This window comes from Brassica napus, chromosome C3 (assembly GCF_020379485.1).
Source record: "Brassica napus cultivar Da-Ae chromosome C3, Da-Ae, whole genome shotgun sequence".
NCBI lineage: Eukaryota > Viridiplantae > Streptophyta > Magnoliopsida > Brassicales > Brassicaceae > Brassica > Brassica napus.
In genome coordinates this window covers 36,940,763-37,084,941 of record NC_063446.1, presented here as the reverse complement: position 1 = coordinate 37,084,941, position 144,179 = coordinate 36,940,763, and the positions used below count along the sequence as shown (strand labels likewise).

The 144,179-nt window shown below is 33.5% G+C and overlaps 12 protein-coding genes, 3 non-coding genes and 2 pseudogenes across 16 annotated transcripts; 9 read left to right on the top strand and 8 right to left on the bottom strand.

The window, feature by feature from the left end:
- Positions 1-2,641: 2,641 nt before the first annotated feature.
- On the bottom strand, positions 2,642-7,338 carry LOC106384848 (annotated as a pseudogene).
- A 5,477-nt stretch (positions 7,339-12,815) lies between these two features.
- LOC125583760 (AAA-ATPase At2g18193-like) lies at positions 12,816-14,550 on the top strand. The gene has a single exon (XM_048751244.1). The coding sequence runs from the start codon at positions 12,910-12,912 to the stop codon at positions 14,398-14,400; it is 1,491 nt and encodes a 496-aa protein (XP_048607201.1). The 5' UTR covers positions 12,816-12,909; the 3' UTR covers positions 14,401-14,550.
- A 12,671-nt stretch (positions 14,551-27,221) lies between these two features.
- LOC125583057 (secreted RxLR effector protein 161-like) lies at positions 27,222-27,824 on the top strand. The gene has a single exon (XM_048749600.1). It carries the CDS (start codon positions 27,222-27,224, stop codon positions 27,822-27,824), a length of 603 nt encoding a protein of 200 aa, XP_048605557.1.
- A 22,392-nt stretch (positions 27,825-50,216) lies between these two features.
- LOC106384845 (bZIP transcription factor 2-like) lies at positions 50,217-51,430 on the top strand. The gene has a single exon (XM_013824754.3). It carries the CDS (start codon positions 50,706-50,708, stop codon positions 51,216-51,218), a length of 513 nt encoding a protein of 170 aa, XP_013680208.2. The 5' UTR covers positions 50,217-50,705; the 3' UTR covers positions 51,219-51,430.
- Positions 51,431-67,776: 16,346 nt separating this feature from the next.
- On the bottom strand, positions 67,777-68,819 carry LOC106383335 (glycine-rich protein 5-like). Its single transcript, XM_022698225.2, has one exon. It carries the CDS (start codon positions 68,732-68,734, stop codon positions 68,036-68,038), a length of 699 nt encoding a protein of 232 aa, XP_022553946.2. The 5' UTR covers positions 68,735-68,819; the 3' UTR covers positions 67,777-68,035.
- A 201-nt stretch (positions 68,820-69,020) lies between these two features.
- On the top strand, positions 69,021-75,071 carry LOC106383334 (cytochrome P450 84A1-like). The gene is made up of 2 exons (XM_013823448.2): positions 69,021-72,857; positions 73,872-75,071. The coding sequence occupies exons 1-2, from the start codon at positions 71,940-71,942 to the stop codon at positions 74,496-74,498; spliced, it is 1,545 nt and encodes a 514-aa protein (XP_013678902.2). The 5' UTR covers positions 69,021-71,939; the 3' UTR covers positions 74,499-75,071.
- A 2,747-nt stretch (positions 75,072-77,818) lies between these two features.
- On the top strand, positions 77,819-84,969 carry LOC125582891 (annotated as a pseudogene).
- Positions 84,970-87,056: 2,087 nt separating this feature from the next.
- On the top strand, positions 87,057-87,128 carry TRNAK-UUU. Its single transcript has one exon. It is a non-coding gene; the product is annotated as a tRNA-Lys (tRNA).
- An 805-nt stretch (positions 87,129-87,933) lies between these two features.
- Positions 87,934-89,112, bottom strand: LOC106389476 (peptidyl-prolyl cis-trans isomerase Pin1). The gene is made up of 2 exons (XM_013829741.3): positions 88,827-89,112; positions 87,934-88,297 (listed from the first exon to the last, which is right to left on the bottom strand). The coding sequence occupies exons 1-2, from the start codon at positions 89,059-89,061 to the stop codon at positions 88,173-88,175; spliced, it is 360 nt and encodes a 119-aa protein (XP_013685195.1). The 5' UTR covers positions 89,062-89,112; the 3' UTR covers positions 87,934-88,172.
- A 507-nt stretch (positions 89,113-89,619) lies between these two features.
- On the top strand, positions 89,620-89,816 carry LOC125584751. Its single transcript, XR_007321660.1, has one exon. It is a non-coding gene; the product is annotated as a U2 spliceosomal RNA (small nuclear RNA).
- A 1,712-nt stretch (positions 89,817-91,528) lies between these two features.
- On the top strand, positions 91,529-91,724 carry LOC125584762. Its single transcript, XR_007321671.1, has one exon. It is a non-coding gene; the product is annotated as a U2 spliceosomal RNA (small nuclear RNA).
- A 1,003-nt stretch (positions 91,725-92,727) lies between these two features.
- On the bottom strand, positions 92,728-93,788 carry LOC106389477 (60S ribosomal protein L8-1). The gene is made up of 2 exons (XM_013829744.3): positions 93,295-93,788; positions 92,728-93,218 (listed from the first exon to the last, which is right to left on the bottom strand). Exons 1-2 carry the CDS (start codon positions 93,732-93,734, stop codon positions 92,882-92,884), a joined length of 777 nt encoding a protein of 258 aa, XP_013685198.1. The 5' UTR covers positions 93,735-93,788; the 3' UTR covers positions 92,728-92,881.
- Positions 93,789-98,851: 5,063 nt separating this feature from the next.
- LOC125583056 (uncharacterized protein At3g43530-like) lies at positions 98,852-100,883 on the bottom strand. Its single transcript, XM_048749599.1, has 6 exons — positions 100,860-100,883; positions 100,563-100,751; positions 100,133-100,492; positions 99,795-100,091; positions 99,551-99,712; positions 98,852-99,478 (listed from the first exon to the last, which is right to left on the bottom strand). The coding sequence occupies exons 1-6, from the start codon at positions 100,881-100,883 to the stop codon at positions 98,852-98,854; spliced, it is 1,659 nt and encodes a 552-aa protein (XP_048605556.1).
- Positions 100,884-104,284: 3,401 nt separating this feature from the next.
- LOC106385905 (protein SMALL AUXIN UP-REGULATED RNA 10-like) lies at positions 104,285-105,218 on the bottom strand. The gene has a single exon (XM_013825809.3). The coding sequence runs from the start codon at positions 104,924-104,926 to the stop codon at positions 104,600-104,602; it is 327 nt and encodes a 108-aa protein (XP_013681263.1). The 5' UTR covers positions 104,927-105,218; the 3' UTR covers positions 104,285-104,599.
- A 6,938-nt stretch (positions 105,219-112,156) lies between these two features.
- On the bottom strand, positions 112,157-113,851 carry LOC106389478 (kinesin-like protein KIN-7K, chloroplastic). 2 transcript variants are annotated; one of them, XM_022699734.2, is made up of 4 exons: positions 113,595-113,770; positions 113,454-113,516; positions 112,580-113,281; positions 112,157-112,503 (listed from the first exon to the last, which is right to left on the bottom strand). In XM_022699734.2, exons 3-4 carry the CDS (start codon positions 113,263-113,265, stop codon positions 112,329-112,331), a joined length of 861 nt encoding a protein of 286 aa, XP_022555455.2. In that variant the 5' UTR covers positions 113,266-113,281; positions 113,454-113,516; positions 113,595-113,770; the 3' UTR covers positions 112,157-112,328. The 2 variants fall into 2 exon arrangements, with proteins under 2 accessions (XP_022555455.2, XP_022555454.2); XM_022699733.2 differs by lacking the exon at positions 113,454-113,516 and having other exon boundaries at positions 113,595-113,851.
- A 240-nt stretch (positions 113,852-114,091) lies between these two features.
- On the bottom strand, positions 114,092-116,581 carry LOC106389479 (SEC1 family transport protein SLY1-like). Its single transcript, XM_013829746.3, has 2 exons — positions 116,337-116,581; positions 114,092-116,037 (listed from the first exon to the last, which is right to left on the bottom strand). The coding sequence occupies exons 1-2, from the start codon at positions 116,365-116,367 to the stop codon at positions 114,194-114,196; spliced, it is 1,875 nt and encodes a 624-aa protein (XP_013685200.2). The 5' UTR covers positions 116,368-116,581; the 3' UTR covers positions 114,092-114,193.
- Positions 116,582-123,410: 6,829 nt separating this feature from the next.
- Positions 123,411-124,334, top strand: LOC106384476 (glutathione S-transferase T2-like). The gene is made up of 2 exons (XM_048749598.1): positions 123,411-123,957; positions 124,066-124,334. The coding sequence occupies exons 1-2, from the start codon at positions 123,411-123,413 to the stop codon at positions 124,332-124,334; spliced, it is 816 nt and encodes a 271-aa protein (XP_048605555.1).
- Positions 124,335-144,179: the final 19,845 nt, after the last annotated feature.

Genomic DNA, 144,179 nt, shown 5'->3' with positions numbered 1-144,179 from the left:
GTCTAATTGCGGATTGTGAGCCTATGAACTTTGAAGAAGCCCAAGAAAAAAAGTCATAGAGAAGTGCAATGGATGAGGAAATCAAGTCGATTCAAAAGAATGATACATGGGAGTTAGCTTCACTTCCAAATGGACACAAGGCAATTGGTGTGAAGTGGGTGTACAAGGCAAAGAAGAACTCTAAAGGAGAAGTTGAAAGGTACAAGGCAAGATTGGTGGCAAAAGGCTATAGTCAAAGAGCCGGGATCGACTATGATGAGGTATTTGCTCCAGTTGCTCGCTTAGAAACTGTTAGACTAATCATTTCATTGGCAGCCCAAAAGAGTTGGAGGATACATCAAATGGATGTAAAATCAGCCTTCTTAAACGGAGACCTTGAGGAAGAAGTCTACATTGAGCAACCACAAGGCTACATAGTTAAAGGAGAAGAAGACAAAGTCTTAAAGCTGAAGAAGGCGCTTTATGGATTAAAGCAAGCACCAAGAGCATGGAACACTCGAATTGATAAGTACTTCAAGGAGAAAGGCTTCATCAAGTGTCCATATGAGCATGCACTTTATATCAAAATTCAAAACAATGATATATTGATTGCATGCTTATATGTTGATGACTTGATATTCACTGGCAACAATCCGATTATGTTTGAAGATTTCAAGATGGAGATGACAAAGGAGTTCGAGATGACCGACATTGGATTGATGTCATACTACCTTGGCATTGAAGTAAAACAAGAAGAAAATGGAATCTTCATTACTCAAGAAGGCTATGCTAAAGAGGTGCTTAAGAAGTTCAAGATGAATGACTCAAATCCAGTTTGCACGCCAATGGAATGTGGAGACAAGTTGTCAAAGAAAGAAGAAGGAGAGAGTGTGGATCCAACACTCTTTAAGAGTCTAGTTGGAAGCTTACGCTATCTAACGTGCACAAGGCCCGAAATCCTACACGCAGTTGGAGTTGTGAGTCGATACATGGAGCATCCAACAACAACTCATTTCAAGGCAGCTAAGAGGATCCTACGCTATATCAAAGGTACTATCAACTTTGGCTTGTACTACTCTATCTCTGAAGATTACAGGCTTGTTGGATATAGCGATAGCGATTGGGGTGGAGATGTAGATGACCGAAAAAGCACAAGTGGCTTCGTGTTTTTCATTGGAGAAATCGCTTTCACATGGATGTCAAAGAAGCAACCAATTGTCACTCTTTCTACTTGTGAAGCGGAGTATGTGGCAGCTACTTCATGTGTTTGCCATGCTATTTGGTTAAGAAACTTGCTAAAGGAGCTGAACCTACCACAAGAGGAGCCAACGAAGATCTTTGTGGATAACAAGTCGGCAATAGCATTGGCAAAGAATCCAGTCTTCCACGATCGGAGTAAGCACATCGATACTCGTTATCACTACATAAGAGAATGTGTTACCAATATGGATGTGCAATTGGAGTATGTGAAGACAAATGATCAAGTAGCTGATATCTTCACTAAGCCACTCAAGCGAGAAGACTTCATCAAGATGAAGAGCTTACTCGGAGTAACCAAATCAAGTTTAAGAGAGGGTGTTGAAAAATAAACTTGATTTGGATCAAACATTATTGGGTTAATCATGTGTTGATCCAAAACTTAGCCCAAATTCTAGAAATATCCTCCACCTCCTTAGAATAAAAATCTAGATATTCTCATAGAATTATCTAGATAATTATAATAAAAAATCTTAGATATTATGGTAGAATTCTCTAGATTTATGATTAAAATATGTAAGATATTTTGTATTTTGGAGGTTATAAATACCTCCACTCCCCTTTTATTTTGTATCACCAAGAAGTATCCAAGTTTGTAAAAAGTAATAAATTTTTTTTTCTAAATTATAAAATCTTTCTTGTTACAAAAGTTCTTTCTCTTCAAACACTTAAACAGTTTCTCCATCTTTATAAAAGTTTTTCATTCCTACGAACTGCTCCTCACTGCTGCTCCAGCGACAACTTAGACGCCTGAGAAGCCGATCTAAATCTACCAGAGGAGAGCCAAAAAAATCCAGAGAAAAGAGTATATCAGGTAGATGCGGAGGCAGAAATGAGAGGAAGAGGTGGGAACAGAATGGACATAAAAAAGGGTGATGACCGGGGGAAAGCCACCGGCCACAGGATGAAAGAGGATAAAAGCTTCACTTTGGTTTTCGTTTTAGAGAGAGAAGAGAAGAGATTCTTTGACTTTGAATAGTATTTTCCAAAGATCCTATATATCTTTTCTTAGTACACACTCACGTTTGGTAGACTCATTCTCAAATCTTCATAAATAAACTCTTAATTTAGATATGCCAATAGTCATGATACATCTAATAGGCTCAGAAGCTCAATATGTCAAAGTTATGCATACACTTCATCTTTCTTTATCATAGAAATAGTAGTTTGTGACACTGAAGAAGGTAAAGCAGCTCTTCTTTCGTTGGATTAAGTTCATATGTGATTCATTTTCACGTCTTCATTCTTGTAATTTATTAAACATGCAAGGGCTATCAATCTTGGAGTGTTACGAAAGCAGCTTTCCTGTATTCTGCAAGTGCCCACAACGGGAAGGTGTTTCTGAATGTAGCGTAGTGTATCATGCAATTATTCATGAATGCTCCTACTATTTCCTGCACAGACACACATAACATAACATTTCAAAGTACACATACACATCTACTTATCCATTTATGGGTTACATTCAGCTTGTTGGAGTGGAGAAAAGTGATGGAGTTAAGGTCACTAGGGATCCAGAAAGCATGCAAAAGAAAAGAAAATGTATAAATTAAATAGTAGAGATCGAACAGTGATACGGTCTCTAAAAATCTTTTTTTGTTTCTATACATCTACTTCTTGAGTTATCTCATTTGAAATGCCTCTACCTAGTATCAAATAAGATCAATAGTGCAAGTAAGGAATCACAGATCAATATCTCTATCAAAGAAGATGTCAGAAATTAACCTGTTGTGGAAAATCCCCACTTTCCATTTGTGAAGTGATGATAAATTTGGCAGCATGGTGAAGAGGCATAACATCTCTATCGGCCTGTTGCAAATATGACAGCAGAAGAAACAACATGTTTCAAGAGAACTTCGTTCGTACTAGAGGAAAAATATATATAAATATAAGATGAAAATGTTTGAACTTGTCCCGCATGAATTAGACCCATCATAGCCCACGACGTTTGCACTAGGTTTGATGCATTCCCTTGTAATAGTATGTATTTCTGCATATTGAAATGATTAAGACAAAAAAAAAATGATTACTTTTTTCAAAATTTTAGGTGAAATTCGTATAAGCCGGCTGGTCCTGAGTACAGCGAACGAAACATCTGCATTGCCTCCTAAATTTTGATTGTCTAATATGTATAGATCATCTGACCACCATATCATTCAAAAATGTATATGTATGCATTATTCGGCATAAACCATTATTTGGTTTCATGCTCGATGGATCCTAGGGTCGGCCCTGATCATGTTGACTCATAAAAATAACCTGTTCAGGGCACGACAGATAGCTTTCACCCCAACCTCCATCTTCATTCTGTATCTCAAGCAGGAAATCTACACCTTTTTGCATAGATAGACAGTTATTATATGTTTTACCAACCGCTGCTAGGCCACTAAGAGCAAACCATGTGCCATAGATGAAACAGATACCCCAGTTTCCGTACCTACCATTACTCAAAACAAAAAGTATTTTGTTAAGAGGTTTTTGGAACATGTCTTAATTAGTCACTGAACATTTCTTAACTATATTGAAGTACCATACCATGAACCATCTGACACTTGTTTACTTTCTATAAATTGCACTGCTTTCTCCATCGACTTGATGATTTCTTTATTCCTGTAATCCGGATATAGTTGTTTGACCATAACCAAAGCTTGTATCACAGATGAGGTACACTCCAAGTATTCACGCACGGCCATAACATTAGCAAAAAATTCTGTTGGATTCAGCAACTGCATATCACCCATAAAGGTTACACTTGAAGGATTATCTTGTTGAAGTAATTCGATCAACTCGCAAAGTTAATATGACATCCATATGTGTTTTGGATCTTACCTCCAACCATTCAGGTGCGCAGGCAGGTTCCCATGCAGTGAATCCTCCATTATCACTCTATATATATATATATATTTTTTTTCAATTGAAACCATAGCCATAAATATTATTTAGAGGCAGTAATTTCTAACAACATCACGCTTGTATATATAAACTCACCTGTAGAGAAAGCAAAAGATTAACAGAATCGCATAGATGTTCATGATCTATTTTCTGGCCAACGACATCAGCTGGCATCGTCGAGAGCAACATGCAACACTACAAAACCAACGACGTACAACATGTCAAACTGAGGCATACATCTTGGGGAAACTCCAACTTGTTCTGTTCCAACAACTAATTAAGTTACCTTAAGAGCTTCAGCTGTACAATCTGAAACTTGCCATCCATGATCTCGATCAGAAAATGTCCATGCTCCTTTGGAACTGCGATGATACATGCTCTTGAAGTCACCTGGAGGGTTTTCTCTAACCTATGAAGTTCTTGGTTTAGAAACATTTAATTGTTTGATAGAGGAGCACAAGATAATGGACTAGAATAACCAGAGATTTCTTTATGTAACTGTGTCTTCTCCTGAGCACGTCAAAGGTCTCAACACCGAGATTACTGGCAAGTAAAGCCCGCATTGCAAACGCTGTTTCCCAAAGTTGACTTCCAGAGCCCTGCAAGAATTTAAATTCCCTTAAGAGAAAATTTCAACCATAGTAGAGTATCATTAGTGACGAGAAAACCCAAGAGAGTATCTCATCAATTAAAATTTAAGTCTTACATGATAATAGAACATTTGAAGTAATTAGAATGTGATAATTAACACATTATTGAGTTTCTACAATTTGAAGAAAGTTTCTCTGATTAGAATCGTTTCTCTCTAGAAAGAATGTTCTTCTCTCTTTCTTCCTTCTTTAGTAGTTTATTTAATGTTGATTTACTTTTTTTGATATCCTTAATGCTTATGCTTTTTGTGTACAAACTAATTAGTAACAATTATGTTCATTTTATATAGGACACCACTAGTATATTTATTTTGATCCTGTAATTGCAGTCCATCTTCAGCCACCCATATTAAGTCTGAAATCCGAGAGAGATGCTTCTTAAAGTGATCCCCATCTGGATTTTCAATCCAGCAAGAAAGCATGCACAAAGGCTGCATAAATTTCGAAAATGTAAATGTATTTGAGATAATACATGCAACTTTTTAAATGGTATGCTCAATGTTTTTCGTTTTTATGAGGTACTGGACGGAAGTCTATAATCTCTTTAAACCCAAAATCATAGTATGTAATATATTAGGTTTCTCTGAAGTATCACTCAATTCTGTGCTCAATGATTTACCTTTTCAACACTTCCAATGATAATGGCTTTTCTCATCCTCATAATGTATGTGTTTCATTGCTACTCGAAGAGCCTTTTCCCTTACAATCCTGTTTAACGGCCATCTTGTGAAGAAAGGCTCAACGAACATGTAGAGTATCCCATATTAAATTTTGAATCAGAGGATGGGGATAGTACATGTCTTCCTACAATGGTAGAATGATATAACGTTTGGCAGGTTCTTTATAAAACTTCAAGAAAAAGAATGGTCAACAATACCTTTGCATATAGCCGCCGTGCTTTATTCCAGTTAATTTCTTCATAAGGTTGTAAGTAAAGTTCTTCACGCAGTTGCATGATAAGAGGTGTAATTGGACCAACAAATCTTTTCCCATATAGATAAGACATGGGCATGTAAACCATCCGGGTGTGGCACAAAAGTTTTCCTGAATTTTTTGTTGTGTCAAAGCAGAACACTTTAAAAACTGTACACTTTAATCCAACTCCAAGCAGGAACATAACAAACCTAGGTGTATTGGAAGGCAAGAAGGTAGCAACCACAGCTCGGGAGGCATCGGATTGGTTCCAGACCAATCATAGATTCCAAGTATCTATATTTAAAAAACAAAGAATATAGATTGTACTTCCAATAACATCTCTCAGCTAAAATTAACATACGGTCCAAAACAGTTACCGAGAGCCAAACTTTTCCCCAAGAAGGAATATAAGTCACACCACCATGGTTAAGAATCCATTCCCTGGCCCGTCTGCACGCGTTTTCTCGTCCTCCTTCTGGACCCACTCCGAGAATACGCAAGCATATGTAGTTAGCACAGTGGTAAACATAAAGCTCTTGCTCTCAATGTGTAAGCCCCATCCACCATCTTCATTCTACAAATAAAGGGACAAAATTAAAATTGATATAATGATTACTAAGTCAAAGCTTTTCGATATGTATGGCCTAAGTTCAACGTACCTGGTGACAGTAGATATATCGAAGCATCTCTTTGTAATGCTCTGCCTTGAATACCTCTTCCAAATGTCCTGTGACGTACAAACAAAACACCTGTAGAAACTCTTCTCCGTTTTGTTTTTTTTTCTCTTCGTTTGGCAATAGTTTCTTCTTTATTCTCCACAATAGAAATCATAAATACTTTATTCCACCCTAAGAGTATGCATTGATAGACATGAAGAAAAAAAAATGCGTCCTTACCAACGGAGGAAGGAGGAAGAGAGTTCCCCCGTTCTCTCCTGGCCAATGGCCATCGGAGGCCTGCAAAGCTGAGAAGAAAGCTACCCCTCGCCGTAACGCATTGGTAGCTTTTTCGTATGTTATGCCTTCGCCGTCGTCGATCCTCACCGGGGGAATCACTGGCTCGAATTTCGCTTCTTTCAAAAACTGTTGTATCATTAAGTAATCAACTACATAAAAACTATAATACCCGGGAAAATATGATGACACTGTATTTTTAAAACTTGGCAAAAAGACAGAAACTGACATTAAACTATTAATCACTTTATAATTTATCAAGTAACCCAACCCTATAAGAGCATGTTTATCCCTAGGATCCCACATGGTTTCTTAAGTACACTTTAATAACTATTAAATTAGTAAATTGTAGCTAAAGACCTTAATTAAGAATCACCTAATTTTTGAGGTACAATGGTAGTTTCTTAATTTGGGTTTCTTAAAAAAAAAAATTTACTCTTTGAGTTGAGCTGTATCTAACAAAATTTATTACCTAGCACACAGTCCTAACACGGATTCATCACAAGCACATTCACTAATACAAGCATTGATCAGAAGCATTCATCACAACCGCAACCTAACTCGTACAACAAGCCTATTCACTAACCATAACCTAACTCTAACAAGTATTTATTAACCTAACTACAATGCAATTAAGAAAAAAGCAAGAAAATGATATCAAGGAAAGTGAAATTACTTAACCGAGAGTCTCAAGTTCTGGAATATGTCTTTGGCTCCTCAAGTTCTCACTACTTTGTTCATTCTGACCTTTTGCTCCTCACATCATTCATCGGCGCGAGCAATGCACACAGTGTCCATCCTTGATCACCGTCTTCTTCGTCTTGAGTGTCTGAGATTTGACCGATGGTGTAGTTTGCTGACCAGTCGGCGAGAAGGTAAGCGAACCATATGAGGAAGACGAAGAGCTTGCCGGATGTGCGTTTTCTGCTGGGCGAGAAGACGACAAGGATCGCTTGGAGTGAGTGAGAGACTGAAGATTATGAGAACACGAATGTTCCATTCTTCCCAAAGATTCTTCACGTTCTTCGGGATCGTCTCTGCTGCCATGTCCCCTGTTCTTTAGATTTGAAAACAGAGCTATTACTGTGTGATCATCAGTTTTGCCTCCGTAAGTCAAAACCTTTAGTTTTTGGAACAAAACCAACTGTTTCACAAAAACAAATGGTGGTAAGTCAAAACCTTCAATGTAATAATCCAAACTGAATATGAAACCTCTTACTTCTGCAAAAAGAGGCGGCCGCATATCCGCGCCCTTAGCATGTCCTTCGTATATCTTCTTTCTTTCCAAATGTGCTGAAGCATGTACAATTAGTGGAGTTACTTAATAAAAAAAATCAAACATTACGGGTCATAATTTGCTAAAAAAAATAGATTGGTCTTACTCGATTCAAATCTTCCCCCGAATTCTCTTGAAATGCGTTCTCTCGCTTTCTGCAATGCAATCAAGCGCCTGTACAAAAATAAGTTTCACAAACCACATTAAAAAGTATTTCTAACTTTCAAATGAACTACACACTTACCTTGTTTAGCTTGTCTATTACATCTTGAAGAACTTTGATCTTATTCTTCTGGGCCTTCTCGGCTATCCACTTCCCTAACTTTTTAGGAAAACCCATTCTGATCTCTACCTAACCAAAATCCACACAATCAAAATAAAAATCGGGTATCCCACAAATTTGGGTAAGATTCCCGCATATAAATTGGGGTTTATCAATGAATAAGACAATGAAGTAATCCGAAATCTATACAAACCAAAATCAGGATGATATGAGTCGTCAATTGAAGGACCTTGCTCTGAAGGATAATGTGAGTCGTCAATCTCCCAGTCGCCGACGTGAGGACCGGGAACGTCGTCCTCCGTGGTGAGTATCCATCGTCCCTCTGACGGTAAAGACGAGCGAAGAAGGAAGAGACGCCGAGAGTCGTTCAGAGAAAACGAGACACAGAGAAAACGAGACACGAACCGGAGGAATCGTCTGTAGCGCCCCTAGTTCATTTTTTAAAGCCAGGATGTCGTGGTTATAACCTCTATTTCAGTTAACATTTATTTTTAAATCGAAAAATGAATGAAATACGATAAAACCAGGGTAAGTGTTGATAATTACAAAGAAAACCAGGGTCAAACTCACTCATCTAATAAACCGTCGGATCTAAGCGGGTAAACCAAAATAAACCAACCAAACCCTAAAATCAAACGCGATTTCTAATCGCTCCTTCCTCCCTCCTCTAATCGTCCATCCTCTTACGAGCCTCACTTCTCTCATCTCTCTCGCGAAACTAAAACAAGAGGCTAAGACGATTCCTCCTCCTACGGCTCTCCCGCAGCTCAGCTCCACCTCCACTCCTCTTTCCCGCAGCTTCTCTACCGCCGCCGCCGTTGTCTGCTTGGACCAATCACCTGAACATTTCATATCTGTAAGTTGTGGTCTCCATCTTGAGCTTTCTTTTGGAAGTACGTTTTAATGGATTTGCAATTGAAATGCATTGATATATAATGCATTCCAATGGTGGAATGAGAATGTATAGGCAGTAGAATTGGAGAATGTATACGCAGCTTCTCATTGGACCTAGATCGATCTTGTTCATGATAATTGTAGTATAACTGTATAATTCGGAACAACGGATAGAACTGTGGATAACTTTGGATAACTGTTGTCAGTTTCTTGTGTTTGTTCTTTGTTGGCGGGATACAATGAGCAATCACGTCAGTGATATACCTGGTAGTCCGGAAGAGAGCTACAAGATGATGTATAGCTATTTGTACATGTTAGAGCAAGTGAATCCAGGAACAAAAACTTGTGTGAAATTTGATGATGCAAGTAGATTCAAGTACCTCTTCATAGCTTTGGGAGCTTGCATTGAAGGGTTTGCATTTATGAGGAAAGTGATAGATGTGGATGCGGCATGGATGAAGAACATATATGGAGGTGTTCTAGTTTTCGCGAAAGCTCAAGATCCTAATGGTCATAGTTATCCACTTACGTTTGCAGTACTAGATGGTGAGAATCTTACTAGTTGGACTTGGTTTTTCGAGATGCTTAAAAGTGTTATACCAGACTCTTCTGAACTGGTTTTCATGAGTGAAAGAAATCAGAGCCTGATCTTCGCTATAGGAAACGTGTTTCCACAGGCTCACCATGGGCATTGTTTATGGCATTTGAAGTGAAATGGCATGCTTGTAACGTCAACAAGAATATAGTCGGGCATAGATTTATGGAGTTGGGCAGATATTACATGGTGGGTGACTTCAACTCTTCTTACGGCTCATTTAAGAATATATATCCTGCTGTGTACAAGTATGTGAAGGAACATACTGAAAAGGACAAATGGACAAGGGTTTTTTTCCCACGTGACAGGTACAACTTCGATACAAGCAACAATGTGGAATCAATGAAGAGCGTGTTTAAAGAGGCAACGAGGTGGGCCTTAATACCAATGTTGGATTGTATTGTCGGGAAATTCTCTGATTAGTTCACTCAACGGAAGGATGCTGTTTGTAGATCAATCGGTACAAGACTGGTGCCTGTGGTTGAGAACTACTTGCACGATCTATGGGCTGTTGCACAACAGCTATCTGTACGGGAGCTTAATAGTTATGAGCTTAAGTACGAGATCACTGACACTGCAGGAAGATGTTTTGGGCGAGCTTGGTTGGAAAATCTTGTACTTGCAAGGTGTGGGAGTATGAAAAGTTTCCTTGTCTGCACGGTTGGCAGCTTACATCTATTTCACTACGAACGTTGATGGCAGCCGCCTTAATATCCATGAGCTGTGCTCAAAATACTACTGGACGGAACTGTGGGCTTTGGCGTATGACAGGACACTTTATGTTGTGCCCGACATGTCTTCTTGGAATGTACCGGATCAGATCAAGGAGGTGAAGATCATACCTCCGGATCGTATCACGAGGAAGGGAAAGAAAAGAGTTAAAACTACTTAAAACTTGGATGAAGTTGGAGTGATGAATTTGGAGTAATGCGTTTAGCTACTTTATTGTGTTGTATGCTTCGGAAAACTGCGTAAAACTTGGAATCTACTTTATATTTAAGTGTTTTGTTCCAAAACTTATGTATGATATGTAATGTTTTACGTGTTTTGTTCCAGAACCTATGTATGATATGATATGTTTAAGTGTTTTGGATCGTTTTGAAACATTTCCATATGGTATTACTATGGAAAACTATGGTATTACTACTGAAAACTATGGTATTACTACGGAAAACCAGTAGTTTTAACACAACATCACATTAATTAGTCTTAACACAACATCACATTAATTCTAGAAGTCTTAACACAATTCCACAACTCTTAATACAAAAGGAAAAGACACACATCCAAACAACATAAGGCTTCTCATTTACGGGTAAGAAGCTCTTTAAGCTGAGCAATCTCTGCAGCCATTTCGTCCACCTTCTGCCTTAAGGAGCGAACCTCTTCCTGAACTCCGAGAACCCATGGTTGACGGGAGTGGAGCCCATCTTTCTGCAAGTTTGACCTAGTTGCATTCAGTTTGACATATTGCAGTAACTTAAAATAGAGAAAATGTAAATTACCTTGTATGCGTTGCAAGTGAAGTACCTTCGGCCTGGTAGAAAATCCCTATCTGTTGGATTAATAGAAACCTCGTCGACGGTTCGTCCCCCACATGGGCACGAAGATGGAATCCCGTGCTCCGCATCGCAAATAAATTGAAGCATGTCGCAGGCTCTGATACCATATAGAATAGGAAGCTTAATATTATTATATGCAGTAGTTACAATATATATACAACGTGAGTTAGGGATTACAGGACACCACTATTGACTAATATGGCCTTTCTATATATACATTCTACATGGTGGTGTTGGTGAAGCAGCAATCGATTCAAAATATGTAAAAGAGGCTGTGGAGCTAGTGGTGATTACAAAGACAGCAACGAGCATGGATATGGAAGAAGCAATGGGCTTATAAAACAGAGATTATAAAAATGATATGGAACAAATTAGGTGGTACAGAATTCGTAAAATTATTAAAAGAATAGTGTATTCGAAAATGATTTGTTTTCATATTCTCGACATCTATAGCTGATTTCAATGATTGTATGTATCTTATTACTTATTAAATAATATGAAAACAAAATTAGAAGTACTCATATGAAAATAACTCTTCATATTGTATGAGAGCATACAAATAAAATATAGACATAATAGAACATATCAAATGATATAGTACATGTTAATGAAATTATTAAATTTTTTAAGAATATTATACTATGCATGTTTCAATTTAGAAAATAGTATAGAAGTGAACTTTACGGTCACAATAATAGAATGTGATGGTGGTCTCGGAGGAAACAGTGGTGGTAAGCCAAAGTTACTAATTTGGTGGCGCTCACTAATGGTGCAGAAAACAACCTCATACACCACTCTCACATTTCCTAAGATCTCACTAATGGTGCAGAAGTTACTTGTAAATTGTAATCATATGCAAGTGGCTCTCCTCCTTCTATGTGACGAGCTGCAAATTTTAGCCTGACATGCCAATCTCTTAACACGAGTCTCACCTGTCTCTCATCGGTATCATCTTTGTAACCAATATAACAGAATCTTGAATGCCCTTTTTCAGAAAAAAAAAAATATATATATATATATATATATATAACAGAATCTTGTAACAGGCCTAACTTGATAAAACCAACCCAACTTACTGTATCAGATGGCTTGTTCCAGGATAAAGGCCCATGAGGCCGTTACGGAGCTTTGACTTGAAGTTAATAGCCCGTAAAACCTCTGTGCGCCAGACCGACAACGTCCTTGGTCAAAAAGATCGGATCACTTTTTTTACTTCACATCAAAGCTAAAGAAAGACCAAGTGGATTCATGATTTGTCGCATTAGCATTGCGTCTGACGTGTACACGGAATCGCCTTGCACCGCAAGCTTCTTTCCTCTGCAAGTTTCCTCCTTGCCTCGAGAAGCCTTTTAGTTTTCTTTTACTTCCTTTTTCCATTAATTAAAAACAAGAAAGAAAAATTATTAAATTAATGAATGTAAAAAGAAGAGAACAATCAGAAAAGTAGAAACATCAACAGTATAACTTTATTAAATTAAGGAACGTGCTTGTAAAGTCATTTTTCCTATATAAAAATCATTTTAATTAATTAGAAAACAAAACCTTTTACTCTATAAAAAGCTATACTCTCTTTATCACAGCTTCAACTCAACCATTCATTGTTCTAAAAAACCCTTTCTTGAGTCTTTAAGGTACTTTCGCCAGAGAGCAGAGATGTTTCCTTCCTCCGATAACGCTTTCTCACCATCGACGCTGTTCTCAGCGTACGCATCCCTCACCGGATTCTTGATGCTCTTCAGATCGATGCTCCACGACTTCGTCCCGGAGCAGCTCCGAGCCTACTTCTCAACACTACTCGACCGCTTCTTCACTCCGAAATCAAAGACCCTCACGGTCATCATCGACGAGAACTTCGGTTCGTACCGGAACCAAGTCTTCGACGCGGCGGAGCTCTACCTCCGCTCCAAAATCGGCCCGGAGACAGAGCGGCTGCGCGTCGGGAAGACCCCGAAGCAGAAGCACTTCACTATCTCGATCGAGAAAGGAGAAGAGATCGTAGACTCCTTCGAGGGCTCGGAGGTGAAATGGAGCTACGTTCAGTCGGAGAAGGAGAAGGGGGAGCAAGTTAAACGCCACTACGAGCTCACCTTCGAGAAGAAGCTGAGAGAGAAAATCACGAGCTCTTACCTAACCCACGTCGTTGCGGAGTCTGAAGAGATCAAGAGGAGCCTGAGAGTGGTGAAACTATACAGCAAAGACTTGTACGAGACCGACGACGACGACGGATGCGCAGGCGGGAACTGGGGGTGTATCAGCCTCGAGCATCCTTCCACGTTCGAGACGTTAGCCATGGATCCCAACGCGAAGAAGAAGATCATCGGCGACTTGGATAGGTTTCTCAAGAGGAGAGAGTTTTACAAGAGAGTCGGTAAGGCCTGGAAGCGAGGCTACTTGTTGTACGGACCTCCAGGAACAGGGAAATCGAGTTTGATCGCAGCCATGGCTAACTACCTAAAATTCGACGTGTTTGATCTGGAGCTTAGTAGTATCTACGACAACGGTCAACTGAAGAGGATTCTGTTATCCACCACGAATCGTTCGATTTTGGTGTTTGAGGATATCGATTGCAACTCGGAGGTTAGAGACAGGGAAGCTGATGACGACGATCAAGAAATCAAAAGAAATAATAATGGAAGGGTGACTTTATCAGGGATTCTCAACTTCATTGATGGGTTATGGTCGAGTTTCGGAGACGAGAGGATCATCGTGTTCACGACTAACCACAAAGAACGGCTCGATCCTGCGCTGCTACGTCCGGGGAGAATGGATATGCATATCAATTTGTCTTATTGTACAGGTTTGGGGTTTAGGACTTTGGTTTCTAATTACCTTGGTTTAGATGGCTTAAACCATCCTCTGTGTGAGGAGATCGAGACGTTGGTTGATTCTACCGAGGTTACTCCTGCTGAGTTAGCTGAAGAGTTGATGCAGGATGATGATTGTGATGTTGTTCTTCCTGGAGTGGTTAGCTTTGTTGAGAAAAGGAAGGTAGAGAGAAGGAAGGCCAAGGATAGTGTTTCTATTTGTAATGAAGTTGTTAAGACAGATGATGATGACGAAAAACAGAGTGTTTGTACTAATGGTATGAGGAATAGGAAGAAGCAAGCCGGTAGACGAAAAGGGAGGGGGGGGCTCGGAATGTAAATGCTAGAGCTTACTTGCAACTAGGAATGTAAATTATGTAATGAATAAACCAGCTAATGGGTTCTGTTTTGTTTCTTTCAGTATCCAGTTTGAATCCTAGTAAAAATATTTGTAATAAATTTTCTCGGAATGATTTTAGCTGTTGTTTTATTTTACCCAAACAAAAGTTAATTATAATAAAATCTCGACTTAAATTCTATTTATAGAATTCAAAAAATTGAGAGGTTGGTAGTATCAATTATCAAAGAAAGTTGCTTGAAATAATTGATGCTAGGTGAGCTCTACAAAACAATTTCTACATAAAAGTTTTGATATATGTTATGGGGTTCTGCTACATGGACTGACCTTTTAATCTCTCGTTGTACTAGTGATCTGCCTGAGTTTCTAGGAGGTTCTTGTACCTACGCTGACAATGATGTCTGCATGCGCTCAGACAAAGGGGCATATGGAACAATCCAGATGTTATTTAGGTGAATGAACGGCTCTTATTGTCCACAACTGTTGTAGCAACAAGAACTTTCACTATGAAAACTAGCTGTTTTTCGAGATTGACTTACAGAGGGTGAAAAATGGGTGAAAATGCTTGCAAAGAAGACCATCTCCTAGGAAGACATTGTGCACTCCAAGTTCTTGCTTGCGTTGAGCTAATCTCTATCCATGTGCGAATTATATTTATCCTGATAAACTGATTATGAAAATTCTGTGTTTGACGCATTGCTTCACTCGTTCATGTTTGATCAAATACAGCTTATATAATTGATCTCCCAGGGAAATGAATTAGCAGCTGTGGCAGCTCCTGAAACTAACCACCGATAGTTTTTTTTTTTTTGATTAACTACCACTGATAGCTCTCTCCTTGTCAAAATGTAAGAATGATACCTTACCTTTTTTTTTTGTGGAATGGCATAAGAATGACCTTGCTTCCTTTGGGCTTATATGCGACACTCTATATTCTTGCTTTCAAAGGACCAAAAAATAATTTGCAACAAGTTCGGATTTATCCTTACATGTCCTCCACCATTTCATGTTAAGGTTGCTCATCCAGCTTGGAACATGTCGAAGCTCATAAAGTTTTCCTCTTTATTATATAATATTAGTGTATGGTGTTGAATATAAACAATAGAAGTGCATAATCAACTTATTTGTCGAAAACAGCATGAGTTTGAAAAATACATATGAGTGGTTCTAAACTTCAACTCTTCTCTGTCTTTGAAACATGAGATGTTTTGACTACATCAAGCTATGTTTGTGAGGCTTGCAAAGCTACAAATGAAAAAGGGAGATTTCCCATTATCACTGGAGTCATGGCTTTAGTAATGGTATTAGATTGACTAAAAAGTCCCCTGGAAGCTGACCGAGTCAACCATATAGTCCAGCCTGTTGGGGAAAGTCACACGGCGCAGCGGAAATACTAATGGTCGTGTTCCCCTGACCTTGTGCGAACCTGTGAGGAAAATACTTCGACGATGGCAAGATATCAAAGTTGCGATAACTAAATGAGACACAATTTTTACGTGGAAAACCTCCTCGATGTGAGAAGGAAAAACCACGGGACCGTAGTCCACTCAAAAATCCAATATATAAATGGTATGAGTACAACCACGTCCTCCCTGTTCAACAACCTGAACAGAACAGAGACACTAGCTTCAAAGAGCTATCTCCAACACAAACAACAACAACAAGAGAGCAACACAAAGCTTAAAAACCGGCAGCAACCAAACAACCTCAGCTCACAAAGATTCCGGCTTCCAGAAACTAATCCAACCGTACAAATCCAAGATAAACAAGTCGACAATACCTCTGCCAAATTTCAGCTCAATCAGAGAAGAGTTTACCGTTGGATTTACCAAACACCCAAGACAGCCTTGCTGAAGAGCTGTGACGACCAGCTTCACTAAAACCCAGACAACAGAAGATCCAACCGTTTAAATCCAAATCCCTTCGGTGAAACTTTAACCCACTGACTGAAGAATATTTCCACAAAATATCAGCCCGATCAAGTTCCGTTTGATCCTCCAAATCTGTCTTGACAAACTGAGACGAAAACTGTTTTCTTCTCTCCTTTTCTCTCTTTTCTCTCTTTCTCTCTCAACTCTATTCTTGTGAGTCTGATCTTGTCTACTCGTGTTATGTCTGCAACTACTCTCCAAATTAGGTTAGGAGACTTACATTATGGGTCATTAACTCCCAAGGCCCAATATTAACCTCATGTGCTAATACCATTGCCCAACACAAAGTTTGGTTGTCAAACCAAACCCAATGGGTTACCTCCATCTAGGAGGAACCCAACAAACTCCCCCTCCGACTAGGTGGAGGAAACAGCCATTCCGGCTATCCCTCGGCATACTTCAAGCTTCCCCCTCGGTAATGATTTCGTCATCATATCAGCTCCATTATCATCCGTATGAACTTTCTCAAGTTCCACTTCCTTAGAAGCAACCACATCTCGTATCCAATGATACCTCCTCTGAATGTGTTTTGACTTCGAATGAAATGTAGAATTCTTCCCGAGACAAATAGCGCTTTGACTATCACAAAGCAACACATACTTTTTTTGCTTGAAACCGATCTCTTCACAGAAGTTCTTCATCCACAACAACTCTTTACAAGCTTCAGTTGCGGCAATGAACTCTGCCTCAGTGGTAGATAGTGCAACACACTTTTGCAACCTTGACTGCCATGCCACAGCTCCACCCGCAAATGTTACCAAGTAACCCGAAGTAGATTTGCTAGAACCAGCATCTCCCGACATGTCAGAATCAGTGTAACTGACAAGCAATGACTTCTTACCTCCAAATGTAATCTTCAAATTAGAAGTCCCTCTGAGATATCTCAAAATCCACTTCACAGCATTCCAATGTTCTCTTCCCGGATTGGAGAGAAACCTGCTGACAACTCCAACGGCGTAGGTTAAATCCGGTCTTGTACAGACCATGGCATACATCAAACTACCCACTGCAGAAGCATATGGAACCTTCGCCATATCTTCCTTCTCCGCATTTGTCTTCGAACTTTGTTGACTGCTCAGTCTTAAGTGTGGAGCAAGAGGAGTACTCAACACTTTAGACTAGTCCATGTGAAACCGCTTAAGTATTTTTTCAATGTACTTCTCCTGAGATAAGTGAATCAGCTTCTCACCTCTATCCCGAACAATTCTCATACCGAGAATTTGTTTCGCTGGACCCATATCTTTCATGGCAAAGGACTCACTGAGCTGCTCTTTCAACTCCTTAATTATGTCCATGTTTCTGCCCACAATCAACATATCATCGACATACAACAACAAGATGATAAAATCATCCTCACCGAACACCTTCACAAATACACAATGGTCTGAATCAGTCTCTGCATAACCATGCTCCCCCATAACAGACTTGAACTTCATGTACCACTGCCTTGGTGCTTGCTTCAACCCATAAAGGCTTTTCTTCAAGCGGCAAACCAAATTTTCTTTGCCCTTTTTCACATAGCCTTCTGGTTGTTCCATGTAGATCTCTTCCTCCAAATCACCATGAAGGAAAGCAGTCTTCACGTCCATGTGCTCAACCTCTAGATCAAGGCTCGCTGCCAATCCAAGTACAACCCGAATGGATGACATCTTCACAACAGGAGAAAAGATTTCATCATAATCAATTCCCTTCTTTTGGCTGTAGCCTTTCACAACCAATCTAGCCTTGTGTCGAGGTGGCAAATTATCATCCTCATGCTTAATTCTGTACACCCACTTATTAAGCAGAGCCTTCTTGCCCTTAGGCAATTCCACCAACTCAAAAGTATGGTTCTCCTCAAAAGAATCCATCTCCTCATCCATGGCTCCAAACCACTTATCCTTGTGTTCATCCTCCAAAGCTTCATCATAGCTTTCAGGTTCTCCCCCATCAGTAAGTAATACATACTCACTAGGATCATACCTTGTCGACGGTTTAAGACCTCTCTCGGATCTTCTAACAATAGTAGGTTGGTTCTCAGCAGCTGGTGTCTCACCATGATCGTCACCATGATCACCACTACCATCTTCATGTGCGGGAGCATCTGCACTGGGTGCATTATCCTGAACCTCAACCTCAACCTCACCGTGAACCGATGTAGAAGGAGTAGCCTCTGTATCGATCAAACCCTCAAAAATCTGAGTTGGGTTTTTGGACTTGTCAATGTCCTTAATCGTTTGATCTTCCATAAACACAACATCTCTGCTCCTTACGAGCTTCCTCTCAACGGGATCATAAAATCTGTACCCGAACTCATCATGACCATAACCGATGAACACACACTGCCGCGACTTCATCTCAAGCTTCGATCTATCAACCTTGGGAATATGAACAAATGCCTTACACCCAAAGACCCTCAAGTGACTGTAAGAAACATCCTTACCAGTCCAAACCCTCTCTGGAACATCACCATCCAATGGAGCACTTGGTGACAAATTCAGCACATGAACCACCGTGTTCAAAGCTTCTACCCAGAAAGTCATCGATAAGCCTGACTGTGAGATCAAACATCTCATCCTCTCGACAATCGTTCGATTCATCCTTTCAGCCAACCCATTTAACTGTGGAGTATGAGGTGGCGTGAATTGATGCCTTATTCCATGCTCTTTGCAATAAGCATCAAATGGTCCAAGATACTCTCCACCATTATCACTGCGGATACACTTCAGCTTCTTCCCTGTTTGTCTCTCAACCAATGCCACAAAGTGCTTGAAATATCCCAGCACCTGATCCTTCGTCCTCATAGGAAATACCCACGACTTCCTTGAATGATCATCAATAAAAGTCACATAATATGATGCGCCACCAAGAGATCTTGTCTTCATTGGACCACACACATCTGAGTGTACCAAATCCAGTACCTCGGGTTTCCTAGAAGGTGCGGAAGACTTGAAAGATACCCTGTGTTGTTTTCCCGCAAAGCAATGCGAACACTTCTGTAGGTGCAAACCAGAGATTCCTGGAATCACCTCATTCTTAGACAACACAACCATTCCTTTCTCACTCATGTGACCGAGTCTCTTATGCCATAGCTCCATGGCATTATCATTCTCCACCGCATTAACAACATCTTTGGAGACCTTAGCCTGCATCCAATAGAAAGATGAAGACTTCTCACCTCGAGCCACATTCAAAGAACCGCGAGAGAGCTTCCATTTACCACCACCGTGCAAACTGAAATAGCCCTCATCATCAAGTCTTCCCGTCGATATCAGATTCATCCTAATATCAGGAACATGTTTAACATCCTTAAGCACCAGCCTAGTACCAAGACTAGTCTCCAAGCAAACATCACCAATGCCAGCAACCTGAGCCATCGCATCATTCCCCATCTTCACAGAACCATAATTAACCGTAGTATAGGTAGAAAACAAATCCCGCTGTGATGTAGCATGAGTAGTAGCTCCACTGTCAATCACCCAACTGGTGTCCTGGCATGCGACATTAATGGCATCACCCTTAAGAAGAATTAGAAACTGATCTTCGGTGAGAGTTACCCGATCCACCTTTTCTTCTTGATTTCCTTGCTGCTTGTTTTTCAACTTCCAGCAATCCTTCTTCATGTGCCCTTTCTTATGACAGAAGTAGCACTCCATATTAGCAAATCTATTAGACTTGCTCCTGCTCCTGTTCTTGTCTCTCTTGGGATCTCTACTTGTACTTCTCCCCCTTGATCCAGTAACAAAGACATCTGAACGCGAACTGCTAGCATTCGACTGCCTTCTTGTTCCTCATTAAGAACACTGTTCTTCACTGAATCCATCGAAATAACACCTTCCGACGCGGAGTTACAAAGAGACATCCTGAAAACCTCCCAAGAGTCCGGTAAAGTACCGAGAAGCCACAGACCGTGAATCTCATCATCAAACTTGATGCCCATATCAGACAACTTGTTGAGCAATCCCTGAAACGCATTCAAGTGATCTGTCATCGGAGTCCCCTCCTGATACCTCAGCTCAATCAACTTCTTGATCATGTACATCTTGTTGTTTCCGGTCTTCCTAGCATATAACTGCTCCAGCTTCTTCCACAAAGAACGAGCATCCGTCTCAGTCTCAATATGATGCAACACATTATCATCTACCCACTGCGCTATCAACCCACACACTTGGCGATGCTGCAGCTTCCACTCTTCATCCGTCTTCTTCTCAGGTTTCTGCTCCTCGAAGACTGGAACATGGAATTCTTTAACAAAGAGCAAATCCTCCATCTTGCCCTTCCATAGATGATAGTTAGCACCATTCAAGCTTATCATCCTGCTCATATTTTCCATCTTTCACACAAGCAAATAACAACCCAAAGTTATCAAAACCAAAGCTCTAAAACCAGAAGCTCTGATACCACTCTGTTGGGGAAAGTCACACGGCGCAGCGGAAATACTAATGGTCGTGTTCCCCTGACCTTGTGCGAACTTGTGAGGAAAATACTTCGACGATGGCAAGATATCAAAGTTGCGATAACTAAATGAGACACAATTTTTATGTGGAAAACCTCCTCGATGTGAGAAGGAAAAACCACGGGACCGTAGTCCACTCAAAAATCCACTATATAAATGGTATGAGTACAACCACGTCCTTCCTGTTCAACAGCCTGAACAGAACAGAGACACTAGCTTCAAAGCGCTATCTCCAACACAAACAACAACAACAAGAGAGCAACACAAAGCTTCAAAACCGGCAGCAACCAAACGACCTCAGCTCACAAAGATTCCGGCTTCCAGAAACTAATCCAACCGTACAAATCCAAGATAAACAAGTCAAAAATACCTCTGCCAAATTTCAGCTCAATCAGAGAAGAGTTTACCGTTGGATTTACCAAACACCCAAGACAGCCTTGCTGAAGAGCTGTGACGACCAGCTTCACTAAAACCCAGACAACAGAAGATCCAACCGTTGAAATCCAAATCCCTTCGGTGAACCTTTAACCCACTGGCTGAAGAAGCTTTCCACAAAATATCAGCCCGATCAAGTTCCGTTTGATCCTCCAAATCTGTCTTGACAAACTGAGACGAAAACTGTTTTCTTCTCTCCTTTTCTCTCTTTTCTCTCTTTCTCTCTCAACTCTATTCTTGTGAGTCTGATCTTGTCTACTCGTGTTGTGTCTGCAACTACTCTCCAAATTAGGTTAGGAGACTTACATTATGGGTCATTAACTCCCAAGGCCCAATATTAACCTCATGTGCTAATACCATTGCCCAACACAAAGTTTGGTTGTCAAACCAAACCCAATGGGTTACCTCCATCTAGGAGGAACCCAACACAGCCCAGTTTAATGCCACAACTCAGATGAAAAATAGCTAGATGTGGTCAGAGAAAATGGCCACCGCAACCATCTCATGGGAAGAGTTCATGGCGGTCATGAAACGAATAGTTGAGCCTGAGAGCAAAAAGTCACTCTCTTGACTGCACAACCAACAACAATGCCTCGTGAGAAGGAAGAGATGCTAAATACTGCCACTAGCGGCGCCAATGTCCAAATCCGGGTCTGTGTATTTAAGATTTTTAATACTTGGATGCAGTTCTATGAAATCCAAGTTATCGAATTTTTGAAGCAGATCATATTGTTGGAACTTGTTTTCGACAAAGTAGTTTTTTGATCAATTTCCGGTGGATTTTTCGACGAAAAAGTTTGTTTGTCAGAACTATTAGATGTTGGGCAAGATGTTATCTTCTCTGTGAAAACTATGAGGTAGTCAATTCACTTGTCAAAATTGGAGTGGTAATGAGTGAGAAATGTAAACCAAACCGGGTGACTTGAAAAACTTGTAAAACTTTAAAATATCCATAAGTGTAAAAATTAGCAAATGTTCCACACCAAAAACTTAAGATGCTATCTTCTTATATAATATGGATAAATCTTACCAAGGTTCAAAAGTCTTGAATATACTAAGCTGTATTGGACAGAGGAGTTACGGTCTATGGAAGATTTTTTATGCAGCTCATTTTAATTTCTAGTGTTCTTAATTCTATTCAAAATATAAAAAATACAAAAAAAAATTGAACAGAGTTATCTTTATGGAAACTTACCAACATTTTATGAGAATAATCATATTTATTGATAAGTTATTGGTTGGTGTATTCTAATGGATTTGAAAATCTAAACTAAATCTAGTGTTATTGGTTCTATGATTTTAAAATCTGTATTGAAGTCAAGTGTTATTGGTTTTATGATTTATAAATTCTAATTCAAATCAAGTATTATTCAATCATACAGATTTATTAATAGATTTGATTTTATAATGGATTTGAATGAATTTATATAGATTTCTTTGTTAAAAATACAAAGACTCAAATCTGAAGGAAAACCTCCAAATTTGTAAATATTAATCCGAGAAAATTTGAAAATCCGTATGTTTTACTTGGATTTGTAAATACTATATGAATTTCTAAATCAATCAAAATATATAAACCAATAACACCTAAAAGTAAAACTAAAATGCACCAAAATTTCAGAGTCACATCTTGCATGATTTTGTCCGGGACGATATTGTCTTTGTGCTTTTTTCATTACTTGGCCTCCAAAACCTTGATATCTTTTTTATTTTTGTGTGGATCTTCCGGCACTTCTTGGAAAATATGGAGCAATACATTTTTAGCAACAATATAAAAGGTATTTCTCTCATATCCAAAAGCTCATCTATAGGTTTTACACTCTAAATATGCATCATACAAGTGAGTAAACAAGTGTGACGTAGGCTAGTATTGTTGTAAAAATTACCCAGGGTCAAAGCTTGACATGTGCAAGTTATTAGTTGAAGGTTAGCCAAATAATTAAGTGACCCATTTTTTACCTGAACCTTAGATTGATTTATAGGATGCAAATCAAAAGTAAACGCCAAATCACAGTCTTTTGAGCTTCTCTTTCCCATTAGGTGTGAGAGATGATTTACACCACATAAGCCATTTCATTATTGCTTATATTAACGACACAGTGAGAAACTCACATGGTATTTTTTTAAACTGCATTCACTGATTGTCTGCTTGTAGTAATGTCATGTTTTTTTCTTACAAAATTAGCATGTGATCTCAATTGAACATTTGCTTCTTCCAGATAGACGCTCATGCTATGATTCTGACCACGTATTTCATCAAAAATCACACTGAATCCTGTAGTTGTGTTTTTCTTTTGTCGGCAACTGTAGTTGTGTAAGCTTTTGAGATTGTTTTTACCAACTGAGAAATATTTCTTCTTCCACACTTAGGGATGACGTTCTAAGGTAGATGTGTTACATTGGTGATGAAGAATCAGTTACATTGGAAGCTTGAACCAGTCGAGATTGACAATTGGATTATATGGCGTTTTGGGTTAAACCGCCGGTTAGATATTACTCAATGGTTTACGGTTATTGAAAACCGGTTATCAGTTGTAACTACCATTGCCTAATATAAAAGCAAGGCTCGTGAGTTGTATAGTTATCAGAGAAAGATAGATTGTACTAGGGTTACAAACTTTAGGACACGACCATTGTGATCTTGGAAGAGTTTAGTAATTTGCCTTGCCAGGCCCCAGAGACGTAGCCACATCGGTGAACTCTGGGTAATCAATTAATCTCTGTGTGTGCTCATGTTCTTATTTTCGGTTCTCTCTCGTTCTTTGCGTATTCGTGTTCCTGAGTGTTTTTTTCCGTGAGAGTTTCGTGTCGTGAATTGTGCAACGTCGGTTTGAGGTTGAACAGTTTTCGTGGTTCATATCGAGCATAAAAACGAACTTGATTCCTGACAAGTGGTATCAGAGCTCAAGGTTGTTGAATCAATGAAGAACGTGCAGATCAAGGTAGAGAGGTTCGATGGCAAAGGATGCTTGCTCATCTTTCAGTCTTGGGGTTGAAGGATGTGTTGTTGGAGCATACATCAATTCCGAAGTCTGTGATTAAGACAGACGAGGATGAAGATGTGTTTAAAGAGAGGCAGCAGAAGGAAGAGTCAGAGAGGTTGCAGAGATCTGAGAAAGCGATGAATCTTATCATCCTTAATGTTGGCGATCACGTACTGCAAAAGATTGAGGCGTGTACTGACACTGCATCGACTTGGTCAACATTGGAAAGGTTGTATCTCTCTAAGTCTTTACCGAATAGGAAACATCTGCAGCATAAATTCTACACGTTCAAGATGAAGGAGTCTCAGACAATTGATGAGAACACTGATGAATTCTTGAAGATAGTTTCAAATCTTTCAAGTGTGAACGTGCAGGTATCTGAGGAAGTTCAGGTGGTTCTCCTGATAGAATCACTTCCAATTCAGTACAGTTACTTGAAGGAAACACTCAAGTATGGAAGGGAAACATTGTCCCTTGAGGAAGTCACGAGTGTTGCTAGGTCGAAGGAGCTAGAAATTAAGGAGTCGAAAGACTACAGCTCTGGTTCGTCACAGCGAAACGGCGAAGGTTACTTTGCTACTTCGCTCGTGGCAGATCTGATAAGAGAGAGACGTCAAGTAAAAGTGGTAGGAAGAGCAAAGGAAGATCGAGATCTGGCTCAGGTTCTAGACTCACGTGATGGTACTGTAAGAAAGAGGGGCATGTGAAGAAAGATTGCTATGCTCTTAAGAAGAAGTATGGTGATGATGAATCTGGAGATGCTGTTGTTGTAGTGGATCAAAAGGATGATGCCTTGTTTGTATCTGACAATAGGCATGGGGATGAATGGATTCTCGATTCTGGTTGCTCCTATCACATGACATCAAGAACAGATTGGTTTGATCAGTTTCAGGAGCTCAATACATGACAAGTGTTGTTGGGAGATAACAACGCTGCAGCAGTTCAGGGTATAGGAACAATAAATGTGAAGGCCTATGGAGGAACTGTTAAGGTTCTCACAAATGTGAGGTATATTCTGAAGCTCAAGAGGAACTTGATCTCCACTGGTACTCTGGATATGCTTGGTTTTAAGCACTCAGGTGGAGAAGGGAAAACCAGATTCTATAAGAATGGAAAGTTGGCGCTTCAGGGCACCTTGACTGGCTCGCTCTACTTGTTCGACGGGAAGACTATTGCTGGACAAGTGAACATCAGTGTGCAGAAGAAAACTCTGTCATTGTCAAGGGATCTTTGGCACAAATGACTTGGACATCTCAGTATCAAGAACTTGCAAATACTTGCTAAAAGAGGAATCCTGGATGTTGAAAGGATTGGGTTTCTGGCCTTTTGTGAAAGATGCAACATGGGAAAGCATAAGAAGTTGAGTTTCCGTGCAGGAAGGCATGATTCAGGCGTGGCTCTGAAGTATATTCATGCGAATTTGTGGGGTTCCCCAAATGTAACTCCAAGCTTGTCTTAGAAGCAGTACTTTCTGTCAATCATTGATGATTTTACACGAAAAGTATTGGTATTCTTCTTGGTGAATAAGAGTGAAGCTTTCAGTAAGTTCAGAGAGTGGAAGAAGCTTGTTGAAAATCAAATCAACAAGAAGGTTGGCTGTCTCAGAACCGATAATGGTTTGGAGTTTTGTAACTCGGAGTTTAATGGTTTCTGTAAGAGTGAATGCATTGAAAGACACAAAACTTTTGCATATACGCCACATCAGAATGGCGTTGCTGAGAGGATGAACAGAACAATCATTGAGAAAGTAAGGTGTTTACTTGATGATTCCGGTCTAGGAGAAGAGTTCTGGGAAGAAGCTGTGTCTACAGCTGTCTACTTGATCAACCGAAGTCCTGCATCTGCGATTGATAAAGAAATACCAGAAGAGTTGGGGATTAGAAGAAAACCGAGCTACAATCACCTAAGGAGGTTTGGATCAGTGGCATACATACACACTGATCAAGGCAAGTTAAAGCCAAGGGCGATCAAGAGTATATTCACTGGATATGCGACTGGTACAAAGGGTGAAAGGGGTACAGAGTTTGGTTGCTGGATGAAGAAAGGTTTGCTATCAGTAGGAACGTGGTGTTTACTGAGGATGTTGTGTTTAAGGATCTGAAGAAAGAAACAGCTGCAGAAGATGTTTCAGAAGATCATGTACTTGTTCAACATGAAGCCGTTCTTGAAACAGTTGCTGGTACGGATGAGGTTTCAGGTGGAGTTAATCCTCAGACTGAAGAAGGATCAGGGGATTTGGAGTCAGAGTTAGAACAAGAAGAAGTTCAGAGGAGTTATAGACTGGCCAGAGATAGACCTCGCAGGCAAATTGTTCCACCTTCAAGATTTGATGATTTTGAAGTTATTGCAGCATTTGCGCTAGTAGCGGTTGAAGATATGGTTGCAACTGAGCCTTCAAGTTATCAAGAAGCTATAAATAGTAGTGAATCTGATCTGTGGAATGGGTCTATGGGAGAAGAGATGGATTCTCAGAAAAATAATGAGACTTGGAATCTGGTTAAGCGACCTAAGAATAAGAAGGTCATCGGGTGCAAATGGGTGTACAAGAAGAAGCCCAGGTTAACAGAAACAGATGCTCCAAGACACAAGTCTAGACTCGTGGCTAAAGGTTACTCACAGAAGGAAGGTGTTGATTATCATGACATCTTTGCGCCTGTGGTAAAACATGTGTCCCTAAGGTTGTTACTGTCGATTGTGGTCAACCACGATCTGGAGCTTGAACAATTAGATGTTAAAACTGCATTTCTTCATGGAGATATTGAGGAATAAATTTATATGGAACAACCTCAAGGATTTCGTGTGTAGAACAAGGAAAAGTATGTGTGTCATCTGAAGAAATCCTTGTATGGTCTCAAACAGGCTCCAAGACAATGGAACACATGCTTTGATAGCTTCATGAAAGAGCTCGGATTCAGGAGGTGTGAATTCGATCACTGTGTGTATGTGAAAAAAGCAACTTGAGGAATATATGTCTACTTACTTCTCTATGTAGATGATATGTTGGTAGCTTCTAAAAGAATGGTGGAGATAGAGAAGGTGAAGAAACTGTTGAGTAGAAAGTTTGAGATGAAGGATCTGGGATGTGCAAGGCGGATCCTACGCAAGGACATTCAGAGAGATCGTGCAGGTGGAGTTTTGACAGTATCTCAGTCAAGCTATGTTGAAAAGGTGCTTCAAACGTTCAACATGAATGATTCTAATGCAGTTACTACTCCTGTTGGTTCTCACTTTAAGCTGAAAACTGTTGAAGATGGAGAACAAGAAACAGAGATGGAGAATGTGCCTTATTCTAATGCCATAGGAAGCATTATGTATGCGATGATTGGAACAAGATGTGATCTCGCTTATGCTGTTGGGTTAGTGAGCAGGTACATGTCAAGACCGGGTCTGATGCATTGGGCTGCAGTTAAATGGGTGTTGAGATATATGAAGGGAACAAAGGAACACAAGCTAGTGTTCAGGAAGAATGGAAACTTCAAGGTAGAAGGTTTCTGCGATGCAGATTTCTCAGCAGATTTGGATAAGAGGAGATCGATCAGCGGTTATGTTTTCTCAGCCGGAGGGAATGTCATTAGCTGGAGGTCATGTTTGCAACCTGTGGTAGCTCTCTCTACAACATAGGCGGAATACATGGCGCTTGTGGAAGCAGTTAAGGAGGCAATTTGGCTGATTGGTTTGTCTGAAGAGATGGGTTTTGAGCAGGATTCAGTGAAGATCTGGTGTGATTCGTAGAGCGCGATGTGTTTAGCCAAGAACAATGTTCATCACGAACAGACTAAACACGTCAGTAGGAAACTCCACTTCATCAGAGACATCACTGAGAAAGGGGAAGTGACTGTTGAGAAGATAACACACTTCAAAGAACCCTTCAGACATATTAACTAAGGTCGTTCCTGTGAAGAATTTTGAAGCGGCTCTTAGGGTTCTCGGAGTGGCGAAGCACTGAGGTGTTTGGCATTGCCTGGCAAGACACGAGTTGGAAACATGGTAGCTGCAGATAGAGCTGATTAGTCATCAAGGTGGAGATTGTTACGTTGGTGATGAAGAATCAGTTATATTGGAAGCTTGAACCAGTCGAGATTGACAATTGGGTTATATGGCGTTTTGGATTAAACCGCCGGTTAGGTATTACTCAATGGTTTACAGTTATTGAAAACCGGTTATCAGTTGTAACTACCCTTGCCCAATATAAAAGCAAGGCTCGTGAGTTGTATTAGTTATAAGAGAAAGATAGATTGTACTAGGGTTACAAACTCTAGGTCACGGTTGTTGTGATCTTGGAAGAGTTTAGTAATTTGCCTTGCCAAGCCCCAGAGACGTAGCCACATCGGTGAACTCTGGGTAATCAATTAATCTTTGTGTGTGATCATGTTCTTATTTTCGTTTCTCTCTCATTCTTTGCATATTTGTGTTCCTGAGTGTTTTTTTCCGTAAGAATTTCGTATTGTGAATTGTGCAACGTCGGTTTGAGGTTGAACATTTTTCGTGGTTCATATCGAACATAAAAACGAACTTGATTCCTAACAAGATGATGAGAGAAGATTCTACGATGAGACAATGGGTACACCTTTTCAACTTCTTAGAAATGGATAACGTATGTCAGATATCACTACTAAGCTAGGATCAACTGATACAACATATGTCAGATTGGTAAAAATTCACTCCCAAGATATATCATTCTTAGAATCTGCTATTCCAAACGCAAGAGGATAAATAATAGTGCTACCTTCATGAGTCATTGACTCCCTTATATTTTCTGTTCAAGAAGGTCCCATCGGCTACTATAACTTTTCTCATGAATTTATAGCCCTTAGCAGAAGCATGGAACAAGAAAACTAGTACATGAACGTATGATGAGAATCAACCTCGAGGCATGCTATTGTATCCAGGTTAGCCTTAACAATCATATGCATGTATATTGGAAGCTGAGCATAGCTACATTCTGGGAAATTTGTTACTTCCTTTTAGCATATTTTCTACCTTTTTCATATATTTTAATTTAAGACCTTATCATTTTTCGTCGTAGTAGAAATCAACTCTTGTTTCCTGTTTAGACATGCATTTCTATAGTTTTGCAGAAGAAGCTTGCTTATTAATTTGGAAGAAGCTTTTGGTCCACCAATGCTTCTGGAAAGACATGTATGTTTGTCAATGTACTTTGTTTTCTAGAAAAACTTGCATGACATGTTAGTCTTGCTAGCTCTAACCACCCAATTGTAGCTTTTCTCTGCACATTTGACAATAACAATTTGGTGTGTGAGTGGGTAACAAAAATTCTAAATTGTATTCGATCAAAAGCATTGATATATTCCAAAGACATATCTGATTTCTTCTTGAACCATCGACCCTTTTCAATGACTTTTCCATCATGAAAAATAGAAACTTCAACTTATGTTTCATGTTTACTATCATGTCTATCAACATTCGCACTCATATTTTTCATTTAGGTATTGTATGTGAAGCAGAATAAATGCAGGAGAAAAACACAAAAAAATTACATGCAGATTAGAATGTATATATTTTCCATTTATCTAATAAATTGCAGAACTAAAATGAAATAATAAAATATTGATGTGCGACATGCAGATGAGTTTTATGTGTTATTATTTTGGTCTGCAGGTAAAGAAGGGAATAGTGAGTGGCGAGGGGTAGAGACACAATCCATGTGCACTTATAATTTTTTTTTAATGTGTTGTCTATAAATAAACAACACTTCACATTTATTGTTTACATTAATATTTTTCTCTAGAAAATAAGTTTTTTGTATTTTTTTCGTTTTATATATAATAATTTTGATTTTTGGAAATCAAGGTACATTTTAGTTTTTTTTCTTTAATTAATTACGGAAATTTTATGCATGCGTGTATTTTTATATTTTAATTAATTGATTTTCTATTTTTATGTAAATTAGTTTATAAATTCATGCATGTGATTAACAATTCACCTAATATTTACTTATATTATGACATATACATGCATTTTCATCTTTTGTTTAATTAATTTTATATTTTAATATATGCAGTATTTTTTCATTGTGTTTAATTAGTTTTTATATTTTTGAAGTTACCTCATTGATCTATTTCCATTAAAAATAATTCAAAACATTAAGGTACGCCTTTAGTTAGTTTTAGAGATATTTAATCCGGTAAAACCGAACATAAATAGATAAAGTGGTTTGTGGATATTTTAATACCGTAATACCGAATATACTGAATAAATGTTATTTTTAAGAAACCACAATATATAAATATGGGTTGGTATAGAAACTGATCAAACTGAGTAAAACAATCAATTACAATAAAGTAATAAAATTATATATATGTTATATAATATAGACATAATTAATTTTATTGATATGATCTTCATACTTAAAATTTTGATTTTAGTAATTTAATATTTTATATTAAGTTATTTTTTATTTTTATCAAACTGAAAAAGACATAATTTTTTTTTTTTTTGTTGACAAATATGTGTGCTAATATTAAGTCATTTGATAGTGTTACGGATAACTAACTATTTCTTATCTTTAATCTATAAAAACTATTACTATTATTAACTTAATATATTAGCTAATTATTTTTAAAAAACTAAGAAATAGTCTATTTAAAAACCAAAATATCTTCCTGCTATATTAAGGCCGATATCTAATGACATAAAATAAAATTCAAAAATATTATAAAATAAATATATTTATGATTTTTGGTATAAAACTGAATAAACCAAAAATCAACGGTATATAAACTGAACCAAACCAAACCAAAGTAGATATGATTTTAATATGGTAGCTATGTTTTATAAATTAAAATACCAAAAAACCAAAAAAATCGAACTGAAACCGAACTGATATCTTCTATATTGGACACCCCTACTATCTTCAGTATATTATAAAGGAAAATTGCCACAAAACCACATTCATAGTATCATTTTTCATGTTTACACTAATTACTTTTATCCTCACTTTTAGTGAAGGGTAAAAGACATTTATACCCCTAGGGTTAACTAATCTAGACTTAAGGTTTAGAGTTGAGGGGTGGTGTAGGGTTTTTGGAATGTGAAATTTAAGATTCTAATAAATATATAAATAAATAATTAAAAAAAATTTAAGAAAATTTAAAAAATAGTTTCAAACATAATTTTCGATTTTCAAAAATAAATTTCGAAAAAAAAATTGTAAAAGTTAGAATTTGGAAAAGTATAATTCGAAAACATAATTTTTATTTTATTTTATTTATTTATTTATTTATTTATTTATTTAAATAATGATTTATTATATATATAGAAAAAAATGAGTATAAGAGTCTTTTGCTACTTAATAAAGAAAATATTTTTGAAAATGTCTCTTTAGTGGTAGTAAAGATGAAAAGTGGTACCATGAAATTGGTAAACAAGAAATTTCTCCTATCATAAAAGAATTTACTATGTTTAAAATAATTATGACTATGTTTCAATTAATTATGAAATGATCATATTTATTTTTTATTTTTGTCAACATGATATTTTTATTTATAATAAGTTGTATTTTTAGATATTTAATTTTCATTAATTTTTTCAACTATTTATTTAAATAAAATAATTTATTAAATTAACTTGATCTGTATTTGTTCTACTTGATCTGCATTTTTGTTTGATATGTATGTTTTTATTTGTGTTACCCATTTGAAGCCTTAGTTTTTTCCATAAATCATAAAACATCCTCTAGACATTATCTAAGAAGTGATTTTGCTAGGTGTAATCACCACATTGATTTTAAAAGAAAAATGATGATATGACACACTAATAATGATAAAGTCATCTCGACTACTCCATTTTTTCCTTTAAAATAGAGTAAAATACAATATGAAGTAAGAAGTGTTCCAACTCAACCCCATAACAGAGTTTACTCCATAAATGGAGTAATCTATTTTTTTTTTTGTTCATTACTCTATTATGGAGTGAGATATGGAGTTGAGTTTAAGCAATTTTACTTCATTTTCTCTTTTACTCCATTTTAGAGGAAGAAATAGAGTTTTACATTGGAGATGCTCTAACATGGCTTGAAGTTAATTGTGACATAAACATTTACGTTAAATGTTAATTTATATTTTCTGTATATTTTTTAGAATATAGTGATAACTCATAAATCATAATTTATATAACAATAAATAATATAACTGTAGAAATAAAAAATAATAATGTCTTACAGTTTTCAAAATATTATTTAATTCTATTTTTATAATACTATATCTTTATTACTAAAACAAATCTTCAAAATTTTATGGAGTTGTTTAAAAAAATTGTAATTTTCTAATCTCATTACCACTAGTTTCCTTTTTCAGTAATATTATTTACTTTTACGTCTTGATAATTATATACCTAACCAAATTTTATCTTTATTTTATAGAATTTTCTTTAATACATTTTAACCAAAAGAAATAGATAAAAATCTTTCCAAGATTATAATTTTAAATATATACATATATACTATTAAATATAAACTAAAAATTATTTATTTTATCTTAATTTTACAGATGATAAAATTGTAATTATAATTAAATATTGTTAGCAAATAATAAAAATTAACAAAAAAAAATTTAAATATGATTTAAATTTTAAAACTTTTGTGTCAGCACATGGTGGATGAAAACATCTAGTAATCATGATAAAGTATTATTTACCAAACCTAAATGAAAAATATATTTATATTGCTTGTAATTATGGTTTGATTAAAATTTTGTTGGTTTAATTTTAGTTATGTTTAAGCCAAAGGTAAAATTTACATTTGGATAAATAAAGTTTCGGTTTGTCAGATTCTTTTAGGAAATTTATATTGCTTGTAATTATGGTTTGATTAAAAACTTCATATGAAGTATGCTAGTGCATAACTGTTTGGAAAACTTCTTCACGAAATCCTCTAACACATCATTAAAAAAAATTGAATTGATTAATATATACATTCAGCACTTATATGTCAAGATAACATTTCAAAAAAGATACGAATCCAAAATCTAACCATAAAAATACAATCTATTAAAAAAAGACTTGCAATCTATATGATTTCATCTATTTTATAATAATGCAATTTATTAAATTTTAGTTTAAATAATTTAAAATTTATATTTATATCACTTAAATTTATTTGGATAAAGATAACATTTCAAATCTTATAATTTAAATATAAGATTAAATTTATATGTAGACTCATTCAAAAAAAATTCATTGTTTCGCTCAAACTCTCAGATTTGTAATCATACAAAAATATTTACAGGTTTTTTATTAGGTCACTAAAACAGTTATAATTTCACCACTCATTTATGTTAGTTTTTATTTGATTGAATATGATATATATATTTACATTTCAAAGAAAATTGTAGATTGTTTAAAAAAATTGCCATATATATATATATATATATGAGTCTGTATGAGTTGATGACAAAAAAAAATTAGACAAATTGCCCATAAATTGATACACAGTTTGTTTCTATAAATTATCGAATCAAATTTAAATAAGTATACACGCAATACAACAGAAATCTATGCATTTTTAATATAATTCAATGTATGAATTTTTGTATACAAATTAGTTTAAATTAATAAAATTTATATTTTAATGTTATTCTATTATAATAGTTCAATATATTTTAACGTGATAACTATAAAATACTAAGTTAGTTAATATTTATATTATGTAATTATCTTATTTTGAAAATATATTTAGTTTTTGTCACCATTTTAGTTATGTGTTATATTACTGAATATAATATTGACAATTAATGAAAATATTTGAATTTATTTCTAACATGTTTCCAAAAAACAATACCTAATTAAATATGTTTCTAAAAAGTTAAAAATATTTGATCCCATTTTTTTAGAAATTTGATTATTAACCTTAGCACAAGTTATTTGGATATGCAGATAAATAATTTAAACACTCCAATTTTCTGTGAAGAAAGAAACTAGAAAACCTATATATATATATATATATATATATATATATAACTAGTTTTTTTGCACATATTATAATTATTTTAAAATTTAATACAAAGTACATTAAATTGATGGATTAGCATATTTGTATTTTCATAAATATAAGATTACAGTCATTTAGATTAAAATAAATATTTATAGAAAATAAAATATTGTATATAATAGAATTTTAAAATCAACAGATTGAATGCAAATAATTTTCACAATCAAAAGTTTAACAAAATAAAATATCACATAACTTTTTTAATTAATTTTGTTAATGCAAATAAAAATATATCACTAATGTGGAATAAAATAACTTACATATCAAATTAGAAGTTTGAACATTAAAGGTAAATAATTATATATAGAAATTTTACATTAAATATAAATACAAATTAATACACAAAAATAAAATTATTAGAATATTTTAATTTTTATTCCCACAAATATATTTCTTTTTTTTTTTAACACCAAATGATTATATTAAAATTAAGAGCCCGATGGACCAAATTGGTTACGACTGGAGGAATACTCGACGGTAATCTGATAGATGAAAATAACTGAAACAAGGCGAATGATAGATATAGCTAAGGAGAGAAGAGACCCAAAGAGAAGTTTCACTTGTAATTCTAAAGCTCGCGTTCGAAGGAACGCACATACGTCGAAATCGATTTTGAAGAACCCAACCAATGGGTTTTGACAACGGTTGAAAACGGTCTGAAGATCATGAATTTCCCATTGTTGTAGTGAAGTACGAAAAGGCTGTTGGAGTAGGACTAAACTCGACCGTACAGCCTTTGCGCTGGAGGAAATGAAGCTTAGGCCCAAGCCCACCTCACACAAGGCATTGTGATTGAACCTCAGGCCCATTCTAGATGTATAAGCCCAGGCCCATGTGATACTTTCAGACCAACAGATTAGGGTTTGCTTGGTTACGAGACAAAGGTGGATGGCGGGTGACAGTGACGGTGACGGCGTACCAGCCTGTGGACGGAAACACTTTCCCGAGTGAGTCTCGGAGTGGCCGCAGTCGAAAGGGGAGATAGCGACCGTGTAGAGGACAGGCGGAGGAGAGGTAACTCGGATCCCAATCTCATCGGAGTAACTGTCGACGGCTGAGCAGAGGGCAACACGAGATGGAGGAGGTAAGGCTCGGAACTCGTCGGAGAAGTCAAAGAGCCTAGTGAAATAAGTCGAAGAAGATTCTAGGATGTCGCTTGAGGAACGAGTCTCGTCGATCCCACTTGAGGCTCTGACTGCGAGCTTTATAGAGTGGAGAGTTCCTTGTAGCGGGTGAGTGAGAGGTGTCTGGTGGGGGTCTCCAGCGAAAGGCTTCGTCTTAACTGCTTGAGGAGAGCCGAAGTTAACGGATCTGGAGTAAACGCTCGAGAAGCCCAAGTGAAGCCGTTGGTGAAGTGAGTAGATGTGATGAGGCGAGGAGCAGCAAGCATAACCGGTGATGACGTGAGGAGCTGGTGAGGCCGTGACGTCGATGGAAACAGTAGAGGTGGTGACTACGAGATGAACGGAAGAGACGATGACTACGAAAAGGACGAGATGGACGACGGCGAGAAGACAAGACGATGACATGAAGCAGACGAGAAACGACGACAATGGAGTGTGTGGAGACAAAAGGCGACGCCGGCGAGCTAGGTAGACGCCGGCGAGCTAGGTAGCCGCCAGCGTCGGAAAATAAAATTGAAGGCGTCGTCTAGAAAAACGTGTCAAAGAGCGAAGTCAAAACTAGGGCACCATTAATACAACTAAATTTGTGGGATCCACATAATTGTATCCCACAAATATATTTCTATGTTTCTAAAAAATGTAGAACACATAAATTAAACTATATCAAATACAATTTCCTTTTAGAATGAACTAAATTCTTATAAACTATATAAAATATATATATACCAATTCAAACTTCTAGAACTGGACTTTTTAGTATTAGTGGCCACGATTTAGCTGAAATATTTTGTATATTTTTTCCAATTTTAAAACAAGTTTGAACGGTCAATAAAAATAATAATTACATTATTAGATATACAAAAATATGTCATTTTTTGTTCAAAATTTATTTTGTTAAATTTTAACAATTAAGTGCTATAAACTTCGAATAAATATAAGGTATGGAATTTTTATAGTGGTAAATAAAGAAATTCCAAGTAACATAACAAAATATTTTCTCAGCGTAACAAAATCATTTTCGTCTGCCAACACGTAATAAAATCTTTAGACGACAACCGTGTCATTTTCCTTTTTTACTTTTAAAGATGCAGAGAATCAAATCACTTTTAACAGAAGCGTATGACCTGTAATCCTTTACCAGATCTTAAACAGAAGTAATTTAAAGCTATTTTTGCCTATTTGAAAGAGGCTTTGCTTAGTGGTGAAGTAGCCTCTTTTGTTTGCGGGGGTGTTATGTTTTTTTTTTCAACGGGGTGTTATGTTTAAGTACACTCATATTATAATAACATGCAACTCTAACAGATATTTCTATTATCCTTCAAACTTGGTTTATCTTTTAAAGAAAACACTAGGTGATAATCCGCGCCCTGTGCGGAGTGAAAAGATTTTAAATAGTTTATAACTTTAAATATATAGGTATTAGAAAAATAAAAGTCATAGAAAAAAATATGTCATTTTATATGATAAAGGATTCCACTGAATTGTGTATGTCTATATAAATTAAGCTTCGATTTTTTGAAAAAAAACTTGTGTATTTGCTTTGTTAACTTGAAGTATAGGTCGTGGAAATGAATCTCTAAGAGAAAAAAAATTGCTATATAAAATAAATTATGAAATAAAGATAAACGAAACATTGGCAATAAAATTATTGTTTGTCGTAAGGATGTATTGAGAATGAGAATGTGGTGAGGAAATGTAGATAGAAGGCCTTGTAAATATATACAAAAAGGCGTGAGCCTAGGGTAAATAATGATAGCCAATCGCCATTTTATTTTTCGTCTTGAAAATTAATATTGATTGTCCAAACTTGCCATAATCATGTTCGTAATTCAAATACACAGCGGATTCGATGGACTATTATAAGAAACAATGACATATATTGGTCAACGGAAATCAATTTTAACTCAATCAGTGTCGATGAATAAAGCATGTATGATTCGGTTGGGCGGTAATTTTTCATTACCAAATGGTATAATATTAATGAGTACGTTTAAAACAGGAATTAGTCATAATTAGCTCAAAACATTCCTAATTCGACTGTAATTTTGTATTACCAAAATCAAATTATATTAATGAGTACGTTTAAGATAGGAATTAGTGTCATAAAATGCTCAAAACATTCCTAATATTAAATATTATGAATATCATTCCTTTGCTTGCAAGTAATGCTAATTGACAATGTATAATCGATTTTTGGAAAGTCCAGGTCGCGGGAATAAATGCTATAATTGCAGAGCGTTTGGATCATTGGATGGCATTGTTGATAGGTTTCAAGAGGAAATGACATTATTTTATTCACATTGATATTTGAATCATTTTAGAGAAACTACGGGAGTGATTGGTTGAGATTAATCTCTTTACTTTAGTTTTATTTATTCTTAAATCACTAAACTTTATCAATCATGTTGTAGCTTTATTTTTTATAGTTAAAACCTAAATCAAGTTTCTATAAACTTTTACCAATCATGCTTTAGCTTTATTTTTAAAGCTACAGCAAAAAAAACTAAAGCAAAATTTTTTTTTTAATGTATTTTAGTGAAAAAACCTAAAACTTTCTTTTATAGGCCGTAGAATCTGTGAAATAATAAAATTATCTATAATATCAAATAAATTAGATAATTATAACTAAAAATATCTATAAATATTTAATTCAATTTTGAGTGTTGTAAAAATTATTGAAATATTTTAAATAAAATATATATTATTTATATATCACATTTTAAATAACCATAAACTTTGAGAATTTATAAAAAAAAATATTAATATAAATTATTTAATTGATAAAAAAAATAATTATTTTATATATACATCACAGATTTCACATATTTTATTTTAAAATATCTACAGCCTATAATTTACAACTCAACAAATTTAACTACATCAAAAATCTCTGGAAAAAATTTTACAGTAACAACTTTACAGCTACAACCAATTTACCTACGGTTAATCTTTTACAACTAAATTTTTAGAGCCACAGTCCAACCAATCACCCACTATATATACGGTGTAATTTAAACACCCGACGTATGGTAGACAATTTAGAAGTACATGCATAAAACAAATCTTGGAGCATGAGAACTATAAGAAAATGTAAATTTGCTCCGATTCACACACATTATATACGGGGTCCTCTTTCTAACTTTTGAAGATGTATGGTTTAGTATTTCATATTTAACTGTGTAAACATTATATATTAAGTTTAAAAAATCTTCTGAGCAAAACATATTAATTTGAATAAAATCTTTTTGACGGATATGGTTCTTCAATATTAAAGTAAAAATAGTATTTATGATTTAAATAAATATAACCACATTTTCGTTTATAAAGATATGGTTTAAATAAAATCATCTGCGCAAAACATATTAATTTGAATAAAATCTTCTTAACAAATATGGTTATTTCAATATTAAAGTAAAAAATTATGTGTGTGATTCAAATATCATAGAAAACACATTTTCGTTTCTAAACATTATATATAAAGTTTAAATTAAATCTATGAGAAAAACATATTAATTTAAATAAAATCTTCTTAACAGATTTTTTTTTTTTAATATTAAAGTAAAAATAGTATTTGTGATTCAAATAACATAGAACACACATTTTTGTTTCTAAAGATATGGTTTAACTAAAATCATATGAGCAAAACATATTAATTTGAATAAAATCTTCTTAACATATATGGTTATTTCAATATTAAATTAAAAAACCATATGTGTGATTCAAATATCATAGAAAACACAATGTTCGTTTCTAAACACTATATAATAAATTTAAGTAAAATCTTCTTAACATATATGTTTTTTCAATATTAAAGTAAAATAGAATTTATGATCCTAATATCATAGAAAACATATTTTTCGTTTCTGAAGAAAACCATTTTTGTTCCATTGGCCAACTTTTGTAAATTGTTCTTCAGTAGATTTTTTTTTATTATTAAAGCTGTCAAATAAATTTTGTGTTTATAGAATATCATTTTAAAGTATATAAATAAAGTCATGCCTATTAGACAAAGTCGTAGTTTGTCATGCAACTAAACCATGATGCATTGGTTTTGGTTGAACCAATCAAACAACCCGAATATAAACTAAGTTATAGATCACATTGCATACACGCCAACAAACATGTTATGTAAATGTAAATAACACATTATGCTAAGTTACAATTAATGAATAATGGCAAATAATGTAATAAGTCTACTAAAGAGAAGGCATTTAATTAGAGATGGTGAGAATGAACATGGGGTTGCCCCCTAAGAAATGTCATTCTTGTTAATACCACATGAGCTCAAGGTTAGTTTCCTATAATATTCATATTTTAATAAGTAAGGAATATCTCCTATATATTATTAGAGATATTAGAATAAGTCATTATTAAACATCAAAGTCATATAAAAATCAACGTAGCAAAAATCCAGTACTTAAATATTCTAGCTTCAGTGGAAGCACCGTAGCCTATTGATTAAGGTTTAAAGGCTTCTACACCAAGGTCTGGGGTTTGAACCCCAGATTATGCAATTTCTTGCAGATTACAGGAAATCCAGGTTTCAAGTCCTAGAGAAGAGCGATTTATTAATGCAAACTACAAAAAAAAGGTTTACAAGGAAGCTTCAAAATAATGCAAGTAAATCGAATGGATCTTCATATGACGGCTCAGATGATGCAGTTAGGCGTTGATCTTCGTAAGGCATGTAGTATTGTCGATTGTCTCTATGTAATATTTCTCATAAATGTAATATGATAATAAATCAGCGTTAAAAAAAAAATTTATTCTAACTTCTAAATGGGAATAACATTAATTAGGTTTCTTAATTTAGGTTTCTTGATAGTCATTAGCATGATTTCTTAATAGTCATTAGGTTTCTTAATTTAGGTTAACTTCTCAAATCCAGTACTTAAATATTCTAACTTCTAAATGGGAATAACATTAATTAGGTTTCTTCATAGGCATTAGCATGATTTCTTAACGCGATTTTAGGTTTAACTAAATGGGAATAACATTATTTAGGTTTCTTAATTCATCAAATAACAAACTAATCCTTATTTTTATTAATTATTCTGAATATTTGTTCTAAAATAAAACAAAGAGCTTCTTAAGTGTTTCCAAAACAGAATCGCAAGTTTCTAAAATAGAAACGCAAGTTTCCATTAAGTTTCCAAGCTAAAATTTTTAAGAAACGAGTTTTCAATGCGTTTCCGCGAGTTTTCGAATCCGAAACGTTTCCGAAACGTGAAACGGACCTTCAACCAAGTTTACATGCAACATAGAGAATCACTTTTCGAATCCGAAATGTTTTCGAAACGTGAAACAGACCTTCAACCAAGTTTACATGCAACATAGAGAATCACACACAAGGATTGAGCTGAAATTAGATGCATGCCTTTTTTCGCTGCGTCCTACACTTAATGTCAATGTTACCCCTATCGCCATAGCTTCTGAACAGACAAAGGAACCTAAGATTGTGTGTCAGAACTGAGGGTCTGGCCCTTTGCTTTTATCTAATAAGCGAGTTGGTTTATGTGAACACTTTATCATCATTTGATAAAATCTATTTTCTTTATCACAAAGTTTCCTCCGAAAAATCGCTTACCTTCAAAACTTTTTTTTCTATTTTCTTCAGAAAGACAGAGATTATTACTTGTTTTAGTAGAGAGTACCTTCAAATTTAAAGATTTCAGAATTTCTCTTTGAATTTTCTCTCGATCCCTTACTAAGTGGACGGTATTACATTTTCAAAAAAAAAAAAAAAATCCAGCATCCTACCTTATTTGTTAGATTTTGTTTGGTAATAACTTGTCGATTCTAAGGATGGAGTTTCCCCAGTTGCTTGAACGTATGTTTGTAGCCGAAGCAAAACCCTCCGGTGAACAATTTAATTCTTACAAAAAAAATATTAAACGAATTGGATCCATACTCCACACCCTCGACCCATAAGAGATTGAGTATCTGTGGAATTCAACATTTGATAAGATCCTAGCGATTGACGAGAATCCCTCTTTCTCTATATAATTCAGTCAATTTATTATTGTCATACTTTTGAAAGTCAATAAGAAGTATGAGATATGAGTCATCTTTGCCGGGGAGCCGGTCTGAATGTCACTTAGAGAGTTTGCTATCGTCACGGGTCTTAAATGCTGGAAAGTTTCTAAGGCATCAAAGTGGAAGAGATGCAATCCTTTGAACAAGAATCTTTAATGGCATCATCTTTTCGGGTTATTGAAATGCTGAAGAAGAAGAAAGTGCAGGACATAAATATCAGAATTAAGTATGCGTGTCTAACTATTATCCCATCTATTGTATTGTCTAAGTCTCAATTTCCCTCATATTTTATCATGAGCATGTGGTGCTGATTCACAATAGTGATGAATTTATGGCTTGTCCTTGGGTTGTGCTGCATATGAAATGTTGGTGTCATTCATGGTTGGATATGATGAAATTTCATTGTCCCAAAGCTTTGTTACACTGAAAGGATATGTTGATGCAATTCAACTAGTAATGATTTCTGCTGTTCCACCGCTTAAAGAGGTGGTAGTTTAGAATGAGCATGCGGTTGTGATTGAATCAGATAGCGAGACTGAAACAACATCTAAAGATCACATGGATATGTATACCTATACTGGTATAGGGGATATACCTCCACTGTTGTCAGAGTGGGATTCATTCATGGGCATCCTAGATATCTAGACAAGGAATGTCATGTATTAGTAGTTATTCCCCTTACATGTTATAGTTCGATCAATCCGAATATTTTTTTATATGCAAGTTGGTGGTTATCATTGTTTCTATTGGTATGAAGTCTAACCGATGGATTACCAAATCATGTAATGGATTTAATGAACATGTAACAGTAGTGAAGCACAATTCCTGGCAACATTTTAATTATTTTGTTTATGTATTATTAATATTCTATCTATCAGACTAGCAAGTATAATATTATGTTTTTGCTAACATTATTAGTGATGGTGTACTGATTTGTTAGCAGTTACATGTCCGCTAATATTATTTACGATGAGTGTACTGATATGTTAACAGTTACAAATGAAAATGTAATATAATGTAATAACATTTTAAGTGTTATGCATTATGTACGTTGATGTGAAATATATATTAGATTACCATGCGGGGGACTCGCTGTTGGATATAGATCTTGGGTGGTCTGATGAAGAGGAAGACGAAGCTTTTGATAATTTGGTGCGGCTTGTAGGTGAAGGTTATGTTTTCCACAACGAAATGTTCAAAGGTGGTTTAAACAGTGCTGATTTGGTTCGGATGAGGAATGAGAGGGAGCAGAAAAAGAAAAAAAGCCAAAGAAAATAAACACAAAGGCAAAGTTAACGAGACAGCTAACGTTGAGGCTTCAAATCCCAACACTCACAGAGCAAGTAGGGAGCTTGTTACTACACAATTGAAAGATAAGATCAATGATGTAGCCAACTTTTTGCGGAGGGTTTCAAAGTCATGGAGCGGAGGATGGACAAAGTTGTGGATGATGAATTGGAGAAATTTTTTTTATTGACAAAATGGCAAGGACAAAATTGGCACTTTGAAGCTAAAATGGTAAGTAGAAATCATTTTCTAAGCAAACATGTGTATCAACCAAATTATTGCCTCTAACTTGAATATTTAACTAATTGTCTCATATTATTATCTAGAGATGAAATTGCAAAACCATCTCCAGGAAAAAAATAAAAGAAATTCCAATTGTAACTGAGGTTATATTGAAAATTGAAGAAATTGACACTAATATATAAATAATTTAAGCCAATTCACTTGTTATAAATTAATTTTGAGTTGAATATTTATTAAATTTAATTATGATTTTTTTTTAGTTATTGTTTAGAGGAGGAATTTGTAAAACAAAATTCAGAAAATTCAAAATTTTAAATATTAAATTTTAAATTTTACACTAAAATTTGAATAAATCTACAAAAGAATATAAAAAAAATTATGTCAATTAACTCATTACCAATTGGTTTTTAGTTAGAAGTTTATACAACTTAATAGTTATAAGGTTTTGGTTATATTCATTATATCGAAACTGATCATAATAACCCACAAAAGGTTACGAACGGTTTTAAAATAAAATTTAGTTTAACTTTATCAGATAAAGAAAATCATTTCAGTTGAGAATATTAAGATCATATATTAAAATTTTGAATATACCAACATAATATATGAAAATATGAGTTAATAACTTATTCTCAACTGGATTTGAATTTTTAATTTGCTATATTCATTTTATGGATAACTTAGTAATATTATCACATTTCAAAGTATTTATAATATTTTTTAAAATATATATCAACAGTCCAATATAAATCAGATTTGATTCATGTAAATAGAGATATACTTACCCTTCTAATCTATTAGTTCAGAATAACTATATATACATTATGATTCTTACTCTTATGTGTGATCTATGATTTATGTCATTGTAAATACTTATATTTTTAGAATTTCACTAAGTATCTTAATGTCATAGACTACTAATTAACTAAACCACAAATTAAATTATAGCTATATTTTTATAACAAAAATCTTATAATTTTTAATGTATATTTCAAATAATTTATAAAATTGTAAGTACTTAAGTAATATTAAATATAATTATAAATTAATATTATGTCAGAGTTTAATTCAAAAATAAGAATATACTGATAGTCTTATATAAGTATATTATATAACAATAAAAGTTACTAAATCAAATAGTAAATATCATTAAATAGTTTTATATGATAAATTTTTTTATAGATTATAAAATCAAATTGAAGTAGTATACAAAAAAAACACACAAAACTATGTATATTTGACATACAATTTATTAGAATGATATTGTTTTCTAAAAATATAAAATAGTTCAAATCAACTCAATACATACTAAAATATATATCACATAGTTTTACAGTGACTGGTTTAATAAGAATAAAATATTATTAAAAATGTAAAACATTTTTATGCTATAGTACGAGTTAAAACATAATATACTCGTGAATATATATTCCTAATTTGTATTGACAACTGTTTTCTATAAACCTAGAATGATCATGAGATTAGGATCAGAAATCCAAAAAATCTATAAAATGAGGTGCAGATTGATTGTCACTTCGTGGAATAACTTGTAAACTTTCTGATTTTTCAGACTAAAATTACAAAACACTTGAACATTTAAATAATTGAACAAACTGAAAAATACTGAGCATTGTATGGATAAAACTCTAGTAACTAAATCATAATTAGGTTGATGTTTGGTAAGATAAATAAATATATATATATATATAGAGAGAGAGAGCTTTCGAGAGTAGTCATAATTTGCCGAAAGTGCTGACTTATAAGACATCTATAATTTATCAAATTCAAAAATCATAAGCTAAGTGATATCATTGATATGTCCATTACATGTTTAAACTTTATTAGAGAGGTTCAATGAATATAAAACAATCGTTGTTTGGGAATATTCCCATCAATTACATCATTGGGAGTTTTATATATTAATTCCTCAAGTTAGAGTGAAACCAAATATCTATTTGACATATCTTTATTACCAATTTCTATAAAAATATGTTTGTCCACTAAACATATATTATATACTTATTATTAAATAAACCTTAAAATTAAACAATATACAATTAATATTTTATATTTCATTAAATAAAAGCTACCGATTTACCAAAACTGAATAAAATATATATTTGACAATTAATGATTTCTATAATAAAGATTTGATCAAAAATTACATATACTTTTTGTTATATTATTAAAATAAATTAAACAATCATACTAACCATATAATAAAAATTATATTTTTGCATATGTTATATTTTGAGTTCTTAAAAAGATTATAAATTACGAAAATTGTTAAAAGTTTTACATTGAAAATTTTGTAATCAATGTTATAATAAATACAAATGATCATAAAATGTTATGAATAAAATCTCATTTAATATATATTCAGTTTAATATATATATGGCTTATGACATGATATAACTATGGTTGAACGACTAAAGTTAATATTCAATAGTTATTAGTATATACATTTCATTTAGTGTATGTGAGCGGATAATCACCTAGTTTTAAACTAATTGAGAAAAATAAAGGAACGGTCCAAGTTAAGGGCTGACCTATGGGTTGTGGTTGCATGCAGTGGCATTATTTTTTAATTTATACACAGTTACTTTTCTCCTCATCTTTCCACTATTATATTTTCTTGCTCAAAGTTGAAGCCAGCCCTCTTTATAAGTTCATTAAACATATTTTATATCCAATTATATAATAATATGAAGTTTTGTGGTGTTTTGGAATAATCCTCTTAATATAAATAATTTGATTTTACGTATCGTTCTAAATAAACCTATTAGATAAATACTATTAATATGGATATGTTTGGTTGTACTGACAAATAATAATTAAAAAAAACATTAGGAAAAGGAAACAAAAAGGCTAAATAAGAGCATGCCATATTTTGATGGCCCCTTCCAACCTAACTTTGCATTTTCTTTTCTAACTATCTTTAAGAAATACATTATACATATTCCTATAGTTAATACTTATATGTAAACCGGGACGTCATTCGTAAGCAACACACTTAGTTCTGAAATTTATATTAAAAATGGTGTGAAATGTATAAAATTAATAACAATATATACAGTTTTTGGCAAATAAAGATCATCAATACGTGGTGGATAATTAAAGAAAGGACGTTCTGAATGATATTATCTGTATTTTCTCCTATAGATACCACAAATATTTATACAGCTCTTAACATATTTCAAAAAAATCCTTAATATGGTATCTAGAAAATAGTTTCTAAAAAGTGTGCTTGTTTTAGAACATATGTAGTTATGTGAGTTAATGTGACTCTAATTGGTGGTCATAAAAATAAAAATAAGAATAAAAAAAGAAAATAATAAAAATGAACAAAATAATAGGAATGAAAAGAAATATATGTTACTTATTTTATTGTTCCTTCTCAAATTTGTTAAGGAATGTTTCTCTTATATACTTCTTTAAGAAATGAGTAATGAAAAGAAATCATATGAACAAATTATTCTTAATAAATAGTGTAATATTTAAGAAATGAAAAGGATTTTGTTATTCTCATTTATTCTTTTGGTCACCGTTTAAAGTCTTGTAATCGACATTTGTACTAAATAAACTTCATTTTTTATAGAAGACTCCTGATAAGTCTTACTAAATAAACTTATGAGATAACTACTAGTATGTATTTCACATAACCCTAATGCTCTAGTTGGTCGTTATTTGATCTCTGATTAAGGACTGGGTTTTAGTAGATTATTAATTGTTATACAAATGAAAAATGAATGAAGTTCCAGAACAAATGCGCTATCTCCCCCATGTGAATCATGTGATTATGTCCCCTGGCTATGCTTAGAGGTTAAGATGTCAATAACTTATATACTGTTTTCGAAGTATTACTTTTTCCTGCCAGATAATTATTCGTTTGTTCTTAATTTGAACTTTGATGTATATTAAGAGCCGTCCATTGAGAACATGGCTTGCGCAACGCACGTGGTTTCGTACGGTGCAGATCTATAAAAGATATTCCCGTTGAAAACGTCGTCGTGAACTGTAGTAGAAGTAGGTGACGTGAATTATTAACGAATAATTACCAACTGTAACTAAAAGCCGCACGAGGTGAACTGATAAAAAGGTAACTGTTGTCAAATTGTTATTAGCCTCCACCTTTGATTCAATAAAATACGGTATATCAAAATATTCAACATCAAGAATGACGTATATAGTAACAATAACAAATATATTTAAAAATTACGTAAACATTTTCTAAGAAGGATGCAAGACATTGATTGTTTATTTCCCATTTTTATCTTTTAACATCTGGTCAACTTTTACCGACCTATTTGTCTAGCTTGCTATACATTATTAATCCTAGCACATTATTAATCACGCTATTACGAAACATAACAGATATACACTTACCATTTATATATTTTTCCTAAAATTAGACAATTAAAAACTATATAGTTTTTTTTGAAATTACAAAACAGTTACTATATATAAATAATGAAACAATAGATGTGGGGAGTGGTTGGCTGGTATGCAGTAAGTGCCTCTAGTTTTAATTTTTAGTTAAAACTCCCGATTCGATAACTCGTTTGGCGCTAGTCGGACGGTTGGGTTGGGCCTAGCGCCTAACAAAAAAATCGGAGATTAAGCAGAAATTACGCGAGACGGAATTTTTAAACTTTTATTTAATTTATCGGTATATATACTAGATAACTTGATAGAATTAACAAGAACCTAAAGTGGTCTAGTGGCCATTGCATATTAAAGCACACTGTACGGCCGGGTTCGAATCTCCCTTGCCTATTTTTTTTAATCCAAGTTTAATGAAGGGTAAAAATGATATTTTCGTTTCATCTTCTTCCTTCCTTATGTCACAACCTTAAACCCTAGACATGGCGGCTACCTTTTTTGTCGTTTTTACAGTGATTCCTTCATTCTTTTGCTAGATATGTACTAATTATTGATGAATCTATGAAATATTATTCGATTTGTAGAGTTTAAATGAAGAAAAATGAAGTTTTTCAAAACACCCAATTTTTTGGCCGATTACAGCCTAATCCCGGCGACTCCGGCCCGCCCCGTGACTTTCCGGCGATTACGCGGCCTTCGGCGCCGCGTTTTAGAACAGGGGTTACAACCATAAAATTTACCAATAATAATTTATCTATTTTATTAAAACTGAATTATAAATATGAACCAGCCCTTAGAATAATTATTAATTACGTCTAATGTTATTTCTTTCTCACTATTAACGATAATTAACTTTAATAGATGAACTTACAAAAACAAAATAAATATATGTTTCCATAAAAATGTATATGTGTTGTAAAATTGCTTAATATTTTAGCTACCACATTAATGTAAACTAGATCCTGATCCGCGCGCCAGCGCGGATATGAATTTTCAGTTTTTAATTATTTATTTTATTAAATGATGTATTTGTAAAATTCATTCATATTATATTCATTAAGTAAATAATTTTTTTTTGCATCTTAAACTATCTATTTTTTTACGAATGTGTGATATCATATAAAAAAATATAAAAAATGAGTATATATAGTTAATTAGATAATTGTAAAAACATAAATTTTTCTTTCATTTGCGATATCATATAAATAATGATCCGCCCAGTTAACAAAAATCATGATTTTTTTTATGAGTAATTTTTTTATTTTGACCATTTCCTTAAAACTATATTAAATTTTACATATTTTAATTAGAATATTTTTAATATCTTTACCTTTTTATTTGAAATGCAACTCAATATTTTTTTAAAAAATTATAACAAAATATTAAAAAAATATTTTTAGAATTTGTTTGAAAAATATGAAAATTACATTTTAAATTAAAATTATCCTAAAATATGATAAGTTTTGATGTAAACGAAAACTCAAATTATGTCAAAAATAATTATATTCAATGATAATAACAATTTAAATTGATTATTTTAAAAAAAAAAATTAAAAAAATACATTTACAAAAATATTGTTTGAAAGAAAATTCATTTCTCTTTCAAATATAAAATGAAAATATTATAATTAAATAATAAAAAATATAAATAAAAACCATAAATTTAGCAAATGACAACTGAGTTATATTATGCTAAAATTTTATTTCTAACAATTTAGCAAATGACAAATGAGTTATGAGCAAATAATACCATATAATTTTAAAAAACATAGCCATTCTTAAATAGTTTTTGAATAAATAAATATTTTTTAATTTAATCAACTGAAAATAATATCCGTACAATTGTGTGAGTCAAATTCTAGTTTTATTGATGCATGTTATATATTAGTGCTGTATGTTTTAGGTAACATTTTAATGATGCACGTTTTTTAAAATCTCCATTATTAAAATTATGCACGTAAGGATAATTTGTGAGTTTTTTTTTGATTAAATGACATTATATCCAAATTTATTTAAGGATATTTCATTAAGGTAACTGAAAAAGACAAACAATAAAATATGAAGTTTAAATTCATTTAAGCATATTTCATTAATGTAACTGAAAAGACAAGTAATAAATTAGACAGTTTTATTCGTTTTAGGATATTTCATAAATGCAACTGAAAAAAACAAGCAAAAAAATAGAGAGTTTAATTAATGAAGTAATAACATTTTCAAATGAGTACTTCTATTTTAATAATATAGATGATTGCAATATATTTCATTTCGTAAAGTAAATTTTAAAATATGAAAGCAAAATCTGTATATTCATATAATAATACCAAAACATAAACGTGTAACATATACATTTAATTATATAATCTATAAATTTAGTTATTTCCACATACATTTAATTAGATAAATTATATCGATTAAGGTAATGAAAACTCCGAAATTTATGTATGGTAAATGCAGACATAATTTTTTATCATAAATACACACACACACACACACACACATATATATATATATATATTGGTTGAACATTTCATCTATGGCATTATATCCCATTATCTATTTCTTTAAATTGTGGAATATCCTTTAATTAAATTGGTAGTAATATTTGTAGTGATTTTAAAGCTACAATAAAAACTTAATATTAATATTATTGTGATCAATAATTAATATATCAATACTGTAAATATATATATATATATATATATATGAAAGTATTCAACAATTTTATATTATGTCTTTCGCATATATATAATTTTGTATTTACAAATTGTTATAGTAGTATTTTTGTTTACTGTATTTTGAGAATTTACTATAGGGAGCTTACCATGTTTTTTTTCCCCTTTATTTCCTTCAAACAAATTGAATAAAAGAAAAAGAAAAAGAAAAAAAGAAGTCAAAGTGGATGCTTGAGATTTTGTTTCTATATAATCTACAACAAACCCTTCATCCAAAACCTCTTCCCCCTTCACTCATACTATCTTCCTATAACCTCCATCATATTCCTCTGTTTTTTTGGTTCTTTATATTTAGAGATCTCCTCTGTTTCTTCTCTCGCCTCCTCTGTTTCTCTCTTCTATCATCAATAACAAAACCCAAACCGAGGAAAAACACATAAAAACTGAAACTTTGATGGTCGGAAACTAATGACTCCGGTTCTCTGCGAAATCTTGCTCTCTGGGCTCACGTTTAAATCTGCTCTCCGCCGTAGAACCCATCTCGTTCAATCATTCTCCGTCGTCTTCCTCTACTGGTTTTACAACGTTTCATGAATTGCTGACAACCCTCAAATCTAATCCTTAAATTAAATTAATTTACATCATATATTAATTATTTTCAGACAATTAAAAAAAAAACCCACAAAAGATTTGTCTTTATTTTTGTTCTTGTAATTTTCTTTGTTAACCCTTTTTGCGGCGTGAGTATAAATGGCGTCATCTAGCAGCACATACCGGAGCTCTAGCTCTTCCGACGGCGGTAATCCGAACGCCGTCGCCGTTGACGAGCGAAAGCGTAAGAGAATGTTATCGAATCGTGAATCTGCTCGTAGATCAAGGATGCGTAAACAAAAACACATCGACGATCTAACGGCTCAGATCAATCAGCTTTCTAGCGACAACCGTCAGATCTTGACGAGCCTCACCGTCACATCTCAGCTTTACATGAAGATCCAAGCCGAGAACTCTATCCTAACGGCTCAGATGGCAGAGCTGAGCTCTAGACTCGAGTCTTTAAACGAGATCGTCGATCTCGTGACGACGACGAACGGTGCAGGATTCGGTGGTGGTGTCGATATGATCGACGGCTGTGGATTCGATGATCGTACGGTTGGGATTAACAGCGACGGATTTTACGATGATATGATGAGCGGCGTTAATCACTGGGGTGGTTCGGTTTATTCTAACCAGCCCATCATGGCTAATGATATCAACATGTATTAAATTAAAATTAATTAAAACTAGTATTATTGCCCCTTTTGTTTTAAGTTTAGCTTTTTATCTTCTTGTGATGGTGTGGAACTGTAATATTATTACATATGCATCCTGATTGGTTGGAAGGATAAATAAATATATATATATATGGGCATATAGGCTGTCCTTTGTCATGTATTGTTGTGTGCTTTTTTGTTAATTAATAATATAAATTTTTAAAACTTTTTGTTTGTTATGATTATGTTATCATCATTTTGTTTTCTCCTTGTATTACATACACTTTTGTTTTTTGAACAACACTATACATCTTCTATTTGACGAAAAAATATTGTAATCTTTTTTTTTTAAATCAACATGAATTATTCTTTCTTAATTACTTCTTATAATGCGATTTTTCAAACTGATTAGTGAGACTATGAAAATATCTCCTCTAAAGTATATCATTTTGAAAGAAAAAACAAAGGATATGAATAATAGTACACCAAATTTGAAAGACTATTATTCACAGCCTCACTTTGATATTGAACTTTGTTTTCTAAATTGATCTTTCGATTTTTACATAATTTGTTTATATCTAAACATATTAATCTATGTGTTTTATATTTTAATAAAAGGTTTAATACTTTCATTAAATCAATTATAAATTCATATAAACCATTGTATATTCTATTTAAACTAAATTTATATATATAATAAAAATTAATTCAAAATAGAATTAATGTGGTAAAATATGTAAATTTTCAAAATAAAAGTATTGTTAAAATATAATAATAAGTATTAATAAAAGAATATACTTAAAATATTTTTTTGAGGAGAAAAATGAGGAGAACTATTGGAATAAAATTCAACTAATTTTAAATTGGGTTTTTATCAAATATGACTCAAAACAAAAAGTTAAACACAGAACTAATCCATGATTTTTTTGGAACTTTCATTTGCTCTATTAACCCCAAAAGTTCAGATTATTCATGAAAATACCATTATTATTTTTTCCGAAAATGAATGTTTTACTCTATCATATTCATCTTCATCAAGTATTTATAATATTGTCATTGTCATCAATAAACTAACCCAACATGAACAACCAATTTGAAGCTCTTAATGCACCAAAGTTTCGATGTTTACTCTTCATATCTCATTACTTATGCAGACAAACTACATCTTTTTGACTTTCTCTTTATATTTACTAAAAATTTATTAATATCTTTTCAAATTTACAAAAGAATTTAAAACTAAAAGAGTAGACACATAAATCACAAAACATGTCATGAATATCCAAAATTTATAGATTTACCTTTAAATGAGTGGAAGATGAGAATCATATGATACAAAAATCTACAAAAACAAGATAAATTATTGAGAAAGACATGAGACAAAAATGAAAAATTGATTAAAAAAAGTTTGGTGTTTTTAAGTTCAAAGAGATTAGAAAGAGGTTGGAAAGTGTTAGTTTGGAAAAATGTAAGAGTTTTATGCAACAAGAGGTTACCAAATGTAAAAAAAAATGACATGGAAACTTACCAAAACACTTAGATCTGTTACGAAAGAGGAGACATGGAAGAAGACTTCCCAGAAGTCTTGCAGCGTCTGATCCATATCTGAAAAAACATGCGCATATCCAAATCCAGATCTGAAAAACTTGTATATCTAAAACCGTTCAAATAGTTTCAAAAAGAGAAAATGAGTGGAAGATTATATATATCTACCTTTATAGAACACAAAAATAGATATCCAAAATTTATAGATTTACCTTTAAAAAAGTAGAAAATGAGAACCATGTGATAAAAAATCTGCAAAAACAAGACAAATTAGTGAGATGAGAAAAAAAATAAAAAAAATCATATAAAGTTTAAAGTTTTCAAGTTCAAAGAGATTAGAGAGAGAGGTTGGAGAGTTTTAGTGAAAATCATTACATTTTTGCTGCAGCCATTTGAGAGAAAGAGAGAGAATGTGTACATTTTCTTCATATATGAAAACAAAAATTTCTATTTAGGTTAAATATTTTCGATTGAGAAGATTTTCAGGAAAATTTTCTATTAGACGACTTCTTGGAAGTCTTCTACCTCTAAATATATTACTCGATTGAAGTCTTCTAGACCCTAAATTTATACCATGAACTTAAATAACTAACTAAATAGAAAAAAAAACTGCATAAACTTAAAATAAACTTCGAAAGTGTTTAATACACAAAAAACTAAACACATATAAGTCAAATTTTAAATTTTCAATAAAATGTTAAGTTTTCAAAATCTAATCCTAAAAATACAAACATTACTACAATATATGTTACCAAACCCTAAACCAAAGAATACTATGACTCATCACATTCACTCATCTCTGTTGAAAACTTTTCAATTTTACTATATCTTAATTTATATCTTTTATAAATGATTATAATTACATGATTTCAATTTTTTTCCCTTCAAAATATTTTTAATAAAATTTATAAATTATTTTTAAGATTTACAATATGACGGGAAGTCTTCTCCTAGAAGACTTCTAAAGCCCCCAGAAGATTTTCAAGGGTCATATTCGTAAAAGTACATTCTGTTTTTTTTATCATAAATAGTTACTTGTAATTTTATTATCTTTTTGGATTAGTTTTGCATTTGATTCAAGTTAGGGTATACTTCTAATCTATTAATTTAGAGTCGTATTTGAAATTTAACATGATATGTTTTAAATTTAGACCTTTTAAATATGTTGTGACTAAATATAAAACAAGCTTCTTATACAACCTAATGATGTATTTTCATATTAAGCTAATAATATCTCAATATCGTTAAACTATTTCTAAATAGTGCTTACACATTCAACCTTTAATCGCCATCAAAAGCCGCAGCTAAATTTCTCGAAACGATCATCTCCATGCGACGAGGAGTTGTTGGATTCACATGCTATATTAAGGTTTTGCTCTCTTGATTTCTTCTGAAATTCCCGTATTTTACACAACCTTGGCATCATCCAATCTCTGATTTTGTGCAGACAAAATTAGGTTTTTTATGAGAAAAACAAAGAATACTTCATGCTTTTATCAAAGATTCACCATATGTTAAAAAAACAATATTAATATGTCTCAAGTCTTTGAAAAAATAAATTTATCTCATCGACTATGTGTAGCATGCCTCTAAGTATTACATTCATAATACTGCAACAGATTTTTTTTTTAGTGGGAAATCTGACTTATGTATTGTATATTCCTTACTTGTGATTTCAAGTTTGTGGTATTTTGTCATTTTTAAAGTAAACTTTCCATAATTCATCTCTCTGATGGCTGCCTTTTATGATATAAATATTGGTAATCAGAAAATAAACAGAAGAATTTTCTTTACCACGAGTCTCATCAGGGAAGTTGAAGGTTTTGCTACCTATGAAAACAGGATTACTAAGTTGTTGAAGTGCGACAGTGAAAAACTCTCACATTGTTTTCCGGATGAAGTTGAGAAGTCTGCAGTTGTTTCTGACCTTATCTCACACACGGGTATTGTAAGTACTGCAGCTACCGCATTTATGGTAAAACCAATAGAACTGTGTCGTTCCTTTGCGTTGATAGTCATTACAAGTAGATATATATCCTGAAGCATGTGTGCGAGAGAGAGTGTCATCAAATGAATTAAACTAGAGTCAAAATAAACATCAGTTTTAGTGTTTCTCACCTGACAATTTTGTATTCTTCTGGAAGTTCTTCTGCAGCTAACAGTACATCAAGCTTTCTGAAATAAACCTTTGCAGAATGAGATTGTAAATGAAACGAAGAAGAAATAGTTAAAATGAATGATATTTCCGATGATATGATTTGCATATTACGTTCGCTCTGAGGGACAGATATTATCTTAACCCATTTCGCCTAATGTTTTTCTACAGATTGGACATGTGTAGTGGCTGCAAGTGTAAGCCTGAAAAAACCAGAGATTTTAGGCGATGTAAGGTAATTGATATCACGTGTGTATACGCACACCAATTAACCTAACGTGCACACTACCACAATCGAATGGTACGTCGATGTAGCACTTTAGGATCAAATCCACAGAGACCAACGATTATACACTTTATTTCTATAGGATCAATATCAAGATAAAACAATATGGGGGTTTTAAGATTTGAGGGTTTCGTGAGAAACAAGTAACAAAATTAATTAAAGTATGCAAATAAAAAGAAGCCAGCCTAGGGTTACTTCATTGGGTGTTAATACTTTTGAGCCAAACAATTATTCAAGCATAGTTAAGTGTAAGTCTAGAACTTGGATCACTCAAGGTATGACTGCCTACTGTCGTGGAACTCTCCCCTTTGAAAGTCGATCTTGATACCTAAGCTCTCGCTTAGATCAAGATGCGACATCAATCAATAGAGATCAAGTCCGATAGGTTCACAAAATACCCTAATATCTACTTTCGCTGATTAGGGATGCAATGCTCATTCATAACAGATCTAACAACCTATTACACGGTTAATGAACATGTTAAACCTAGGATCTAACATTAAGTTGGCAGTTAAATGCAAGCAATAAGAACAATTATGAATGAAGGCAATCAATGGATTCACTTATCTATGTTTAGCTCACGAAATCAACACCCTATAACCCTAGACAAGCTAGCCGACTACTCAGTCATAACACAAGAGAACACATACATGATTACTGAATAATGCTGCATAAAGAATAACAGAAATAAAGAGAGGGTTCAAGATAATCTTCTCTAAGGCGAGAGAGATGGAGCCGTCTCCCTTTACAAGGTAGCAAAAACACAATATGAAAAGCTCTAGCGTTGTTTCTCTCTTAAAAAGAAGCGTAGAAAAAATATAGAAAAACAGAAAAATAAGTTATACAGAAGCCAAAGGCTGTTGGGAGAGAAAATAGAGAGATTATGGCAAATCCCGAAATAGGTTGTAGTTTCCTTAAAAATATATGCCGCTGGAACATGCACTCGGGTTGCTCCGCTCGATAGGGAACAGTCACTTCAGACTGTTCTGTGTGAAAATCACCAAATTGCACTGTTTTCCGCATCTTTTGCTTCAACTGGTCCATCTCCCATCCAGTGCAACTCCAAACCTGTAATGATTCGGAAAGAATTAGAAAGACCCGGTAAAAACTTAAAAACCAATTGAAAAACATATATACAAAAGATGTCTAAAACACCATATATCATAAATATAAATAGAAAAAGGAGAGATGTGCAATCTTGGAAGCAAGACGAGTGCATATAGATGGAGTGACCAGATGGTAAGGCTCTGACTGTTCACTTGATATGAAATGAAACTCGCATCAAATGGGACAATTTGTCTCAAGGGTTTTCTCGAGGCACTTGTGGTTTACTAACTTCATCCCCAAGTAACACTTACATGTTATGATGCTAAACTGTTGGCCCGCGGAGGAGAGAGTCCAAAAGGATGAAAATGCTAAACTAAACTTCAATTTATATAATTTAAAATAATATATGCGCGGACACACCGATCAAAACTATAGTTTGTGTTTAAAATCAAGTTATGAGTCATATTTGACAATTTTCTGTTTTAAATTTATATCACTTTGAGGAAAAATGTGGAATTAAGACAAAATAATACTACACTGTTTGCTTTAGAATATTTTATGGAAATTATTTCTGGGCTGGTAATTCTTTAGAACGATCCAACTTACGTTTTGGAGAGTTTCATTTAATCATGTAGGTGATAAGCTTGAACTCCAAGCTTAAAGTTTTTCTTTTACAGCTAAGCCGTTAATTTATGTTATTTTAATTAATAATTATATTTTTAACACTGGTTAATTATGCTATTACAAACTTTGAAAAATGTTACATAGACGATACTACAACCGAAAATTTTACCTGTTTTATGAAGATTTTTGTCTGACTGAATCACCCTGAACCGCCCTATGAAATTCATTCCTGACGGTACGTTTTTTTCATACCGAATATTTTCTTGTACGTCTTTTCTCCAATATTCTGCATAATTCGCTTTGCCCATACAGATTTTCATATGTATTAATAAATTTTGGTTTATATGATAAACTTATAAATAATTTGTATATAATTTAATGCTGTATATTGTCCTATTCTATAATATTTGCGTTGATATTTATTCGACACTATTATTAGAAATTATTTTTGATTCATAATATCTTTTGTCAAGCATTGTTATTGGTCATAAATTTATTATAGAAACAGATTTGTTACAAAAATCAGATAGTTAAATATCATAATGACGTCCGATGACTAAACTTATATTTTTATAGTTTGCATAGACTACTCTTATAAATTTCATAAATTCTACTTAACTTTATCACTTTTTTGAATTTTCTTATATAAAAAATTAATTATAAAAGTTATTACTAAATTTCCAGATCTGCTAAATTTTGAAATTTTCATTATTATTTCAAAAATGCATGTGAAACTTTTTAGTTTTTCAAGATTTTATCTAATACACGATTTAACAAATAATATGCCTTTTTTTTGAAAAAAATAATATGCTTTTACAATACTGAAAACCTCTATATTTTTTAAAAAAACATAAATATCTAATATTTTTAAATTTGATATTGCTGAATATATGGCGAGTAACTATATTTACCTTAAGATTCCTGTGAATTGTTTTCATAACTAGGGGCATTGCCCCCGCGCTTGCGGGGAGGTTGTATACATATTTCTTGTTTCATCTCAATATTTGTCAGGGTTATTGTAGCTGCGAATTTTAAGTTTTGGGTTGATCATTGTTTTTTAGGTTTTTTATTGTTATAGGGTTAGAGTTGTGATGATGTACTGTGTATGCACTGTTCTCCACTCATGAAGGACTAAACTGTGTTAGTAATGTGATTGATATAGTTCGTGTTATTGCTTGCTGTGTCACTGAGACTTATTGTTTGTTTGTCTTTTAAATTTGTTACTTGTACTGTTGAGATTACATAAATTATATTAAGGTTGTTGAGAGTACCTTTTGTTTCTGGATATTTTTTCTCCAGTTTAGTTGTGTAAGTTGTGTGTATTAAGTAATAATTTTTTTATTCTTATTATGTTGGTTATATGTTTTTTTACTTTTAAACTTGTTGTTTTTACCGGACCTTTAAAACAAATATATGAAGAGTCGTAGAAATAACTATAAAATGAGTGACAATTAGTATTTGGGTCTTAATGAGTTTTAAACGAATATATGTATTTCTCATAAGAAGACAATAGCGTTGGTATGTTGACATGGAGCATATAAGCTATTTTTATAAGACAAGAGGAGTGAGCAGGTGGAGATGTTGTTGCCGCCTTTGTGTCTGTTGGGATTGTCTCTTGTATCTCCTGGTGTGGCTGTGTTTGTTTCTCTTTTATTTGATGGGTAATATGTAAACAAAAATCATTGTTAGTTGTATTTATCAGAGTTTGTAACTTACTCTGCTTTTTTGTTTAGGTAATTTCACTGATCTTAGTTGTCGTCTTCGTCTTCTTCGTAAGCATCTGTGAAAGTAAGTTTGTAAATTGTTAAATATTTAGCCGTGTAGTTTATATTTGTTTAGCTGACTCAATGTATGTGTCGTTGAGTTTTAGTTGAGTTGATTGGTTTGGTATATTTGTTTTGAAGTTTATTTGTAAGATTAGACAAAAATAGAGGTGATCATTAATGATTCGTCTTTTTTTGGATTCTAGTTTTTAGTGTTTTGATTGTTTGGGTTATTGTGGTTTTTTTTAAACAGTAAAATAAAGATTTGTGTAAAATTAGATTGATAAGTAAGGGAGATAAATAGACGGCCACAAATCTTGGGTATGAAATATTTTTGATTATTGATGTTAGCACAATATAGACAGTAATATAAAGAGAATTATGTGTTGATTGTTTCTTACGGATCAATGAGGAGACGGATAACGACTGGAGTTGTTTCTTTGGTGAGGCCAGAGCCCTACACAGAACGGATTTGTCCAACCACATCTGTGAGTTTAAATATCAGTTATGATATCAAAACATAATATAAACCCAGATGCAATATGATAATATACCTGGGAGTTCTAGGTTTGTGTTCGCAATCACTTGGAGATTGTTGAACAGTCTAATCTTGACTGAAGATTGATCTCAGGAGCACCCGTGATGACTTCATCAATAATGGTTAGCGAGATGAAACGAATGAGAAATGAATGATCAGTTATCTTGTACATGCTTAAGCACCTAGAAACCTCAAAACGATCGACTTTCACAATGGAACCAGCTTTCAAAGATGGCATGTAATGATTAGCACGTCCGACGGGAGTAAACCCATGAATCACGGAATCTGCAAATAATATTATTCAACAAAGAATCATGAAATAAATTAAAATAATTATGTTAAATAAGTGCTATTGATCGAAGATTAACTTACCTTTTCATCAAGAAAGAGAACCGTGATTCCCACAAACTTCATGTCTTTCTTGATGTTCAGGGAATCCCAGAATCGAGGAAGCCAGAGGCTATGGTCTGACTACTACGACCAAGACGGAGAGATTCGAAGGTTGAGTGACTGACGCCGAGACGCCGGTTTGACGAATTGGAGAGGCAGAGAGAAATATTTTCTAGAAGTTGGTTAAATCTAAGAGGAATCAATGAGTTTTGTGGAGATGCAGATTGGGTTCATCAAAGATGAGAATCATATATATAGGGTTTATATAGGAGCTACAAATCACGAACATTTATGATCAAGCGATTTAAGATGTGGACATGAAGAGTTCACCGGTGAAAAAATAGATTACGAACAGACACATGGCGCAACTCTGTAACTCAGACTTGTTTGAGACAGTGATGAAAAGAACCCAAACTCATGTTAAACGACAACAGTTTACAATATGAGAAAACTATAATTGTTGCAAACTTGAGCTTTTTTCATATAACGTGATGAATCTCATTTAAAAATGAAACCTATAACGCACTTGTAGGCCCGACCCTCAGAGGAAGCCGAAGAAGCAAGAGCTTCCGACCTTCATAAATATATATTAGGTTCGACCATCAATGTACAATGTATCATTTAGCTTAGTGGTATAAATGTTGGTGTTTATATCTCAATAACCCGGGTTCGAGCCATATACTTGACATTTTCTCACACTTTTTAAAAATGAGGCCCACAAAACGTGACGTGGTGGGCTGAGGAGTTAGCAAAAACTCATCTATTATAATATAGATTAGCAAAACAGATAAGTAGATTAAAATTATTGGAATTTTTTTCTAAATATTCAATATTAAGTTTTTGTCTATGAAATAGTTCCCAAAAATCAAAATAGCCGAAATAAGTTTCATTAAATGGATAAATAATAAAAAAAAATTCTTTTATAATTTTATTTAATTATTTATTGAATATTTGGAATCAAAATATTTTATTTTTGAATGTTTTACAACAACCAAATCAAAAAAATGAAATTTTTTTCCCATTTAAAAAAAAAACGATTTAAAGAAAAGTTCATGAAAACCTTCTGTAACGTATATGATATGTTTCTGAATTTGTACTTTCTTTTTCCTGAATTCAGGTTCTTATTAAATGGAATTGATAGCAAGGTTCGTGAATTGTGGTTCTATCTCACGTGGTATGCGGAGCCTTTTAGCTTGCCCAAATGTCTTTATATATCTGTGATGCTTGTGTCTCTTCACCTTGACGACTAGGTTTTGGTTGATGTTTCTTTTCCAGAGAGCCTCCCAGCCCTCACAGATCTTAAGACTTTATTCTGTGGTATACAAAGATGAAGACTCTCTTGTCAGGGTTAAAGATAGAAATAGAAGTGGAATGAAGCAATTTTACCTCCAATTACTATTATAGATGTAAAAATATCAGTGTTTCAAAAAAAATAAAAAAGTGTTTAAAAAAGATGTAAAAATATCAATGGGTTAAAGATACCGGCCCCAATTTGTGTATTGTGCATTATGTCATATATACCCATAGTGTATTGAGTAATGACAGATTGCAACAAAATAGAAAACAAATTTATTAACAATCCACTCATGTGAGTTCCATCAGGATCATGTACAAAGTAAAAAGTTTCAGTAAATAGATGTAAAATATAATGCACTATAGGTATATAGGACATAGGCTACTTACTTGATCTGTCATAATCATGACATGTCCGTAACGCTATGATAAACTGTTTGTGTACTCTTTTCCACATTCGAGTTTTAGAACTTTTATAATATCTTGAATGGCCGTGTTATTTCCGATTTGAGCCTTATTGGTTATCCTAACATTCAATACTTTTCCAGTAATTGGATATACGGCATAGTAATCATGCTTTTCACCACTTAAAGGCAGCCCAGACATCTGAAAAGTAAGTATTAGGAGGCTTAGTATAAAAAACAAGAGACAGTTGAACTACAAATGAAAACCACCACTTACAAATATAGCTTTTCACGAATCCATTACTATCAAAATACATACATATTTCATTTCACCCCTCCAACTTCTCTCTTATCTTCTAGTTTTTCAATTAGAACTTTTGATGAACCTCTTTCTGTCGAATCGAGTTATGCGTAAGTTATTTGCTCTTGTTAACATCCATAGTTATGAATAGAAACTGGTGTAGGTTGCGTGAGAGAATAATGCAATCTATATTATATAAAAAAATTTGTAGCTTAGAAAAAAAAATTCCCTATTTTTTCTTTTTTTATATAAATAGAACTATTAGTCAGTTTTATGTTAATTTTCCAAAATTAGTATCTATATCAAATTAATTTTTATTTTTAAAAAATTTTCTTTTGTTAACTTACCTTATTTTTATATGGATTTCTATTTTTTATTAAAACAAAATTTTTGGAAATCTTATCATTTTAAAGATAATAAATTAAAATAATGATTTACAATATTTTGATTGATGATTTTAAATCATATGTGGATACTTTCAGTGACTTATAAACTAAAATTTTATCTGTCATATAACTTTTTTTGTCAGTTCTGTCATATAACCTAAAATTTGAAAATCACGTGTTTAAATTTATATAGTTATAATTTTTATTAGTCTTACATTTAAAAAAAATTACTTTGTTAATTATTTTATGTTAATTTTCAAAAAACAAACTTTTATTCATTATGTTAACTTATATATAATGTTTTTATTTTGTAAGTTTGTCTTATTTAAATTTGATTTCTATTTTATTTTGAAATAAATATTTTTTTAAAAAATATTGACATTTTTAGAAATAGCAAAAATGATTTGTCATATTTTGACTAGTTGTTCTAAATTCTATGTGGAAATTTTCAATGACTTAAAGCATCTCTAAAAATATACTCTATTTTAAAGTTTACAAAACTTTATATTTGAAGTTTAAAGGTGTTATTCTCCAAAATCAAAGCTTCAAACTTAACTTCAACAATATTTATATTTTATACCATGGTCCTTATATTTGTCATAATTAATTTAAATCCATAAAATTTTATATATAACTAGCACATATATTAAAGAATATAAATACATGTATTTTATAAATAGCTAGCACATATATTAAAGGACCATGTATTTTGGAGATAATTTTGTATCCTTAACTTTTATATGGTATAAATTAGTTAGTGTGTTAGTTTTCTTTGAGCTTTGTTGTTTGATACCCTGCATCTCCATTTTTCTTGATTATTGGCTAATTTTTCAACTATGCGTTAGTGGTCAGGTGGCACAAAACGTTATGTAGATCTCCAAGAGATCAGAGTTCAAATCTATCGCCAACGGGGCTTTTCACATTCTCTCTCCAGGGAAAGTTCACCCTTTTTTTTTTCTTTGAGCTTTGGTACGTTTTTTAGTCTCTCTCAGAATTTGTTGAGAATACAATTTATAAATTTTGCGAAACAAAACCTTAACCCAAGAAGGACAAGGCCAAAGATCTCTACAACAAACTGAGCCTGGTGAAGCTAAGCTCGTAGGCGTTCCGCTTATTTTTGTTTTTTGTTTTGAATTTCGTTCCATTTATTTTGATGACGACTTGATCGGTTTGAATCCATATCTGGTAGTCCGGATTTCTAGTTTGAGTCATAGACTCACTGGATCAATGTAACAGAAACAGTGAGAGTAGGCAGAGTTAGGCTGTCACGCAGGTAACAAAAAGCCAAGAACCCTTGTCCGGAGAAAAAGGCTTTGAACGTTGAATTCCAAAGCATGAATAATTTTGTTGAATTGTTTAACGGTACTTATTTTTTTATGTTTAAAGAGAGTTTCATGCATTTTTTATCCATGGTTCTATCATTCTATGCCATAGACCTGAATAGAATACTTTTTTTTTTTTTTTTGTTTAATCAGGATGGGTTCGGGCCTTCGGCCTTAATCCCCCCCTGAGCCCGGAACCAGCCTGCGTCTGTATCCACCAGGGGACCTAAGTCATTCCGTGGCCGGGTCTCGAACTCGTGATGGCGGACACCTCAGCCGAGGTTCCTATACCACCAGACCACGAGGTCCGGTTAAAAAGAATACTTTAAGAAGAGTGAAGAAGATAGTGGGAAGCTTAAAGACATTTTTTCAAATCACTTGAAGCTTTGATTTAAAGTAGACATGTTATACATGTGGATACTGGATAGATGAACCGTAGTATAAACTTTAACTAGATTTTTACCAAAAGCGCGGGGTTATCAATTTTTAAATATAAATTAAGATATTTTTTATTTGTTTATATTGGTAATCAAACATTTTCATTTTAAGTTAAAGTTTATGAATTTTAAAAATGAAACACTCTCAATTTATTAAATCTTATATTTTGTTACAATATTTAGTTGTTAAATTTAATAAAATGAATGTGTATATCTCATTTTAGAAAATCTTAATAAGTAATTTTACTGAGTAGAGACTGGAGATTATTATTTTTCATAAATGTGTGATTTTTATTAATTAGTTGCTATAAATATGGAATATTGTTAATTAATGTAATTTTAAAAATGCCGATTGAGAATTTCATGTTTCCCTTTAAAGTTGCAAAAAATCTCATCGCATATTTTGTGGAGAATTTGAACATATGATATTTAATTAGTAATCTATAATTGAAACATATCTTGTATATTATAATAATCGTATAGTTATAATTAACTAAAGTTTATAGTCTATGCATATTTGGCCTACGATCCACAATATCACATATATAGTAGGTTTGTAAGTATAAGTTATAATATTAGTAATAGGTATAAGTTATACCAAAAAGTTTCTTAATAATTGACATATATGTGTCTTAAATTAAGTCCAAATCATCAAAGGAAAATATCTTTAATGATGTTTTAAATAGATCCAAAAAGTGTAAATCCAAAAAATCTAAATCATGAAAGATCCTTATTTTAATGAAAAGTGAATAGGTTTAAAACTTAAATGATAATTTTTTAAATAGATAAAAACAGGATTTTAAATTAATAGAGTAGATGCCACTACCCACAATATTCTTAAATTGCAAAAGATATATTGTTTTTTCCATATATATGAAATCCCATAAAAAGGGAAAGTGTTTGTGACATTTTACAAAATTTTAAACAAACTAAGATTTACCTTGGCAAATAGAGATTTTGAGACCGTGTCACTCAACTCTCTCAATCCTAGTAAACTAGGATGAGACTCACGCAAAAGCGTGGGGTAAGACATCCATAAAAATCATATATTCAAAGTATAGTTGTTCAATCCCGATGATATTTTGGTTTATAAAAAATTGGATACCATATTAAAATCATATTTGTTTTTGTTTGGTTCAGTTTATATAATGTCAGTTTTTGGTTTATTCAATTTTAGCCTAGTCTCGGTTTTGGTTTTTTGATATTTTGGTTTATAAAAATTAGACACCATATTAAAATCATATTTATTTTGGTTTGGTTTGGTTTATATACTGTCGGTTTTTGGTTTATTCAATTTTATACCAAAAAAACTTAAATTGTATTTATCTTTTATTACATTTTGTTAACTTATTTTATATGATTAAAAATCAAATTTATTAAATACTACTCTTATTTTTAAATAGAATGTTTTTCTATTATATTTAACTATTAAAAATAATTGTTAAATAAAATATAGTTATTATAGATTCATAAGATGAAAAGAAAAATGGTTAATAATATACTAAATTTATGACACATATATGTCAATTATCCAAATTAACGTCTTAAATATCAAGATCATATAAATAAAATAAACTACATGTATATAATTATATTATGTAATTTACATAAAACTATACTACTATATTTTAATTAATCAGTTTATTTGGTTTATATTGTTTGATCGGTTTATATACTGAATCATATCTACATACCACAATTTCTAGAAATTACATCTATTCGGTTTATACGGTGTTACCAAATTAAACTAATTTTTTATTTCGATTTGGTTCAGTTTTAGTTGGTCTGGGTTTTACCGAGTTGAACACCCTTAATTCAAATTACTAAATCATAGATAGTTTGCAAACATGTACTACAATGATAGTTGGTCTGGTTTTTGAGTCTTAAATATAAATTTTCCGCATTTACCTCATACTAAATTGTGTATCAAGACAATTATATTAGATATTTATGCATACAATATTAAGTTAAACGTATTTAATTCTTTCATTTAATAAGGAAACTATCATTTATACATAACTGCTTCCATGCCCAACGAATATGGTCTCGAGCTTGTTTATTAAAACTTCTTATCATATATTTTTATGTTTGGGTGCAAATTCCAAAATTAAATTACATGGAACATTTTGTGCGGGATGAACATTTTATATACAAATATTTTTTACGTCTTATCATATATTTTTATGGTTGGGTGCAAATCTCAAATTTTTGATGTGGTATTTTTGATACAAATTTCAAAATTAAAATATTAAGGTCTCAATACTCTTTCAATGCAAATTTCAAAATTAACATATTTATTTATTTTAAATGGTACATAGTTTAATTTAAACGATATTGTGTATATATATATATATACATATATATTATTTAATATGAATGTCTATTGAATAAAAATTAATATTAATACGGTTTTATGATCATTTGTATCTTGTTATAACAAAAAAAATTAAGCCATTGATTACAAAATTTTCAAATGGATTTTTATCATTTTTTTGTAATTTAAAATCGTTTTAAAAATTCAAAATATAACATATAAGAAAAAATCTAAATTTTTTATTATATGGTTAATATCATTGTTTAATTTCTTTTAATAATATAAAATGAAAAAAAATGAGGGAAAATCCAAAAAAACTGTTATCAAATCTTTATTATTAATAATCATTAATTGTCATTCATATGTTAATCATATTAGGTAATTCTGTAGCTTTTATTTAAGAAAATAATACACGATTCTTATATTTTGGGTTAATATATTTTTCTAGTAATTGGATTTTGGACCAAATTTTTTTTCAATTGATTCTTAAGATGTCACATAAGTTAAATTTTTATTCTAATTAAGTGACACCTAAGGAAGATCTCTTTTTAATTACAACAAATTTAAGATTATAACTTTTTAAATGATTCTCAATTAATATATAGGAGATATTAGGAATATAACTTAGTTAATTATAAAAAGTATGATTAACCTCTAATTAAATTGTTCCAACCAGTTTCCAACTTCTCTTTAACTTAACACAAAACCAACTTAATTAACGCTACGATCGTCTCCACTCACCCCAATACGAAAATAAATAAACATATCTCTTCGGTTCATATAAGAGTTATTCTTGGGTTCATCTTAGCACCGACCAATAAAATTTAATTATTTCATATATGATATCTTTTAGAAAAATAAAACAAAATATTGTCAAGTTATATTATATTTTTTAAATAAAAAAATTAAAAAAATAAAATAAAAATAAATAATAGTAGTTACAAAAAAAGAATTAAAAATTCTATTTATTTTTAACGTCGTAAACAAAACACTAAACCGTAAACCCTAAACCGTAATCCTACACCCTAAACCCTTAGGTAAATCCTGAACCCTTGGATAAATCCGAAACTCTAAATCAAAAACACTAAACACTAAATCTTAAACCCTAAATCCTAAACCCTAAACCCTAAACCCTTGAGTGTTTTAGTGTAGTATTTTTGATTTAGAGTTTAGAATTTATCCAAGGGTTTAAGGTTTACCCAAGAGTTTAGGGTTTAGTGTTTTGTTGACGACGTTAAAAATATTGTTTAATTTTTTTTTTTTTGTAACTAATACTATTTTTTTTTTACCTTTTTATTTTAAAAACATAATATAATTTGACAATATTTTATTTCTTTTTTAAAAAAATATCGAATTTAAAATAACAAAATCTTAGGTCATGCGCATTAGAGGTTTAAAGGAGAGGATCACACGTTTTACGAGGAAAAAAAATATTAAAAAAAAGCAAAAGCGATGAACTCGGTTGGTTTCGCCTCTCCTGCGTGATACCCTCTCTCCTAAAGTTCATCACTGTAGCGCAGGCCCTACGACACGTGGCGGCCCGCGATTGGTTAATTTTTTTTTTTTTAAATCAAAAAAAAAAGGAAAAAAAATTAATAATAAAAAATTAAGAAGATGAACCCCAAAGGGGGATTCACTGATGCTCTTGCTCTTATTGGTTGGTGAACCTAACCTTCGGTAAACCCAAGAATAAGTCTAAATCAAAACATTTGATTACATATTAAAACTAAACAATGAATTTGAGGGTATATCTTTCATAACCTTTGAAGCAAATGAAAGTCGTGTTATTATTCATTTATTTTTGTTGAATATCCAATTATAAGCACCCAGCAGCATCGAAGAAACTAAATAAAGAAGAATCACATATTGAAATTCAATAGCTATGTAACCCATGACATGTAAAATATATAGTCTTAGCACGTTTGATTAGTTTTGACCTTTCGTTGACTTTTTATTACAACCGGGAAACCAACAACCACCGCTATTTCCGGGACCCCACACTCCTGTGTTCCCTCCCCATCCCCATCCTCATCCTCCTCCGCCTCCCCCACCATATCCACCGCCCCATCCACGTCCTGAGCCATCTCCAACACCGCCGTCACCTCCGTCACTTCCACCACCACCTCCTCCACCTCCACCACCACCGCCGCCACCACCACCGCCACCACCTCCATTTCCACCACCACCACCACCGCCACCACCTCCACTTCCACCTACTGAGGGTCCATTGCTAGGGCCACCTCCTACGCCAATGCCAATACCAATACTAACGCCAACATTGTCGTCATTTCCATTATCTCTTTTCTTCCTTTTGTGGTCATTGCATTCTTCATTTCCACCACTGCCATCTCTTTCACCTTTTCCATTTCCTTTGCCGCCGCCTCGTCCTCCACCTTTGCCTCCACGACCTCCTCTTCCCCCATTTCCTGGACTCCCATCTCTTCCGTTGCAACCACCGCAGTCTCTTTCTTTCCCTCTACAGCTTTCGCAGCCTCCTCCTTCTCCATCACTTTCTTGGACTCTTCTTTCTTTGATATGTGCACTCACCATACCATTTTTAAACGCTTTTCCGGATCCCAAATCGGAAGATTGATCAGTACCATTAAAGAATCTTCTCGGGGGTCCATAACGCAGCCCTTGAACGGAACTTGAGCTCAAAAGAAACAACACAGCACTAGAAACTGACAAGCACACCACAATGCTTGACATTCTCACCAATATCTCCATCGCGATTTCTCTCAATCAAAATCCTTCTCCATTCCCTTCGTTTTTATACTCTTCTAAACCTAAGTAAATTAGTCTATGTAATTAAAATGAGCAGCCACATGCCATGAACATGCATTACCCAAATGAAACCTACCATCTTTTATATATATTGAAGGAGCTAAACCACAAAGAGGAGATGACGTTGTAGAAAACTACATAAATATTGGTTCACGCCCCAAGTCCTCGTTATAGAGTGGTCCATTTCAATATTATTGTGACCCCAAGCACCATTGTGGCCTGGACGATTCATATTCGAGTCGGTTGCAATCGAATTTGGGTCCTTCTATTGAGTCTTAGAGATTTGGATCCATATAGGTTGTATTCTTTTGGATTTAATTTGGGTCCACTCTTTTCGGTTCCAAATATACTATACCTATAAAATACCCAGAAATTTTGGGTATCATTTGGTTCGGGTTTCAGTAGGTTACTTTTATCAAAATCCGTCTAAATTACCAGAAACCCATCATTTTTTGGAACACAACACATTTCATTCATGTTCTTAATTGATTACAAAGATAAAAACAATATTGTTTCGGTTTGAACATTTTTGAATCAGTTCTTCCAGGCCTAGTATGTTCATTTTGCGTTGTCGCCAATGAATTTGCCAAAAAAAATATGTTTTATTTTCATTAAATTTTACCCAAAAAAAAGAAATAAAAGAGATTAATTCAGGCGCAAACAAATAGAAAAATGCATGAAAAAAACTTGATAAACAAGTAAATGACTTTTTTTTTTTGTAACATCAAGTAAATGACTATATTCCCATCAGTTGATTAGCTTGCTTAAACCTTTCCGGCCTCTTATTTACTTAAGGTTTTTGGTGCAGATGTTAAGAGTCAATCAGTTGTTTACAATCTCAGGTTCGCTCGAGTTACGTCTGTACATCTTTTGTTCGAGATCTATTCAAGAAACAAGAAAAATGTGGAGTGTATTTTGTTGTTGTCAATTTCTCATAATATGCTTTCTTTTGCGAAATGTCATTTTCTGTCACAAATTTCGGTAAACGTGTAGATATTATCTTCATAATCAAAGTTGGTATCACGAGAGAGAAATGTCAACAACTTTTTGGAGGAAATGAGTCATGCTCTTTGTTTAGGATCATTTTGTTAACAATTATAACATTTTTATTACAAAAAAATAGCTCTTTTAAATTTTTACCAGATCCTAATCCGTGCGACCGCGCGGATATTAATATTTTTTTTTTAATTTGTAATATTTGATTGTTTTACATTCACTTAGTCATGAATTTTTTTAGCGTGTTAAACCATCTATTGTACGACGAATATTCGATATCATATAAATAAATTCAACATATATATGTATGTAATTAGAAAATTGTATACAATATATAAAAACAATGTTTTTAAAATATGAAGAAATAAAGAACTATGACTTAGTGTGCCATAGAAAATATTATAAAATAGTTATTCATGTTTAAAGAAAATACAATTTATTAAACTTCTATAAAAAAATTTACATATAAAATGATCGATTAATAAAATCAGGGTGTTTTAAGTTAAAATTTAATTTAGGCAAAGACATTAACTGAACTGGAAAAGACATGAATTAAATAAGATAGTTTAATTTAATTTTCAATGGCATGGAAGTGTAAATAACTTTGAAAACTAAGAGACAATTTATATTGGTACTTCTCTTTTTTTTTTTTGAAAGAATTTTAAATTTATTCAAATAAAAAAAAAACCTTGATACAGAGATTCACTGCTTCCTTACTACAAATATTGAAATCAGAAAAACTTCAAAAATCTCATAATTCCTTTAGCTTCTTCCAAACCAATTCTCCATTGTTTTTTCATGCTTCCCTCCTGCTTTCTTTCTAAACGAGGTGATTATGTTGCGAACTATCTTGTCCAATCTATCAATCAGACATGAAACTGGTTGGGAAGGCTCACCCACCCTTCTCACATTTCTCTCATGCCAAATAGCATAGGCCACCACTTGCAGACAATATCGCATCAAAAAAGTCATACCTCTCCCTTGACATCCTTTCACTATTAATAATAGTGAAAGTAGAGATGTTAACCTCTACTTGTATTTTAGCTCTAAAAAACCTTTTCTTGTATTCGTAGAGATTTATATAAAGAAAAATCTAAAGATTAGTCTCTTAATTTTGGAGCAAATTCCAAGGCTTAAATCCTATGTTTTGTTTAATGTGATATAGTACCAACTATTTCTTTTACGATCAGGGGCGGATCCAGGATTATATTTAAATGGGGGCACATGAAAATTATACATTATATTGTTTTAATTGGGGGCACTCCTTATGTTTTATACTAATAACTATAGAAAATTAAAAGACCCCATACCCTTGGCTTTGCGTCCACCAGTGTTTACAACATAGTAGAAGAGAAGAGAATGTAGTTAATCAATATTATATAAAGGAGATAACTAGATCTCTTGGTGGTTGAAAGCCAACAACAAATCATTATACGTACATAAAAGGGGCCTAAATCATGCCAAGGAAGTTGGTCACTCTGCCATGATATAATATATAATACTCTACTAAAAATTAATTATTTCATTTATAGAGCTTGTGGAATCCATATGTATGCACCCACCCTCTTTATACTAGTCTTCTCTGTTTCGTTTTGCTTAGTTATGCCATCAATTTTTGAATGACGAATTGGATTATAGAAGCAAAATATGATGAGATAGCGCTGTACTTTCTTTAGTAACATGTATTTTCAATTTGGTACATCCTTTCAAAACGTTATTGAGTACGTAAATGCACAAGTAGATAACCTTTTCACTTGTAAGATCACCTTAGATATGGGAAATGGAAATAGTTATATCAATGATTATTGGCATGTCACATGAATAATAAAATAACAGTATATCATAATTAAAATTTAAACGCTAAAACTTAATAGTAATATGCCGAATAATAACAAAATGTTTCACAATGACCACAAAACAATGTCTATACATAATTTAGTGCCGTATTATTTTTGTATATATGATCTACCACAAAAAAGTTGTTCATTTTGCAAAAGTCAACTCATTCTTTTATATGAAAAGTCCACTCTTTGAAAGTTTTTATATTGTTAAGATGAAAAAAATATACTCATAAATGGGGCCAAGTTATGGTTATAAAAGCTAGCGTTGGCCTTAATAATCACATCATCTCAAATTAGTTGACAAACTAACAATGGAGTCTCTGTTATCACAAACACTAAACCAAGTAATAGATCCCACCCCGTCAGTTCTTCTTATCACCATCTCTCTTCTAGTTGTAGTCTACCTCATCTCACAATGGTTTAAACCGCTCTACCCTCCCGGTCCCAAAGGCCTACCCGTAATTGGAAATATGCTAATGATGGACCAACTCACACACCATGGTCTAGCCAAGCTAGCCCATAAATACGGTGGTTTGTTCTATTTACGAATGGGATTTCGTCACGTGTTTGCCATCACATCACCTGACGTCGCTCGACAAGTCCTCCAAGTCCAAGACATCAGCTTCTCGAACCGGCCCGTGAATGTAGCCATAAACTACTTAACCTACGATCTAGCCGACATGGCCTTCGCTCCTTACGGACCCTTTTGGAGAGAAATGAGGAAAGTGTGCGTCATGAAGGTGTTCAGCCGGAAACGGACCGAGTCATGGGCCTCGGTCCGTGAAGAAGTAAACAATATGGTCCGGTCTTTTTCTAGCAACGTCGGTAAGCCCGTTAACGTTGGAGAGCTCATTTTCACATTGACACGGAACATAACGTACCGAGCGGCGTTTGGTGCGGCCTGCGAGACAGAACAAGACGAGTTCATAAGGATCTTGCAAGAGTTCTCAAAGCTATTTGGAGCATTCAACATCGCGGATTTTATACCGTTCCTAGGGTGGTTTGATTTTCAAGGGATAAACAAGAGGCTTGTTAAGGCTCGTAACGATCTTGACGGGTTCATCGATGAAGTTATCGATGAGCATATGAAGAAGAGGGAGACTGTAAACGTTGATGAAGATACAGATATGGTGGATGATCTACTTGCGTTTTATAGCGAGGATTCATCAACTAATCGTAATAAGAACACCGTAAAACTCACACGTGATAATATCAAAGCCCTCGTCATGGTAAGCCAAAACGTTACCTTTTTTATTTATTGATTTTCCTCTTAGTAATCATTTAATCCTTGTTCACATTTTCTATAAATATATAAGATAATTTAGTTGTAATAATGTTTAAGCCAAATTAAAATTATTTCGACCAATTTACAAAAAAGAATATTTGAAGTTGATAGTTTATACTCCATCCGTTCACAAAAAAAGTAAAATTTATAGAGTTTTCACGTTTATTAAGAATACAATAAATATTTACAATTTAATTTAAACTTTATTTTTCAATACACTTTCTAATAACTATCTACCAATAAAATTTAATCAATTCAAATATTCACAATTAATGTTTCTCAAAAGTATACAAAAGTATCTTAAAAATATAGAAAATATATTTATTTGGAACACGAATAAGCTCTAGAAAATCTTACATTTCAGGAACAGATGAAGTAATATATTGGGATGACTGATAGTTTCGATAATATTAATTAGTAGCAATTATGTGTTCCCTCTGTTCCTGAAAGTAGGATTTTCTAGATTTATTTTTTATTCCAAAATGATAGATTTTCTAAAATTTTAAGATATTTTTAGTAGTTAATGTTGAAAAGTTGTATATTTTTAAGAAAAATTAATTGAAAATATTTGAATTGATTGAATACTATTGGTTGATATTTATTGGAAAATGTATAGTAAAATAAATAATAAATTCAATTGTAAATATTTATTATATTCTTAATATGCGTGAATACTCTAGAAAATCTTTCTTTCGGGAACAGATGGAGTATTACTTTTTTTGTTTGTATATAAAAATACCATTTTGGTTTTGGAAATGATATATATCTTTGTGTTACACTGTTCGGAATCATACATTTGATTTGAGATGGAATATAAAGTAGTACAGAATATAAATTATTATATTCCAGTTGATTATGAATTTGAAATTCGTGATTTTTAACGGTTTTTGATAACTAAAATGGTAGCTCGATATACTAATTTTTTTTTTGAACTATTAATTTACTTTATTACTGGAAGGATGTTATGTTTGGAGGAACGGAGACAATGGCGTCAGGGATCGAATGGGCTTTGACAGAGCTTCTACGTAACCCAGCTGAACTCAAACGGCTCCAACAAGAGCTCACCGAGGTCGTGGGTCTTGACCGACGCGTGGATGATACTCACCTCGAGCAACTAACATTCCTAAAATGCACACTCAAAGAAACCATGAGACTCCACCCACCGATCCCACTCATCCTCCACGAGGCTATTGAGGACACAAAGCTCCAAGGCTTCTTTGTTCCCAAAGGCTCACGCTTGATGATCAATGCCTTCGCTATCGCACGTGACCCGAAGTTGTGGGTTGACCCGGAAGCGTTTCGACCTTCTAGGTTTATGGAACCGGGTATGCCTGATTTCATGGGGACTAACTTTGAGTTTATACCCTTCGGGGCAGGTCGGAGATCGTGTCCGGGAATGCAACTTGGGCTTTATGCGATGGAGGTGGCTGTGGCTAACATCATTCACTGTTTCACGTGGAAGTTGCCTGACGGGATGAAACCAAGTGAGCTCGACATGAGCGACGTCATGGGTCTTACCGCTCCCAGAGCCACGCGATTGATCGCAGTGCCTGACACGCGCCTCATCTGTCCGGTGTATCCTTGACCATGGAGAGAGTTTTACTGCTCTATTCAGGATTAATGGTTCAAAAGTTTTGTCTTCTCTCTTAAGATCTTGCTATCTTTAAAAAAATATATATATATGTTTTTCCACATTGGGCATGCTTTGTTTTTTGTTCACAGGGGATTTTCTTCCTCAAAATGTAACTGTAAATAAATAATAAATAGGGTAATAAGGTTTTTAGTAATTAAACTCTTCGATTAAAGATGAATGGTAAATAAACCCCTCAACTAAAATTTTGACGAAGAAAACCCTTAACTTTAATTTCGTTAACGTTTGTCACCCTTCGTCACAGTATTTTAGACGAGGGTGACAGACATTAACGAAATTAAAGTTGAAGATTTTTTCGTCGAATTTTTAGTTGAGGGTTATTTTGCGATCCATCTTTAGTTGAAGAGTTTTATTACTAAATGCCATTAAATATTTTGAAATATTTACTATCATTTATGCATTATTTAAAATTATGTGTTTTCTTGCACAATGTGCAGTAATAAAATTTTTTAATTTAAATTATATTTAAAATAATTTTATTAATATTTTATTATTTTCTTACCAATATTTTAATATAAATTTGATTTAATTATCAAAGTACAACTAAACTGTATTTCTAAAATTTGAAGATATATAAAAGAAGTTAATAATATTACGTTTAAAATTATATATATATTTTTTAGATTGTAACAATTTTGAAAATCTTTTTAGTAATAAATTATATAATTATAAAAAATAGAAATAAATTATTACGAAAGTGATTATTTTATCAAATTTATAACCAATTTATAAAGCTTTATAAATATTTTACTACTTTATAAATAATTAATAAGGTTTAATAATAACTTTATAAGATTAAAGGTATGGTTGTTCTCCATAATACAAAAACATGAAGTAAGTAAATAAAAGAAGAAAAGTAAATAAAAAATATTGTTTTATTTATTAATAAGGTAGGAGTATAATGTATTGGTTCCGAAAGCAAAGAGAAAAAAATAGTCATGATTATAATTTTTTCTTTGATTTCCGAACTAATACATTATACTCTTACCTTATTAATAAATAAAACAATATCTTTGATTTACTTTTATTGTTTTATTTATTTACTTCATGTTTTTATAGTATGGTGAACAACCATATCTTTAATTTTATAAAATCATTTTTAACCTTATTAATAATTTATAAAAGTATTAAAATATTTATAAAGCTTTGTAAATCGGTTATAAAATTGAAAAAGTAATGTATATGAATTTATAAATTATCTTAGAGGCTTATAAATCTATTGTAAGAGTTACCCTTTTAAATAGTGCATAAGTGACAATAAAGATTTTAAAATATTTAAAGGCATTTAGTAATAAAACCCCTCAACTAAAGATGGATAGCAAAATAACCTCTCAACTAAAAATTCAACGAAAGAAACCCTCAACTTTAATTTCGTTAACATCTGTTACCCTCCGTCTAAAATACCATGACGGGGGGTGACAGACGTTAACGGAATTAAAGTTGATGAGTTTTTTCGTCGAATTTTTAGTTGAGGGGTTTATTTACCATTCATCTTTAGTTCATGAGTTTAATTACTTAAATTCCTCATAAATAATAAATGAAATAAATTTGACAATGGAAGGATTATAAGTACCTTGCATGGAAAGCAACCCCGAGTTGCTGAATTTGAAGCTTTAGGCCTCTACACCATTTTGCTCAATTTCCGATCTTTTTTGTTTCTGTCCAGTGTTGAGAAGCTTCTTCTCTGGTTGAGCCTTTGGCTATATACACTACCTTTGTTCTTCACAATTGAAGCATAGCGGCTATCAACGAGAGTTTATTACCCTACAAAGTGTATTCTGACCATTTATGTTTCTCATGCATCCTCTAGAATCTACATATGCAACTCAAGGAACACAGCATTAACATACTTCTAATAAATCACACATAATGTACTCTTATAGCTAATGAATCGAGTAGACCTATCATGAAACATTATAAGTTTAAACTTGAATTTCTCAGACCTAGCTAACATCAAAGCAAACTATCACATAGAGCTTGGATCCCTTTCTGTAAGTGATACAAACCCCCATTAGTTAATGATTTTGCTTGATACACAACTTTGGGGATGAAAGAATTCTCTTTTGCCTTTAGTATATACGTGCCTTATAGGCCAAGAGTTTCAGAGTATTCCAAGTTCTGAGATGGAAGAAGACTGACTGTGAACGTATTGTATATGCAGTATTGTATATAGCTTAATTCATAGACTATAAAACAACTTGATCACCTCTACCATTGTTTGAATCAAAATAATTAATGCTATCCAAACCCATATACCAAAGACTTGAAAAGAAGACCGTACATAGTGCTTGTAGTTGGAGCTTTATGATTTATCGATGACATGTTAAACTTTTTCGTCGCTTTCGTACATATTATTGCGCACTCTCTGATCATATATCATGATTAATCATCGTCTCTTTCTCTTCACGATTTCATTTTCATTTGTTCATTTTACTAATGATTCACACCACAATTTGGTATATGTCAACCGTGTGCGTGTATTCGATTTGATTACTATATTAACAACAACATACTCCTCCATTCTTAAAACCCGTTGATCATATAAAGAAACAAATGTTTAAATTATAAAATAATGAAAAAAATATAAATAGACGAAACTTCAAAAATGTATGATAATAGGCCTCGATTTTAATTTTTCATGGTGGTCGGTTACGAACTTTCATTTAAGAGAAGAAAAACATATACAAATATGTTCTCATATAATCTATTTATTTGTTTCTTAATATCTTAAATAACAAAAACTATTTTTACAAATTCCCGATATTAGTCTCAGTTTTACTAGAAATTCTTCCAGTTTTTAGTTTTAAAGGAAAAAAATAGCAATGGACAAAAAATGAAATTAAACTTAGTAGAAAACTATTATTATTAACAATCTCATGCTGAAACCTAGATTAAATTCTAATGTTTGACTTCTAATGTTTGAAATATTAAAAATGTGAAAGTTTTTCCATTTGAGAAGCTTGTGTCTCACGGCTATTACATATAAAATAATTATTTGCTGGACAACGCATTATGTTAGTGGAGGACAATAAAAAAGGAAAGAGTAAAACTCAAGATTAATTGTTGTTTGATTCTATAATACATATATAAGGTCCACGTGTAACATGTAGCATATTATTTCTAGGTAGGCTATAGGTATATAAGTTTCAAAAAGTTCCTTTTTCCTTCTTATAACCTTTTGTAACTAACATTGCTGGGTAATAGAATAGAACCTTACTGAAAATATAAATTAATATACTCTTAATTATAAAACCAAGTGATAGCTGGTGCTTGTACTGTACGAGCCGAACTATATTATTTTTGAATATAGCGGCAATTTTAATTTTACCACAAATCTAATATATTATTATAAAGGTGTGTTTTGCTTTCTCTAGAGGACTCCACGTCAGATTCCAGCTCAGAAAGTCGGATGTTATAAGCATTATAAAGGTGTGTTTTGCTCTCTCCTGAGGGTTCCACGTCAGATTCCAGCTCAGAAAGTCGGATGTTATAAGCGCGACACGTGTCCAAGACGGCAAGACCATACAACTCTGCGTTTCATTAATCTGGAAAACTAATTGAGTCGGGTTTTATCTATTTTTTGGGCCTTCTGTTAAGCTATTGCCAAGCCCGCTTGGGAACAAAGCTCATCTTCTGAACACGTATTCATCGCTAATTAGGGTTTCTCACAGTCTTCTTCCTCAGCCATCTTGGATACAGATTTTGTTAACTCGGCCTGACTATTCAGTTTGCTTGGGATCCCCTACCGTCCTTTGGTTTTCTTTCCGTCCAAAGAAACTACACCAATTATGGATCCATGCATTAATCATGTTCTTAACTCCTTCAGCCACTATCTCTACATCAATATGTCATCATCTTTTGAGAGGCGCTGTGTCTACGGGTATAAGAAAGTATACTTTCCTTCTCTGAAAACCATCTTCATATCTCTATTTGCATACATAATCTCCTTCTAATGGCTAAATTTTTTTGTTTCGTTGTTCATCCACCATGGAGGTACTGCTTCTCAGGTTTTGGGAGGCCAGACGGTGGAAAGCTCATGGGTGATATGCTCCTCCGGGATGCTAAGGTGATTCCATTCTTTAAAGTCATGTTCATATTTGTTTATGAACACACAGCCGTGTTTAGATTTATGAACACACAGCCGGATGGTTTTGAATCCGGTTGTTTATTTGTTTTTTTTGTCAAATCGTTCTCAGGGAGACTCATACCCGCCACCGTCAATGTTAACCGGCTTGCCACCTACAGGCCTCACTTCAAGGCGGGTTCTATGTAATCTTTGACCGGCTTTGATGTCACTGGGTGTGACCAAAATTTCACTCTCCTCTGTTCAGTGATACGACACGTTTCGATGTGTTAACCGACACGGTTACCCCAATACCTCAAGAACACTTCAGATTCCATAATTACAGTGAGCTGCTAGCCAGCAGCTGTGTTTAAAATAGCGACGCCTAGGCGAGCCTAGGCGTGAGGCGAGGTCAAAACTGGGGTTCTCGCCTAGAGGACCGGAGGCGAGGCTAATTCATGAAGGCGCATGCCTCTTCACGCCTTGCAAGTTGCAAGCCTCACGCCTCTTCACGCCTCAACGCTTTTTGAATTTAACGGTAAGATTCTTATTTCCAATTTATTTGCCTACTTAAAACAAGCAGTGATGATTAATATTAAATATTTAGTTTCTTTTTATGTTTCCAAAAAAAAATTCACCTAAAATCTAATTTAATGACTTAACATTTTTGCATATATGGTACTCACGCTTGACGCTTCTGTTTCTTCTTCTTTTTAAGTCTGTCTTGTTTTGAGACAAGAGTCTCTAAATCTTCTGCTTCTTCTTGTTTCTGCTCTCTTTCTCCTAATCTCCTACTCTTACCTTATCACCATGTCAACTTCTTCTAAACAAGTTGATCCAGCATACAAATATGCAACACAAGATCCTAAGAAGTATGGCAGTTGGATTTGTAACTTTTGTGGTAAAGTCACAGATGGTGGAGTCTCACGTGCTAAACAACATCTGGCTGGAGGCTACTCAACCGTAACTGTCTGTCCCAAGGTTCCAGATCATGTGAATGAAGAAGTTATAACTTTCATTAAAAAAAAGCTGCAATGAAAGCCAGTGTCCAAATGATGGAACCAGCCTTCGGTTATGATGATGAAGAAGATGAAGGTCACCCAACTCAAACTCAGAAACGTCCATGTCAGCCTCAGCCTAACCTGAAGAAGCGTAAAGGTCCTATGGACATGTTTGTTGCTCCAACTCCTCCTGATGTCTTGAAAGGAAGAAAAGATAGAAAAGAAATTTTTGGAGGTGTATCTGATAAAGAGTGTAGAGACAAAGCTTGTAGTGCTATTGAGAGGTGGTTCTTAGATGCAGGAGTTGCTTTCTATGCTGCCACTTTTGACAGTTTCAAAGAGGCGCTTGAATTAGTAGGGCAATATGGTTCTGGTTTTAAGCCACCAAGCATGCATGAACTGCGAGTTCCTCTCTTGAAAAAAGAAGTGGAAGAAGTTAAGAAATAGTTGGTGGAATACAAAGCTGATTGGGTTGGTAAAGGCTGTTCAATCATGTCTGATGGATGGCGCGATTCAGTGGTACAAAAGGGCATCATCAACTTCCTTGTTAACTCTCCAAAAGGATCTGTTTTTCTGAAATCAGTTGATGTTTCAGAGGTTGTGAAAGATGCTAATCTGCTGTTTAACATGCTTGACCAAGTGGTGGATGAAGTTGGAGAGTCTAATATTGTCCAAGTTGTTACTGACAATGCCTCAAACTATATTAAAGCTGGTATGTTTATTTCTGTTCAATCTTATGGTTTCTGTTTTTTAGTTATCTCCTTACTAATCTGATATTATTTTGCTAATTCGCAGGGAAACTTCTAATGGCTAAGAGACCACATCTATATTGGCTTCCTTGTGCAGCACACTGCATTGATCTCATGCTAGATGATATAGGTAAGATTCCTTCACTTAAAGCTGCAATAAGAAGCTACATCTTCATGAATGGCTACATCTACAGTCGTACGTCTCTGGTAAATATGATGAGAAGATTCACAGGCGATGGAAATTTACACAGGCCAGTAGTTACTCGGTTTGCTACGTCATTCATCACGCTTGCATCATACTACCACCAGAAGAACAACTTGAGGAAGTTTGTAAATTCTGAAGACTGGAATGATTCAAAGTGGCCAAAGGAATCAGGAGCAAGGAAGGTGAAACAGATTATTATGCAAGACAGCTTCTGGAGAAATGTTCTTTATGCACTAGGCTTGACTACCCCGTTAATTAAAGTTCTTCGACTGGTAGATGGAGAGAAAAGACCAGCTATGGGGTACATTTATGAAGCAATGGACAGAGCTAAGGAAACCATTGCAAGAACCTTCAACCACAGAGAAGATCAGTACCAGCGTGCCTTTGAAATAATAGATGAGCGATGGAACTGTCAACTCCACCAGCCGTTGCATGCTGCTGGTCACTTTCTCAATCCTGAATTTCAGTTCAAAGGACCTGAGGTGAATTGTGAAGAGGTTATGACAGGTTTATACAACACCATTGAGAGGCCGGTTCCTAAAGTTACAACTCAAGATCAGATACTTAAAGTTACACCATTGATTTTCTTCCGATGATTTTGATAATTAATAATTTGATTGTATCAATTATGCATTGTTTACGGAAATGATAATTAATCATAGGAAGAAAGACATAATTAAATATTATGAATTGTTTACGGAAATTTAATGTATTTTCATAAATTACTGTCAATTTTAATTGTTTTTCTAACTAAGATTAATAATTTTTAACATATATGTAGTTTCAAATATTGCATAGTTTTATGATTGGTCGAAATATTGCATAGATTTATGCATAATTTGATCATGATCTTCGAAGTATTAAAATATTAAAAAGAAAAAAAATTGATTTTAAAGAATTCTTAGTTTAATATTGTTCACTTCATAGCTTTGTTATAAATATTTTTAAAGCAATATATTACATGTTTGAGAATTATTTTTTCGAATCTGATGTAAAACGGTTGCACTTAGTCTGTCACAAAATCAAACGTGATGGTCACGCCAAAATCAAACGTGATGGTCACTCCTCCTTTAATACCGTATATACCACTTACCTAATTTTGTTATTGCGTGATGCGTTTTCGTGAAATAGGTATTATAAGATCTGTGATGGTCATGCCAAAAATATATCAGAAATATTCCCCTATCGATTAAGGTAAGTATTTCGATTCTTTGAATTTTGTTTCCTTTTATACGTTAACAATATTATTGTGTTTCTTTAATATTTTGACCAATTAAGCGAGGTTATAATTTGGAATATCGAGTTTGCATCGAGTATATTGAAATTCAATTGTGTTTCCTTTTTATTTTGACCAAATAACCAAAATATATCTGATATCCGTAACGTATAATTATTTTTTTCAACGTTGACAAAAATGTTGCCTTTTACAAAAGAGTTAATATTGCATTATAATTAACGTTGACAAAAATGTTCATAAAACGTTCGATTATAATACGTGTTCCTAAAATAAGCATAAAATTGTTCATAAAATTATTCATGTTTCTTTAGTTGCATTATAAAGAAATTTGATATTAGTTTAAAAATGTTCATAAAATGTTGCATAAAAATGTTCATAAAATGTTGACTTGGTTTCAAAAAGGTTCATAAAACGTTGCATTATAATACGATTTGATATTAGTTTAAAAATGTTCATAAAATGTTGCATTATAATTAACGTAAACAAAAATATTCATAAAACGATTTGATAGATGTCGAACTTATTTTGTTGATTTTTACAAAAGAGTTAATATTCTGCCTGTCATAAATTCCCGTTTTTTTTTTCAAATCGGATTGTAATCATATAGTATAATGTATATGACCAATGGCATTTGGTTGTAATTATTCTAGTTCACAAAAGTTTTTTTTTAAAGTTAGTGAGAGTGCATGAGGTGATGACACATAGGAAATGACACTCATGTAATAAACACATGAGGCCAAGGTTTATTTCTATGAATGTTCCTCCTTTAATAAGAAAGGAATGTGTTTACAAAAGCTACCCATATAAGAGATTCATACTCAGTTCTCTTTCTCTAGTCATCTCTTATGTTAGTAGCTATCATAATACAATCATCATACAAAGGATATATCTCTTGGTTTCATATAGAACATGCAAAAGGATTGTTTTCTACATACTCCATGATCACTGAGTATCATAAATATCAAACTCTGTCAATGGTCTATTTATATGTTGAGGAAATGCCTCAAAATGTAGCTTCCAAATAATGATTTCCAGGTCAACACATTGCATGTTAACCTCCACAATGGGATCAACGGATCTGCAGATACCGCTACATGTCGAGTCAAACGCAGTTACACATATGTTCCCTGCTTGTGCTTTTCATTCACAATCTGCAATTCTCCCAAAAACCAGAATCAATGTTAAATGAGGTAAAAGCTTTAGAGTCACAACAGACTTTGTATAGCCAAACTCAATAAAAAGCACCCAACGTAACATCCCCACTTGCCTATTTGTGAAGAAAATGACTTGATCATTATATAGTAACACCGGAAAGTTAGATTGAGAATGAGGTATGAATGCAAAGCAGACAAAACAGTTAAAATCTTACTGATTATGGAAAATATAAGAAATCAATTCTCTAGAAATGGCGTATAATTGTCCAATAGCGTGACAGAAGTACTTGTTCATGTTCTCACCAAACTTCCAATTCTAAATGTATATATAAATCTATTAGAGTTATTGACAGTGCTCTGTTGCGATATTTGTTAGCTAAAATAATCCATCCAACATAATAGGAAAAAAAAACCAACGAAATTGTAAAGCTAACCATCAGCTGAGATGTTTTTGCTGTCCTGACACATTGCAAGCTTAGTGATTTCACTGTCAAAAGCAACAAACTCAGCAGTCATACACATCCGAGACATTTATTTACAAATGGTTCCTAGCACAGAAAAAACATATCATTATATTATGGATGATAAGTTTGATGCATAAATACAGTTTATAATTTTTTTCAACTGAACATTTGTGCCTACTGAATTACCTTACAACACCCACTGCATTGTGATTTTGGCATATTAAAGCTGAGAATCAACATTGGAGCTTGCGTTAGCATTTGGAACATGAAATATAGCACCATCAATTTCAAGTGTTAATTACATTGACAATAGCTGTGCAAAAGAACTCTGCTAGTAAGGTAATCGTGATTAGTAATTCTTTACATATTAGTCTCGTGCAACTTCAAAACGATAGAAACTTACAATCGACGGCTCTCAAAGATGGACCGCAAACCATCTAATGATATGCTTACCTCGTCGTATAAGTAATTCATGTCACTTCCCTCCCACGGGTAACGTTGCTGGTGCAGGTCAATTCCCTCCACCTCTTCCTCGTCATTAGGATGCTCTGCAATATACCCTCTGTAAGGTTCAAATTTATGTCGCTAGAATTATCAAAAAAAGAAATATAAAGTACCCTCCAAATCTTCTGGAGCATCGACATTTTCTTATTCAATGATCTTCATTCAACCTAACAACCATCAAAATAAAAAGAATGTGAGGCACATAATCTTCAAAATCCAAGTTTAATGAACGGAAAAAAAAACTCAGGAAGACAGAAAATGTCAAACACTCACTGGCTTCTTCTTCTTTTACTTCTTGGCTCCCGTAAATGAACTATCAAAGCCATCATTATTTGTAGGAAAAAAAGATTAAACAAACCAACTGATGAAAAGAAACAAATATGTTTCACAGCACATAAACTCTTCTTGAACAATCAGGCAACAGATAGTATGTCTCCCGTGTGACTCAGCTGAGTCCTCGATGGCATTCTGAACGACAAATGTCTTCTTCTTCTTCTTGGTTAGATCAAAGGGTGCAAGTTAAGGATGACCAAAGAAAATTAAAACCACACAATCATGATTTATCAGGCAAAATAAAAGAACCGATGATGAATTTATTAAAGATGGGGAGATGTAGAGACTAAAGAAGATAAACTGATTCATGGAACTCAAAGAGTCAATCTGTGTTTCTTAGATGAGTCATGAACCGATGATTAAAAATTGAAAGCCCTAAACTTCCATTGAAGAGAACGCTTACAAACCAAAGAGGTCTATTGGATTTTTTTTTTAACGAAGCCCATTTCAAAACATGAGTTATAAAGTATTTATTAAATCATTCGATAAAAAGAATTAAGTGTGGGTCCCACAGAGAAAACCGAAGAAGCAAAGGTTTCCGACCTTTATAAATATATATTAGTTTCGGCCATCAATGTACAAAGTACGTATTCTTTAGTTTAGAGGTATAAATGTTGGTGTTTATGACTCAATAACCTGGGTTCGAGCCACAGACTTGACACTTTTTCACATTTTTTAAAAGTGGGACCCACTTAACTGCTGACGTGGTGGCTCAATAGATTGTATCGGCTAATCCTATTAGTATATGAAAAATATACGTAACGTAACATAATTGATTAATTACTACGCTGTCTAATTCTTAAGATTTTTTTTTTTGATAAACCATGTCGGCTGATCCGGTCGGCCCCGGGAGGAACGCACTTAGTGCTACAGAGTGGACTGGCTACCATACTGTCTGACCCAAGTTTAGAATATCTTCCGACTAATACCAGGGGGTGAACCGATCATCTGTTACGATCCACTATGTAAACCACTTGAGTCAAATCCCAAACCCAAACTGGCCAAATAATGATACTTTAGTTCCCAGAGAAAATCAAATACATGACTGATGTGGATACACACCAAATCCGAAAAAATTGCCACTAGGCTACCACCACTTAATTTAATTCTTCAGATTAACTATAGAAATAATCAAATCGTCTATTACCAGATTATCGTGTTAACTGTTTGAACTGAATCCCATGTCAAAACTGGCTAAATATCAGTAACTTTGTTCGCAGCAAAAATGAAAAATAGATTTATGATGTGTCCTAAATTACTCTGTACTACTTTACTACCACTGTTTGTTTGTCTTACTTTGTACTATAAGTATACACTTCTAAACTTTTTTCTGTTCATATATGAATAATTTTTGTTCTTTGTTCACATCGGGAATTTACTATATAGCGGGGATTTCCAACGGGGAAAATACTAGAGACCAATTTTTATAAGGAAAATATTGGAGTTTTAAAATATTAAGGGGGAATGTATGTCGCCGAAGAAAACATTCCCCTCTTTTTTGGTTTACTAATGTAATTGACCAGGTCTCTGTATGAGGGTTGATTTGGAATAATTAACACTTTTTAATCGAGCTAATGATTTTTTGTCTCCTTTTGTAACCCTCAAAGGCTACGTTTTGTTTGACTGTAGATTTTTTTTTGCGTATTGAAAATATATACATTCTCACAAGTGAGAGCTACGAAATGTTGGGGATATTACCCTAACTTTGAACAAAAAAAAAAATTACCCTAACTAATGAAGAAAATCCTAGTACATATATTTATCAGAAGGGAGTTACCGTACAATTGGGTTGTCCAGTTTGTTACTTAAAAACATAAAATAAAATAAAAATTATTTGATTTTAAATTTTATAAGAATGTTATATTAAAATGCATAGAACATAGTACATACTATAAGTTTTCAGTCATAATGTAGGCATAGACCGATAAATCGAGAATTAAAAACCGAACCTAAAAAACTTAATTCGAAACCGAACCAATGTTCACAAATATCTAAATGCCTTCTATATCCATGGAACCAAAAAAAAACTGAAACCAAACCTGAACCGAACTGAGAACCGAATGAGTATCCGAATATCCAAAACACAAATTATATGCCTAAAATATTATTTATACTTAGTTATGTTTAAAATTATAAAATATACTTAAATACTATTTTATAAAGAAAAATACTCAAAAAATCGGATAACCCAAATATTTTATCTGAAATATTTAAAATTAACATAATTATCCAAAAACCCGAACTACCCAAATATTTTTTATCCGAAATATATAAATTTATCAGAATTATTCAACTTTTTATTCAAAAAATCTAACCACTTACTCAAATTATCTGCAATTTTCTAAAAAATCAGAACCAAACTGAAACTGAATCGGACCCAAAATTTATTGGATAGTACTTGGTTCCTAATATTGTATCTAAACTAGACTGAAAACAAAAAAAACTAAAATGTAATCAAAATTTATAAATAACCGAACAGTTCTATATTTTATAACCGAAAACCAAAAAGTGAACTGAACCAAACTGAAAACTGAACTCCGATGCTTACGTATGAGTTGCAAAAGATTAATTTTAAATAGAAATTTAGAGGGAACAAACTGATTAAGCAACGAAAGAAAAAAAAAAGTAGATTACCCATAACTCTCATTTTCTGCATTCAAACATAAAGTAGTTTCAAATGCAATATGAAAAGATGCATCCAAGTATTAAAATGGTTCCATGTGGAAGTAACGTGAGAGATGTTCTAAGTCATTATATTTGTCATAATACATGTAACACAGTTGCCGTCTTAGCTCAGTGGTAGAGCACGTGACTTTTAATCCCGTGGTCGTGGGTTCGATCACCACAAACGGCGGACATGTTTCTTTTTTTCATTTCTGGCGATGCGAAGTCTCAGTTTTCAAGTTGTTCTTGACTTGTAAATGTTGGATATCTTAAAAAGTGAAGCAAGTAAAAAGGATTCAAAATGGTTCAACTTGGGATAGAATCAAAATGATGGTTAATCTAACTATCTAAGTCATAGTATAGAAGAAGCAGAGAAGTGAGATCAGAGCACACAGGAAGAGACACGGTTACAAACACAGTCCGACAGTGAATTTGAAACACGTACACTGATGTAAAACATGTATAGAGACGATGCAGAATATATTGGACGCTAAAGAATAGGAACACGAAATCTTTTCATACAAGGCCAGCATAGCAGCTAGCAAAGCGTTGACCCCCCCAACTTCAACGCTGTACTTGACTCCAACTTTTTTTTTATTATACAGCAATGGGTGATAAATCATTTAAAACAAGTTTTCCTGCACATTAACAAAACTACAACTAGTTTCAGTACTAAGCACCAGTTTTGCTTCTTGATATTACTAGTGTATTATTAGTGTGTTAACTCAAATTTACCATGAAATGTGAATTGTTGTGTTTAAAGACTCACCTTGGAAGCTGTATTTGTGACGGCTAGACTAACTTCTCCTTCGTTATGAAGCCAGCAATCTAGTACCTATTTGAACAAAAGAAAACAGAACATAGCAGTGACTTGTTTCTATTGCTTAGACTTTAGGCGTGAATCAGAATGGAGTTGGGGTTAATGTATATTTTTAACAGTATTCAAAGAAAGCAGGCTTGAGATGTTTCACACAGAAATATAATACAAGTGGCAGTCAGCAAGAGGGATGTGTTATTATGAAGTTATAAAGAAGAAATTGAGATACAATATCTTGTTTTATTATTACTATATGTTTTGCTTGTATCAAATCCATGCAGAATTTAAACCACAATAGCAAAGCTTTATCTTATTATTATTCTTCTATCTTCTTTAACTTTGGTCAAGAAGACAAGGAAAATAAAAAACTGGTCACTTCTGATACATGATCGGCTTTGGAGGAGAGGAGATGAGGGATCAAGCTGTTCTCTTTATGATATGGACTCCACTGTCTGTATCCACAATATCACTTATATCACCAACCCTGAGTGCGTATGTTGCTTCCTCAAACGGTTTCTGCATTTGGCCTCGCCCAAACGGACCTGGACACACAATCAACATCCAACCCTTTCACCATAAGAATTCATCAAGAAATAAACTTTAGAGAGGTGTTGATCTACGCAGACACTAGTAAGCACCAAATCAAGATTTCAAATTGTCAGTGATCATGATCTAAGTAATAACATCAGTGAGATTTATGAACACCGAATACAGATGATTCAAAGAAGAATTATATCATCTGTAAGATTTACGAGCACCAATTCTAGATTGATCAAGAACAAAAACTTCATATTCTAAAACACTAGTGATGATCCAGTAGTAATATTCATGAGTGCCAATAATACATTCAATGTTATTTAGTCTGTGAGCACAATAGAGCAATTTCACTATACAGAGATCCAGTAGAACCCAATTTCAAAAAAAAAAAAAAAAAAAAAAATTGAAATCAATAAATTTTAATCGCCTGTTTGAGACTATCCTAATTAAAACTACAATCATCTTAGACCTACAATCAATCACTCGCTGTATCTTCACTACACAGTTGAAATCGCATAGAAGAGAACAACAAACCTAGATCGCCGCCGCGTTTGGCGGAGCTACAGTCGGAAACGCGAGTGGCCACATCCTCGAAGTTAGCTTTGCCACAGACGATGTCTTCGCGGATCGATCTAAGCTGTTCGACGGCTGCTTCTCTGGTAGTAGCCATTATGATCTTTCCTTCGGGATCCTTCCACGACGCCTTCCTACGAGATCCTTGGTGCTTGATCAGAATGTGCGACGCCTTAACTTGGTCTCTCGACGCCATCTTCTTCCCGGTGATTGTGCTTCTTGTTAAACTGTGCGGCTCTCTTTTCTTTGAGAAGCATCTTTTATATGACAAACACAAAAAAAAGGTAATTCGGTTCGATTCGGTTTAGTTCTGATTGGTTTGAAATTTTGTGTTTATAGAAGTTTGTGCAATTTAATCCACTTAGACCGGTAATACCTCAAGCCTGTTAGTTGTCTTCATGAACTTTTGTTTTCAATTGGAGAAGGCTCCCATTTTTCGATCCAAGCTCTCAAATTAACAGATTCTTGTTCTCTTTTTTTTTTGTTCTTAGCAAGAAAACGCAGAGTTTGCATTATAAATTCGATATATCTGATCCTCCTCTGAGATTCAATTAACACCACCTCACAGGTGTCTTCTTCATCTTCTGGATTTGCAAAATTCCCTAAGTTTAACGTATTTTGTTTGGTTGGAGAGGATAGATGCGTTACTAAAATTAAGGAGGCTATTTCATAAAACGTCCCACATCGGCAAGCTAAAGAAAGTTGGTCATAAGATTGACACTATAAGAAGGAAGCCAAGCCTCACTTCCAAATCATACCTTTCTCGGCCTTTTGGCTAAGATCAAGTGTAGTATCTGTTCTTATCAGTTTAATATCTGATATGTGGTCTATCGGATCACATGATATTAACTTTATTTTTTAAGGGAAGAAACCTGTCAAAATAGCTTGCTATTTGGATTTCTAAGAGTCGCCCACGCGTTGCACTATTGCATGGGATTAGGCTTAACCCGCCAATTCAATAGTTCTACTCTTACTCGGTTGTCTACGCCTATGTATTGAAAGGTTTTGCTAATGAACGATTTTAATATAAGTAGAACAAATTAAATTCAGAACAAAACTATTGGACATAATTTCATAAATCGTCGATGTAAATAGGCTCATTAAGTAGTTCCACTCCTTTGATTTTATCTCTGTGATTATTTCCATCCTAGAAACCTAGGATATAGATATAGCTTACATGAATGCTCGCTCCAAAGCTGTATATATGTATCGGTCTTTGTATTCGAAATAAAACCAGAGTTCTCCCAGAAAGTGTAGCCTGTTTTTCATTACCAGCCATTGTAAGAAGGAGAACTTAGGAGTTGCATAGCAAACCAAGGGTTATTGGATACACTGATCTGATTTGGTTCCAATTGTCTTTTGAGGAGAATTTGTCCTTTGCATTTGTGTCCATGCTTTTTCCTAAGTGAAATGTCTGGTTCTCCTTGCAATGCTCTGCTTTTCACCCTTTTGATCTCATCCTCTATCTCAGTTAGTACCGCAACTCTATGTCGTCTTCGACGATGCCGCTCAGAAACCTCAGCCACAGTCTTTGCATCGCCAATTCCCAAATCAACCACGCCGCGATCACCCAAAAGTTTTATAAGGCAGGCCATATTTCGACCAAGAGTCGTACCAGCAGGACATTCCTCTGCCCCTTCTCATCTCTACCCGATTGTCTTCTACTCAATTTCTTATAAGTTAGATAGGTAAACGAGTGTTGGTGTTGATTTGAGTAGTAACGCATGCCTGTTATATACCTCAAGTCGTATAAACTATAGACAGCTTCTTTTGAATAGCAAATGGAAAGAAAAAAAAAGTTAAACGGTTGAGATAAGTAGCAGATGGTACAGGTAAAGCGTCTTCCATTGTGTACTTATTTTCAACTAAACAAGATTCATCGAGAAGAGATAAGAAAATGAAATGCTTAGGTATAATCAAAATTTTTGAAATGAATATTTGAAAATTCATAATGTAAGGCTTTTTAATCAATAGAAAGACAGGAGATTCTATACTGACAAGAGAAAATTATAACAAAATCTTTTTGAGATTACACAAGGTCAAAAGGAAATTGCAACAATGCTCCAATGGAAGAAACAATTATAACTTGTGAAACCTACTTGGCATTGGAGGCGGAAGTAGCAGCCTGACAACGGAGGATACAGGGGTTATACTGTTTATTTTGCAACAAGTCTCTTTGATCTCAAACTATACCTGCAACTCTGAAACTGCTTTGATGTATGAATCTTGACACAAGCGGGAAATGTTGGATTTTGTTCCAAATATACATTTAGATGTTAGTATGATGATTGCTATGAGAGGTACATTGTTACACCTCTAAACATATAACTTGAAGAAAAAATTAGCTTGTGTTGTGACTGCTTAATTCTGAGAAAATGTCTTATTGATGCATGAGAATAACTTGAAAATGGTGTAGTCAAGGGATTCTAATGGAATACAAGAATATAACAAAATCTTTAGAGATTTCACAATTTCAAAATGAAACGCATAAAAATTAACTCCGAGAAAACAAACAAACAAACCGTAGACTGCCACACCACGAGCCATAAGGCCATGAGTTTTAAAACTAAAGTGGCTATTCCTACAATCCCACATCGGTAAAGCGAAGACGTTTGTCCTAAGGTAGGCATTATAAAAAGGCAGCCGGCCCTTACATGCAAATCATACCTTTCTCGGCCTTTTGGCTAAGATCAAGTGTAGTATCTGTTCTTATCAGTTTAATATCTGATATGTGGGTCATTGGCCCACACGATATTAACTTTATTTTTTAAGGGTAGAAGTCTGTCAAGATAGCTTGCTATCTGGATTTACATGAGTAGCCCATGCGCTGCACTACTGCATGGGTGTGGCTCAACCCGCCAACTCACTAGTCTAACTCTTACGCCTAACTCACTAGTCCAATTCTTACGCAGAAGTCCTTCCCCATATTGAAATGAAAGGCATTGCAAATTATCATCCGTGCAAATAGGCATGTCGTTAAGTAGCTCTCCTCCTTTGATCTTATCTGTGTGATTATCTCCCTCCTAAGATATAGAGATAGGTCATCATCAACTTCCTCAATGGGCTTACATGAACGTACCAGTCTATGTATTCGAAATAAAACCAGAGTTCTCAAGACTTAAAAAAAAACAAAATTATATTCATTTAGTGTATTTGGATATGAGAGAATCCATATGGTTGATCTTCTTAGCGTACAAATTTGGTATGGGACATGAACGTGAGAGCTCCCTATCAGACATTTACTTTATTGGTACTTGTCTGTCATGCATCGATCTGATGTCTCCCTACGATCTAATCACAGATTGATGGAAGAGATGAATTTTTGCGTTAAGACACAATTACACCAGATGTGTCTTCCTGGTTTTCCCTAGACCCCACCCCTAAGTATGTTATTATCACATTCACATGTCAGACACACTCATGCAAAACACTCCATTTTTCAGGAGATTCTACTTGTGTCCTTGATGCAAACACTGGTCAGAATATGCTACCACACAAATTTAGATAATCCAGTTATCAAATCAATATTCTACTCGTCTCCTTGATGGAAATCTCAGCTTCTCAAGTTGTAATAGAGAAAACAGAAAGGTAATTATCAGACAGATCAAACTATAATAGGGAGGGGATGAATTTTGCTGACATACTTAAATAACTGTGGGATACATATTCTTGAACATGAACGGTCTTGATTGTATACGTGTCTTTTAGTTTCTGTGTTATCTTTGCTTTTGTAATGTGGATATATATTGGTCCATGATTTCAATTTCAATCAGCACAAGATCTATAGCATGAAAGCTCCAAAGCTGTGCATATCGATTATTGTCATGACTGACTAGTGTAATCAGGATAACAAAACCTCACATGGGCAAACAGTAGCAACTTAGGTTTGCTTTTCTTGAGAAGTGTACTCACAAGATTATAACAAAAACGAGATTTCAGAACACAAGGAGGGTTCACAAGGAAAAGCAGCAAAAAACTCAAACAAAAACAAATATATATATCTCTCTTATTAAACCTTAATCAGCCTTGGCGGCAGAAGCAGCAGCTTGACCTCTGAGACGACCAGTCCTCCTAGCAGCAATAAGCCCAACCTTCTGCCCTGGTGGTGCATCACGCCTAACCGTACTGGCGTGACCAATGTGCTGATGGTTACCTCCTCCGTGAGGATGCTCCACTGGATTCATAGCCACACCACGAACCTTAGGCCACGAGTTTCTCTTCACACGGTACTTGTGGTACGCGTTTCCCGCCTTGAGCATCGGCTTCTCCGTTCTTCCACCACCAGCGACCTGACCAATCATGGCCCTGCATCCACTCGGAACAATCTTCTTCGAACCAGATGGCAACTTGATCCTATCAACGAATATGTCCAAAAACCAATCAAGAAACCGACAGATCTAAACAGTTATGTCCAAATCAAGAAACAAACCTAGTAGTGTCGTTGTCAGGGTTGTGCGAAATCACGATGGCGTAATCGCCAGAAGCTCTAGCGAGCACACCACGGTCACCGACATGATGCTCGACGTTACAGACAACAGCTCCTTCAGGGATAGCTCTAAGCGGGAGAACATTTCCGACAACGAGCGTCGCTTTCTTACCGCAGTACAAGAACTGTCCGGTGTACATGCCTTCGGCGGCGACGAAGAGCTCCTTCTGCTTCTTGTAACGGAAAGGATGACGGAAGGCGACGCGAGCGAGCGGCGCACCACGGCCGGGATCGTGGATGATCTCCGTCACGACGCCCTTGAGGTATCCATTTCTCTCGCCGTAGTCGAGGCTGCGGAACTTGGCGGGGCCTTTACGGTGGTGAGTGTGGGATTTGAAGACGGAACCTGCTCCCTTACGTTGAGCTCTGATGACACGACCCATTGTGGATGATGCTTGACGGCGAAGATTACAATCAGGTTTATATTGTGCAACCTGAAGTCGTTTAAGCCCTAAAGGGCTTTAGTACTTAAAGCCCTTTAAACCCATCCAAAAGCCTGTTATTACCATTTCTTAGACCAGTTTAAGCTAACCGCAACACTTTAGAAATCCCTTTTAGACCGTATTTTACTATTTTCACCTTCAAAATAGAATAAATAGAATAAATCTATAACAAAGTGATATATGCTCTAATATATTTCTTAACAGTAATCTCCAAGTATACAGTAAAAAATAAACAATGATATTTCTTCCTCTATAAATAAAGAAAAATATAGAGATCCTTATGTAGATATCACGGCGGACCTTGGACCATACCAAGTGAAAGATTTACAACTGGTTTCCAAATTTTTTTGAAGAAAAGTATATAGACATAAGCCTCCAAATTTTTTTAATCTCCCCCCCCTCCAAGTATACAGTAAAAAATAAAGGAATGATATTTCTTCCTCTATAAATAAAGAAAAATATAGAGATCTCTATTACAAAGGTAGATATCAGGGCGGACATTGGACCATGCCAAGTGAAAGATTTACAACTGGTTTCCAAAATTTTTGAAGAAAAATATATAGAATAAGCCACCAAATTTTTTTTAAAGCCTTCAAATTTGTAAAAAATAATTTTTTTACATAGACATTGTCACAAATCTCAGGGTCAACCCTGCTAAAAATAAATGTAGGTGGTAGCAATTTTACCTCTTTTTTTTTTGTCACTGAAATACTTAATTAAAATGGGCAAAACGAGGCCCAACTCATAAAGGATCCATTACATGATTGAGTTTCTAAGGACGGCCTTTGCTAGAGCATCAACCTCCTCGTTGTTTTTACGATGAATATGAAAGAACTCGATTGAAACAAATACAGAAGAGAGATTCCCAGGGACTTTAACTCCAAATGCCCTTATGGGAAAAAATTCATTCTTCTTGTCCCCTCTCTATTCTCATTACTCATTTGTCTTTGAATTCCCTATACTAAACTTTCTTTCTTTAATATATTTCTTCTCCACTTCATTAATTCATTTATTTTTTCAATTAAATACACCCAACCAAACACAACAACCAAATGGGGTCCACAAACAACCTTAACCAATCAGATTTACCTCGGCCCACATGTCTTCATGTTCCTCTTCTCTCCTCTTTCCGCGTGAAGAGCTCTTCTTCCCCACCATTCATTGGCGATTTTGAAGCTAGAACATCAGGTAATTCTTGTCCGTTTTTCATGAAATTTTGTGTGCAATATCTTTTAAATGTTTGTGTAAACCATGGGTAACCTAAAAAAGTAAGAATTGATGAAAATTTGAGAGAGAAAAAACGAATTTGAAAACTGTGTATATGAATTTCGAGTTTAATTTATGTCTGTTTTTGATGAAATTTTTGCTGGAATACTTATAAAAATAAGTGTATATATCGGCTAGTGTAACAAAAGAAAGGTTGAACGCAAATTTTAAGAGATTTAAAAGGGTTTTGTAGACTGTATTTATTGGTTTTAGGGTATATTTTATGTACGTTTTGAGCCCGTTTTGATGATTTCTTCGGTGTAATTTCATTAATATGAATTATATAACATGGGTAATGCAAAATCCGAACAAAATCGGACTAAAAAGTTGATTAATTAGTGCACGGATAATTTCTGGGTATTAATAAGATAACTCGTTTTACTAAGGCAAAGTGGTATTACTGATACTACTGGTGTTACTATGTTTACAAATATTACTAGTATTACTGGTTTTACTATGTATATAGTATTGAAAAAAATTAGTATTAGTAAGAATGTACAGCGTGGAAATTAAATTTAAACTTCTTAATAATACTAATTCTAATTATGATTCATTTTATTTCAGGAAAATGCAAAATCCGCATTGTACAATCATTTGTTTTGATTATGGAGGATATTACATTAAAGATGGGGCTGAAATGAAATAGATTTCGAGAGATGGTGAACGGGAAGATGAAATTCACACTATTGTGTTGAAGAAATCAGTGGATGAGATCACACGCTCTGTTTTGGTTGAGCGTATTTGCAGAAAGATAAAGGTAGATGACTATAAGATGGAAGCGAAGATTAGTTACTTTCCAATAGTAATGTATTTGAACAAGCCATCATATATCTGGGAAGATGTAGACGTTTTTGGTTATCTAATGCAAGTAAATCAAGAGAATTGTAGAAGTGTTCTACATGTGGAGTTCAACAAAAGGGATGATGACACTGATTTCTATGGCAGTCTATCGGATAGAGAGGCTACTGAAAGAGGGGCTACTGATAGAGAGGCTATTGATAGAGAGGCTACTGAAAGAGGGGCTACTGATAGAGAGGCTACTGATACAGAAGCTATTGATACAGAGGCTACTGAGACAGAGGGTGGTGATGAAAAAGGTACTAAGAAGGATGCAACTGATAATGAAGGTACTGGTGGTGTGCTCACACTTTACGAAGACATTGAGATGCATGAGAATGTCACCGAAAGAGAAGCAGGACCCTCAGTTGAAGTCACACCAGTTGTCTATAAGGAGTGGGATGATGGTATGGATTTGGTTTTAGATCAAGAATTTAGAACCAAGGGGGAAGTGCAAACTCATATTTAGGCGGCGTCACATCTGAAGTGTTTTGAGTATGAGGTAATTAAGTCGGATACTAAGAGATATGTGATAAAATGCCGAGGAGCCAAAGAAGGCTGCAAGTGGTTTGTGCGTGTTGCAAAGTTAACGAATTCAGATCTTCGGTCAGTTAGAAGTTACATCAAGCAGCATAGATGTTATGTTGTTACCACAAGAACACTGTCTAATAGAAGGAGAGGCACACCACAAATCGTTGCATCTATCCTGGCCCAAGATTATCCTGGAAGTTTTGACACACCACGTCCCAATGCTCTGATCGATTTGGTTCATCAGAGAGTTGTTGTGGAAGTATCATACACAACGACATATAGAGGAAGAAGACTAGCTGCTAATAAAGTGCGCGGAACTCCTGAAGAGAGTTATTCTTTATTATATTGTTATATGCACATGTTGGAGCAGGTAAATCCTGACACAATAACTCATGTGGTTGTGGATGAGGGAAAAAAAATTTAAGTATCTGTTTTGGGCTTTGGGAGCTAGCATAGAAGGATTCCGCGCGATGAGAAAAGTCCTCGTTGTGGATGCAACACACCTGAAGACTGTTTATGGTGGAGTGTTATTTATTGCGACTGCTCAGGATCCCAATCATCACCACTACCCAATTGCGTTTGGTGTTGCAGATGGTGAGAAATATGAGAGTTGGCTATGGTTTATGGAACAGTTGAAATCAGTGATATCGGATCTCCCTGGATTGGTGTTTCTTTCGGACAGAAACAAAGGCTTGATCAAGGCAGTACATCAAGTGTTCCCTCAGGCCGCTCATGGGTATTGTATATGGCATCTGTCTCAAAATGTTAAAGGCTACGTCCGTAACAACAGAGAAACATGTGCATTTAAGTTTATGGAGTGAGCACACGCTTATACAGAGGCTCAGTTCTTGGTCCTTTATGACGCTTTTGGCAGGAAATATCCTAGTGCAGTGGAGTATCTTGACAAAAGTTGTGAACAAAAGAAATGGGCTAGATGTTACTTTGAAGGAGTTAGGTACAATGTTGCCACATTCATGACTGATAAAGCGGGAAGGGAACTCCATCTATCTGAGTATTGTTCAAAGTACTATTTGGTGGAGCAATGGGCTTTGGCTTATCACAGGACAATATATCCTGTTCCTCATATGTCTGATTGGGTTATACCAGAAGAAATTAGAGCAAAGAAAGTACTTCCTCCAGAATTTGAAGTCAAGAAAGGAAAACCACAACAAACAAGGAAACCATCAGCAGGAGAAGCTCGTGGAAGAGGAAAAAGAGGCAGAGGGAGTGGAAGAGGGAGAGCCACAAGCACAGGCACATGCAGAGCCAGAGGAAGAGGTATGGCAGCGTATTTTGAATGTGGAAATGGTTCAGGTTCAGGTGTTTGATTGTTTCATTGTGCTACCTGTATTACTTGAATTACTATGTGTTATTTGAACTACTATGATTACTGAGATTACTATGTGTTATTTGGACTACCTGTATTTCTGGAATTACTATGTGTTATTTGAACTACTAGGATTACTGAGATTACTATGTGTTATTTGGACTACATATATATTAGTAGGAGTATTTATGTTTAGTATGTAGAATCGATATATATTTTATGATTATTATCAATTTGTAGACTAGTTACCTAATAAATATATATTAAGACTATTTTTTATGATTATTTCAGCAGCTTAAGAAAAATCTTTCCAGTTTTTCAAAAAACTCTCTCAACTTTCATTGTTATTGTATGAATGGTTAGGCCATAGTAAGGAAAATCTAAAAAATACGTATTCCTGGCAAATGCTTGCTGAAAATGTCTTCTTTAATGATTATTATAGTGTAAAAGCATCAGTTTTACTACAAAAAAAAAACTCATTTTCTCAGGGTTTTACTAGATAAACCTAAAAATTGCCAAAAAATTACTATGTGTAAGGTAGTATTACTATGTCCTTGAAGCTTACCAAGAATTACTAAGTGTAATCAAAATATAATATCAAAATATATGACGGCTGCACGTTTTACATGTGCATTTTTTATCCATGCACGTTTTACATGTGGTTTGCATTTTACAAGTAAACAGTTTTTAATTATTTTGTCAATTGGAGTATTTTTCCAAATTTTTTAGCAGAGTTTCCCCTTTAATTTTGAGTTACCACACCTGTTTAAAAAACATAAAACATCCAGAAACATAACATAACATCCAAAAGTAGAAACATAACATCCTAACAAGTTCAAGAGAAGCATTTTAGGCAGAAACATAACATCCTAACTTGAATAATACATATACATAACATTTTAGGTTTTTGATTTAAGCTTTTTCTTTGGCACTTCTAGCTCATCAGTCTTTCCCTCAGTGAAAGGAGACTGCACCCACCGTGATGGTTCACCTTTTCTCTTCTGTTTTCCTCATCTTTCTCACTCTTTTCCTCGTCTTCCTCATCTTTTTTTCTCTTCTGTTCTCCTCGTTTTCTCTTCTGTTTTCCTCGTCTTTCTCACTCTTTTCCTCGTTCCTCATCTTTCCCACTGTTTTCCTCGTCTTCCTCACCCTTCTCACTGTTTTTCTTCCATGTCTCAGCATTCTCTTTATCCTTCTCTGCCTCAGCCATCTCTCTATCCTTCCCATGATCTCTACCATAATCAAAATCATTCCACTGTCTATATTCCTCATCCTCATTTCCCTTGATTTCAATAGAAGTCAACCAGTCTTCTATTTTCTTAGCCTTTTTCTTCAAAACTCGCCGGTTCTTCTCAGGTTTACCCATCGTCCAGTTCATAGCCTCCAGCTTTGTCTCTACCGTTAAATTAATTCCAGAAAATCCTTCTTCCATGGCCTTCACAATCCTCTCTTCCACACCTTTCAACATCGACTCCAAACCAGAATTAGAAGATGAACCTTCTACAATCGTCACCTTTTCTTTGTCTTCCGTCTTTGTAAACTTTCGTGCAGCAACATCTGACTCATAAAGTTCTTTCCACCAAATCTTCTTCTGCTTCACATTTAGCCAGTAGTTCCACCTATCACTTGTGCTACCCTCACGGTGATACTCTGGCTCCAGATCAATGATACGAGCCAGCAAAGTTTCCTCATCCACTGTTGGAACCAACACACTGTTAATAACCTGAAAATAAAACATTCAGAAATATCATTTTAAATATTCTGCTACTTACTACTAAATGAAATAAAGATATACCTTTGTCTTTCCAACCGCATCATATATATCTTCCAAAGGATAACCCTTCATGCTACTCTTTGTAAACTGACTCTTGCACATCCTAGGACAATCTCCACTGGCGCCGTCTGAAGAGATTCGAAATTTTTTCCCCAGCTTAGGAATACACTCAAAAACCAAAACCTACACAAATGAAGTGTCACAGTGTCAGATTTTCGGTTATAAATAACAAAAATTTCACTTCATGCTAAATTGTATGCTTTACCTCTAATGGAATTATGAATCCATTAAAGCCGGTTGCATGGTGCACTTCACCCTTCAGAAGCTCCATTACATGCTTAATCTCCTTTATTGCATCCTCAAATGTTAGACGACCCCAAGGAAAGTTTCTGCAAACATCCAAATCGTCCACTATCCTTAAGATGAACGGGTCTAATGGTGCAGAATCCTTCGTCGTTCCTCTGATAACCCGACCAAGGAAGAACACGACAGCCATCTTCAATCTATCATTACATGCCGTCCCCATAGATTGCAGCTTTTGCTTCACATCTTCTATGGTGACCTTCTTCTTATTACCGAAGTAATAATCCACAAACTTAGTACCCCGAGCTTCAAATGTCCACTCGGATACTCATGGCAGTCCAAGCCAGAGATGAGGGCATGCTCCCTCATAGAGTAGCGGATGGGCACACCATTCACCGCAAACCATGCAGCATCTTCTCCTTCAATACGAATGGTGTGCAGCAGTAACATCCACATTCCTTGGAGCTTCAGGAATTCTTCATCAGGCATGTGGAAGAAATGACAAAACTGAGGATGGCTTGTGAACCAGCCGACCTCTTCCTTAAGTTCGTTAATCACATCAACTATCTTCTTCACACGGCACTTGGTCTGAATCTTGCAAGTCTTCAGGTACTGTGTGTTCTCGAAGTACATTTCAAGGGGCTGTGGTGGTTGCCTTTCCTGCAATCAAAATATATATGTATCAGTCATTTTTAACTAGTAAGACTAATAAAATGAATGCAAAAATTACCTTGGAGGAAACAGCAGATATGCCTTCACTTTCGGTATCAAGTGAGAGCGAAACTACAGTCGTTCCTCTCACTGGATTACTCTCTTCTCTAACCGGCTCATTCCCATTTGATACCGCCTTTCTACCTCTAGTTCTACTGGAGACTCCACCTCCAGTAGATGGACACTTTCTTTTTAGGCCCTTCATTCCCTGTACAAGATGTTAATCACAACAACTCAATTACTCGGAGTAGCACTTAATTAAAATAAAACCAATACACACACAACTAGTGACACTTTAGTCAACTAGAATTATTACTTTGCCTAATCTCAAACCTTTCATTCACTCAATAAATCACCTACTCCATTTCAGTTTACATTTATCCTAACAGTCAAAGAGATTTCGGTTTCATATCACAAACAATAAACCAGGAAAACCAATTGGATCCAGTAAGAAAGAATCCATAAAAATCGCGAGCTCTTGGTTGTTGTTCCAATTTATACCAATTCTACAGTTTCAAGATGTTTTCCCCAATTTCAAACCACAATCTCGCTTACTAAGATCCTACTAAACTTTTCGTCTACAATTTACAAGTTTTCCCCAATTTTTATCTGACCTAAATACAAAATACAAGGAAATCAAAGTCAAGAAATCACTTACCAGGATGAAGGATGTCGATTCAGAAGATGAAATCTTGATTAGAACAGAAGAAGAAGAAGAATAAGAAGAAGAAACGATGAGTTTGTCAATTTTGTCGCTGTTTCTGGAAATCAGAAAGAGAGGAGAAAGAGAGGAGAGAAGGGAAAGACACGGCAATTTTTTTTCTGTCTCCTTTCTGTCCAAACGCGGAGTTTAGGTTTAGGAAAAGGGTTATACCCGTATGTTGGTTGGATCATGTAATTATGTGATTTTGTTAGGGTTATAGATGTATTTAGCCTATTTTCATATTTCAAAATAAATAAATAAAAAACTATATTTTATTGATGGGAGATTTGAGCATTTTTCGTGAGTCAAAGGGGCATCTGGAGTTAATCTCCAATTCCCAGCAGTTCTTTCCTCTGTGTCTTGTTGGTGATTGCTCCAATGAGCGTTAAGTTGTCGGAGCAGATCCAGAGATTATAGATCCCCTCATTTGCAGCCATATAGAGACCCTCACTGACCGCCAAGGCCTCTACTACCAGCGGCGAGTTGACAAAGTTCTGTACCACGGCGCCTTCCTTGCAATTGAGCTGGATGGCCCTTTCAGAACCCATGCAATTCCTGCCCTAGACCGATTCGCATCCCATGAGGCGTCCGTCTTGCAAACTGAGATTTGGTGATTGGGTTGCAGAGGTCCTTGTGAACTGTCACTCTGCAGAGTTCTGTGGGTTTCCTGCACTTTTACAATTGAGTATTGTGCTTCACTCCATTCTTTTGCTAACACTATGCCTTTTGTTGCGACATCTTCAGGTTGTGTACATTCTCCTTCAAAAACAAGTAAATTTCGGTCTTTCCAAATTGACCAACACACCCACGGGAGTATATCGTTTGGTACTCTAGATAGTGGTAGACACACCACTGAGCGGAAGCGGACCAATGCTGATCTGAAGTTCTTGGTGGTAGTTATGTGAACTGTTTCTTTAAGAGGGATTTTGCTCCAGACCTTTCTAGCAAAGGGACACAGAAAGAAAGTATGAATAGAAGATTCATCACTCTTACATTTTGGACATTTAACGTCAACACTAATTCCCCTCCGTTGTGGGTTCTCTCCCAAGGGCAAGGCATCTTGAGCAATAGACCAAAAGAACATTCTCATCTTAGAGGAACATGACGTTGACCAAATATCTTTTATCCAGTCGAATTCATCAACTGGGCGGCTCACATTGCGACGGGAGAGGTTGCCAAATGAAGCTGTCTTCTGCCCCACTTCGGCTTGGTTTGATGCATTGAATTCAGATGGAAACTATATATATCACCGATTCACCTGAATCAAACTAGATATAGTATCGGTTTGGTTCATATATGGATTAAAAATGTGTTATAAGAAAATCGAAACAAACGGAATAAATTTGAAAATGGCATTGTGCCAATGACATTGTATGATGCATCATGCATCATGCATCATGTGTAGTTTGAGTTGTATGAAGAAGACACATATGTACAATCTTTGTTTTTCTATGACTACTTTTTTACTTTGAGATATTTGATCCCAGCCGGTCTTGAACATAGAAAAATGTTTGATCCATAAAACACATTTTAAGAAACAGTGTCCATAAAATATAAATCTAAAAAAATATATAAATCTCCAATATAATTTAATTTTTTATTAATTTTTTTTTACAAAATTTCTGTAACCTCCAAAATCTCAAAACATGCTCTCTGTATTTTATTGATATATCCATCATTGATATATAATAAAAGATAATCTATCATGCAAGCAACCATATATCACATCTGGCGTGACCGTATCAACGTAAACCTATGAACAAAAGCACAAAGAGCTAAAGTTTCAACATCAAGATTCAAGACTCATCAAATAGTCGAAGGTGGATCAAATAGACATGGCGAGGTGAATTTGAAGATTGAATATAAGGTTGATGCTCCATTAGAGTGGATGAGAACATATAAAGTTTCAGTTTGGCTCATATATGGATTAAAAAAAAGTTTAAGAAAATCGAAACAAACAGAACAAAAGAGTATTTTGAGTTTTGAAGACTTGAAAGGAATCTTTGTTTTCCGTCGACTACATGCTTTGAGACATTTGATCAGTATATCAATCATTGATATATAATAAAAGATAATGTATCATTGAAGCAACCATATACACATCTAACGTGAGCATGTCAGCAGAAGACAAGGAGAGCTAAAGTTCCAAAATAAAAAATCATCAAGCTTATAAACATACAAACGTCTGGTACAAGTTTTTATATATAAAAAATATGGGGGATCGAAAACACTAAGACAAACTGCAAGAGTGGTTCACCACACGACCTCCCTAAGAAAGTCATTGAATGCAGCTAGAAGCTCGTCATCTCGTATTTTTAACAATCCCAATCAGCCTATTCATTTTCACTCCAAATTCTATTTTGGAACTAGTAGGTTTATGGTCGAAGGCAGATATATAGGACGGTGTGGATTTGAAGATTGAATATAAGGTTGCGCAAAAAAACTTCATTAGCTTAAATGAGAAGATATAAATGTTTGTGTGGATTACGGTATAATTTTCATATTGCCGACTATCAGTATCATGACAAATATATGTCTACTAGATGTTTTTGTTCATTATTTGTATAATTTTCAATATTACCGACTAACTTGCTAAATGCATGTGTAACTTATAATTTATAACCACAAAATTAACCGATGTTATTAACATTCTTTGACATGTAATAACATAATAACATGTAAAAAAACTTGATATTCATCTTAGTGGTTTATCTGATCAATACAATAGTTTGTAAAATAACATTAGAAAAAAATATTTATTGCTCTGACAAGAATATATGTTTCATTCAGAAATTTCAGAGTGTATATAAATTTAGGCTACTTCCGCAAATGATGGTCCTTATAAAAAAAAACTTCGGCAAATGATGGTAAAGAGGAAATGTGACTAAAGCTGGAATATATGAAAGTGAGAATTCAATAAATAGTGTTCAATATCTGAGAAATTTACTCTAAAGCACACTTTATATCCAGTACAATTACTCATAAATTTAACATTTACTATGAAAAAGGAGAGTTAATTATCGCTACTCTTCTCAAGATCACTCGTCAACATGTCACGTTGGCCGTTAACGTTGGGGAAAAAGTATCCCAGCCCACCCACTACAAAACATTATAAGAAAAAGAAACTAGAAACTGTAATTTTAGGAAAAGGAAAAAAAAAAGAGTTGATGCCTAACACGAAGCTTGTAACCCCCCTTCGTTTTTGTTTCTTGTTTTTTGGATTTACCCTCCACTTCAAATTCGAATTTCTTTATGATATAGAGATATCCTCTTCTAACCATCACAAAAAATAATCAATCATCTTGTAACTACTATAAGTCATCCTTCTTTGATTCTTGAGTCCCCGATTGAATTTATCTGAACATAGAGATTAGAGACCTGAAGAACACTTCATCACAGGGTATGATTACACCCATATTATGGTCAAAACCATACTCTTCCTCGGCTAGTCGGAGTAACGTTTGAAACTCGGAGTGTTCGAGCCACGAGATGGGAATGATGTACCGACTTCGGTTTGGTCCAACGTAAACCGGAAAATGACCTTTCGGCACGTCTTGAGGAAGACCATCTTCTTGTTTATAGTAGCAACCAGTGACGTTCTTATTCTTCCCTAGGCTCGACGAGCATCTCTTTAAGATTTGCTTGATCGATGCTGCTTGAGATGACTTCTTTATCGCCATTAATTATTTTACTTTAAAACTTTTTTTTCTTCTGAAATTTGGGTTTTGTTAGAAGAATGTTATGGATGTTAGAGATACGTGTGGAGAAGGATTTATATGGAGTATGAACAGTTTGGAAGGCTAATAAATTAATATAGAAAATTATATATATATACACGGCCGGTATGTTTTTATAATTTGGTGAGTATAATTATATAATGATTGTGTTAAAAAAACTATATAATGATTAATTGGGTTCGACCAAATGATGACTATATTGTCTGTGTATTATTAAATGTAGGTTAAAACATTTACATTTACATGTACATATAGTCATATAGATATATATGGTATTACAATAAATGCACAATACTATACTTTTCTAATTTGTTAATTCACTTATTGATCATAATTAGGTTTTGACTATTTATGCGTTGAAAAATCTAGTGAGTAGATTATGTATAAATTCAACGTTATTAAAAAAGAAAGATTATACAGTAATATACTAATATATTTTCCCTAATCTGATCATAACCTTATTTTTTGAGATCATATAAAGCCAAATTTCTTGGTTGGATTCAAACTAGGACATCTTAAAAGATTTCTGTTCTTGTGAAAGCAAAATCATGTGCGTTGTTGGAGGCAAGGGCTAACAAACACTGAGGACAGAGCCACAAGAACGAGAGAGAGAGATGAAATTAAAATTCTGAAAGAATGTATACAAAATTCAGTTGGGTAGGACTATAACATTGCCCTACAGTGTCTCCCTTTTGACTTTACATACTTAGACACAATTTTACAAACAAATGTCCACGTTGTCTCGCTTACCTCTAATATATATACATCATATAAACGAGACCATGGTCTGGTATATATCTTTATAGTATAGTATGTTATGTAAGTACATGCTTACGGACGAAATAATAGTTTTTGTAAGTTGTAGCCAACGTACGTATACTGGATACATACTATTATAAAGGAGTCGTCACAAAAGATTTCGCAGAACATTTTGTCTTTATTTCTCATACGTACACACATGTATGCAGAGAAAAATTTGAAGTTGTTTTGCTACAACTGGCCATTAATACTGAATCATACATTAACACGCCCATTTCGCTCATAACAAAAGATAACATGTTGTTTTCTTCCAACAATTAATGTCGTCTAGATCTAAGACAAAACTAATAGATGTTAACTGGTAAGGGGAAGTATTTACGACGCCAACACGGTTCAAGTTCGATCCAGCTACTATGCGAAACTAAGTCACATTTTTCATGGACACCTAACAAAGATATGGGGTATTGCTTTCGGTCCATTTGAATACAGAAAGAGAGTCTATCCATAGACTGCACCTACACTTGGAAATTAGTCTAGGTCCTTCCATAGATATGTCTCTTATTATTATTATTTTTTTAAAAATATGATGAATTTGTTGTTCTTCAGAAATAATACCAGTTAAATTGATTTTTTTTTTGTCAAACTAGTAAGAGCATGATTAATGCAAGTTAAAAGTAATTAAAAGTAAGAAAGAGAAATAAGATATGTCTTTTATTATTTTATTTTTTTAACATCGAAAGGCTATTCTATTACTCAAACTTGAGGTGGTCTGGGTAACCAGACCGGAATAAAACAACCAACAAAATAAATGTCTCTATGGAAAGATCTTGCCGTCCTAGCTAGGAAGTCAGAGATCCGATTTTGTGCTCGTGGAACATGGCTAATCTTGAATTCCAGGAAGCATATCTGCAAAGTCTCTATCCTCTCCAATTATGTTGCAAAACTAGGCCAAGCTTGTGGTTCCTTAATCATAGCGACCAGATCCTTGCAATCTATTCTGAAGCTCTGACATGTCGAGTATTGTAGCATGCTCTCCATCGCCCATCTTAATGCTTCTACTTCAGTGTGCAGAGGAGACTCTCGTCGTATATAATTCCGTGTCTCCATAAGTTGAGCATTCCCCAAACTGTTTATCCAAGCTCATCCTCTCCCGCTGAACTGTGATGTAGATGTTCATGATCCATCTAGTAGACAAATGTTACTCAAGCTTATGACTTGAGATTGGTCACTACTATGCTCCTGTACAGTCGGTGGAATCATTTCATTCGCATTGAACCAGGCTTAACACTCACTTTCTGCATAGCGAACTAGCTCTATAGAATCTTTGTCTCTGCCCCTAAAAAGTTTATCGTTCCTAGCTTGGGGTATGAATCCCTATCTAAGCCTGGCCCGACAATGATGTTTTTTTTTCAGAAGAGGTAATCCATATTAGCATAGATATTCGACAGAAGAAAATTATTTGAACTCGTTTGTCTCTTAACTTAGTTTCTAATTTTTCTTCCACATGTTTTTTCGTGCTTATTAAAAGAAATTTAATTATATAATTATTTTATTAATAAAAGTTATTTAAGAAACTCTATTGTGGGTATATACTATTGATCATGCTCTAACATGTGAGCTCCATTTCATTCCTCATTCTTCCTCATATATAATTGAAATAATGAAGAAATATTTTCATCCACTAATTTTGATATGGAATGTTTGTTCCTCTCTTTTCAATTTTTTTTTTAATTCATTTCTTCAAATGAATTTTTATTCAACATTTTTTCCATATTTTTCATTCAATAAGTGGTTACCAATTAAAGCCATTAGTCGAGGATTGCAATTACAAATCAAATTATTCAAACAGTATTGCAGATATTACCATTTTCCTACACATATTCATCAATTTTTTTATTCTGTAATATTTGGGTGTCTTGTCTTTTTTTTTTTTAACAAATTTGGGTGTCTTGTCTATTTTAAGAAATTAGATATATATATATATAACTACTATTTTGCATATATAATAGTTTTGATTTTGAGAATGTATAACACATAAAATGATTTGATCTTTGTGTTATTTGAAACTTACTAATACAAATTCGAAGTTAATGACAATCAGTTAATTAATCAATTTCAATTTGTTTTCAGCATACATATAAGAGAAAAAGACAAAAATAGCAATAAATCAAGTTTTTGTTCCCAAACTAGCACTCAAGGTCAAAAGTCACAAAAATAGCACTTAACGTTTTATCAAAAGTCACAAACTTAGGGTTTAGAGTTAAAGGGTGGGGTTTAGGATTTAGGGTTTAGGGTTTAGAGTTTAGAGTTTAGGGTTTAGGGTTTAGAGTTTAGGGTTTAGGGTTTAGAGTTTAGGGTTTAGAGTTTAGAGTTTAGGGTTTAGGGTTTAGGGTTTAGGATTTAGAGTTTAGGGTTTAGGGTTTAGAGTTGAGAAATGAGGTTTTGGGGATAAGATTTCAAATTTTGGAAAATAAAAAAATTAAAATTTTCAAAAGATAAAATGCTATTTTGGTCATTTTAGTTTTTGAGTGCTATTTTTGTGATATAAACTTAAAAAGGTGCTATTTTAGAGATTTGTCCTACATATAATACGTGCCCTTTTTTTGAACAAATATAATACGTTCCTAAACCTAAGATGGTAAGCATAAAGGATTTAAGTCCCCATGTGAAAATTAGAACAATGCTTTAGGCTCAAACCTAATCTTTTGTTTTATTATGATTACATCCTCAAAGTTAAAGTTTTGTGTTTACGTACTTCCTTTTCACGTACCTCTTGCCGTCCTTCCCATTTTCTTACTTGTCAATGCATGTGGTCATAATCAAAATATCATATCTCACTTTTCACTTTTCACTTTTCACTTTTCACTTTTCACTTTTCACTTTTCACTTTTCACCTTCGATTTATTGTAGTCTGTTCAGTCCATATGATAAGAAGAGTCCGTCTATAATGAACAATGAAACTAAATTCCTTTGGCTAATAATATTAATTCTTCATGCGACATATGAAGGAGATAAATACAGAAGTATTTTCCAGAAATTAGAATTTATGGCCCCAGAAATTGCGATAATAAGCATGAGTCTTTGTCCAGAATTTCTTGATTAACAGTTTTTACCATTCTTTCTTATCACTTATATTTCTTTTTGTGCACTATCACTTGTATTTTCAAAAATAAATCTACCTATGCATATGCGATGAACATGTTAAAAATATAATTAAGACAAGAGACTACAATACTAGTTACTAAAACTAGATTTATACGATATTCTTTTCCACTAGAGTTTTCAGCTTTCCATGATGATGTTGATCAGTATGGTTACATTTCTCAGTTTGAATCAAAGATCGATAGCAAATTACTCACTATTTCGTCAGATATTAAGTACTAAAAACCAAGAAAAATGTAGACAAATCTTGAGAAGAAAACAAAACAATAACAACAAAATAATAATCTTTAAGCAAAATAATAATAAACAAATAAAGAAAATGTCAAAATGATGGGTGGTGTAGGATCGAAGGGTGGACAGTGGAATGATGGTGGAACAATGACACTTGGTTGACTATATAATTGGGGCACTTGTCGTGGTTCTAACTCGGAGACATTATCGATTCGTTCTTCCTTGACATCAACCGAAAGTACCAACACCTTCTCTGCTTAGGATAATCCTTTATGCGTATCATTGCGTATCTCACTCAATGATTTATAATATATAACACTTCATTTACTAATTTTGTAAATAAAACTCATCATTAGCACTCTCACATTAGGACTCAAATAAGGTCTAGTGTATATGTGGGGGAGATAAGCGAATATATTTCTAAGCAACTGAAATCAGTTTACAAACTCATCAAACTGACCATAGTATGAGAGTCTAAGCACACACTAACCAACTCAAGCTAAAATCAATCTAAACCAAAATTGGTTAGGTCGATCTAAAACTAACTATATAATGATATTTTACCGAGGGTAAAAAATAATTATCTCAAATAAAGAGATAATATAATGGAAATAAAATGAGATTTTTTATTTGTCAACAGAAATTGAGTATTTGTAGAAAGAAATTGAGATAGTCCTTAAGTGAATTTTATTTTGTTGAAAACTATAAATTTTAATATCAACATTATGTATATTAAAATATCAATCATGAAAATATTATTATAAACAAATGCATACATAAATGAGTTAGTACATTATTGTGTCCCTCGTGAATGACATGTATCATCAATATTTCATTGGAAATCCAATTATATTTGATCAATCTTATCCTGACTTTGAACTTAACAGTAAGATGTTATATATTTACATTTCGGAAAAAATACTGTTATAAGAATTTTTAAATTATAAAAATTAAAAAGGGGGAAAGTCAGACTTGTTATGTTCAGCATATACCTCTGGAAAATATTAATTAAATATTTTTTGGCAGAAACAAAAAGAAATAAGAGAGTACTATAGAAATAATAAAAAGAAACAAGAAGTAGACAAGGTACAATCCATGTTCGGAATCGCGCTAGGCGTTAGTCGGACGGTTGTCATGGACCTAGCGAGTTAACAAAAAATCGGAGATTAGTCGGGGATTAATCGGAGCCTAGTTTCTAAATATTTAACGGGCTTATATATATATTAAGTTAACTTTGCATCGAGAATACAATGATTCTCGCTAGCTCATGTGGTAAGTGGTGCGCACTTTTGTTAAAGCACGCGGGTTCGACTACGTACGTCGTCTGTTACCTGTATTTTTTATTCTTTTCTTTTAAATGAAGGACAAAATAGTATTTCACCAGTCATCTTCGTCATTGACCTAGTTCTGTAAATCGATGCCTCCATTTTTGTATCAGTTTTTTCACATGTTTATACATTTTAAAATCATTCTGTAGCTTCTTCCTATCAAATCTTTTGTAAATTTAACTATAATACACTTTCTGAAACACAAAATGAAACAAAAAACGAAAATTTCCGAAAAATCTGATTAAATCTCCGATTAGAGTCGTTTCGCCACGGTGGTTGGCCGCCAAGCCCATATTCGCCGCCCAGGCGGCCGCCTGGGCCGAGTTTTCGAACAGCGGGTACAATACAAGAAAAAGAAAGAGCCAAGAGAAATAAGAAGAGGCTTAAGTGTGAAAGGTCCATTGTCTTGAAATCATAAGACTCACCCATGTGGCTACTATCCAAACACCACCAGCAACACCAACTAAGCTAAGAGTGCCATAACATATAAGCAGACATATATTCTCCACCATGAAATACGCGCCACCGATTTGATTTTTATTTCTTTGGATAACCCTAAAGTGGGGAAGTTAATTCCCCATGTTCTAAGGTCACAAAGAACAAGAATGATTTCGACATCTTTGTCTCTCTTTCTTTCGGTTTCCAAGTCCCATGTGACTATTTTGAATTTCTTGAGCTTCACTAAACAAGAGCCTGATAAATGTCATTGTCATTAGTCCCTACCCACAAGAAGTGAATGTATGCTTCTTCTAACATACATAAAATAAACTAAACAAATCTGTAAAAGCCTAAAATCGACGCATCCCCACATGGTCTGTTGAATGAAAATGACAATAGACGATCAAGAAGATGACTTACATATAGAAGAGACGGTAACTGCCGGTTCTTAAGTCATGTTTCTGGAAGAATTCATTTTTTCTTGTTACAACAATTCATCACAAAGTTCAAAGTTAGTTTAAGTTGTGTTTTTATACACTCACAAAGTGCTTATGTTTGAGAAAAAAACTTGTAACAACAAAAAGATTGCAGCGAATGTATGAAAACAGAAGATCTGAGGGAGATGCAGATAAAATGAGCTAAAGCATATGCATATTGACAATAAATGGTGATTTCTTCACATGTTTTAACCAATATATTAATGAACTTCTGTTTTCATACATATACTAAGTTCTCTAATGTAAAACTCCATTTTTTCTTCTAAAATAGAGTAAAATGGAATATAGAGTAAAAATGTTCCAACTCTACTATATTTTCCACTCCATAATAGAGTAATGAACAAATAAAAAATAGATTACTCTATAAATGAAGTAAATTTCATTATGGACTGAGATATGAAGTTGGGCTAAAGCATTTTGCACTCCATATTTCATTTTACTCTATTTTAAAATTAAAAAAAGAGTATAGTTGGAGATGTTAAGACTGTCACAAAAAAAAAATCGAGGTAAACTGCTCTGTTGTTAACATTCATAACCAGAGGAAGACTAAAGTTCTTCAGTTTGCCCACCCACCATGCTCATCAGCTGTCTTTGTAGCTCGGCGACATCAGCTTGTATCACATAGTCAACTGTGTCAGAATACGCATTCCTGGATGGAAATGGAAGATGACCTTCCTTTAACCACACCAAAGATCCGTATATAGACAGTCCAGTTATGTGTTCGAAATCTAGTTGATGAAAGATAAAAGAGTCAGAAGAAAGTTCAAACTGTGGGGGCTTATCTTTGCTTTCGCATAAGCCTTGATAAATTTACAGATAAAAGTCACAAGAATGTTCTCTGAAACAAAGGCCAAATAGAGAAAGAATCTTTGCAACAATCTGACGAGCCAAAAAAAAACAACAATGCCGCCGAAGATATAAGGAAATTGTTCAGATGTTTGATCCACTTAAAGCCATAACTTTGCATTGTTCATTCAAAGCTAGAAGCTGAGCTTCTTTCTTATCAAGAAGTGCCGCCAGCTTCACATTCTCTTCCATCAGTTTCTGAACTTCAACCTCCTTCTGCGCCTTCTCCCCCTCTAGCTGTGTCGTCTTAGTCACCAACCTGTTTCACCATCAAAAGCTAATGATGTTTTAAAGCTACACAGAAAGGCTGTAATAAAGAAGATGACGAAACAAACCGTTCAAAAAGCTCCTCGATGGTTTTGAATTGCCTCTCGGAAGAAAGAAGTGTTTCTCTAACATTGGTAAAAGTACTGACATAGCTTTTAAGAGACTCGAACTCTCTCTTCACACGACACAGCTCCTCTTCATTCTCAACAGCCTTTTCCCTCTGCCTCATCGTCTCTTCAACCAGCTCCTCAATCCTTTCCCTCATTTCGCTCAGGACACTATTAGTCCCGTGAGCAAATCTCTCCATCTCCTGTAACTTTATGGACAGATTCTCGATTTGGACCGTCTTCCTGCTAAGTTCCTCCTCTCCCAAAAGCGCCATCTCCTTCTGAACAGCCGTCTCGGACTCTGCTTCTGTGACTCTCCTAACGAGAGACTCAAGCACACCAGTAACCATCTCTATGGACTGGAGCATCTCATCCTCTATACACGAGGAACCACCGTCTTTCTCATGTTCCATCTGAGGTAGATCAGGAATGGACAAAGCTCTAGCTTTTGATCTTAAATAGCGCAGTATTGTTGCAGTTGCTCTCACCCTGTCTTCTTCTGAACCAAACTCAAGGTAAGCTTTGACATCCAAAAGCTCAGCTTCTAAACTATCTACCTGAAACCGACGAGATTCCAATTCAGTCTTACATATCTCCTCAGTGGCTTCATCTTGTGCAGATGCTTTAGTATCTTCTTTACAAGCCATCACCAGCCTCTTTAAACTGTAATAAGTCAAGAAAAAGACAGCTTTAGAACCAAACCAAAAACAAATAGCCTTACAGATCTAAGCTTATGTATCCTAAAAAGAAATGTCTTAACTCTATCCTAGACAGATCATTTGCCTGTTTAGCTTCATTTTAGTATGAAACAAAAGGATATATAGGCAATGGCTACGTTTCAGAAAATGATGATTGGCTATCAACACAACGTATAAGCAATGGTTAAATCGAATCCATCCTACAGAAATTGAAATCGATCTTAAAGATTATGAAATGATTATACGAAAAGTAAAAAAAAAAAAAAAAAGATCCTCACAATTGGAGATCATAAGGTTGGAGACTGGCTCCAGGTGATTGATTGATTGATTCGAGGAACGAATCAGAGGCAAAGAGGAAGTTGATGATTCTCCGAAGAGAGCGGGTGAGATGGAAGGCAGAGACGAAGACAATCTTACAAAAAAGGACACCACCTGCTTTTGCTTTTGTTTGGTTTCCTCCTCCCTACTTTATTTTATTTTGATTTTTTTTTTTTTAATAATGGATTCTTTGCTTTCTTGGGAAAACTATCATTGATTGGTTTCTGCAAAAATAATTGAAAAATCTTTAACTAATTAAATAAAATTTCAAATTTGTATTACAAGAAATAATGTGAATTTAGTTTTTATTTTATTTTATTAATTTACTGTAATGTCTCCTTTGTTTTTTCCTTCCTTCGTATAAAGTTTTCTTTTTTGCATGATAACATTGATTGAAAAAATAATTGAAAATTCTAAAATTTAGTCTGGTATAGCAAGTTTTTATAATGAATCTAAATCCGGATTAAAAGATTATTAAGATATAAAAGCATTCAGGAGATTTATTTAACAAAACAGAAAAACTCTCGCAAGAAAAAAAGAAGAAGAAAAACTCTCAAGCTCAGTGACCAGACGAAGAGGACGCAGCGACCGAACCTCCCAAACCCATCTTCTTACCCAAAAGCCCAAGCTGTTCCACCAACTCACTCCCAGTAAGAATCTCTGTTGCTCCGTAAATAACGTTCTTCAAGGTTAACTGTCTCTGTGTCAGCTCCTGCAAACTCCCATACTCAACGTAGTTCCCTCCACCGATCATGAACACCATTGCTTCTCTAAACGGTCCCTTCACGTGGCTACCACCACCTGAGCTAGGCTTTGGAGCTCTTGGGTCAAGCAGAAGGTAAGAATCGAACTCTGGGTTCGGTTTTCCTTCCGTTAAAGCTTCAACGGTTCGAGTCACCGCCAACTGTTGATCACTAGACAACAGATTCTTGACTCCTGCAGTGACCGCGCTTATGGATTGCCCGTAAAGCTTCTCGGCCCAGTCTACAATGTTGCTTCTGCTTGCTGAGTTCGCTGAAGCTGCGAGAGACACGTTCAAGGATTTGATCTTCTTCACGTACTGAAACGCGCTTGTGTCAGCTCCAGCTTCGTTCAGCGCTGCTTCCACGGACTCAACTTCTGATTGGTTTATGGTTTCCGTGGAGATCAAGTACATGATTGCGAACCTGAGCTTGTCCATCTTTGTACCTTTGCCTTTAAGAGCAGCCATAAGCTCAGCTCTGTCGATTCCGCCTCTCATCATCATGTCACTCTCTTTCTTAGTGAAAGCATCGATAGATCTCTCCTTGATCTGTCCTAAGAGCGCGGTTGCGATGTTGGTGTGCTTGTCAATCACCTGCTTCCTCTCGGTTAACTCCGGGAGAGAGTTCACAGCGTTCATGAGATGCTTTGTGTTCCCGATCAAATCCGTCCCATCAAACTCAGCACCACTCCCACCACCTGTTCTCTTGTTAACCTCTTCAACATCTCTCTTGTACTTGTTCAACTGAGTCTCAATCTCCACAGCCACTTCTGGAAACTCCAGAGAGCTGTTTGCCGACCAGAACGGGTCAGAACTGTCCAGCTCAAACGACTTCATCCCTCCTTTCTCTCCCTGCACGTTCAACCTGTTGAGCTTCAACCCAAGAACATCATGCACAAGAGGCCTGTACCTAAAATCATGCTGAATCCCAACCGAAAGCTCAAAGTTCCTGTCGAAAATACACAAGAGAGGACGCTGAAAGGAGCTCATGAAACCACCCCCTTCAGTAAACATATTGTTCTTAGACAAAAGATGATCCCTCAGCTTCTGATCCAACAAAGACGCCACCATCTCCGCAGGTCCACCACCACTAGGACACCTAATAACAGGCACAACACCAAGCGTCACCAACACACAAAACAACCCATTAACAACCCTCTCGATAATGGCCTCGATATCCTTCTCCACAGCTTTAGGATCATTCAACTGAACATAAGTATTCTGCTGAGCCAAGGAGAACAAGTTATCCTCCAAAGTCACAAACTCCAGATACTGATCATACACCTTGGAGACTTTCTCAACCGAACCCGACTTGAGGGTCCCCGAAGCGAGGTCCTCGAGAAGCGGACGAGGGATGGAAGACGAGAAGTTGAGATGGAAGGTGTCGTAGAGAGCCTCGGAAGCGTCGGATATGATCCTGTGGATGTTGGACTGAGTGGGCTGAACGAAGTAGACGGCGGGGACGTCACGGACGGTTTTGCGGTCTTTGTCTATGAGGAAGTAGAGCGTGACTCCGTGTTTACGCAGATCCTTGACGTGGATCAAAGGGGATAGAATGTTTTGGCAGAACTTGTCGTAGATCAAGATCTTGTACACTTCCTCGTTTGCAGTTCCGCTTTGTTTCAAAGGCTGGTTCAGATTCAGCATCCTGATTATACATTCTGCAAACCACACAGATCAAAGATCCAACGTTAACGAAACCATAAGTATCTTCACTTCTAGATTCATAAACACAAAGTTTAGCCTAATCTAATTTATAGTGATGAGATCACATCAAGAGATCCTGCAACATAGAGACGACTAACTCCGAAACTGAAATCGTTCAAAGATATTCAAAATAAAATCATTAGCTTCTTCATTTACAGATTCAATAGTGATGAGACAGTATCAAGAGATCGAGTTTCATAGAGACGAGAATCGTCGCAGAAACTGAGAATTACAAAGAAAGAGAGAGAGTTACCTGTTTGTTTCTGGCGGAGATTGAGAGCCATGGAAGCTTGAGATCTGGTGGATTGGAAGAAGAAGAAGATACTTGTGTATCGTATTAATCTACCTTTGCGAAACTCAGATCGAGATACATGTGATTCGACGATTTGGATCTTAGAAACTTAAGTAATGGAAGCAGAAGAAACGCGTCTCTCGACCAAATTCCGCACAGTGAAGAAAAAAATACAAAACGGTAGAGGAGAACGACGTAAGAAGATTTGGGTCTAATGGGCCTGATATACTTGATAGGCCCAGACAGTTAAGATTGCGGTATAAATGATCGGTTACTATTCCGACAACGCCAACTCAGGCTGTTACAGCGGTTTATGAGGCAAACCATAAGAGAACAAAAGCAAATCCTTTCTCTTCTCATTCAGACACATTCTCCAGTACCAAAAGGCCATATATATCAGCTCTTGAAGATCCTTTTTGGATTGCTTCCATGTTTGATGAGTACGATGCTATAATCATAAGTGGTACTTTCGATATTAAACCAAGACCTGAGAATTCTAACATTGTGCAACCGATTGTACTATATATTTATGCTCCAAATGATTTAACTGAACATTAGGATTTTAATAATTAGAACATATAAGAGGGGGAGAGTAGAGTTATTTTCTTATGTTTCTAAACTAGTAATATGTAACGGTTTACTGATGATAAATCATGTTTTGTTTGTGTAGAACGTTGTAGTAATACATATAAAGTTTATGTAGAAGATAATAGTAAAGCGGTTTTGGAAGCAAAGATGACCAGTAAAATGTGGATGATGCTACTAGTGACTGTTATAGTCATTGCTAGGTGGTTGGAAAGAGACTGCATATCCTCTGTAGAAGGGCGACGATTGGAATCCAAGTTGATTTATCTGTTGAGGTTGTTGATACTGAGGATACATGTGTGCACCATGTCCTTGAACTCCACAAATTTGGCACTTCTCAAGATACAGACGTTGTTGTCGATATCCACCACGAGGAGCAGAGTATTCTAGTTTTGTTGAGGACGATATTGTGATGTGTTCGTTGTAGCTAGATCAAATGCATTGTTAGAATTGGTAATGTTCAGTGTATGCTCTCGAACCATTAGCTTCTCATGAAGCTCATCATCACTAGAGATCTGAGAGTCTCGTCCATTGAACATATCCATAACAGCTCTATAGTCATCACCAAAATTCATCAGTGATGATATCAAGTAGATCCTCGTGTTCAAAAGCAGCTCCAAGAAGCGCTAGTTTGTCAACTTTGTCCAGGAGGAGTCATGTATGTATTCATTGATCGTTTGTTCCTTTGACAGTATGTTTGATTTGTTGTCAAATTTTCTTAGTATGCCCTCTTGTTGGCTTTCCATATTTTTGAAATAGAATTTGCCAAATTTCACGAGTTTTGGTGGCTTTAACTACGACTGGTTGAAACATAAGTGATAACGATCCAATCATCGCACTATACATCATTTTATCATGAAGGTTCCACGAGACAAAATCGGGATTTGGTTGGGTTGTACCATTTTTCGTTGTGAACGTTGCAGAAGGTTTTTATCATCATCATCGATGAAACAATGTAGCTCATGTGCTTCACGAAGAGAGCAAATTTGCAAACAGCATGTTATAAAGTATGTGGAGATGGGTTTTATGTTCTTACGTATGCAAAGAGAGTTGAGAGTGCTTGGGTTTTATGTTCTTACGTATGCAAAGAGAGTTGAGAGTGCTTTTCGGTGATGTTGAACACTGGAGGCGATTCGACTGAAATTGATCTCTTTAGTCATTGTCGAAAGAAAAAGAATTTGTTTTACAAACATAGAGAAAAGAAGAAAGTATTGGCATAGAATATAAAATTGTAGATCAGTATTCTAATACTATGTAAAAGATGAAATACATAGAAAATATCCAATAAATTCTGCGTAGGATAATTACACAATAGTTACCATTATCCTAGATAAGGTTAACTTAGAGCTAACCATTATCTACTCCAATATATTACCGTTTGATTTATGGTTTTCTAAAAGTGAATTGGTTTGTGGTTTATTTGGCCGTTCTTTTTCTTCCTCCCTGTCAAATTTTCCAACTGATATGACTAAAGAATTTCGTTCTACGAGAGCATGTATGGTAGGTATATAGACAATTGATCTGACTAGTAATCATTCTCCATGTATATCTATGTTTACAGTTTCATAAAATTATATATTTACTAGATTAAGAGGGATAAACATTATATATAAAAATTATTTTATGTATTATATGTTCTTACATATTATGAAATAATAAATATATATTGAATAATTAAAAATCAATAACTATTACATATATATATAATTAAATTGGTGCGAACGTATAAATCAATTTTATTAATCCAAACATTTTTTGAAATTTTTTTTGATAGGATATGTAATTAAATTTAAATGATATTAACATACATAGAATATATTTAATATTAATGTCTATTTTTTTTAAATGATGCTTTCTACTCATATGTTTTTTTATCATGTGTATTTTTAATAGCAAAAACTTTAAATTACTGATAACAAAATTTTCATTGTGGGATTAATAATTTTAGTAATTGATAATTTAAAACAATTTATCAATGTTAGTTCAAAACTTTTATCAAAAAAAATTATTCAAAGTAAATTTTGAAACTAAAATATTTATTTATTCAATATGGTTTAGAGTTTAATTTAGAATGATATATATATATATATATATATATTTTAAATCTTAATGATTGATTAAGTTAGACTTTTATTTATATGATTTTGTAATCATTTGTATTTTGTCATAACAAAAATTTTAAACCATGGATCGCAAAATTTGAATGTGAGACTTTTAACAGTTTTAGTAATTTATAGTCATTTTTAAAAATTTAAAATATAAAATATACAGAAAAATTTAAATTTTTATAATATGGTTATTGTGTTTTTTTTTTAAAATTATTTTAATAGTTTTAAATTAAACAAATTTGATAGAAGATACATTTTTTTTATCAGATCTTTATTATTCAAAATCATTAATTGTCATATATATTTTACACACATTAGGCAATTTCGTAATCTTTATTTAAGAAAATAATAAATGACATTAATAATGAATTTATGGTTAGTTTAATAAAAAACTTATTATATAATTAGATGGACCAACCTATTTCTCTAATAATTCTAAGAATCATCCTAGTGATGACATGTGGCTACAAAAAGAAGTTGTAATGTTTCACAAATAATATATAGGGGATATCTATTTACTGAAATTGATAACTAAGACATTTGGTAATAATAATTTCATTCAATTTTATTTGTACTGTATCGATCTTTACGTTTTATAAGAACAAAATATCAAATTAATATGCTATAGACAAATCCACAATTTCAAATCTTTTAAAACATTCATGTTCATGCAACCAAGTGCTTAAAATATACTCTCTCCGTTTAGATATATATATAATAATAGGGTAAAACCCGCCCTACGGACAGGTAAACAAGTGAAAATAATCAAAATATTATGAAATATATAGTTAAATAAAATAATATTATATTGAATATTTTGTTACTCTCGTTGATTATAATATTTTGTTTTATTTTAAACTCTTATGATATAAATGTCACTATTTCACATTTTCATCAACATTTTTTTATTATAATCAATAAGTAAAATGTATTAATTTACTCAAAACTTTAATTTAAATCAAACATTTAATTATAATTTATTTATACCTGCAATATTTTTGTTTCTAAATCTATTGAAACTTATAGTTTCTCTTATACATTTTATTTAATACATATTAATTTTGTGATTTAAAAAATAAAATAAACGATTCACTATAACTTTTTAATAGTTAGCTAGATAGTATACAAATGTAATATTGATAGTTACTATATAAATCTGAAATATTTAAAATCAAAGCCAAACTGGCGACTTGAAGGAGATGAATCGAGTTGACGGAGGGAGAAGCTGTGAAGAAAATGAAGAGAAGAATAAATTGTGAAGCTTGAGTTAAAGAAATCAAACTGCAAAAGGTCAAGGAAAAATGAATCGAGTCTTACTTTATGTTTGTTATATTGGATGTTTGCCATTTATGTTATTAAACAATGATCATTTGCTGTTAGATATGTATGTTATTAAACAATGATCATTTGAGGTTAGATATGTTCAGGCGATACAATACTATGATTTTATTATTAAAAGTCAATTTACTTTGTGATTAAATATTTTATATTTGTTTAAAATAATATATCTCAATTTTAAATATATTATATGATATTTTTTACCAACTAATATATTATATGATATAATTTCGGATCAAATCACATTTTTTACCAATTTTTTTTAAATATAATCACATTAGTGAAAATTCAACGTTCAGAAAAAAAAAATTACAAACTACAAGTCTGAGAGTAACCCTACGGTACCTACATAATGAATTAACAAAATAAATTAACTTTGTAAATGATAGAGAGAAGGGGAAATTAAAAGTGATAGGATACAACTTTTGTTGAGCTGAACATGCATATACCCGGCTTCCTTAGAAATAGTTTCATCTCATGTGTGAACTGTTCTAGAGGATCTTCCTTCAGTTCAACCCGATCAATCAATTGTACCAAAACAGAGTTGATCAATAATAAAGATAAACACAGTGAAGCTTGTTTGTTTATCAAGCGGGCAATAGTTTTAATCGCAAATCGTTTATAATGCAGTGCTTCCACTCCTTCAAAATTCTGAACCTTCATAAGCATTAAATAATTCATAAACGTTAATTAAGATGCAATGATAACCAAAAGAAGCATTTTGAAACAATTACAATAAAGATATAGGAAAACCAAGAGAGAGATGGATACAATCAGTGTAAGTCTTTCACCGTTGCTTTCGCCAAAGCAAGATTGAACAAAAAAGACAGTTACAGGAGAGATGATAACTTTTCAACCTCTTCATTTGGCATCTGTTAAAGTCCATGAAGCAGGTGATCATATGTAAATGCATCAGACAACAGTTTAGACTAAGCAATATAATAAAACTTTAAGAAGCATAGTACACAACCTTGGAGGCTTTAACGATGGCAAGATGGATTTCACCAGAAGCAGAAGAACCAACAGCAACCTGCATCACTTTGTTTGAGCCGGTGAAGAACCTGAACCAATAAGAACCAAACTACAAATCAAAGACTTAATGTAACATATATTAATCTCAATTACATTCAAGCAACATCCATCTATTCATAGTTTTAAAAAACACAGCAACGTACCTTCCATTGTGTCTAAACCGTTGTCTGAACTCCTTCGTTTTGATATTTCTCATGTTTCCGAAAGAGAAAACATAGTCAAAATTTTATTCTTGACAGCCTCTCTGATTCCATTAAAAATACTTGCCTTGACTCAAAACCATGAAGTATTGTATGGTTACTGAATAATACGTACGATGGCCTGATTTTCTTCGTTGTAGGCGTTCTTGATGCCACAAACAACACGAACAATGTCTGCAGAAAACTTTGGTAACAAAGGTTGAATACAGATGGACAATTATTAAACCAATAAAATGTTAGCTAATTGAATTACCAAGATTAGATACAAATACCCGACAAATCCACGTTTGTATTAACTAAAGACATGAGCTGCTCATATTTCTGAAACCTGAACTGTTCTGTAGAATAAAGGCAGTTGTCTACATAAGCTCCACAAAGTTGGTCAGGTCGTTGAAGCGAATGGAAACTGGTGAGTCAGTGAGTTTGAAGTGGATGTTACTTATTGTGACATTGAATACGCTTAGACCAGGATTAACCCTGATTCTTAAGAAGAATCTTAAGGTTTAATTGTAATTAAAATAAATCAAAAATGGCAACTACGTTAAGAGTTGGATCTTAATTAAGGAGAGGAAGACTCGGATCTTGTGGGACACGTGTAAGAGAGTGAGCGTTTGCTCTCTCCTTTCTCTCTCCCGACCAAAAGTTCCTTCCTCCAATTGCATTCATCTCTTCTCTCTTCCTCCGATTTCTTCACGATTCATCACGCTTTCGGCGGTTGATCTCGTCGACGATCGAAGACTCCGGCTCTCTCTCTCTCCGTGCATGCGATTGACGAAGAATCACACCGGTTCTCTGTCGGTGGCTCTCATCGAGGAGGCAAAACTCCGACTCTCTCTCTAGGTGGATCTCCAGTCGACGGGGAAAAACAAAGGCGGCTCTCTCGGTGGCTCTCCTGACTTAGAATGACGGCGTCTCTCTTTCGGCAGCTCTGATTGAGAGCGAATCACGCCGTCTCGCATGTGGCGGCTCTGATTGAGGGAGAATCACACTGACTCTCTCTCGCCGGCTCTGATTGAGGGTGAATCACGCCGTCTCCTCTCGGCGGCTCTAACTGAGGGCGAATCACTCCCCCGCTAATGCTAAGTTATTTTGTTTCTATGTTTGCTCAACTTCAATGCATGCATGCGTTTAGTTGTGCTGGTTTATGTCTATTTGATTTCATTCTATTTGATTTTTTCACATTGTTTATCTTTCTGCTGAGTAATTCTTTCATTCTATTTGATTTGTTTCAGTGATCAAGAGCGTGGATCAAGAGACATGAGGAAGGTTCTTCAATGAAGAGGAGTACAACTGCAATAAATGTACAACTTGTCTCTTTGATTTAGTTCTGGTCTGAACTGAATTGTATTGCTTGTGTTAGAATGGTTCGCGGTTGGTAATAAATATGGTTAAGTGAGATTATTGTGTTAGATAGTAGTCTAGTCGAAACTGTGTTAGATATAAATGGATGTTTGATATAAATGCCTCTGTTAGATATTAATGGATGTTAGCTTTAGCTAGAAATTGAAAATGCCTTTGTTAGATATAAATGGATGTTAAGTGAGATTAATGTGTTAGATAGGAGTCTAGTCTAAAGCGTTGGTTGTGGAAATGGCTAAAGCTTTTTTTTGTTAGATAGATGTCTAATCTAAAGCGTTGGTTGTGTTCAATGAGTTCATCTTCTGTGTTAATTGTTGATATCTTTCTCCCTTCTTTAAAACAGAACCCTTCTTCTCTCCCATATCATAAACACATTGAGCTTCTCTTTATTTCTTCTTAATCCATATTCCAATATGGATCCTAATTCTTATAACAACGCGTCTAAGTTTGTTGATCTGCTTACTTGTCAACAAATTGTGTTCGGTTTTCCTCAAGATAGTGTCCAACTATCTTCTTCTCAAGTCCCCTATTTTGGAACTCAAGCTCACGAAGCTTCAAACTTTGCTGAAGAGGGTCCTGCAGAGCGTAGAGAAAGGAAGCAGTGGACGCCAATCGATGATCTTGTACTCATCAGCGCATGGTTGAATACAAGTAAGGATGCTGTTGTAGGAAATGAGCAGAGGTGTGGTACTTTCTGGAAGAGGGTTGCAGCATACGTTTTCGCATCTCCTAAGGTTATTGAACACATAGAGGCAAGTAATTGTAAACAACGCTGGCAGAAGATTAATGACATTGTCAATAAGTTTTGTGGGGCGTATGAAGCAGCAAGTAGAGAGAGAAGTTCTGGTCAAAATGAGAATGATGTTGTCAAACTTGCTCATGAGATTTTCTACAACAACCGTACAAAAAAATTCAATCTTGAGCATGCTTGGAAAGAGCTGCGTAATGATCAGAAATGGTGTGAGCTTTCCACTTCAAAAACCTAAGGAAGCTCTAAACGGAGGAAGTGTGATGATGGCGCTCAATCATCAACCTGACACACACATGAAACGACCAATGGTGAAGAAGATCAAGGCGCCAGTCGTCCGCCGGGTGTGAAGGCAGCTAAGGCCCAGCGTAACAAGAAGGATTTGGCAGCGGAGAAGAAGAAGGATTTGCCAGATGGGAAGGTGGTGGCTGCGTTTGAAAATATGTGGAGCATCAAGAAGGAAGACTTGGCTTTGAAAGAGAAGCTGTCAAAGATGAAGATGCTTGAGTGTCTGCTTGCAAAATCAGAACCTTTAGCTGACTATGAAGAAGCTCTGAAGAAGAAGCTTATCACTGACCTGTTGCCTTAATTTATGTTCTCTAATTAGTTTGTGTTCTAGTCTATCTGGTTGTTGTATTTTGCTTCTGTTGCTTATGTTTCTGGTTATGCTTGTGTTGCTTATATTTGCTTAAATGATGATTATGTTTCTGGTTATGCTTATGTTCTTATGTTTGCTTAAATGATGATTATGCTTCTCTTGTTCTTATGTTTCTGGTTGTGCTTGTGTTTCAGTCTCGTGAATTATGATTGTCTTCTTGTGACATAAAGACAAGCGGTTTTTCATGTTCTTGTCTTTATTTTCAGGTCCAAAAGAGTGACAGAGTGTAGCATTGGGAGTGGAAGACACACGGACAAGCTCACTGTCAAGTACCACTGTATTTTTCTGTAAAGAAAGCTCACAGTCATGTACCATTGTTGTTTTTAGACACGGACTTGTACTATTTGGTCACGGACTTGTATTATTTGGGTCAGTGTCACGGACTTGTATTATTTGGTCACATACTTGTTTGTGTTGCATCACTTTGTCTATATAAAAAAATGTATATCACCTTCTTCTATCTTCATATCTTCAACATATAAACGTAACCAAGTCTCTCTCTTTTTAAAAACTTTAGCCTCTTCCATCACCTTCTTCTATCATCATTTTTCCTTCTCAAAATCTCAAAATATAAACGTAAACAAATCTCTCTCTTTTTTATAACATTAGCCTCTTCAATCACCCCTTAAAACATTAGCCTCTTTTTCAAAATACAAATTCTCTTGTAAACAAGTCTCATCTAATGGCTTCTTCTTCTCAAAACCCCTTAGATGAATCATTTGATGATGCCTTCGATGATACATTTGATGAGGTCTTTGATCAATATTTTGATCAAGCTTTTGAGAATTTTACCATTTATGATGATTGAGAAGAACAAAGGAAAAAAAGGAAAAAACGAGCTTATATCGAAAGAAATTGGGAAGAAGGCAATGAACGTCTGTGGAATGATTATTTCAGTGAAATTCCAACATATCCTGATAATCTATTCCGACGACGTTTTATAATGAACAAGCCATTGTTCATGCACATTTTTGATCGACTCTCCAATGAAGTTAAATTCTTTCGACAAAAGAAAGATTGTCTCGGAAGGCTTAGTCTCTCTCCTCTTCAAAAGTGTACGGCAGCCATTCGTTGCTTGGCATACGGTACTGTGGCTGATACGGTTGACGAATACCTCCGACACGGTTTAAATACAACTCGGGCATGTTTGGAAAATTTTGTGGAAGGAATAATAAATTTATTCGGCGATGAGTACCTAAGAATACCAACACCGGCTGATCTTCAACGTCTACTTGAAGTTGGTGAGTACCGTGGATTTCCCAGGATGATAGGAAGCATCGATTGTATGCATTGGGAGTGGAAGAATTATCCCACCGCTTAGAAAGGTCAATATTCACGTGGTTCGGGAAAACCTACCATCGTTTTGGAGGCGGTTGCTTCGTATGATTTAGGCATATGACATGCATTTTTTGGACCTCCAGGTACCTTAAATGATATCAATGTTCTTAATCGCTCACCTGTTTTTGATGACATTATAAAAGGTCAAGCTCCCCAAGTCACATTCTCTGTCAATGGAAGAGAATATCATTTGGCTTACTATCTCACTGATGGTATTTATTCAAAATGAACAACTTTTATCCAATCAATTCCAATGCCACAAGGTCCAAAAGCGTTTTTATTTGCTCAACAACAGGAAGCTGTCTGAAAAGATGTCGAGCGTGCTTTTGGAGTCTTGCAAGCTCGCTTTGCCATTGTTAAAAAACCATCACTTTTTTGGGATAAAGTCAAGATTGGGAAGATTATGAGAGCATGTATCATACTCCATAATATGATAGTAAAAGACGAACGAGATGGATACACTCAATATGATGTTTCTGAGTTCCAACAAAGGGAAGACAATGCAAGTTTCCATGTCGATCTCACGTATTCTACAGACATCCCTACAAATATCGCCAATATGATGGGTGTTCGAACTAGAGTTCGTGATAAAAAAATGCAACAACAACTAAAAGATGATTTGGTTGAACATATATGGCGTAAATTCGGCCGCAATGAAGACAACAACTGAGCTCTGATGCTTCTTTTAAATTATTCTCGTTTATTTTACTAATCTTTGTTTTAATGTTTTTTTTAAATCTATGTTTAAAATGTTGTCTTTTAATATGCTTTATTTAATAAATAAATTTATCTTTAATAAAAAAAAAATTCTTAAGAACCCCAAATTAAGAACCCACCATTGGAGCCATTAAAACGAAAAGTTTCTTAACAAAACTACTTAACCTAAATCTATTAATTAAAAATTAATTAAGAACCCATTAAGGGTCCTAGGGTTAATCTTGCTCTTAGCACATAGATGGCATGTTCCTTCAACAGGTGCTTCAAAGTTTTGAGTCTATGAGCCGCGGTAGAACCTTGAACCAATGTGAACTGTAAAACTTAGGGATACTGGTGATCACTTTCAAAATTTCATAAACGTGCCAAAAAATGTTGTGATTTGTTACCCTTCTGAAGATTGGAAAATTCTTTGAAGAACTTACTTTAGTGCTCTCGCAGTTGTGGCTGCAACACATAATGATCCAACTCTAATATGTTCAAGTATCCTCTGTCTCTAATCCACCTATTTATGCCAAATACGAATTCCAGTAACTCATGAGAAACATAGAAGAAATCAGTATTAGAAAACAATATACTCTTTAGGTGTGATTGGATGGTCATACCAAGGATTTTAAAGGCAATCAACAATTTGGGTTTTTCCACCGTAGGCGGAAGAAGACGACGCTGGTGATGCTCGTCGACTCCTCTGACTCTGATCCCCTTGAGACAACTTTCTTCGTTGGAAGAAGCTTTGTGATTTCTTTTGGGCACCTTGCGCCACATATATACAGAGCTTCAGTGATGGGGGAGGTGAGAAATCTTGATTGATGAGGAGAAAGTGGATGAATTGATTTCATACTATAATCATTGTTAATAACTCTGTCAATTGAATTGAGGGAGAGATGAACAGACGGGGTTACGTTTCATACCCCAGCGAGAAAGAACCTGTATCAACGTGGATTAGGGTTCGTCTTCTTCTCAGGTTAAAACATGATTTCATCTTGTCTTATAAAACCAAATCTCGTTTGTATCGTCTGTCTTCTTCTCTCTACAGAAGAATTCCTCTTCTTTTTCTTTGAGAATTTTGTCAGTCTCGCTTCAACCGAAGCTTGGATCATCACACCGAGGCCCGTATCAAGAGAATCATTAAAAGCCAAGAAGAAACGTAAAGATGAAATAATTTGGGGATGACACGTGTCAAACTTTCCTTACCTTATTTGATGACGTGGCAACACCAGAGACGAGAAAAACTCTACTTTATAGTAATAGATTTTAAGGTTATTTTATTGTTCCACAATATAAGATATTTGCACAAATTTTAATAATTATAATTTTATTAAAAACTGTGTAACTAGCTGTATTTTTATTATTTTTATTTATAATTAAATAAATAAATTTTAAATTATATTTTAATGATAGTTTTAGTAAAATAATTTTCAATATTTGTACATTGAGATAAAAAAGAGACAGTTGGCTACATATACCCAATAATAACCAAAATTAGGTAAGTATACATTCGTATGAAAAATTCATGATTTCTGTAGCTAATGCTAAGTGATGTTCCTATATTACCCTTGTTTTGTGCCATGTCACGGGAGAGAGTGTAACCTAGTCGATTTACCTAGCTATGGTGGGGGATAGTATAGCATTCTGTTCTTTCTTAGGTAGGCAAGTGGGAGAATTTCAACCACATATTTTCCTTGTACATTGTGTTTTCCAATGCATAGAATCTCACAAAGATATTGTTATCACGAACTGAGAGCCTTGAATTAAAGATACTGAAAATAAGAAGCCTAAAAATTCATTACAACGATAACAATTATGGTACGCAAATAACGTTATTGCTTTAGTTAACGAGTAAGATTTCAATTATGAAAAAATTACATCTAGACATACTTCTGCTTATCTATTTACAGTTAGACATACTTTCAGCATGTAGAGTATTTTCTCCTTGTGAATTCTCTAAAAAAATCCTTCTAATTTAAATATGTTCAAAATATGTAGTTTGGTTACATTCACTCCTCCTCTCTCAATCTCTCGTTTCACTGTCACAATCATCTTTTACATTATTAGTCTCTTCTCTCTCTCTCTCTTTTTCAACATCTTGAAATTAATTTTCAATAGTTGATGCTTACAAGATTCACCAGTCTTATATTTTTTCACTTTATGGTCCACTGTATATCTTCTTGTAAGCTTCAATTATCTAGCCGGTGGATTTTAATTTTATACCAGAAACCACATATCCAACTCTAACTACATAATTTTATAGGATTTTTTGTGGTTCATCTTCATGTTCATTAACCGTTGTCGCCGTCGTCGAAAATCTCCACTCCTCTCGAACTGTTCACCGGCTACACATCACTTCTTTAAGGATCGAGGTTCTTCAAACCGACACATATATTTCTTGATGGCTGGAGAATTTCATTGAAAGCAATGAAAAGCATTGTGGTGGGAAATTGGGAATGGGTAATGATCTGTCGTATATTCTCTTCTTGACCACACACTACTCCTCCTAACCATATAACTTTTAACCTTGACCACTTAACTTCAACCGTTCCCCACAAATCCTCTAACCTTGTCACAATTCCTCAGCCTCTAACCACAACAACCTTGACCACAGTAACCACCAACACTCTGTGTCGCCTTACCACAACACCCTATAACCCCGTCCACATCAATATTTCTCCTGGCCACATAAATTCAATTTTTACAAACACCAGCCATCAGATTGATCTAAAAATAAAACAATCTAACAGTACTGCTAGAAGCCCAGAACTCCATAAACCTGTCACATATTTATTGACTAAACAAAGAACGTAACTAGTGTTGATAAGCTACCGAGAATAATGTTTTTTAGTCTATGTCTTCTCTTTCCAAGAAAGGACAATTTTGTCAAAAAAAAACAAAAGCTAGTCCAAAGTACACTACCAGCATAAAGTATGTTAAAATGTAAGGACTCATGACCAAAGTATGTCTATATGTTAATCTCTCTTCAATTATCTGTTTTTTAGTTTAGTATATATGTATATACAGATAGGAAAGATCTATAATTCTAATGGCATTTGACCTATAATATTGCCACTCAACAACTATGTTTTCCTTTACTATAAATATGTTTATCAGGCTAACACTTATGACATGAGACAAAAAATGATAAATCCTTTACTAAAAAAATATCTTAGTACTATCTAATCCAAAGATTTAATTACTGGTTACTGAAATCTTTAGTCGCTAACATTACGTTTACCGTTTACTATCTAATTTAGACGTTAATACTCTATATATCATCTAACTTACATATTATTTTTATCGTTTACTAGTAAACTTAGACACTAACATGTAATATATCATCTAACAATAGATTAACATTCTATATTTCAACTAACATTATAAGTACCAAACAACATATATAACTATACGATTGGATTACGTTTCTAGTTAACCGAATCACAAAAGAAGAACATGTGTCATCCACTGTGTAACTTGATCGTTAATACAAATAATAGAGTTGAGCTATTAATTTCAAAAGTTTTTAAGATTTTGAAAGGTTTTCTAAAGGTTTTGAAGTCTATCCTATCCGTTATAATATGGCTTAGTCCTTACAATATGTGTTGTGATGGAAAATATTATTCTGAACATATGTACGATTCATGAGGATTGATATAAATCTGGCAAATGATATATATTTCTAGTTAACATTTTGTAATGTATAGTAAGCATTCTAGTAGTCGTTAAGATATATATATATATATGTGTTAGAGATAATATTATCATAAATGTGTCACATGTAAAAGGAATAACAAGTAAGCATTGCATCTAATATATAGCTTAACAGGGAATGATTTTAAAAGCATACAGTTCTATCTGATAACTATCAAGATCCTAAATTTTTTTCAGATTTTCTGCTAAAACCGCGCAGCAGATTCGGACAAGTAATATAGAATGTTATCGTCTAATATTAGATGTTATAAATAACATTAGCGTCTAAATTTACTACTTAATTATACCAATGATATGTAAGTGGTAATGTATTCAATACATCTGTTTAAAGTTAGACGATAAAAAAATGTTAGTGACTAAATTGTCTGTAGATGTTGAAGATTGCTCTGAAGGAGGTGGCATTGTGAGAAAGGGAAATCGGTAACGGATCCAGTGAGACGTAGGCGTTGAAAAAGTTTTAGTTCAACTCAAATGCAGATCAAAGAAGAACGAGAGGTGAAAAAGTTTGGAGTACATAGGGATACAAAACATTGTACTAAACAAGAAATTCCCCATTGGTGAAACGAATAGAAACACAGCTCCATAAGCCTTTTATTCATCATATCAATCCCATAAGTTACTCGTTTGAAAAACTCAACTTTTTCTTTGTGCGATGGATGCCAAATCCTATTCAAACTCCTACAAAGGAAATCATTGCATCAGTATAAATAAAAAACTAAGAGAGAAACGCTAGAACATTTCAGACCTTGGAGATAGATCGAAGACACACTACAGGTGTTGTACACTAAAAGAACAGTGAAAGTTCAAATTTTGTGTTTTGATTCTTGTTTGAATATGAAGGAAACAAAGAGGAATAGCTACTATGTTACGTGTGTTTATAAATTATAAAAGATAAACGACACCAAATCATAGAGAGAATCTAATAGGTATTTAGGTTACTAGGGTTAGTTTTGGGATTTAAATTATCTAACAGTGTTAGTAACAGTGAATGGGTATTCACCTAATTTTGACTCCGTGCATGCATAGAGCCTAATTTCTCTAAAAAAAATCATGTTACAGGAAACAGAGAGAATTTATTACTTATGAAAAAGGGTTGAGAAAGTTCCTTATATAATTTTTTTTTTCTGAACACTCCTTATATAATTAATTACTTACAATTTTACAAGTGGTACACTGACAAAACAAAAGCCGATACGAGTTGCACAACTGAAATGAAGAAAACAAGCGTGACATAATGAAAGAACACGTGGGTTTAAGAATCTCTTTTCTTAGAATCCATAGAAAGAGAGCAAAAAAAAGCTTTGGCCTCTATCGAGAATGACACTTTATATCAATGAAAAGCGCCGCTGTGTTATGAGATATGGAAGGATGGTCTTCTCATCTCATCTCATCTCATCGGTTGATATTGTTATCCAAATTTACATTACAACCACAACTTTTAAAAAACTTGTTATGTTTGATGGATCATTCTCTTTGCAGTTTTTATATATCAGTGTGCTAAAATGGCAATCCTAAATTTTAAAATTGCCAGTCATATGTTATGATGCAATATTGTGACCACAAATTTTATGGCTGCGGCCTCGCAGATTCTTAACTTTTTAAGTTACTGAATTTACACTTTTTAATTCTGTCAAAGTAAATAAGATAGAAGAGGCCCAAAATCCCGATACCAAATACAAGCATTACCAATAGGCAGTCAAAAGAGCAAGAACCATCATCAAAGATGCAAGGAAGAAACAAACACTGCTAGAAAGAAACATTCACTATAGCAACTGAAAGATTGTGGTTATTGAATTTAGATCAGCGGAAAATGAGCATACAGTTAACGCAAATATAAAATTTTATTTTTGAAGTTTTTTCTTAAGTCTTCGTCTTTAAAGTTTCAAATGGCCTCTATTAGAGATAAAATATCTCAAACAAATTTAAAGGAACCTTGAATAATATATAAATGATTAGGACTAATATATTTATCACCAATTGGTTTTAAGTTGGAAACCTCTAATAAATTTGAATATAACAGCTTTTTGCCGTCTGTAAAAAAATCTCCCTCCGTGTTTTTAGTTTTCTCGCTCTGGTTTTTAGCGGCAAATCTTTCTTTTGATGGTGACATTGAATGCACACAAGTCTTCTCCATATGACCCACGGTGTGGATCTGGTAGCTCTGTTTGTCTACATTAGCTACATGGCTCCTATGATCATGAGTAGAGCTGTGGTTGGTGGTGTTCCCGCTGGAGGATGATAAATTCAAATTATTTCTTTAAGATATTCTGTTATTTTAGAAATGCAATGCAGTACATATGGATCGAATCCACATAGATTCTATGATCATACAGTAACTTTTGTTTAATTTTTAAAATAAAATATATAGTTTTAAAAAAAAATTATTGGTTTAAGGTAGTAAAGATTAATCATTGTTAGATAATATGATTTTTGTTATTAAAAAAAATATTTATAATTTTAAAAGTTAACATCGACAAATATTTAAATATTTAGCATATAGAGGTATAGTATTACAACATTAAATTATATCTATTTAATTTATACTATCTATAAATACAATAGATCATCTATTGTTTAAATCCAATTATTGATAGCCCAATAAAAATTTATGGTAGGCCCAAAATTTAAATGATAAGATTAGATTATAAATGTAACATGAGTTTCTAGAAATAGGTCTATTAGGTCCATTTTTTTAAAAAATCACACATGAATCAATGTTGTGACTTTTATTTTAATATATAAGATATAACAACTTTAAGAATATCCCTCTAAATGTATACTATTATTTGAGAAGTGAATTTGCTTATTTGTCACATTCTCCATAATTTTAGGACTGAGTCATTAATTTTTATAAATAATGTTAATTAAACTATAATTAAAATATAATTCATTATTTATCTGATTACAAATTAATATTATAAAATTATCTCAAAAACAAAAAATGGAAAACATTTTTGAAAAAGAAAAGATAATTTCATGTATTTAATTTGTGTTTATCTAGATCTTTCTTATTCACTATTTTTTATAATTAGTAGTATATATATACGTATAATAATTAGATTTATCACTATACTAAAATATTAAAAATAGGTTTATAAAAAATATCAAAAAATTTATTTATATTTTTTTGTAAGTGTAATATGTCATAGAATATTTTTTTCTAAATTATTAAATATATTTTAGTATTAAAATACTAAAAAGGTATATAAGTAGTAAAAATAATTTTATTTATATTTGTTTGCTTTCTTGATTTTTCTAAATATTTTTTATTGGAAATGGAATTATATATTAAAATATTTTAAAAAATATATGTCTTCAAAAGAGAATATTTCCAAAATATTAATTTAAATTAACTCTACTTACTTTTATGTTTTTCAAGAATTTCGGAGAATTATTATTTTTTTAAATTACAATTTATTTAAAAGACTATTATGTAAATAAAAATGTGGTTCTATTTTTTATAAAAAAACTGTATTTTCCAAATTATTATTTTTAGTTATAATTATTAAAGTTTGAAAGTTAAAAGACCATTTTGAAAATAAAAATAATGTTTTATAGTAAAAATACTATTTTAATATCTATATTTAGAAGAAAATATCATGTTTCTATTTTAAATGAAAAATAGATATTGACTATAGCATATTTTTCCTCTATTATAGCATTTAGAATTGAATATAAGAATAGATAAAGATGGTTCTTATCTTATACATTATATATTAATATTTTATTTATTAACATGTTTGAGTGTGTATTCAGTTATTGTGGGAGGTATTTCATGATATAATTATATAATTCAATCATTTTATTTACTTTGATTAATATAATATGTAAAGCTGGGTTAGGTTGGACATTGTTTTTTGCTTTTGATTTATTTTGAGATTTTGTAGGTTTTGCTAATTTCAATAATTTGGTTTAATAACATCACTTTGTATTAGCAGTTATATATATTTTTCTTTAAATATATAATTGATTATAAATTAATATAATGAAATTTTTTTAAAGATAATAACCTATTTTAAAATAATAAGATATTGGCATTGTTATCAAAAATAATGTTTTTTAAATTAATAAAAGATAAAAATAAAGAAATTAAAATATTTATGAAATATTATAAATTTAATGTTTGACTTAAAAAAATTATTTTTAAATTTAATAGTACATTTATTAATAAATATCTATGAAAACAATTATGTCCGCATGTGCAAGCAAAACACCTAGTTCTTACTATTTACTAAATTTTTATAGTATATAAAATATATATTTAATATAGTAATATATTGATGGTATTGATTTATATGTTATCAATGAAATCTAATTAAAATTTGTAGTTATAAAAATAAAAAAAAACTTAGAATATTCTATAATTATTAAGTAGATATTTGCAACGGTGTTGATAATCGTATATTTTATTTTAAAATTTCATTAAAGTACTTTTAAATCCGTTATTTATCAAATACACGATAAATTGTAAAAATAGATTTAGATCTCAGAATATAAACCGAGAATGAGGCTTAAACTAACAAAAACGAAATCAAACAAAACCAAAATCGAATCAATGTTCACAAATATCTAAACGGTTGTTATATCTATTAAATTAAAAATTAAAACCAAACCGAGAACCGATGGGTAGCCCTGGGACGGATCCGGATATCCGGATATCCGGATCCGGATCCGTCGGATCCATGGATTTAATATCCGGATCCGGATTCGTGGTTTCCGAATATCAGGGTTTCGGATATCCGTCTTGATATTCTATTATCCGCGGACATCCGGATCCGTCAAAATAATTAAAAATAATTTTTTTAACAAAAAATACTAATTTTTTAATATAATACATAAATTAAATATTTATAAATATATTTATATATGTTTATAATATTGTAAAAACTAAAATATAATATTATAAGATTAATTCATGTATAAATATTAATATATCAAATATAAATATTAATAAAATTTAAAAATTTAATGTATTTTAAAAATATGGATCCGGATTCGGATATCCGGACCTAAAAATTAAGATATCTGGATCCGGATTCGGTTTGCACGGATCCAAGATTTTACTATCCGGATTCGGATCCGGGCACCCCGGATATCCTATTTTCGAAGCGGATCCGGAGCGGATCTCGGATCGAATCCGGATCTCGGATCGAATCCGGATCTCGGATAATAAGTCTCAGACCTACCGATGGGTAACTCGAATATCCAAACTACAGTCTATGTACCTAAAAATATTAATTTATTTAGTTTTACAATTATCTAATATTCTAAGAATACTAATTATAAAATGAATTAACCAAAAATCCGGCTTACCTTATTAATTTTTATCCAATATATCAAAAAAATATCATAATTTCGTGATAGAAACAAATTGCTTAAATATTGTTATCTGAAATATTTAAATGTTATTGGAGGTATCCAATATTTTATCGAAAAATCCCAAAATTTCGTTTTAACCCAAATTATTCAAAATAACCTAAAAACAGGAATCAAACCTAAACCGAATTAAACGAAAAATTTTATCGGGTTTTTAACACTTTTATCCAAAACCAAATGGATAAGAAAAATAATCAAACTAAAACCAAACATATTCATAAATAACCGAAGAGTGCTTGTGTACCGAAAAAAAACTACTACTGAACTGAAACCAAACCAAAAATCGAACCATGTCTAAACATATTAGTAAACAAACAAACAGGTTAGTAAATTTGTTAAAAATAAATTATCCCGCGCTTATTATTTATTTAAAATCAATGATATGCTAGGCATGATTAATTAGGTTCGAATCGTTTGGGAAAATTTAGTTATTATTTATTTAAAAACAGTGATGTGCTAGGCATGATGAACTAGGTTCGAATCGTTTTAGGTCCATTTTTATCGGATTTGATTCTTTTGACTAAAAGAATTTTGAACCTATAAAAACAAATTTTAGTTTGGTTTGGTTTTATATCAATTTTGATTAGGATTTTCCAGGTCTGTACTTATCATTCTTATTACAAGAACTCTCAAATATCAATATCTTAATTCAGCCTAGTGCATCGCAATTTACACAAAATCTGTATGCTTACGAACTCAATGCGTACAACAGTGTTCATAATTTTACTTGTTTTTAATACGTGAACTCGAGTTTTATTGTTACAAAAAAATTAGAGTGAAGATTTGTTATTATTATTATTGTTATTATTATTATAATTAATATATGTTGGGTTGATACTTGATAGTTGATAGGGAGAGAGCGAGAAGAGAAAATGAGAAATGACTGATTACCGTAAGAAAAAAATTAAAGCAGCTTTGATGTGTTGTTGATTTTGATAAAAGGGAAGTTTATATTTTTTTTTTGTAAAAGTTTCTGTTAATATGTTACTGATTTTAGTTGGAAAGTATAAAACTGGCTGATTTTTATAATATTTTCTGAACCTTACATATGCTTTTGTGGAAATATTCAATAAATAAACTTTGAACTTTTATGTTTTTCAGTTTGTCACCAACTTTTAATTTTTTTCTAAAGGATCCCTTATGAACTTTAAAACCACTAAATATATTTTTTTAATTAAAGATATTTTTGACAGATATTTTTAAAAGATATTTTTCACTTAAATATATGGTTTTCAGTTTGGTCACCAACTTTTATATTTTCAGCTTGCTCATATTGGTGTTTTTACTGGCTTTAGTTTAAGATTTATTGGTTAGAAAATACTATAATGCAGTTTGCACATTTTTAACAATTAGTGTTAAAGGTTTTTTTTTTGCAAAATTTTAATTTTAATATATATATATATCCTTTTCGGAAATAGTACTTGTAAACTAAAACGTTTATCAATTTCAAATTCATAAATAAAATATATGAACCATTACATTTTATTTTCTTGATCCTTCAAACCACCATTACATTTGAATCTCCATGTGCATAACTATCTTCCACTCCTAGCAAGCAGAAGGTATGCTGACAAAAAAAAAAAGCAAAGAGAAGATATATATGACAAAGTAATATATGCTTGAAAAGAGGAATGATCAAGTGACAGGATGGTGAGGCACTGAGGTAGAGACCTCGTTAATTTCTAGCTATCTGTAATAGGCCTCGACATAGTTGTGATTTGCTTCGTATTTTACGGATCTGATTTGCTTTGCTTCACAAAAATACGCATATTTAGTTTTTCTGATATCCGATTTTTTTTTTGATATTTGCGAATATTTAGGGATACTTCATCCACTTTGTTCAATACAAGTAAATTAAAAAAAAATAATACCCATTTATTTTTTAGAAATACCTTTTTACATAATAAAAATATAAAGTAAAAATTAATGAACTATATGTTTTATAAATTTTTAAAATTAATATTTTTTCTTAAAAACAAATATTTTTAGAAAGGTTGTGGTTTTGTATAAAGATTTTATATATATATTTTTTAATTTAATATTTTTATAAGCAACTTTTAAAATAAAATTTAATAAATTATATGTTAAATAATAACTATATAATATTATATATTTAACACTTTATATTTAATTGTAGATATATATCTATTTGTATAAAAGTTGGAGCGGATCGGATATCTGTCTCTAATTTTTTTAGTATTTGTGATTTGCTTCGTTTTTAACGGATATTGATTTTTAATATTTGCCTTGCTTCGATGACTTATGGATATCCAGATTTTTTGGATCGAATCAAGGTGAATAACGAATATAATCAAATTTAACGGATAAAATGCCACCCCTAATTTGTAATATAAAATATAAAATATAATATTTATATACCCTCCGTTTTGATTTAGTTGTCGTTGTAGGGAAAAAAATCGTTTCAAAATAAGCGTCATTTTAGAGTTTCAATTTAAAATTTGTTTATAAGATTCTCCAATTTATTTTTCTATTGGTTAAAATATAGTTAGGTATATAGATAACTGTGTTTTTATTTTGAAAATATATAAAATTATATATTTCTTTAATATGTGTGTATAAATTTAAAACGATAATTAAAATGAAAAGAAATGAGCATTAAACGAGGAAGTTAGGATTCAGGGATATTTTATTAAGAAAACCATTCCAATCAAATTAATCATTAACGAAGTGAAAATATACCTCTCTCCTCAGATTCTTCGTCTTTTACGCGGTAGAAGGCAATGATTACTCTTTTCTAACTTTCTAGGAAACTAACACTGTGTTTTTTCTTCCACTCTTTTATCCTATTCTTTCTTTGAAAGAAAAAGGTGCATGCATTACAATATAACTAATCATAATTATAACCCTTTTCATAATATATGTTAAACAAAATCTGACTTTCAAGCAATTTCAATTTTTTATTCTTTTTCATAAAAATAAAGGTTTTAAAGTAAAATTTTGTTTTATCCAGTGTTAATTCACCAGTATTGTGGGTATATGATGCAGAAAATCACAAGTGTTAATGGTGGAAATATATTTCTTATAAGTTAAAATTTTATGTGGAATTGATAGGAAACGCAATTCTATTATTATGCAGAATTATAAACCATTAAAGTTCAAAAATCGATTATGCATTAATATATGAGATACATCATGACGTACAATAAAAACTCTATAAATTAATAATATCATAATTGTAATATTTTATTATTAATGAGTTATTAACTTAAAGAAATGTTTTTAAAATATGTGTATATATAAAATATGTTCAAAAAAAAAGTGTATATATATATATATATATATAGATTAGAATAAAAATAATTTTTATCTTCACAAATAAATAGATTAAACTTGATAGATTTGGGTTTTATCTTTTTTGTTAGACTATTTGATGTATTTTATGTATAAAAATACATATTATAGGATATAATTTTACTTTTAGATAATTTAATTCACTAAAATAATACCAAAGTAACAAAATTAAAAGAAAAATAAAAAATTAAAATCTATTTTGAAGAAAAAATAAACAATATAATAGTTTTTACATTTATAAATTTTTATCTAAAATTTATTTAGTTATATTTAACTTAGGATTATAATGGGATCATATATTTATCTAGTTAAGAATTTTTAAAATTATTATTATGCCATATTTGATAGTGGTTTAATTTTATACTGTAAATTTCTATTAATATGGTATGTTTATTAATTAAACAAATATTCATTTATAAAGCTATCTCAGTCAAAGGAAAAAAAAAAGAGTTTATCTTATAACGTCGTCCGTTGAATATTCTGTACAATTCTCTCAGACTGTATAATCAATAATGCAGTAAGAGAGACAGCGTGAGAGATAATAAGTAGTCTCAACCACCAATGTTAAAGGTGCAGTCCTTGATGTGCTGGCCCAGTGGAGTCGATTAATCATCTTTTTTTTGAATGTCCTCTGTTCTATAGGTTTGGGTTTTATCGGACTATCTATCCCTTCTGGGTTACTTCCCGAGTACATCAATATACCAAAACATGAACTTTCTGTTTTGGAAGAGAAAAAAGGTGGCTCCGCTGAGACCACAATTCGATACCTTTCCATGGATCTGTTGGTATATTTGGAAGACGAAGAACGACAAACTCTTTAATGGTAAAGACGTATCTCCATTGGCTACTCTCCAACATGCGTCTCTCGAGGCAGAATGTTGGAAAAAGGCTAATGCAAAAGAGAAAACAAATGAGGATCATGATGATCCCCTTACTACAGAGGCTGAGACAGAGCCTTTTTGGATACCCCAAATCCATACCCGTCAAATTGATGCATCATGGATCAATAATGTCAGCGTTAGTTGCTTAGAGTGGAGTCTTAAGGATGAAATGGGTTCAGAGTACTTCGGATTACGAGCGTGTAACCGGAGCCTCTCGGCTTTGCATGATGAGATGAAATGTTTATTTTGGGCAGCCTCATGTATGCGAGACAGAGGAATAACCTCGATACGGTTCGAGACAGACAACTTAGATTTAGTGGACATGACAACATACCCGGTGGATTGGCCAGCATTCGCGACAGAGATTGAGATGTTCCAAAGGTTACAGGAAAACTTCGAAGATGTGAATCTGTCTCATATTCCTCGGAGTAGGAATGGCCGGGGAGACGCGCTGCCAAAAGAAGCAAGAACGAGAGGCTATGCTTTTTCCCATATAGGTCAGACCCGGACAGATAGAAATGCTCTTCGGAGAATTGGCTAGTCTGTTCTCTATTTGATCTAGTTTAAAAGGGTAGACGACAGAAAAAAAAGAAAAGTGAAAGCTACTTCCACCCCCAAAATAATAAGCTTAAAACGAGACATACCATCTTGTAAACATACGCAGTGCCTTCAAAAAATATATGTATGATATGTAAAAGCATACCATCATTGATTCATCCATATGTAGTACGGTGTGTGTGTTTGATTGAAAATAGATGATGATGAAGATGTTGATGATGATGAACTAATTCTCATAGATTCACTTCATTTATTGTTTTTATTTTATTTTTATATTCGTAGAGGATCTCAGCCCGTAAGCTCAGAACCCAGGAGCTCTTGGTTTTTCACTTCATTTATTGCTTGCATTGTATTTACGTTACCGAAGAGCGTGCTCTTTCGTCGACAGTGAAATTCTGTTACAACACTTTGAATCTTTCTTTTAAATGTGTTTTTAAATATATTTATAAAATATAAGGAAAGAAACTCCTTGAATCTTTCTTTTAAATGTGTTTTTAAATATATTTATAAAATATAAGGAAACAAACTCCCCTTAGTAAAAGAAACTCCACTTAAAATAAGGCACGGAACGTGATAAATGCCACCCAAATTCTCATATATGTTTATAATTTTTTAAGTTCATAAACATAAATTTAATCAGTTGTATTTTAAAAATAATTTTATAAATTTAGACGAGTAATATAAATTTACATCTGGTTATGTTTATTGTTTGTTTGTCAACAGTTATGTTTATCTTAGGCTGTAAATAAAATAAATTTTAAACATTTAGCGAAACATAATAAAATCCATAATGTGATATTGATAAGGAAGTTATGTGTACTTCTCTTTTCAAAAAAAAAGTTATGTGTACTTCTATTTTTCAAAAAAATAAGTCATGTGTACTTCTAACTAAAATGATTTTATATCAAAAATGAATTATAAATTCAATTAATTGACTTTATTGAATTATAACTAGTGTAATACCAATTCCAATAAAACACCTAAACACCAAATTTAGTGTCATTTTATCTCGAGACCCCAAAAATGACACCATCTCACCAAATTTGGTGTAGAATAAATAGTGTTACATCAAATTTACTTCATTATTTATATTTTAAATTATTTTTACATAGTTAAAAGATTTTATTTTATTTTCAACTAAGAAATCAGTAAATTATTATTATTTACGTTATACTGTAAGAAAGAAAATATCATAGAACTTTTGTATTTTATTTTTAGAAATATAAAATATAATTGGTATTTTATAAAATATAGAAGTTAATAACATAAGCTGGATAAGATTAAAATGCATATTAAATTTGAAATAAACATATCATTTTGCTATGTGCTTTTCATAATTAATACTTTTGTAATTTTATAAATGATAAATAGATAAAAGGTTGTTTAAAAAAAATACATAAAAGGTATAATATTGTTAAAACAAAAATATCAATGTAAATAAATTTTATAAACATAGCAATTATCAAAAAATAACAAACATAATATCTAAGTGTGATAAAATAATTATTTATCAATTACAATTGATAAAAATATAAAAATTATTTAAATTGAAAACATCAAATAATATGTAATACTCCCTCCGTTTCAATTTAATTGTCGTTTTAGAAAAAAAAATTGTTTCAAAATAAGTGTTGTTTTAGAATTTCAATGCAAAATTTGTTAATAAGATTCTCTATTTTATTTTTTTATTGGTTGAAATATAGTTATGTGTATTGATAATTGTGTTTTTATTTTAGAAATATACAAAATTATATATTTTCTTAATCTGTGTGCATAAACCTATAACGCCAATTAAAATGAAACAAAAAAAGTGTTTTTTTAAGTAATATTATTTGATGTTATGATTGGAGATGATAAAAAAATCCGACAACAAAACATTAAATTTGGTGTACTTTAATATCAAATTTAGTGTCATTTGGAGATGCCCTAAAAGTAAGGCGTAAATAAATAATTACATATGACAAGAGAGAAAAACATATGACAAGATAAATATAAAGCTCAGCATCCTAGAGGGGACATGCATGTTCCAAACCTTATATTTCTTCCCATTAATTTCCGGGAATCAAATACTTACAATAGTTTCTTAACAAAAAATATTATAATGTTTTTGTTATAAAAAAAAATTGAAATTTTATTGTATCGCGGGAATTTAATCAAGAGCAAAATTTATACCCGTAGAATTTTTAACACTGATAGAAAGAGTTTATTATAGAGAGAAGAGAAGGTTTTAGGATGTTTTATAAACGATCTAATCAATGAATAAATTTCACGTTTCACTTTTGTTTAATGTTTATGATAATTTCAGAAATTGATCAAAACGCAAATGGAACAAAATCTAAGAAAGAGATTCAAGAGATATGTATACTAGATAGTGGAACAACGCACACTATCTTGAGAAAAAAAAATATATTTCTCAGATATAAAACCAAAAAGAATTATTGTCAATACAATATCAGGTCCTGCAGACGTGATTGAAGGAAATGGTAAAGCAAACTTTACATTGCCAAATGGAACAAAAATTTTCATAAATAATGCACTATATGCTCCAAATTCCAGAAGAAATTTGTTGAGTTTTAAAGACATATATCGTCAAGGATATGATACTCAGTCTGTAACTGAAAATGGAAAGAAGTGTATATATATAACTTCTGATAAATTTGGCAAAAGACACATATTGGAAAAGTTTCCAGAACTTCCTTCGGGATTACACCATACTTATATCAATGCAATCGAATCAAATTTTATGGTAAAACAAAATCCAGAAGATTTTAATTTATGGCATAATCGCCTCGGTCACCCGGGCACCACAATGATGCGTAGAATCATAGAGAGCTCACATGGTCATTCACTGAAAATCCAGGAGATTTCTCAAGGGAATAAAATGACATATGTTGCATGCTCTCTAGGAAAATTGATCGTAAGGTCATCGCCAACCAAAATTTGGACCATTCCACTATTTTATGGTATTAATTGACGCATCCAGTAGATGGTCACACGTTTGTCTATTATCATCTCGAAACATGGCATTTGCGAGATTTCTAACTCAGATAATCAAACTGCGGACACAGTTCCCTGATTATAATATTAAAAAAGTTAGATTAGACAACGCTGGTGAATTCACATCCCAAGCATTCAATGATTATTGTATGGTAACGGGAATTGAAGTTGAACATTCTGTGGTTCATGTTCATACGCAAAATGGTTTGGCTGAATCTTTAATTAAGCGTCTGCAACTGATTGCAGGACCATTGATCATGAGATCAAAACTTCCAACCTCTGTATGGGGACATGTTATTTTGCACGCAGAAACATTCATTCGAATCAGACCGAGTGCATACCACAAGTATTCCCCACTACAATTAGCGTTAAAAAGTAGAATTTACTGTATAAATAGTGCAGCGGACCCCACATCTTTTATATTTTCAACATAATAGGCTCCCCTTTCTTTTGACTTTCGTAACACTTTTCATTAAATTAGGGCAAAAGTAAAAACAAAAACTACGATGCCCTAAGGAAAATGAAATCTCTGCAAGTGGGTTTTAGGGGGCACCTAGACATTAGTTACAAAATATCTCGGAGTCTTTAGCCCTCCTGCCTCTTCAACAGCGCACTTCACGACAATGACAACGATCGTGATGCGTTATTTAACATCCTCTGTTTCTCACTGCATGCTCTTTACCGTACGCACTCATAGTCACAGGTGATTAGAAATCGAAGGCCTTATATAGAGAGAGCATACGACCATATATCACTAAAAGAAAAGCATACGACCATCATATAGCTTGCTTCTGTATACTGCATATGTACTGAATATCATGTAGCTCACTTGTGTACATTGCATATGCATGTATAAGATATAATGGTATGATTAGTCATGACCCACACTCGAGGTATA

What these genes read in the sequence shown, in the direction of transcription:
- LOC125583760 (XM_048751244.1), top strand. Translation starts at nt 12,910, where the DNA reads ATGTTTCCTTCCTCCGATAACGCTTTCTCACCATCGACGCTGTTCTCA.
- LOC125583057 (XM_048749600.1), top strand. Translation starts at nt 27,222, where the DNA reads ATGGTGGAGATAGAGAAGGTGAAGAAACTGTTGAGTAGAAAGTTTGAG.
- LOC106384845 (XM_013824754.3), top strand. Translation starts at nt 50,706, where the DNA reads ATGGCGTCATCTAGCAGCACATACCGGAGCTCTAGCTCTTCCGACGGC.
- LOC106383335 (XM_022698225.2), bottom strand. Translation starts at nt 68,734, where the DNA reads ATGGAGATATTGGTGAGAATGTCAAGCATTGTGGTGTGCTTGTCAGTT.
- LOC106383334 (XM_013823448.2), top strand. Translation starts at nt 71,940, where the DNA reads ATGGAGTCTCTGTTATCACAAACACTAAACCAAGTAATAGATCCCACC. An exon ending in ATATCAAAGCCCTCGTCATG is followed by an intron (nt 72,858 to 73,871) that starts GTAAGCCAAAAC and finishes TATTACTGGAAG; the next exon opens with GATGTTATGTTTGGAGGAAC.
- LOC106389476 (XM_013829741.3), bottom strand. Translation starts at nt 89,061, where the DNA reads ATGGCGTCGAGAGACCAAGTTAAGGCGTCGCACATTCTGATCAAGCAC. An exon ending in CAAACGCGGCGGCGATCTAG is followed by an intron (nt 88,298 to 88,826) that starts GTTTGTTGTTCT and finishes TTGTGTGTCCAG; the next exon opens with GTCCGTTTGGGCGAGGCCAA.
- LOC106389477 (XM_013829744.3), bottom strand. Translation starts at nt 93,734, where the DNA reads ATGGGTCGTGTCATCAGAGCTCAACGTAAGGGAGCAGGTTCCGTCTTC. An exon ending in CCTGACAACGACACTACTAG is followed by an intron (nt 93,219 to 93,294) that starts GTTTGTTTCTTG and finishes ATTCGTTGATAG; the next exon opens with GATCAAGTTGCCATCTGGTT.
- LOC125583056 (XM_048749599.1), bottom strand. Translation starts at nt 100,883, where the DNA reads ATGAAAGGTTTGAGATTAGGCAAA. An exon ending in GTGGACATTTGAAGCTCGGG is followed by an intron (nt 100,092 to 100,132) that starts GTACTAAGTTTG and finishes AATAAGAAGAAG; the next exon opens with GTCACCATAGAAGATGTGAA. An exon ending in ATGCGGTTGGAAAGACAAAG is followed by an intron (nt 99,479 to 99,550) that starts GTATATCTTTAT and finishes TTTTATTTTCAG; the next exon opens with GTTATTAACAGTGTGTTGGT.
- LOC106385905 (XM_013825809.3), bottom strand. Translation starts at nt 104,926, where the DNA reads ATGGCGATAAAGAAGTCATCTCAAGCAGCATCGATCAAGCAAATCTTA.
- LOC106389478 (XM_022699733.2), bottom strand. Translation starts at nt 113,265, where the DNA reads ATGGCTTGTAAAGAAGATACTAAAGCATCTGCACAAGATGAAGCCACT. An exon ending in ATCGAGGAGCTTTTTGAACG is followed by an intron (nt 112,504 to 112,579) that starts GTTTGTTTCGTC and finishes ATGGTGAAACAG; the next exon opens with GTTGGTGACTAAGACGACAC.
- LOC106389479 (XM_013829746.3), bottom strand. Translation starts at nt 116,367, where the DNA reads ATGGCTCTCAATCTCCGCCAGAAACAAACAG. An exon ending in TCTCCGCCAGAAACAAACAG is followed by an intron (nt 116,038 to 116,336) that starts GTAACTCTCTCT and finishes TGTGGTTTGCAG; the next exon opens with AATGTATAATCAGGATGCTG.
- LOC106384476 (XM_048749598.1), top strand. Translation starts at nt 123,411, where the DNA reads ATGGATCCTAATTCTTATAACAACGCGTCTAAGTTTGTTGATCTGCTT. An exon ending in GCGTAATGATCAGAAATGGT is followed by an intron (nt 123,958 to 124,065) that starts GTGAGCTTTCCA and finishes ATGGTGAAGAAG; the next exon opens with ATCAAGGCGCCAGTCGTCCG.